The sequence below is a fragment of the Argopecten irradians genome, chromosome 11, assembly GCF_041381155.1.
Source record: "Argopecten irradians isolate NY chromosome 11, Ai_NY, whole genome shotgun sequence".
In the NCBI taxonomy this organism is placed as follows: domain Eukaryota; kingdom Metazoa; phylum Mollusca; class Bivalvia; order Pectinida; family Pectinidae; genus Argopecten; species Argopecten irradians.
The window spans coordinates 11,628,118-11,772,296 of NC_091144.1; the positions used below are offsets into that span (position 1 = coordinate 11,628,118).

At 36.4% G+C, this 144,179-nt stretch overlaps 4 protein-coding genes, 2 long non-coding RNA genes and 1 pseudogene across 19 annotated transcripts in view; 2 read left to right on the plus strand and 5 right to left on the minus strand.

The window, feature by feature from the left end:
- LOC138334749 (uncharacterized) overlaps positions 1-11,932 on the plus strand; it is a 16,846-nt gene extending 4,914 nt beyond the window's left edge. For 2 of the 7 annotated variants that reach the window (XM_069283453.1, XM_069283455.1), the window contains exons 2-6: positions 6,003-6,134; positions 7,865-8,052; positions 8,967-9,308; positions 9,914-10,152; positions 10,412-11,932. In XM_069283453.1, coding sequence (XP_069139554.1) covers positions 9,192-9,308; positions 9,914-10,152; positions 10,412-10,535 — 480 coding nt within the window. In that variant the 5' untranslated portion in view covers positions 6,003-6,134; positions 7,865-8,052; positions 8,967-9,191 and the 3' untranslated portion in view covers positions 10,536-11,932. Of the gene's footprint in view, positions 1-4,714; positions 6,135-7,864; positions 8,053-8,966; positions 9,598-9,913; positions 10,153-10,411 lie in introns of those variants that run through there. The other 5 variants (XR_011210154.1, XR_011210155.1, XR_011210156.1 and 2 more) reach the window with 5 other exon arrangements.
- Positions 11,933-17,399: 5,467 nt separating this feature from the next.
- LOC138334746 (uncharacterized) lies at positions 17,400-27,182 on the minus strand. The gene is made up of 4 exons (XR_011210152.1): positions 26,659-27,182; positions 24,477-24,613; positions 22,828-22,920; positions 17,400-19,864 (listed from the first exon to the last, which is right to left on the minus strand). It is a non-coding gene; the product is annotated as an uncharacterized lncRNA (long non-coding RNA).
- A 2,724-nt stretch (positions 27,183-29,906) lies between these two features.
- On the minus strand, positions 29,907-33,106 carry LOC138334747 (uncharacterized). The gene is made up of 4 exons (XR_011210153.1): positions 32,552-33,106; positions 31,664-31,805; positions 30,678-30,789; positions 29,907-30,309 (listed from the first exon to the last, which is right to left on the minus strand). It is a non-coding gene; the product is annotated as an uncharacterized lncRNA (long non-coding RNA).
- Positions 33,107-38,327: 5,221 nt separating this feature from the next.
- Positions 38,328-75,711, plus strand: LOC138334397 (uncharacterized; annotated as a pseudogene).
- Positions 75,712-77,209: 1,498 nt separating this feature from the next.
- Positions 77,210-98,510, minus strand: LOC138334752 (uncharacterized). Of its 8 annotated transcripts, none has more exons than XR_011210159.1 (6): positions 96,138-96,285; positions 91,169-91,264; positions 87,103-88,718; positions 84,175-87,040; positions 82,271-82,623; positions 77,210-81,984 (listed from the first exon to the last, which is right to left on the minus strand). XR_011210159.1 is itself a non-coding variant. In XM_069283461.1 (3 exons), exons 1-3 carry the CDS (start codon positions 98,432-98,434, stop codon positions 88,523-88,525), a joined length of 345 nt encoding a protein of 114 aa, XP_069139562.1. In that variant the 5' UTR covers positions 98,435-98,510; the 3' UTR covers positions 86,080-88,522. The 8 variants fall into 8 exon arrangements, 4 of the variants coding, with proteins under 4 accessions (XP_069139562.1, XP_069139560.1, XP_069139561.1 ...); XR_011210160.1 differs by having other exon boundaries at positions 84,175-86,921; positions 96,138-96,284; XR_011210161.1 differs by having other exon boundaries at positions 77,211-81,984; positions 84,175-86,802; positions 96,138-96,284.
- A 1,475-nt stretch (positions 98,511-99,985) lies between these two features.
- On the minus strand, positions 99,986-102,993 carry LOC138334751 (uncharacterized). The gene is made up of 4 exons (XM_069283458.1): positions 102,768-102,993; positions 101,808-102,010; positions 101,343-101,462; positions 99,986-101,191 (listed from the first exon to the last, which is right to left on the minus strand). Exons 1-4 carry the CDS (start codon positions 102,874-102,876, stop codon positions 100,832-100,834), a joined length of 792 nt encoding a protein of 263 aa, XP_069139559.1. The 5' UTR covers positions 102,877-102,993; the 3' UTR covers positions 99,986-100,831.
- A 15,179-nt stretch (positions 102,994-118,172) lies between these two features.
- LOC138334398 (A-kinase anchor protein 5-like) lies at positions 118,173-118,961 on the minus strand. Its single transcript, XM_069283068.1, has one exon. The coding sequence runs from the start codon at positions 118,959-118,961 to the stop codon at positions 118,173-118,175; it is 789 nt and encodes a 262-aa protein (XP_069139169.1).
- Between the last annotated feature and the right edge of the window lie 25,218 nt (positions 118,962-144,179).

A 144,179-nucleotide genomic window follows, 5' to 3' on the forward strand; every position in this document is an offset into this window, starting at 1 on the left:
TCATTCCATCACCAATAGAAACAATAGTCCTGCACAAACATTAACGGGTATCCGTGGTATGTGAATAAGTGCCATTATGTCCAATACAAGCTAATATAAATTTTCAATATACATTTAGGTTTTATGCGCACATTGACACTTGTGTGTCCTTGGTAGTTGTCACTCGTTCTGGACAGATAGTCACGTGCACATGGCCAGTTGAGTGCATCGAGTATGATGATGTACATGGCGATATGTGGACGGATTATTATTTGGAATTCTATTCAGCTTTAGTTGACATGTTTTTTAGGTCATCTGACCCGAAAGGTCAGGATGACCTATAGTCGTCATGTTTCGTCCGTCGTCAACAATAAGTGTTCTTATTTTTCTGGTCAATCCGAAATCCAAGATGGCCGCCACAGCTGCCATCTTGAAAACACATTTTGAACTTCTTCTCAAGTTCTACTGGTGCGATTTGGCTGAAACTTGTATGAAATGATCCTGACAAGGTCCGGACAAAGTGTTGTTACATCTCTGGTTGATCCCAAATCGAAGATGGCTACCATGACACTATATCTAATTAATTTCCTATATGATTATTGCCAAGGTAGTCAGATGACCGTTAAGGCCCTTGGGCCTCTTGTTTGCTAAAACAATTAAGCCCCATACAGCATTACAGGTAACGACTTTGTTTACATATTAGTAGGTGATGCACAGTGGACAAATGCTAGGAGTAAATGTACATGTGTAGACTGAGCGCAGGTGTGTCAATTAATTTCACACGCTTTATATAGGGGTCGGTAAGCGTGTCTGAATGTAAAACAAAAATGGCTGTCCTTGACAGGGGAATGTCTCATAACGATTTTTGAAATACAAGTACATGTATACTTTATTTTTAATCATTTGAATATTTTTTACCTTGCATTGTCAGCTTTAATAACGTAACTGATAGTGGCGTTCAGATTAGTCGAGTTCGTCGAGTATCATTGGTTCGAGGTGTTTGATCAATTACAGGCCTCAAAGTAGCACTTGGGAATGACTAGCCAATTGGCGAGTGACCTCTAAACTTTACTCGCCAAATGTTGTCAAGAGAAATTTATAAGATTCATATATTGATTTGATGTGTTAAGAGCTTTATTGAGACACCTTACACTATTGAGCAAGCAGATACACATGTACAAGTATTAAAAACATGAAAAACATAATTTTGTGTTGGTCAAAACTCTTTTTATTCAACAACTGCAATGTCCCACTAAACAGCCTCTGTACTTCAGCTTCCTTTTTGTTTTAAACCATTTTTCAATCTGTTTAAATTTTATATACGGTAATATAAGTAATTTATATATAAATGTATAGTAATTATCAATATATCTCAAATTTATTCAGTTACTAATTCATATCGCGCCGATTAGGGTTATTATATTTTATTTAAAATTGAATAAATTGGGCCTAATATCTCAGGCAGTAATGTACAAGCTTCCAAGAGTCCGTTTTTCGTTGCATATGTCTACCAGCGGCTTGGAATTTAGTTGTGGCTTGGCGATTCTATACATGTATGCATTGACGAACTTTATGTGCATATCTTGCAATGTTTTTGCAACACATTGTTTGCGTTGTTTGAAAGTTGTGTCCGACTGTACTTTCGTTTGAACTTGAAGCGATAACAATATCATGAATGTCTTACTGTCTTTCTGTGTCACACAAGCGTCTGTCTCTTTCGTAACAATCAGTAGTTGGACACAAAGTCTGTTTTGCCGGCCATTGATCAATTAATAACCTGTTTACACATCTTTCAGAACATCGTACCTTCGTCATGTCTTGGCCACAACATTCGTTCAGCCATGTCGAAGCGTTTGCTTCCTGTTGATGTATTGGCTTCAGTCCCTTTTTTCACATGAATCCAGAGTCAAAACTGCCATTGTTCTCTGTTTGTTTTGACTTTTTAAAGCCAAAACAAGTCAGGGGGATTTGCCCCGGCCTTTTTGCCGCCATATTGCTACTGATACATGAGGTAGGGTCATCAAGACGCTTTACAGCAGGCAGTGATTATGCTTTTAAGCGCTTTTCTTACACAGATTAGATATGTGTAACTATTAAAAGAACCGAACACATAAAATAAATCCGGAAATATTAAGGAATTTTTTACTCGCCGTTTGGCGATACATTGTTAATTTTAACTCGCCTTTGGGAATATTTACTCGCATATGCGAGTAAATTTCTCTCAACTTTGAGGCCTGAATTAATCGAAGAAGAAATCTGTAATCGAGTTTCATCAGAATTTTAGGACACCATGATAAAACAAAGTATAAAGTGAAGAAAATCAAGCGACATAAAAAATGACAGCACCGAGAGGCCTTGCAATCGTAAGCCTTTGAAGGATTTTTTTTATATGAAATTTGTTTATACATCAAGGAATAAAGTAATCGATTTTAATCGCTCATTGATTGGTTAAATAAAACTGATAATCGACCATGAAATTTCAACCTATTCCCAACATCACCAGGATTTTACAATAAATTTAATATCTGCCTCTGCCAGGGATCGAACTCAGGACCTCAGCTCTGGATTACCAGTCTGACGCTCAACCGATTGAGCTAAAGAGAAGTTCTCTCTAGCTGAGCGCTAGTATTGACCAGGGTTACATACTCCCCCTCCAGGTATCAACTCGTCCTCGAGTTTCCAGGGGTCACAACTATTCCTTCGCAGGTATTGTGAAGTATCATTCCCGAGTCCCTACGTGGGAGCCAATGTAACAGGGTGCAGGATTTATAATAAATCTAATACCTGCCTCTGCCAGGGTTTGAACTCAGAACCTGATGATTACTAGTCTGACGCTCAACCGATTGAGCTAAAGAGAAGTTCTCTCTAGCCGAGCGCTAGTATTGACCAGGGTTACATACTCCCCCTCCAGGTATCAACTCGTCTTCGAGTTTCTAGGGGTCACAACGATTCCTTCGCTGGTATTGTGAAGTATAATTCCCGAGTCCCAACGTGGGAGCCAATGTAACAGGGTGCAGGATTTACAATAAATTTAATACCTGCCTATGCCGGGGTTCGAACTCAGAACCTCATGATTACTAGTCTGACACTCAACCGATGGAGCTAAAGAAAAGTTCTCTCTAGCCAAGCAACATATTGCTGCTGGTATTGACCAGGGTTACACTAATTTATACTAGACTAAGTGGATTCATATATTATAGACAGAACACCAATTTCCTGTGGTCTCAGAAAAAAACAGGTATAACACCATGTTTACGTAGACACTATAAGTCTAAAACCAGGGGTATGTACACATTACAAGTCTAACACCAGGATATATAGACACTATAACTTTTTAAGTGTTGTGATGTCATTGCAGATAGGGCTGAACTTCCCAAATATTGGATTTCCAATGATCATTCACTGACTGTTGGTTTTTAATAATTGAGGAACTGGATTTCTCTCATGCAGACAATCCCAAACACCGTCGGACCGACGGACATGTCTGGTAAACTTACAACCGGTCCGGTAAAAAAATACAATTTTCCGGACATGCTGTCCGGTAAAATTTCAGCGCTACAACAGGTATAAATATCACACAAATATGATAAAATGTAGTTAAATAAATAACAATACATCTCTGTGGCACTAAATTCACGGATAATGGCATACGAAGTGCAAATAATGTCCGTACAGTCGTGTATTAATCGGAACTCTTCGAGCATTTTCCATTCCGATAAGAATGTGAAGGCCCGAGGTTGTCCGAGTGGTCGTTTATTAGATCGAGTAGATCTCTGTTACTACGCGCTTAAAACATATTGAATTTCATACGATCAAAGCGTTTTACTGATCATGATGATAAAGCGAAAGTGTCATGGCTGACGTTATTTAAAAGCACACCGATAGGGCCTAGTCAGTATGTCTCGTATCTGAGGATGGTCTGATGTCATGTTCTCTTTGTAAAGAATATTACGGGTTCAACTCACGTGATAATTTAAACCAGAGATTAAAAAACTTGCGAGGGCAGAACAAATTCATAACGGGATGTTCAAACAGGAAAGTATCAGCGGTGCCGGCGGAATCGGTGGCTGTAAAAACATTACAACAACTGAAAAAAGCGGATACTGAGAAGATGTTGATTCTTTTTAAATCAATACATGCCATTGTTAAAGCAATCGTCCACTGTCAGACTTTGAGTCGTTATGTGAACTGGATGTCGCAAATAGAGTATGTGAACATTATTAATGATATATATGACAACAAGGACATAGAGGATGATTTCTTCGATGACTTTCAGTCAAAAGCAGATAATTTCATGGGCATCATGATGTATTCCAGGGAATAGTAGATCAGAATTATCACTCTGTAGCAAGATGTTTGGATCTTTATCCTTGTTTTAACTGTTTCTCCAACTACTTTCCCTTTTAAATCTCGTAACTTTTCCAATCCTGTAAGAAGAATCTAATCATAGAGAATTATCCATGGTTAATCAACTACCAGCTGAGCAATAAAATGATTGTAATTTTGTTATCATAGCTTCGCTTGTTATATTTCCATTATTAAATTCCTTTCCTGTACCATATACACATCAACCAACAGCAAAACAAAAATCATGTCAATTTTCAGTAAATATTTTTGGTCTGGTAAAGTTTCATCTGGTCTGGTGAAAATGAAAATTTTACCAGACCAAATGTCCTGTAAGTTTTCAAAGTGTTTCGCATTGTCTGCTCATGAACATTTTCGTTCATACTAATATTATTATATACAGATACACTTGTACAATTGTCTTTTAATAAGTATATAGAATCATAAAGAATTATGAATTGCATTTATATATATGTTTAGAGATCTTAGGAACATATTGTTCGTATGCTTGCATATTCATTAGCAATAGGGTTGTCATTGATATTTTTTTTAATTTATTGTCAATATTGATTCCATTAGTTTAGTATTGAAACAAATTTAAAAAGATCTATATTTTTTGGAATCCATCTCAGAAACACATGCCTAAAATTATATATAAGTACCGGTATTGTCAACATCTGACTCATGGACACAATCATGTATGCCTTCACTAGTACTGTCAGGTCATTGATGTCATTCAACTCGATCAACATGTATTATAGAGGCAGGGAATATAACTGGATACACTGGTTGCATACATAAGATAATGTCAGGATCAATGCCTTCGGGTAAAACGAGGATTCACAGTCAGATCATTTTACATATTCTATATAAGTATTATTGGTTTCAATGTGTTAAAACATTAAAGGGACAATTCAGTCTAAGAGAACATTAAAATTTGCACATATATCGAAAAAAAACAGTTCTAATGGAAATTAGATCAGTCGGTTTTACTTTGATATGCCTGAAAAGCCCATGGTTGTGACATGTGTGTAGATGTTCAAACTCGCTCGCTGTCCGCCATTACACATTGTGGTCGAACTTCTTGTATGCCGAACCCTGTCCCTTGCTCGTAGAGTAATGCAATTTTTGTCGAGAACTGCTCAAATCGCTCTGACAGTAGTATGTTTACCTTATTAGGTGAATTGTCTTGTCTAAATATCATTTTATCACCTTCTCAGTGGTTATGTAGTTTATTTATCTAACGTGCGTGACTTTGGCTCGGGTATGGGTACAGCGTCCATATTGTACCTGCTTAATCCTATTGATCAACGATTTGATATTTCAACGATATTAATTAAAATACTAAACAATGACGTGGAATTTGTCAATATTTTGTGTTATATGTTTCATAAGAAATATAGAACAATACATTTATGCCATATTTTGCTTCTTGGTTATGTAAAAGAATTAGCCTGAGTGAATTGTCCCTTTAATAGATTTGATTGAGTGCAAAATGTCTGCTTGTTTTTAAATTATTAATAAGTTATTCATTTTAAATTGACATCAAAGTAACAGTCAAATCAAAGCAAAACTGATATCAGATATTATTTTTTTTAGATAAATTAATATTTAATAAATATGTCATTAATACTTAAATCGACTTAGCCTCCTTATAATGCAAATTTTTTTTATTGTAGATGTCACCACAGCATAGACCCTATTTTGTGACTTCTTGGCAGAGCACAATCTTCCCTACAATGCATATGTTGCTGATCATTTCACAAAGATCTACAAGAAAATGTTTCCCGATATCAAGCTTAAGATTTCCTGTAAGTTTGCTTGTAGTCAAACAAAGACCACCATGCTAGTGAAGAAAGCCCTGGCCCCAACGTTAGAGCAGGAAGTAGTTCAGCACCTGAGATCTAGCAGTAATGGTTCATTTCTTAAACAGCAGGACTGTCTCACGGTCCCTGGCCATGTCTATTTGTAACGTCAGCAATTCTCAGAACATTTGCAAATATACCTTCAACAAATGTTCTTGTAAGGATATCTTTCATAAGGTATTAAGTTCTAAATGAAGTAAGCTATAGCCTGTATGTAAAAAACCCATCTTGTTGGAATTTGAATGTAAAAAGAAAATTACTGTAATTACCTGCATATAACCCGCGTTCTCTATGATTTTGAAAAATAAATTACAGATAACCCACACAGTCAGATTGCCTTCGGGTTATACTTTGATGTAATCCTTGAAAATACAGTTGATTTTTGACAGGACATATGTAGTATATGATATACTAATAATGGTTCATGAGTCTATATATATATATACACATATATATATATGCTTATAGTCATTTCATTTCGAAAGGGCTATAGGTTTATTCAAAGATATGTAAAGCTATCAATAACATATTTTTTTCTTTGGAAATAGGTTTTAAATGCAAGGAATAATAGCTCATACAAAAATATTTTAGAATAGTGAGAGGGTTACCTGAACTATTTCCAACATACATGTATAGCCCGCATATTTTTAGCCCACCATCAGCAGATGGTGGGTATTCAAATCGCTTTTCGTCTGTAGTCCGTCCGTTAACAATTCTTGTTATCGCTATTTCTCAGAAAGTGATGAAGGGATCTTTCTCAAATTTCATATGTAGGTTCTCCAAGGGCCCTATAGCTAGTTATACATTTTGCATTTTGGGATCAATCGGTAAACAAGATGGCCACCAGGCAGCAGCCATCTTGGATTTTGATAGTTAAAGTTTGTCATCACTATTTCTCATAAAGTACTGAAGGGATCAGGCAGCCATCTTGGATTTTGGTAGTAAAAAATTGTTTCCACTGTTTCTCAGAAAGTACTAAGGGATAATTCTCAAATAACACATGAAGGTTCCTCTTGGGCCCTAGTTGTGCATACTGACATTTGGGACCGATCGGTCAACAAGATGGCTGACCATGCCAGTCGCCATCTTGAATTTTGATTGTTGAAGTTTGTTACCACTATTTTTCAGAACGTACTGCAAGGATCTGTCTCAAATTCCATATGTAGGTTCTCCTCGGGTCCTAGTTGTGCATTTTGGGACCGATCGGTCAACAAGATGGCCAACAGGCCGCCATCTTTGATATTGATAGTTGAAGTTTGGAAAGTAGAGAAAAGATCCATCTGACAATTGTCAGACATAGATCAATCTTTGCTGGGGCACCAAGCTCCCTCTGGGATCTCTTGTTATAATTTGGTAATAGTTTTCACAGATAGCCCGCATCGGCAGATAGCCTGCATTAGGCATCTTCTGATATAAAAAATTGTATAGCCCGCTGGCAATACGCAGAAAACTACCGTAAATGATTAAAAATAAGAAATTGATATCCAGATATGTTATTTTTGATTTCAAATAATAAATTTCCTAGATTCAATGAATTTTGCTGTGCTTAACTGGCTAATAGATATTTAGTTAAGACTATTGTAATTTTGATTTGTAACTGATTCTTTTTTTTTTTTTTTTCCTTTTTTCTTTGAATCATGATAATCCTTTGCAGAATGTTATTTCCTTTGTCCCAGACAACTACTCTGTTATGAAAGGTAGACACAACTCTCTGATGACCTACATCAAAGAGAAAACACCCTTATATTTTTGATATTGGATGTAGCTGCCATCTGAGCAACCTGTGCACTGTGGCAGCTGTCAAGACCCTGCCTATGCCCATCGAGGATCTATTGGTGGACACCTTCTTCCATTTCTATTACAGGTACATATAATTTGTATACATATGTATATTGCTTGAGGTAATTGGTTCCCAAATTCTTTATAAGATTTAAACTTTTAAGACAAAGATCTCATATGATGTAATGTGTGTTAATATCATATAGTCCCACTTGAAAACATGTATTTATAACATTTATCATTCAGTGAAGATATTTCAGTGGGTGTTTGTTGAGATGATAGATTGAAACTGTGGGAATGTTAAAGATGCTCCACCTCTGACAAATAGCATTTTTTCACAATAAAAAACATGAGCAGACGAATTAGTATTTTTCTTCAGTTACAAAAGTTACTTACTGTACACCATTACCACTATTGAAAAGTTTCAGCTTCTAATTTTACACCAAGATAAAAATATCAAACAATAATTACTTGCGTACGGAAAAAAATCGATGGCACTATGTCCTAAATGGAATGAGGTACTGATTGCGCATGCAACCGAAAGCAAAATTATATTGTTTTTTGTGTTCATCAGACATATATATATACATGATTAAATACCAATCGTTGTTCAAATGATAAGAATCATTTAAGCTCTGTCGGTGGTGGGGCTTAAAATAAAATATTGTTTGTTTCCCCTTTCCGACCTACCCACCAAAACACTCCCTACCCAAAATATTTTATTGGCATTTTCCATACCAAAAATATTTTTTCATTTCTAATTTTTCTTTGTTTTCTCTGTTTGTTTCTTTTCTTATAAGACATTTTATGCTTTTATAACTTCAGTTTTAGAAAGAAAACTAATAACTTAGGTATTTGTTGTCTAATCAAAAAAAAAAAACTACCTACCTACCCAACACTGGTATGGGTTGTTAAAGGGGAAACAAACAATTCATTAGGGCTGGCCTGGAACATCTTTAATTATTTAACTGAGAAATATGTTAAATTATATATTTTCAGCTCCAGCAGGAAAGAGAAGTACATAGAATTTACAAAGTTTTGTGATGTGGAGCCAACCAAGATACTGAAACATTGCTCTACCCATTCGTTGAGTCTTGAGAAGTGTGTAAAGTGAAGTGCCTCCTAGATCACTGGCCAGCCCTCCAGAGCTACTTCAATTCTCGTGATGACGTGGAGAAGCCTGTCCGCATCAAGAGGATTGCTGGTCAACTATCATCTTCATAGATGAGAATGTACTACTTATTTCTGGCTTTCATCCTAGAGTCATTCAAAGAGTTCAACATAACATTTCAGCTATTACTATTTCTTTTGAGGGCACTATTGTTTTATAGTGTTGTCAAGGTATGGCATAGTACCCGAGCCGTTTTTTCCTGTGTAAATTCCTCAGCATTCAAGTTTTCAAACCATGACATCATAGTGTTTTGCAAAACGTCGTCTGCATATAGCTTGTTTGCCAGTGAACAGCGCAAATAGCGACAGTGACATCATATTTTTCAATGTCGACGTACATTACAAAAAGCATGCCAAACCATAATCCCACGGGAAACCATTGTATCCCACGGGAAACCATTGTCCCGGGACTATGGCTAAATAGTGCCTGGGGACTGAACCAATGAAAACGTGAGAAAAGGTCACGTTATGTACTAAAACTCTAATATGACAAGAAGATATGGCAATTGTTTTGAAAAAAAAAATATGACAGAATATTTTTATCTGTATATGATTATGAGTATGATTAGTAGTTCTTATCAATGTAAAGTCTATATATATTTGTGTATGATTATCACACACCTATGTCTTAATCTAGCTTTGATAATTCTTGATTATTTACACAACAATTTTTTATCTTTGATAATTCTTCAATATTTAAAATGTTTATTAGATTAACCTATTTATACATTCATATTAAGCTAGAATTTCTCTAATAACATTCCATTATACTTCAGGCTGATGAATTTAGGATTGGTTATATGGCAAAGGAGATCAGACATCTACTGGGGAGGTTCCTGGGCAGATTCGTCAAGGCCAAAGTCATCCGGGAAGCTGATCATTTTACCAAGGTTGAGTTTGACAACATCAACAACCAGATTCCAGACAGCATTGTGGACATTGGACCATTCTGCTATGCATACATAGTCGACAAAGAGGACAGCATTTCCCCATCCTTGACCAATAGAATTTTGGGGTAAGTTAAACAATATAAGTGTATAAATCATGAATATGTATTAAAAATAACTTGTAAAACAGTTCAACATGATTAATCATGGATATTTAAAATTTTGCATTAATCTGAATTAAATGTATTTCCAGGATGATAATAACAATAATAGAAGTTTGTTATGATTTATTATCAATACTAATTACTTAAACTAATTTCAATTTCATTTGTGATAACTTGCCATAGAAAAACTTTACACTAAATATTTTCATTTTTATTCTAACAGGTCTTTCAGGAAATTTTATTGCACTGTTGTAGACAAGATGATCAAGAAGTTTCCATTTGAGGATGCAGTTGGGTTAGGTACCTTAACCCTGCTACACGGTCTGATGGCACACCAACAGATGTGATGGCCATTGCCAGGAAGTTCCCAGGGATTGTTCCACAGGAGGACCTTCCCAAACTAGAGTGTCCTAGGCTTGGTTATAACTGGAACAAGGACATTAAGGCGTTTAAGCCCCATTAATCAATCAATCAACCAAACTAGAGGATGAACTGACTGATTAATCTGTGACAGCTGATTTTGAACTTCATGGGCCAGTATGGGAAATATGTGTAATCACATCACAGGTGACAAGCAATTTCCAGTTCTGTTCATTCTGTCTGAAGCCATGTTGACCATTCCCAATGCAAATGCAAAATGCGAAAGGACATTTTATGGTGCACAAACTTCAGACAGAGAACCGAGTCCAGGAGGTCCTGAAGCTGGCAAACACAGCAACAAGGAACCATAATATGTGTCACCAATCTTCAGATTTCCAAATGGAATTGAGAGAATTAGTGCTTGAACTTAGCTTGTACTGTGATGTGTTCATATGGAACAATCTGTGATGTGTTCTTATGTGACTTGATCATGAACAGTATTTATTGAGTTGAGTTTGTCAATTTAATGGTTTAACAAACAGTTGATATTTTCTCTTTGAAAAAAAAAAGATATATGAATATCTGGTGTCATTTGCAGCTAGTCAGTTGTGTTTATTTAAAGAAAATAATATTTTTAATTGAGATGTTTGTCAATCATATGGAAATAGTTGCTACGGTATTGTTTTTATTATGTCAAAATCTTTTATGAATTTTATGTGACAGAAGCAGTTTGTAGGTTTTTCATAAAACATGAATTTATAGAGTTCAAGTTATATTTAACACAAAATGTCATTCATGAATATGACTACAATACTTCTTTCTTTATTGAAAGTAGTATATGAATATCTGTGATGTCATTTGTGACATAAAATATATATGTGATAGAACTGCAGTAGTAGCCAGTATTTATTTTCAATTAATCTAAGAAAAATATTTTAAATATTATGGAGACATTCAGTTGTTATTTCTATTGAAAGTTTATTGTTATATGTATTCTGTGGACATCTGGGATGTCATTTGTAACTTATATACATTGTATAATAGTTGCTGTATTTGTTTTACAAAGTAGAGTAATATGTGTGATCAGATGTCATTTGTGAAATTGATATGAAGGAGTTCCTATTTTTTATTGAGAATTTGTGCAATCATTGTAGGGCATAATTTTATTATTAATTTCTAGAGTGTAGGTATGGGCATTATGATGCTGTCATACGATGTTTACTGAATATGTTGACATCTAAAGCTTTAACCTGGTGTTTTTCTTGTTAAGCACCTATTGCTTCTTATCAATTAACTTAAATTCATCCTCATGTGAAATCTTTCAAGATGTTAAATATTATGGAATTTATTCACAAATACAAATAAATGATATAGTTGTTTAAAACTGTTTTCAAGTTATCTGTACTGTATAGTGTGTTAAAAAAAATTCTCTAGATTTACTTCAATTAAGACTTATAGTTAATACGCCACAATGTGGCATGTCAACTCAAATGTCAAAAATGTCATCAAAAAATCAAATCTAAATCTTCATCAATGCAATTCAAGTTTGAAATAAGATGAACTTCAGTCTTATTGGGATTAAAAGATGCAAGCGATGCTTTTGCCCACCTGTTTATCTTTTCTAAATCGCTATTAAGTACATATTCAATTTCTCTGCATGAAGATGAGGATTTTATTAGATTTATCGTCCGCAAAAAGACATGTAGAAAGCTCAGCAATATTGTTCAGAAAGATAACAAAAAGAAGAGGACCAAGTGTTGAGCCTTGAAGGACTCTAGCCTTAATCTTACCTATTTCAGAAAATGGATTAATGTTATTACTTTTTGTTATCGAAAAATAAGATAATTTTCCAACCATAACAAGAAATATCCTGAAATACCATTGTTATTTTACAAGTACACCTTTGTGCCAGACCCAGTCGGAAGCTTTTGAAATATCACAATAAACTTACAAGTGATTTGTTTTCTCTTCCATAGGTACTACACTAACACCATACATATCTGGGTACTAGAACACAAGCACCATATATGTCTGAGTACTAGCTATAGAAAACTAGCACCATACAAGGTACAAGTTGAGGCTATTAAGTGTTGATGCAATTGGTCACGCATCCTGTGCACGTTAAAAAACAGACATTACGTTATAAGTGTTGATGCAATGTGATCACGCATCTTGTGCACGTCAAAATAACAGACGTTGCAACATTATAATATCCTAGACAGTATACGTGATCATAACCCCTCGAGATTTAGGATGCTTGATGTCATTCCTGTCATCTATTCTCTTTTGGCATTTATAGCAATTTTAGGTAAAATTAGTGAATATATTTTATCTCCTGTCTGTTGTCCTGTGTCATCAATTCATTTATCCATTGATTCATGGAATAATCACGATTTCAACTTCCAGGGGCGTAGCCAGGGTTAAAAAGCATGTGGATACAATGACATAATTATGTTTTTTTTTCTTCGTGCCGAATAAGGGCAACCCCTCCTAGTATGAATCCGATCTGCTGTAGCGATATTCAGGTATTCGGATATCGAAATTACGTTTTATTTGAAAATATACTTAGTATGAAATCGGATTCCAGGTGAAAACGATTTAATTATTCTAAATGGAAACGCCACCATTCCCTGATGAATTCAACTGGAATCTGGATATGCATGATATGTATGTATTAATGAAAAAACGATAAATAATTTTAAAATGTTGTAATAGTGAAAAAAATGAATGCATATATCAATTACAAGTATGGACTTATTTATAACACCATATTAACCGAATCAAAGGTCCATAATTTACATTAGATATACAATTGTAGAATATGTTTTAATAGGTGCATATTTCTATATATTAACTCAACGTTTTTACCTGCAGATGACCACCCATTAGCCAATGACAATTTAGTGGAAAATCAGAGCATATATAATAATAATTGATTACTAGCATTTCAATATAGTTGCATTCCCGACCATATAATATCATAGTAACGCTAATGTTTAAATAATTTAATAAACTCAAGCAATGAATCTGATGGGAATTTTAAATACTCATGATTGACATGTTGGTGATCGGCGTACGACTGTTAGAGGATGTATTAAATATGTTTATTTACGATAACTAAATATTAATGTATTTACTTTCACAACGTAACCTGCCACATTCTAATAAAATGTATACTTGAAGACAGATGGGCAACGTCAGTATCGGCCAAAAGTCTCCTTTGCAAAGTTAGATTATTTTACATGTAAAGACTGGGGATACGGGGGCCACATCGTGGTTACTAATAATTATATTACTCGATGTAATGGTATACACGTCAAATACTTGTTTGTTTGATTAGTTTAACGTCCTATTAACAGCCAGGGTCATTTAAGGACGTGTCAGGTTTGTTACCATATGATAATGTCTGTATTTGATGTCTATAAGGTGTGTATACCACCACAACGACTTGTCACCACATGACAACGTCTGTATTTTGTGCGTATACCACCACATCGACTTGTCACCACATGATAACGTCTGTATTTGATGTCTATAAGGTGTGTATAACCACCACATCGACTTGTCACCACATGATAACGTCTGTATTTGATGTCTATAAGGCGTGTATACCACCACATCGACTTGTCACTACATGGTAACGTCTGTATTTGATGTCTATAAGGTGTGTATACTACCACATCGACTTGTCACCACATGATAACGTCTGTATTTTGTGCGTATACCACCACATCGACTTGTCACCCCATGATAACGTCTGTATTTGATGTCTATAAGGCGTGTATACCACCACATCCACTTTTCACCACATGATAACGTCAGTATTTTGTGCGTATACCACCACATGATAACGTCTGTATTTGATGTCTATAAGGCGTGTATACCACCACATCAACTTTTCACTACATGGTAACGTCTGTATTTGATGTCTATAAGGTGTGTATACTACCACATCGACTTGTCACCACATGATAACGTCTGTATTTTGTGCGTATACCACCACATCGACTTGTCACCACATGATAACGTCTGTATTTGATGTCTATAAGGCGTGTATACCACCACATCGACTTGTCACTACATGGTAACGTCTGTATTTGATGTCTATAAGGTGTGTATACTACCACATCGACTTGTCACCACATGATAACGTCTGTATTTTGTGCGTATACCACCACATCGACTTGTCACCCCATGATAACGTCTGTATTTGATGTCTATAAGGCGTGTATACCACCACATCCACTTTTCACCACATGATAACGTCAGTATTTTGTGCGTATACCACCACATGATAACGTCTGTATTTGATGTCTATAAGGCGTGTATACCACCACATCGACTTGTCACTACATGGTAACGTCTGTATTTGATGTCTATAAGGTGTGTATACTACCACATCGACTTGTCACCACATGATAACGTCTGTATTTTGTGTGTATACCACCACATCGACTTGTCACTACATGATAACGTCTGTATTTGATGTCTATAAGGCGTGTATACCACCACATCGACTTTTCACCACATGATAACGTCAGTATTTTGTGCGTATACCACCACATGATAACGTCTGTATTTGATGTCTATAAGGCGTGTATACCACCACATCGACTTGTCACTACATGGTAACGTCTGTATTTGATGTCTATAAGGTGTGTATACTACCACATCGACTTGTCACCACATGATAACGTCTGTATTTTGTGCGTATACCACCACATCGACTTGTCACCACATGATAACGTCTGTATTTGATGTCTATAAGGCGTGTATACCACCACATCCACTTTTCACCACATGATAACGTCAGTATTTTGTGCGTATACCACCACATGATAACGTCTGTATTTGATGTCTATAAGGCGTGTATACCACCACATCGACTTGTCACCACATGATAACGTCTGTATTTGATGTCTATAAGGTGTGTATACCACCACATCGACTTGTCACCACATGATAACGTCTGTATTTTGTGCGTATAAGGTGTGTATACCACCACATCGACTTTTCACCACATGATAACGTCTGTATTTGATGTCTATAAGGCGTGTATACCACCACATGATAACGTCTGTATTTGATGTCTATATTGTATACCACCACATCAACTTTTCACCACATGGTAACGTCTGTATTTGATGTCTATAAGGTGTGTATACTACCACATCGACTTGTCACCACATGATAACGTCTGTATTTTGTGCGTATACCACCATGTCGACTTGTCACCACATGATAACGTCTGTATTTGATGTGTCTATAAGGCGTGTATACCACCACATCGAATTTTTACCACATGATAACGTCTGTATTTGATGTGTATACCACCACATTTGATGTGTATACCACCACATCGACTTGTCACCACTATAGTCATCACATATAACGTCTGTATTTGATGTGTTAATAATACCACCAACGATGATTTATAACGTCTGTATTTGATGTGTATACACCACATGATGTACATTTACCCACATACGTCACATAATCTGTATTTGATGTTAGGCGTGTATACCACCACATCGACTTGTCACCACATGATAACGTCTGTATTTGATGTGTCTAAGGGTGTGTATACCATCACATCGACTTGTCACCACATGATAACGTCTGTATTTGATGTGTATAAGGTGTGTATACCACCACATCGACTTGTCACCACATGATAACGTCTGTATTTAATGTGTCTAAGGTGTGTTTACCATCACATCGACTTGTCACCACATGATAACGTCTGTATTTGATGTGTATAAGGCGTGTATACCACCACATCGACTTGTCACCACATGATAATGTCTGTATTTGATGTGTCTAAGGCGTGTATACCACCACATCGACTTGTCACCACATGATAACGTCTGTATTTGATGTCTATAAGGCGTGTATACCACCACATCGACTTGTCACCACATGATAATGTCTGTATTTAATGTGTCTAAGGCGTGTTTACCATCACATCGACTTGTCACCACATGATAATGTCTGTATTTGATGTGTATAAGGCGTGTATACCACCACATCGACTTGTCACCACATGATAACGTCTGTATTTGATGTGTCTAAGGTGTGTATACCACCACATCGACTTGTCACCACATTATAATGTCTGTATTTGATGTGTATAAGGCGTGTATACCACCACATCGACTTGTCACCACATGATAATGTCTGTATTTAATGTGTCTAAGGCGTGTTTACCATCACATCGACTTGTCACCACATGATAATGTCTGTATTTAATGTGTCTAAGGCGTGTTTACCATCACATCGACTTGTCACCACATGATAATGTCTGTATTTAATGTGTCTAAGGCGTGTATACCACCACATCGACTTGTCATGACATGATAATGTCTGTATTTAATGTGTCTAAGGCGTGTATACCACCACATCGACTTGTCACCACATGATAATGTCTGTATTTAATGTGTCTAAGGTGTGTTTACCATCACATCGACTTGTCACCACATGATAATGTCTGTATTTGAGGTGTATACCACCATATTATTTTGTCACCACATTGTAACAACTGTATTTGATTCTGTATGTCACCACACAAGGACTTGTATATTTGATCTTCTTTGTTCCAAGATAACCTCTGGAAGTTGGTTGTAATAGGTTAATGTACAGTAAAACACGTTTATAATGAACATTCTTACAGCGAATGCATGTTTCTAACATTTAGTAATTTTCGTTTCCTGTCAAGGTTCCTATAAGATGTCTGTAATATGTGTATAACAAACTGAATAAGGTGGTCCCCAAAGGTTCGTTATAACCATGGTTTACTGTATACCCAACCTATTGTACATGTAGCTTAATAATAACACAAACATAAGACTATGTAAGAAGTTGTAATTATAGTTTATTAAATAATACATAATGTAATAATAATGCACATATTAAGTTATGTATCACTGCAAAATGATTAAATACTATTAAAGCACCCTTCTCCTTCATCCTGACTCAGTAAATATCATCCTGACTCAGTAAATATAGTAAATAACTTTTAAAATAAAATGTGGCAGAAAAAACTATGATCTATGTCCTGGGCTGATGCAAAATATCTGTTGAAAAAGTTTCAATTTTCAGCAGCTAGATAATCTGAATTTAATACCAGCACATGCTGACTCCAGTTTTATCTAAATTTATCATTTTGAGTATCACTAAAAGTTGAAGTTTGTGTCAATGAAAAATTAGTAAGTATTATATATGTATTTAGAGCCTATGCTACAATTGGTGAAACTAGAACTGTCGCCAGATCTAGAGTGGACAACTAATAACCCCATTAATAGGGGACATATCAGAACCCTATATAGTTTATTCAATTCCCCTTTATGTCAGGGTTCTGTGCACCAAATTTTATCAAAATCTGTCAAGTAGTTTAGGAGGAGTTTGCAGGACAAAGTTGCATCTACAGATGGACAGACAGATGGATGGACGGACGGACGGACAGACGGACAACCCGATTCCAGTAATAACCTATAACACAAAATTTGCCTTAAAACCAAATATTCAACATATATTTTTTCTGCTTTTCTTTTAATACAGATCAATTAATACTGTATTAATGAAAGTTTAATACAACAGGAAGATATGCATGTTAATTTTTCTTAGCTATAGGTAATTTCTTCTATTATATACGTAAATAACTATGTATAGGTTAATTATTAAAAAATTCAAACTATTAAATGTTATTTTACAGATCCAGTCCAGTGCAAATACTGTAAACGTGGACATTTTTGTGAGGGGGAAATTTTGCTAATTACAATGTGAAGGCCGCTTGATTGCGAAAATTTTCCTCGCACGTAATATTTTTTACATGTTTGTTCAATGGCTAAAAGTGTATCTATCGGGAAAATAACACTGTGAAAGTTACATGCATACCAATAGCGAAATTAAGCGGAAATATCCATGTAGTATACAGTATGCTTTTATTAGTAAAGATATGCTCTTAAAAATATGCTTCTTTATACAGTACATGCATGTAATCATGTGGAGAGGGCATATATAGGCTTTGTCTGCTACCCGATCCAACATTGAATCTCTTTGATTTAATAAAATATTTTTAAAATAAAAAATAACCCTACATATCAAATTTGAGAGTTTCCTTCAGTATTTCCTGAGAAATACCAATAAAAACTTCATAAATTGTTGAATTCCAAGAAGGCTGCCTGGTGGCATCTTGTTTTTGATCAGACCCAATATGCAATGTGTACAACTAGACACCAAGAAGAATTTACACATGCAATATGAGAAAAATTCCTTCAGCATTATCTGAGAAATAGTGCTATGGCAAAATCCAAGATGGCTGCCAGTCTGCCATCTTGCATTGGTCAAAATTCAAAATACAAAAAGGCACCAAGGGGAACCAATAAACCCAATTAGAGAAAGATACCTTCAATACTTTCTGAGAAATAGCGATAATTGTCAAAATCCAGGATGGCTGCCAGTCGGCCATCTTGTTATCCAATCAGTCCTAAAATACAATATGCACAACTAGGCACCAAGGCAAACCTATATATGAAATTTGAGATAGATCTCTTATGTATTTTCTGAGATTTAGCTATAACAAGAATTGTTTAATATGGAGGGAAGGACAGAAGGAAGAAAGGATGAACAGATCATGGACATTAGACAATTTGAATAAGATAGGGACTAAAAAATGTTGAATCTTGGAAAATCTATGTCAGCTTTTGAATAAACAGGAATGACATTAAACACCCAGTCTATACAACAGAGACATGTTGCCAAAGAAAATACACCTTCTCTTCAAAATTGATAAGAAATTTTTTGTCACTGGACAACAACATTTTTCTTTAAGACTCTGCAAAAATTTCTTTATAGCCCTGTAACTTTTCTTCTTGTTATCTTGTTTAAAGTACAGATAACATTATCCACCCAGGCTTCATCCATTGTATAAATCAAATTTCTTCAGAAATAGTTTTACGTTTCTGTTGTACAATTTTTTAACCAACTGTGTTATTTTTAAGAAAGTTGTCCTTGACATTATTCTGAAATTAACCAAATGTAATTCTGGGTGAATTGTGATAATGTGAGCATTCATACTATTTGTATTTGCCATATAATGTAACATAATATACATTTACAGTTTTGAACAAAGACCAAATGTACTATTCCCTTCTTCAATGGAATCCTCTGAAACATCCTTGAGCCACATTTCTTAATTGACCTCCCATTGATCACCCTAGTAGACTGCTCCTGAACAAAATCTTCAACTTCAGCAAAGGGTGGTGTCAGTCTTGGGAAGCTTGCAATGTTCATCCAGAAGCACTTCAAATCTGGCACACTTGTAAATAAATAAATAAATAATTAAATTATGCATAGGTGTACTGATGTTGACAAAAGGGAGAGTTCAATTCAATATTTTTTATCCATAGTGGCTCATGAGCATTAAAAGGAAATACCGTACAACAAGAGGCCCAGAGGGCCTGTATCGCTCACCTGGTTTTTTTTTTTTAGTAATTATCACAAAGACTGACAATCATTAGAAAAATTAGCAAAATTGACTCCCAAAGTTTAATTTTGAATCACAACCATAAAATGATGCTATTGATACCATACAAATATGCTATCCAATACATAGGTTCAGAGACAAAGTAATTTATATGAAAATAGTAGCCTAATTGACCTTTTGACCCCGCATCTATTGCCGTCTAAGGCCCCGGGTATCCCCTATCATTTGTACAATTTCATATTCCAACCCTGTAAGGATGCTACCATTGCATTATGAGTTCTCTTCCATGCTTAGGTGCAGAGAAGAAGTCGTTTATATGGAAATAGCTAAATTGACCCCTCTTGACCCCACCCTTCAGGCCCCCGGGGGGTCAGCCCCTTCATTTGCAAAATTTTGAATCCAAACCCTTTAAGGATGTAACCATTGCATTATGAGCGTAATCCCAAGTTAAGTTGTAGAGAAGAAGTCATTTATATGGAAATTGACCACTTTTGACCACGCCCCTCAGGCCCCCCGGGGGGGTCAGTCCTATCATTTGCACAATTTGGAATACCCACCCTATAAGGATGCTACCATTGCATTATGGGTGCTATCCCATGCTTAGTTGCAGACAAGAAGTCATTTATATGGAAATAGCCAAATCGACCCCTTTTGACCCCACCCTTCAGGCCCCCGGGGGGTCAGCCCCATCATTTGTACAATTTTGAATCCCCACCCTATAACGATTCTACCATTGCATTATGAGTGCTGTCTCATGCTTGGTTTCAGAGAAGAAGTCGTTTATATGGAAATAGCCAAATTGACCCCTTTTGACCCCGCCCCTCAGGCCCCCGGGGGGTCAGCCCCTTTTTTTTTACAATTTTGAATCCCCACCCTATAAGGATGCTACCATTGCATTATGGGTGCTATCCCATGCTTGGTTTCAGAGAAGAAGTCGTTTATATGGAAATAGCCAAATCGACCCCTTTTGACCCCCACCCTTCAGGCCCCCGGGGGGTCAGCCCCATCATTTGTACAATTTTGAATCCCCACCCTATAAGGATTCTACCATTGCATTATGGGTGCTGTCTCATGCTTGGTTTCAGAGAATAAGTCGTTTATATGGAAATAGCCAAATTGACCCCTTTTGATCCCGCCCCTCAGGCCCCCCGGGGGTCAGCCCTATCATTTGTACAATTTTTAATCCCCACCCTATAACGATACTACCATTGCATTATGAGTGCTATCTCATGCTTGGTTTCAGAGAAGAAGTCGTTTATATGGAAATAGCCAAATCGACCCCTTTTGACCCCCACCCTTCAGGCCCCCGGGGGGTCAGCCCCATCATTTGTACAATTTTGAATCCCCACCCTATAAGGATGCTACCATTGCATTATGGGTGCTATCCCATGCTTGGTTTCAGAGAAGAAGTCGTTTATATGGAAATAGCCAAATTGACCCATTTTGGCCCCGCCCCTCAGGCCCCCGGGGGGTCAGCCCTCATTTGTACAATTTTGAATCCCCACCCTATAAGGATGCTATCATTGCATTATGGGTGCTATCCCATGCTTGGTTTCAGAGAAGAAGTCGTTTATATGGAAATAGCCAAATTGACCCCTTTTGACCCCGCCCCTCAGGCCCCCGGGGGGTCAGCCCCATCATTTGTACAATTTTGAATCCCCACCCTATAAGGATGCTACCATTGCATTAAGGGTGCTATCCCATGCTTGGTTTCAGAGAAGAAGTCGTTTATATGGAAATAGCCAAATTGACCCCTTTTGGCCCCGCCCCTCAGCCCCCTGGGGGGTCAGCCCCATCATTTGTACAATTTTTAGTTAGTAGCCCATAAGGATGCTACCAGTCAAATTTTGTTGAAATCCGACCAGCGGTTATGGAGAAGAAGTCGATTTGTTGACGGACGACGGACGCCGGACGCCAGACGCCGGACGCTGCGGTATCCCATAAGCTCACCTCGGTCCTTCGGACCAGGTGAGCTAATAAAGCAATTCTAAGCAACCTAATAACCAACAAGCACACAAAATATTTTTATAGTTATAACTAGCACTGCAAGCAAATGGTTAACTAATATCTCCGCTACCACTCATTTGGGAAAATAGCTACCAAATGTTGTTTTAATCCATGGATAAAGTTCAATTATGTTCATTTTGACATTTCATTTGGTCACAATGACAACCAAATGACAGCCATTGTATTTGTCATCCTTTCAAAAACTCTGTGGCTTAATCGGACAATATCTTCATTTATATATGATCAACCAGAAGCCTCTCTTTTGTTTCCATGGTTTGATTTGGTTTATTAGACTTAATGTCTTATTAACAGCTATCAGGTAATGTAAGGACAGCCTCGCCTGTGTACAATGTGTTGTGTGTGTGAATGTCTGTATGTTTTGGGAGGCTGTGTATGTGATATATTTATATTCGTGTTTCCAAGGTATCCATTGTTATTATTAAACCATGTGATGTGGTAATTAATAGACATCCATCTGTTACAAAATTGATTCAAAGTCTAAAGTTATTGCCTATATTACAAAATCTGTGTATATTGACTTGGTTACCTTGGCAATCAAAAGTTTGGGAAAATAAGTGTTCTTTTATATCTACACATTATTGTGAATTTTCATCAGAATTGGTCCAGTTCAGGAGGAGTTGTACGGACAACATTTGCAGATGACAGACATCCAGACATAAGGACAGACATCCAGGGAAGTTGATTCCAATGTATAGCCCTAACTTCATTGCAGGGGGTATAAGAACAAAATTATTTCAACTACATTCAATACAATTTAAGTTACTTACCAAATGGGCAGGACATAGATGTAGATCAGTAAACTGGTGATGTAATTTTCCCGAGCATCTCCTGTCACCATTCTTCCAGAGTCTGAAGATTTTCTGTGCATTCAAAGATAAAAGATAAAATAAAAAATCTCTTGATGAAAGCAAGCAATATTTCCGATATCCATGATACAGGTAAGCTTGTTTACCTAGTACATGACAATGTATTTTAATTTCAAGAAGATTTCGTCGTTTTTATTTACAAATGTACATCAGATGGATTGGACATCTGAGGCCTAGGCTATGCCCATTTACATGCAAGTCCTTTCCAAATTATTCAATTAACATATAAATATACATTCTGCATAACAAGTTTTACCTGATATGTGTTGTAATACATGACTTTCCAATGTTTTTGTCATAAAATGCGTTATGATTAAATGATACATCCATACCAGCTTGAGCTACACCAATTAGGCTTTCTCAGAAACATGGTCTATAACATGCTGTGTGCGAGTGATATGTTACTGCTGTGTTCTAGTGACTTTCCTGATGGCATCCACAGGTAATGGAATTTGTATAAATACTTATAAATAAATTCAGTCAATTTAACTACAAGTATAGATAACTATCAACAAGAGGCCCAGAGGGCCTGTATCGCTCACCTGTTTTTTGGTTTTTTTTTGAGTAATTCTGTAATTTAGTAATTAGTGATTCAAAAATCACAAAGACTCTTACAATTAGGAAAATAGCAAAATTGACTCCATGATTTGTTTAATTTTGAATCCCAACCATATAATGATGCTACAGATACCATACGAATATGCTATCCAATACATAGTTTCAGAGAGGAAGTCATTTTTATGAAAAAAGTAGCCTTATTAACCTTTTTGGCCCCGCGCCTAAGGCCCCGGGGGTCAGCCCCATCATATGTACAATTTTGAATCCTCACCTTAAGGATGCTACCATTGCACTATGAGTGCTATCCCATGCTTAGTTTCAGAGAAGAAGTTGTTTATATGGAAATAGCCAAATTGACCCCTTTTGGCCCCGCCCCTCAGGCCCCTGGGGGGTCAGCCCCCATCGTTTGTACAATTTTGAATCCCCACCCTATAAGGATGCTACCATTGCATTATGAGTGCTATCACATGCTTAGTTTCAGAGAAGAAGTTGTTTATATGGAAATAGCCAAATTGACCCCCTTTGACCCCGCCCCTCAGGCCCCTGGGGATCAGCCCCATCGTTTGTACAATTTTGAATCCCCACCCTATAAGGATGCTACCATTGCAGTATGGATGCTATCCCATACTTAGTTTCAGAGAAGGAGTCGTTTGTATGGAAATAGCCAAATTAGCCCCTTTTGGCCCCACCCCTCAGGCCCCGCCCCTCAGGCCCCTGGGGGGTCAGCCCAATTTTTTGTACAATTTTCAGTCAGTAACCCATAAGGATGCTACCAGTCAAATTTTGTTGAATTCCGACCAGCGGTTATGGAGAAGAAGTCGATTGTTGGCGGACGGACGGACGGACGACGGACGCCACGGTATGGCATAAGCTCACCTTCGTCCTTCGGACCAGGTGAGCTAATAAAATAATGCATCTGGTCTAGTGAGATATTGACCTGGTAGTGATCAACAGACATATCTCAAATTTACCATATTGTAAAGTAACTTCACCTCTACTGATGTCTTTGGCTGTAGTGCCTTTTTCATTGAAGAGATCTGGTTAGCATGACGTCATCTTCGTCCTCCTCGTCATCCCCAGAATGTGTGATAAGTCCTCTAGTTGGAGCCGGTGGCTTCTTTCATTTTACCTGTAAAGTAACAAAGGAGTAGACTAACTGTCACCAGAGTAAACAACTAATACTCCCTGTTGCACAAAATTAATATTAACTCCATTAATAGAGGAAATTGCAGAACCCAATATAGTTTTCTTATATCCCCTTTATATCAGGGTTTTATGTACCAAATTTAATCAAAATCTGTCAAGTAGTTTAGGAGGAGTTTGCCGAACAAATTCTAGTATACCCCATTAACTTCATTGCGGGTGGTATAATAAAAGGAGTCACAATGCTACAATAGTTATTCTGACTTAATTTTGTTAATAGCCTACACTTTTGACTGTTACCTTACTGTCCCCTACACTTTTGACTGTTACCTTACTGTCCCCTACACTTTGACTTTTACCTTAACCTTACCATGCCCTACACTTTAACCTTTACCTTGCAGTTCCCTACACTTTGACCTTTACTTTGCAGTTCCCTACACTTTGACCTTTACCTTGCAGTTCCCTACACTTTGATCGTTACGTTACTGACCCCTATACTTTGACCTTAACCTTACCGTGCCCTACACTTTGACCTTAACCTTACAGTGCCCTACACTTTGACCTTAACCTTACAGTGCCCTACACTTTGACCTTTACTTTACTGTCCCCTACACTTTGACCTTTACCTTGCAGTTCCCTACACTTTGACCGTTACCTTATTGTCCCCTACACTTTGAACTTTACCTTACTGTCCCCTTCACTTTGACCTTTACCTTACTGTCCCTTACACTTTGACCTTTACCTCGCAGTGCCCTAAACTTTGACTTATACCTTAAAGTGCCCTACACTTTGACCTTTACCTTGCAGTTCCCTACACTTTGACCATTACCTTACTGTCCCCTACACTTTGACCTTTACCTCACAGTGCCCTAAACTTTGACTTATACCTTAAAGTGCCCTACACTTTGACCTTTACCTTGCAGTTCCCTTCTCTTTGACCATTACCTTACTGTCCCCTACACTTTGACTATAACGTTACTGTCCCCTACACTATACTTTGACCTAAACCTTACCGTGCCCTACACTTTGACCTTAACCTTACAGTGCCCTACACTTTGATGGTTACCTTACTGTCCCCTACATTTTGACCTTTACCTTGCAGTTCCCTACACTTTGACCGTTACGTTACTGACCCCTATACTTTGACCTGAACCTTACCGTGCCCTACACTTTGACCTTAACCTTACAGTGCCCTACACTTTGACCTTAACCTTACAGTGCCCTACACTTTGACCTTTACCTTGCAGTTCCCTACACTTTGACCGTTACCTTATTGTCCCCTACACTTTGAACTTTACCTTACTGTCCCCTTCACTTTGACCTTTACCTTACTGTCCCTTACACTTTGACCTTTACCTCACAGTGCCCTAAACTTTGACTTATACCTTAAAGTGCCCTACACTTTGACCTTTACCTTGCAGTTCCCTACTCTTTGACCATTACCTTACTTTTACCCTACACTTTGACTATAATGTTACTGTCCCCTACTCTACACTTTGACCTAAACCTTACCGTGCCCTACACTTTGACCTTAACCATACAGTGCCCTACACTTTGACGGTTACCTTACTGTCCCCTACATTTTGACCTTTACCTTGCAGTTCCCTACACTTTGACTTTTACCTTGCAGTTTCCCTACACTTTGACCTTAACCTTACAGTTCCCTACACTTTGACTGTTACCTTACTGTCCCCTACATTTTGACCTTTATCTTACAGTCTCCTTCACTTTGACCTTTACCTTACTGTCCCCTACACTTTGACCTTTACCTTACAGTCCCCTACTCTTTGACCTTTATCTTACAGTCTCCTTCACTTTGACCTTTACCTTACTGTCCCCTACACTTTGACCTTTACCTTACAGTCCCCTACTCTTTTACCTTTACCTTACAATCTCCTTCACTTTGACCTTTACCTTACTGTCCCCTACACTTTGACCTTTACCTTACAGTCCCCTACTCTTTTACCTTTACCTTACAATCTCCCTACACTTTGACCTTTACCTTATGGTCTCCTACACTTTGTCCTTTACCTTACTGTCTCCTAGACAACTGATGAAAGCTGGACCTATGACATTGATGTGATGTTTACAGTGTGATTCCATATTTTTGGCCGAAGTTAAACAAATGGCTATTGTCATGTTCACCTGCAAACAAAGAAATATACACTTCAATGTGATTTTTGCTGGGAATAAAATTGTATTTTCTTTCCACAAAACACATTTTCTAGCCATTTAAATGTTCAAATTTCACAAAATTTAATTTTATAAAGTGTATCTAACAGAAACACATTATCAGGCTTAATTTACTTACAACAACTAGAACTGTCGCCAGAGTGGACGACTAATACCCCCTGCTACACAAATTTAGTAATAACTCCATTTAACAGGGGACATTGCAGAACCCTATATAGTTTGCTCAACTCCCCTTTATGTCAGGATTCTGGGTATCAAAGGACTATGTATGGTTTGGGCCCTTTTTGGCCCCCAAATCCATCAAATTTTCAAACCTGTTCATTTGTTGTATTCTAAATATTTAGTATATCCCTAATTCATCTATGATGACTGTTTTCTAATTTTGCAGATGAAGTTACCATGGTAACCATTAATTATGCAAATGTGGAAATTTTGACAATTTTTGCTATATTTTCTATAGGTATCTAATTTTGCAGCTTCAGTTGCCATGGTAACCACTCAAAATATGCATAAATTATGAAAATGTGGAAATTTTTGACAATTTTTGCGGAAGTGTGATAAATTGTTGTTTTATAGAAACCATAGAGCGGCCATCCTTGAAAACACTATATACTTTGTTACAGAAAGTCAAGGAAGTGCAGTCCATATTCTCTCCTACAATATTACCTTTGTACTGAGTGGTGGCCTCGATACTATTAATTGACGAATCATGTCCTGATACAAATTAATTTACGGGATATACTAAATATGAAATATATCAACAATTTACGATCCCAAATAACAGGAAGATACTGGAGTCCTTCATCATCCCACATCCCTCATGAAGATTCGATCAGCTGCCTTTGCATAGCCACTTCACTGACGTGTCCTTCTGGTCCCTGCCAACCAAACCCTTAAAACTATATAGCACGAAGATTACAACAATGATTTGGATCAATCATTATATCTCACTTTATCAGTACATAGTCAACAATACGTAAGCTCTAAAGAACGATCTCTATTATCTGTCTAAACAGTCTTCTTTTTGCGCTTACCAATATTGCAGCTACATCCGGCTAGGTCCTGGACGGTACATTTTCACCTTTCCTCAATCCTGTTAAGTAATATTTCATGATTATAATCAGATTAACAATGTAGCCTACAGTAGGTCTACTCTGATGTGAAAAAAATCATAGTTAAGATTAGTAACGTTATTAAAGGGAAAACAAGTATACTTGTATTTCAAGAATCGTTTGAGACATTCCCCATTCAAGGGCATCCATATTTGTTTTACATTCCGACGCGCTCACTGACCCCTAATATAAAGCGTGTGAATTGACACACGTGCGCTCATGATCAGTCTATACATGATTACATGTACATATACACCTAGCAGTTGTCCACTGTGTATCGCCTACTAATACGTAAACAAAGTCATTAGCTATAATTCTGTATAGGGCTTGTTTTAGCAAAAAACAATGTCAACTCCTCTAAGCTTTTATTTAGATGTTTGTCAAAATCAAAATTTCACACGTTGTCAAGTGAATAGAAATCCAAATAATAATCCGTCCACATATGCACTCAACTGGCCATGTGCACGTGACTACTTGTCCCGAACGAGCGACAAATTAGCTACCAATTACACACACGTGTCAATGTACGCGTAAATGCCGTAAAACCTATAAATAGTGTATATTGAAGTGTTATATTTAAGCATTGAAGTCACTATTTTTTAATTTCATCGGGGTATGAAAGAAATTGTGTTTGCAAACTGTGTGAATCCGCGTAGCGGATTCTCACAAATGTTTGCAAACAAAATTTATTGAGAAAGTTTTATGGTGCCGGGCCCCGATAACGTTTGTGCAGTACTATTGTTTCTATTGGTAATGGAATGACGTCAAAAGATGATATCCTGTGCTAACGTCATTTCAGCAGGAAGATTACAACGAGTGACATTCCATCACCACTGGAAATGCTAGTCCCGCACAAACGTTATCGGGTATCACGTGGGTTATCGGGTATCACGTGCGTTATCAGGTATCACATGGTATGTGAATATGGCCCATTTGAGATCTAGCTGACAACACATTCATGTATTACTTCACTATATGATTAAACCTTGCCAGGTGAGTGCAGTGTTTATTTTCAGTTTGACATTGTTTATTTGCAATATAGGGGCATGTGTACCTGAGACAAGATATGTTTAGAATGACGCACGTAATAGCCCGAGATACTCTGGCCCTGACATCAGACTTAGACATAATGACAGATAGATGTCTGGCGTAGGGCCAGAGCGCAGTAGTACTCTCGAAAACCTGGAATAAGCCCATCTCCGATTCAGACTGCTTACAAAACATTACCGCCGAGACGCGTCCATTTCCTTCGTCTTTTCAACAAATGAATATTTTTTCTATCCATACCAATCCATTTTACCATGCATGCATCTCATATCATCTCAATACAGTAGCTTTGCATAATATGAGAAAATGGCAATGGCGAGGAGGATATTTCAAACTGCGGAAAAGAAGCTACTGTATTGAGATAATATGAGGTGCATGCGTGGTAAAATGGATTGGTATGGGTAGAAAAAATATTCATTTGTTGAAAAGACCAAAGTACGATTAGGGTTCATGGCCATTTAAGGATGTGTCAATACTTGGAGGAACCCAGAGCTTACATAGACAGTTAATCAAAATAAAAACCACCGTCCTACAGCCTGAATCTATTACCTATTCCTGACCAGTCTTAAACATTTAATTTTGAAAAAGAAGACTATACTGTTTATTTTACAGAACCAAACAACACTATATCCATTTGATGAATTTATATATAAAATATTTGACTTACATATACAGATAAATAGAATAGTGATCATGATAAATAGATAAATACAGGGAAAGAGATTATTAGGCTTGAATAACTCCTAATCACAGAGTATCACGCGAATTCAGAGAAGTTTACTAAATATCATTGAAATACACATCATATTCTAAATATTCTAAGTCACCAGACTTCTTACATGTACCCCCCCCCCCCCCCCCCGGGCCAGGACCCTAGCCCCTGTGTCATACTGCCCCAAGCCCCTGTGTCATAATCGTGACAAAAACATCTTCTGTGTAATCACTCTCTAAGATATTGGTTCATGTGCTAAGCTATATTAACAACATATGTGTAATGTGATTTTTTTCAACAAAATCCACCAATTTACAGTGTCGTTATCAAGACAGAAAGGCCTCCGTACTAAAAATAGCTACCAAATATTTATAAAATACAAGCAAAATACCTTCAACACTCGATTTCCAGTCAAATACATGCAATTTGGGTTCAGTCAAATGGTGTCCAGGGACGCTGAATGACGGAAACGTCATATCCGGTTGTCATCCTATAGAGACCGCAGAACCAAATGATTTCGCTATATACGATATATTAACGTTTGCCGCTGTCAAGGTTAAATGGAGTTTTCAAGTCTGGTCACCTGTCACTAATTTTGAAGAATGGCATCTCGCATACCTGTGAATAAAAAGAAATAAAGATCTACCATCTTGCTAAACTTTTATGTGGGGGGGGGGTGCCATCTTATGTTGAATTCCGCACCAAAAATTGACCAAAATATTCATGAAATTCTAATATTGATTACCTCCCCCTGTCAGACACACACTTGACAGAATTTTAAAATTTCTTTATATATTTTACATCTACATGTATTGCCCAACCCACACATTAAACATTTGAAACTGATGCACCCTGGATACCCAATCAGCAGGCTCCGAAACATTCACCTCTCTATGAAATCTTGTGCCCAAAAGGGGATTTCCAGGAATCTATTTTTGGTTTGATTCTGCGGTCCCTATAGCATTTTACATATTTTTCAAATTTACCATTTTTGGAAAGCTACATGTCCATAAGGTCTGATTCCAAAATGGGAGTTTGCTCGCTGCATGGGTTGGTCTGGTACTGCAAGCTGTGTACTCGTATCGACAATGAAGATTCCTGTAAGAAAAATTATGAGAATTGAAACAGTTTTGAAATAAAAATTTAAATATTTCAATGAAATTTGAACCTAGACTTTTGACTTTTACTTATAACTATAGTATAGTTAGTGTACTACAAGGAAATATGACCAATTGAATTAAACTTGGAGGTCAGGGGGAGATAACTCATATTCTTTACCCCCACCCCCCATTTTTGGAATTTCTAGCAAAAAATATCCAGAACTGAACAATTAAGCAAATCAAAGTTCCAGAACTGGCTCAATACTATAGATATATAACTTAGTAAACAATAGAATATCATAAAGAAATGATTATAACATATTATGTCATAATATATCTGATATAACACAGAGAAATTACGGTGCAGCTAATAAAATATGGATACAAAATAGCCCCAAAAATTTAAAATTTGTCCTGATTTTCTGAATCAGATGATTCTAAAATTACAAATGTATACCGATTGATGTAAAAAAGGGAATTATTAACCTCTGAAGGATTCCAAGGACAGATAAAATCAAATCTAGAGCAACATTTGAACCCGAAAAACTGGACAGAACTAAAGAATCGTGGCTATTAGAAAGAAAATGATTTTGAAAAATAGAATTAAACTTATCCTTCATTCACATATTGATGTATACTAGTCAGTTACAAGATCTGGAAGTGAAAGAATTACACAATTCACCTCTAAATTTGCACCATCTCACTGCTAAAAAAACCCGTTTACCAGAGACCTACAAATGTACAGACAATGGAAGGGAGATAACTCGAATTTCACTCGACTATCGATCTCGAATAAATTAATAACACTGATAATTGAACCAAAGAGGTATATGAGAGAAATATATAGAGAAAAAAAAACAAATTATACTCACAATTAAATACTCAGGTCAATTATGGAAAGGTAACTCTGTCTAGTATTTTCATGAAATGAGTTAACTCCCCTTGGCGCTGTCTTCATGTCAGGAAAAAGCTGTTAAACTGGTCGGCCCAAAAGGTACCATGGTCAAAGCTCGGCTGAAACAGAAGAAATGTATAAATTAATAAATAAATGACTAAAATGAAAGAGTTAAATAGCTGATTAATGAACACAAAAACAGAAAGTGTTTTATATAGATCGATTAGGGTTCATGGCCATTTAAGGATGTGTCAATACTTGGAGGAACCCAGAGTATCAAAATAAAAACCACCGTCCTACAGCCTGAATCTATTACCTATTCCTGACCAGTCTTAAACATTTAATTTTGAAAAAGAAGACTATACTGTTTATTTTACAGAACCAAACAACACTATATCCATTTGATGAATTTATATATAAAATATTTGACTTACATATACAGATAAATAGAATAGTGATCATGATAAATAGATAAATACAGGGAAAGAGATTATTAGGCTTGAATAACTCCTAATCACAGAGTATCACGCGAATTCAGAGAAGTTTACTAAATATCATTGAAATACACATCATATTCTAAATATTCTAAGTCACCAGACTTCTTACATGTACCCCCCCCCCCCCGGGCCAGGACCCTAGCCCCTGTGTCATACTGCCCCAAGCCCCTGTGTCATAATCGTGACAAAAACATCTTCTGTGTAATCACTCTCTAAGATATTGGTTCATGTGCTAAGCTATATTAACAACATATGTGTAATGTGATTTTTTTCAACAAAATCCACCAATTTACAGTGTCGTTATCAAGACAGAAAGGCCTCCGTACTAAAAATAGCTACCAAATATTTATAAAATACAAGCAAAATACCTTCAACACTCGATTTCCAGTCAAATACATGCAATTTGGGTTCAGTCAAATGGTGTCCAGGGACGCTGAATGACGGAAACGTCATATCCGGTTGTCATCCTATAGAGACCGCAGAACCAAATGATTTCGCTATATACGATATATTAACGTTTGCCGCTGTCAAGGTTAAATGGAGTTTTCAAGTCTGGTCACCTGTCACTAATTTTGAAGAATGGCATCTCGCATACCTGTGAATAAAAAGAAATAAAGATCTACCATCTTGCTAAACTTTTATGTGGGGGGTGCCATCTTATGTTGAATTCCGCACCAAAAATTGACCAAAATATTCATGAAATTCTAATATTGATTACCTCCCCCTGTCAGACACACACTTGACAGAATTTTAAAATTTCTTTATATATTTTACATCTACATGTATTGCCCAACCCACACATTAAACATTTGAAACTGATGCACCCTGGATACCCAATCAGCAGGCTCCGAAACATTCACCTCTCTATGAAATCTTGTGCCCAAAAGGGGATTTCCAGGAATCTATTTTTGGTTTGATTCTGCGGTCCCATTAAAATCAAATCTAACCACATAATCTGATATCCTTTAAACGTCCAGCAAGTTTTGGATTGGGGTTTAATTTTGTCAATATTTATATACCCGGGTATACAAATGAATGGAAAATTGTGGAAAATATGCATACTTAAGTTATGACAATGTATTACTGCACAAAGTACAATGTTACAGATCTTGGATCTATCTTGTCAACTTCCGAGGGAAATACTTCTACCTAGATGTCAATGGTAAGTCTTAATGTCTGGTCTACAACTAATGCAGATAGGGTATTAGGTACCAGCCAAATTCCAACCAGGAAACCAATATGTACTAGCCCTAAAACAAGAGGCCCAGAGGGCCTGTATCACTCACCTGGTTTGTAATGCCAAGTTATGTTCTGAATACAGGTTCATTGTTTCTTTTCTATAGGAATTTAAATATTTACCTCTATTTCCCCTATTAGGCCCGGCCCCTCCTGCCCTCGGGGGGTTCAGAGCCAAAATATATAATGTCATTGTTTGAAGAAACTTTAATACATCTCCACAAGCTAGTCTTAGCTTACCAATGATGTCAACTGAGCGAATACTGAGCGAATATACAAACTCTGGTCCCCTTCCCCCAAGGATGTTTCTGACCAAATTTGGTTACAATCCATGTGGATCCCTATGAAAAGAAATGATTTAAATGATTTGCCTCTATTTCCCCTATTGGACCTGCCCCTCCTGTCCCCAGGGGGTCAGAGCCAAAATTATAACAATTAAACTCTGTTCCCCTTTCCCCAAGGATGTTTCTGGCCAAATTTGATTAGAATTCATTCAAATATCTATGACAAGTAGCAATTTAAAGGATTTACCTCTATTTCCCCTATGGGACCCCACCCCTTCTACCCCCTGTCAGAGCCAAAATTTATACAAAATCTGTTCCCTTTCACCCAATGATGCTACTGGCCAAATTAGGGTATAATCCATGCCGAACTCTATGACTAGTTGCGATTTAAAGAATTTACCTCTATTTCCCATATTGGGCCCCACCCCTCCTGCCCCTGGTGGGTCAGAGCCAAAGTTTGCACAAACTCTATTCCCCTTTCCCCTAGGATGTTTCTAGTCAAATTTGGTTAGAATCCATGCAGAACTCTATGACAAGTAGTAATTTCAAGGATTTACCTCAATTCCCCCTATTGGGCCCTGCCCCTCCTGCCCCCTGGGGGTCAGAGCCAAAATCTATGTAAACTCTGTTCCCCTTCCCCCAAGGATGTTTCTGACCAGATTTTGTTAGAATCCATGCAGAACTCTGTGACTAGTAGTGTTTTAAAGGAAATGTTGACGGACGGACGACAGACAGACTGACAACAGACACCGCGCCATGACATAAGCTCTTTAGTTAACAAGAAGGCGTTCATAATTGAGCCTATTTCAATAAGGTCAAGGTCATGAATTCATTTAAACGAGGTGTAATATTGACACATTAAAACATTTCAGCCTATTTGATCCCTGCGACAATATATGAAGGTCAAGGTCATTCAGATGAATAAACTTTTAAAGTCTTCAATCCCTGCATACAGGTATAATATTAGGTCTCTTTGACTTCTACATATTTAGTCTGTAAAATTCAAAGACGCTCCACCGCTGACAAATGGTATTTTTTCACTATTAAAAACAGGAGCAGACGATTTAGTATTTTTAGCTCAACTGGCCCGAAGGGCCAGTGAGCTTATGTCATGGCGCGGCGTCCGTCGTTCGTCCGTCCGTCCGTCGTCCGTCAGTCTGTCGTCCATCCGTCCGTCAACATTTCCTGTAAATCGCTACTTGTCATAGAGTTCTGCATGAATTGTAACCAAATTTGGCCACAAACATCCTTGGGGGAAGGGGAACAGAACTTGTATAAATTTTGGCTCTGACCCCCCGGGGGCAGGAGGGGCGGGGCCCAATAGGGAAAATAGAGGTAAATCCTATAAAACGCTACTTGTCCTAGAGTTCTGCATGGATTGTAACCAAATTTGGCCACAAACATCCTTGGGAGAAGGGGAACAGAACTTGTATAAAGTTTGGCTCTGACCCCCCGTGGGCAGGAGGGGCGGGGCCCAATAGGGAAAATAGAGGTAAATCCTATAAAACGCTACTTGTCCTAGAGTTCTGCATGGATTGTAACCAAATTTGGCCACAAACATCCTTTGGGGATGGGGAACAGAACTTGTATAAGTTTTGGCTCTGACCCCCTGGGGGCAGGAGGGGCGGGGCCCAATAAGGGAAATAGAGGTAAATCCTATAAATTGCTACTTGTCCTAGAGTTCTGCATGGATTGTAACCAAATTTGGCCACAAACATCCTTGGGGGAAGGGGAACAGAACTTGTATAAATTTTGGCTCTGACCTCCCGGGGGCAGGAGGGGCGGGGCCCAATAGGGGAAATAGAGGTAATCTTATAAATCGCTACTTGTCCTAGAGTTCTGCATGGATTGTAACCAAATTTGGCCACAAACATCCTTGGGGGAAGGGGAACAGAACCTGTATAAATTTTGGCTCTGACCCCACGGGGGCAGGAAGGGCGGGGCCCAATAGGGGAAATAGAGGTAAATCCTATAATCGCCACTTGTCCTAGAGTTCTGCATGGATTGTCACCAAATTTGGCCACAAACATCCTTGGCGGAAGGGGAACAGATTTTGTATAAATTTTGGCTCTGGTCCCCCGGGGGCAGGAGGGGCGGGGCCCAATAGGGGAAATAGAGGTAATCTTATAAATCGCTACTTGTCCTAGAGTTCTGCATGGATTGTAACCAAATTTGGCCACTAACATCCTTGGGGGAAGGGGAACAGAACCTGTATAAATTTTGGCTCTGACCCCCCGGGGGCAGGAGGGGCGGGGCCCAATAGGGAAAATAAAGGTAAATCCTATAAAACGCTACTTGTCCTAGAGTTCTGCATGGATTGTAACCAAATTTGGCCACAAACATCCTTGGGGGAAGGGGAACAGAACCTGTATAAATTTTGGCTCTGACCCCCCGGGGGCAGGAGGGGCGGGGCCCAATAGGGAAAATAAAGGTAAATCCTATAAAACGCTACTTGTCCTAGAGTTCTGCATGGATTGTAACCAAATTTGGCCACAAATATCCTTTGGGGAAGGGAAACAGAACCAGTATAAATTTTGGCTCTGACCCCCTGGGGGCAGGAGGGGCGGGGCCCAATAGGGGAAATAGAGGTAATCTTATAAATTGCTACTTGTCCTAGAGTTCTGCATGGATTGTCACCAAATTTGGCCACAAACATCCTTGGCGGAAGGGGAACAGAACTTGTATAAATTTTGGCTCTGACCTCCCGGGGGCAGGAGGGGCGGGGTCTAATAGGGGAAATAGAGGTGTTTTTTTCCAGAAAATACGAGATTTGAAAAAATTATTAAAAAATTTGGATAAACAGAGAAAGGGACGATAGTTACCATATCAGAATTTTTACCCCCGCCTCGAATAAAGTTATTTTTAGCTCACCTGGTTCAAAGGATCATGGTGAGCTAATGCGATACAACAGCCTCCAGCTGGCCAGATTTTAACAAAATTTAACCGATAGCATCCTTATGGGCTACTGAATGAAAATTGTACAAATGGTCGGGCTGACCCCACCAGGGGCCTGAGGGGCAGGGCCAAATGGGGTCAAATTGGCAATTTTCATATAAACAACTTTGACTTCTTTGAAACTAAGCAGGTGATAGCACTCATAATGCAATGGAAGCATCATTATAGGGTGGGGATTCAAAATTTTACAAATGATGAGGCTGACCCCCCAGGGGCCTGTGGGGTGGGGCCAAAAGGGGTCAAATTGGCGATTTCATATAAACAACTTCTTCTCCGAAACTAAGCAGGTGATAGCACTCATAATGCAATGGAAGCATCATTATAGGATGGGGATTCAAAATTTTACAAATGATGAGGCTGACCCCCCAGGGGCCTGTGGGTTGGGGCCAAAAGTGGTCAAATTGGCTATTTCATATAAACAACTTCTTCTCCGAAACTAAGCAGGTGATAGCACTCATAATGCAATGGTAGCATCATTATAGGGTGGGGATTCAAAGTTGTACAAATGATGGTGCTGAAACCATGGGGTCCTAAGGGCCCGTGCCAAAAGGGGTCAAATTGACTATTTCATATAAACGACTTCTTCTCTGAAACTTAGTATTGGATAGCACTCATAATGCAATGGTAGCATCCTGATAGGGTAGGGATTCAAAATTATACAAATGATGAGGCTGACCCCCAGGGGCCTGTTGGAGTGGGCCAAAAGGGGTCAAATTGGCAATTTTGATATATAAACAACTTCAAATCTTCTCCAAAACTAAGCAGGTGATAACTAGCACTCATAAAGCAATGGTAGCATCATTATAGGATGGGGATTCAAAGTTGTACAAATGATGGTGCTAACCCCCCAGGGGCCTGTGAGTGTGGGCCAAAAGGGGTCAAATTAGCAATTTTCATTTAAACGACTTCTCTGAAACTAGGCATTTGATAGCACTCACAATGCAATGGTAGCATCCTTATAGGGTAGGGATTCAAAACTGTACAAATGAGGGGGCCAACCCCTGGTGGCCAAAGGGGCAGGACCAAAAGGGGTTAAATTGTCTATTTTCATATAAACGACTTCTTCTCTAAAACTATGCATTGCATAGCACCCACAATGCAATGGTAGCATCATTATAGGATGGGAATTCAAAATTGTACAAATGATGGTGCTGAACCCCCCGGGGGCCTGAGGGTTGGGTCAAAGGGGGTCAAATTGGCAATTTTCTAATAAACGACTTCTCTGAAACTAAGCATTGGACAGCACTCATAATGCAAATTCAATGGTAGCATTCTTATAGGGCAGTAGGAATTCAAAATTGTACAAATGATATGGGGCTGACCCTCGTGCCCTGTTTGGCGGGCCCAAAAGGGGTCAAATTGGCTATTTCATAAAAACGACTTCTTCTCTGAAACTAAGCATTGCCGGACAGCACTCATAATGCAAATTCAGTGGTAGCATCCTTATAGGGTAGGGATTCAAAACTGTACAAATGATGTGGCTGACCCCCAGGGGCCTGTGGGGAGGGCCATTAGGGGTCAAATTGGCTATTTCCTTTAAACGGCTTCTTCTCTGAAACTAAGCATTGGATAGCCCTCACAACGTTGTAAGGAAACTTAATTACCATCTATGATATGGGACGGCGTGCGCGACCAATCAAACGGCGCGTTTGACCTTGCCCTAAAAGAGGCTATTTTCAGCAACAAGATGGCTGCAGAGTCTGAAGCGATGACCGGCGAATGGTATTTATTTAACACTCTTATTATATTTCCGTTGTCCATACTTTGTTTTAGTCTAAATATATACATATTAAGAACATGCAAACCAGTGTAGAAAACTAGATGCTCTTTAAAGAGTGTGTTTTCCGCGGAAATTTAAATGAAACACTTGCCCTATGACCAAACCTATTGCGATTTAGGTAGGCTAGGCCTAGATACCACCCGTACTGTTCGATTTTCACCTCGATGTCTTGTAGGAACATGTGTTTAGGATATCAAAAACAAATTGGTATTTTGGAGGCTTCCTATAAGCAGGAAGCAAGATATCGTTTTAATAATGAATATGTTGGTAACCCCCCGCCTCCCCCGCACACACAGATCTAACACACTCATAGTTAGGCCTATTACAATGCCGGCACATGATCTTGCGCACCTAAGAGTTTCATAGCCGATAGATAATTCATTAAATATTTATTTATTGTTAAATTATGGTGTCAGCAAGGAACAAACATTTGTTTTTCAGTACCTTCCAACAATAAATGATATCTTTTCAGTTTACCAAAAATAAACGAAAAACATTGACCTTAACAGCTGTTATCCCATGTTTGAACTGTAAACACGGCACATGATCTTGCGCAGTACACTATAATCCAATTTTAATCATACTATGATATTCAATTTATTTAGCTGACCATTCTAATTTCAATGAAAAACAAAATAATTGAATTATTTGTTTGTTTGTTTGTTTGTTTGATTTATTAACGTCCTATTAACAGCTATGGTCATGTAAGGACGGCCTCCCATGTATGCGGTGTGTTGCGTGTATGTTGTGCGAGGTGAGTGTACTGGGAGAATTGAATTATAAATCTGACTGCAATTTTTAAAAATGTCAAATAAAAAAAAACGATGGAGACTTTTTTAATCAGGAGTCACTTTCCGCCATTCTTCCACTATCGCCCCATTGTAACACGGTACGTCTGCACCTTAGACTAAAAACTGAGATTGTATCAGAATTTACATGTCTAAATAAGTTTGTTACTTTATTAAAATTAGCTGAATTAAATTACCAGTGCACAAGATCATGTGCCGCGCAAGTAGTCGCAAAACCTGTCAATATTATTTGGCTTTTTAAATTTATTTTATTTTTTTTTTTTTAAATTTAAAAAGCCTAATAATATAGGCAGGTTTAGCAGACTACTGCGCACGATCATGTTCCTTTCCTGTATGGCTACTGTAGTCGCGTTGCAACAGTAACTGATATAATAATATACAGCGCCATGACAAAAGTATTTGTGATTTTCCAAGATGGCGGACGTCATTTCATTAAGCATCGCTGATGGAAAACGTTATATAAACAACATTAAAATAATTGCACTTACCTAGTATTTTGTGAGGTGACCTTTGGACTTGATAACTGCCAACAAACGGCGAGGTATTGAATTATATAAAGATCTGACGTATTGCAGATCGAGTGAATGAAACCCATATATCGGAAATCGCTAGAAACAGCTGGTCTGCAGATCTGATTTTCCGGGCGTTGTTTTGCAAAGTGCTTTTGATTCTAAGCCACAAATTTTCAATAATATTAATGTCTGGTGATTGTGCAGGCCATATAATGGTTGGTATATTATTTTGCAGCTTAAATTCGTTTGTAACATGTGCCCGATGTACGGAGGCATTGTCGTCTTGGAATCTATATATTTTGTCGGCGAAATGCTGAGCGATAACAGGCCAAAGATTGTCATCTAGTATATTTATGTATTTCTGGGCATTTATATTTCCATCAACTTTACAAAGAGTTCCTACACCATAATATGTGATGCATCCCCACACCATAACAGATATCCGGCGCTGACGGGGAGGGCACATGCACTCTGGTAGAAAAGATTCACAGGCTGTTCTCCACACATATACACGGTGATTATCACCTATTACAACCTGACTTTCATCAGAAAATATTATAGTTTTCCAATATTGTTCCACACTAAGTCGTCTTTTTTCTAAACACCAGCTTAAACGTTTTTTACGATTTACTTCCGAAACAGCCATCTTTTTTCTGACAACTCTGCGCTTCAAATCCTTTTTATGAAGAAATCTTTGAACAGTTCGACTATTTATTGTATTTTGTACATCCAATCTTTCATTTAATTCATTAGTTATTTCCGTCAATACCTTGCCTCTGTTTGTTTTTTGTGTAACGAAAAAGCCATGTTGTCTCTCGTTGACAACTTAGACGGCCTACCTGTTCTTGCTTTGTTTTCCAGAGTTCCCCTTTCCAAATACCTTTTCCATATGGATCTAATCGTAAATTCTTGTATTCCAGTTGCCTTCATCAACTCTGAAGTTTTATGTCCGTATGACTTCATTTCTATTATAACTTTTTTTTCATATCAGACGAAACTTCCGCCGATTTCCTCCCCATCTTTACGTGGCTTTGTTTACGTTGGTATTTTAGTAAGCTGACGTCTGTCTTTGACAAATGACGTCAGTTACGTCATCTGCGACGTCATATAAAAAAATTAGCCAAAAATATACATTTCTGTACGAGTTATACCCCTTTAATCGCCCGAAGCGCACAGCGGCAGAGCCGCCATTTTAAAAAATCGCGAATACTTTTGTCATGGTGCTGTAGTTGTCAAATTTTCGAGGCAATCTATCCCCTTATCAAAATCAAACAAAAAGTGTATGGACAATGTATTCACAAAAATAAACAATAACACACATAGGCAATAACATTGATATACCAATATAGTATCTGGGCTTACACTAACTTTCCAGTTTGCTTAGCAAAAGTTGCGAAAGTTTTTCTCTTTAGCAAATATGAATTTCATTTAGCAAATTGTGAAAAACATTAAATAACTAAGGAGCATCAAATAATGTTTTTATGCATCAAGTGAAAAGTACACACATACAAAAGATCTTGACCGTTCATTAAATCATACTCCGTCGTGCGTATTGTTACTTTACATCCTTCAACATTAAAATATACAGTAAAACCCCTTTAACTTGAACAGCAGGGGACCAGGTCAATAGTTTGAGGAATACGGGGTATTCGACTCATTTGAGGTTGGTCACAATCAACAGTCAAAATGTCCGGTCTCAAACTATGACAAACAATGCACGACAATGACATTTTAATTACCCTACCTCTATCTTTCAACATTTTGGATTTCTTTATTTAAGTGTTTTATTGATAGCAATATCAAGTTGCAAAAAAATGTATAACATAAATTTAGCGTTTGAAAAAGCTAATGAGAAAGCCCTAAATCATTCACAGCAGAGTAAGCGATCGTCATCTAGGTCAATGCAGAATCCATATTGGTCAACAAGGAGTACATTTTATATTATTTAATTATCATAAATCATTTATAACATTTAAAAAATATATACTCACAATAAAGTTATTAACCAGCATATTTACGGACATAAGAAATGATATTTATAGATGTCTATTTAGTAAAAGCGTAACGTTGGGTTATATGAGTTTACAAGTAAAGTTACAAAATACAATTTACGAGATACGGAACGCACTGATAAAATGTACTTTGCATATATCGTTTGATATCATTTACATCTTACGATAAATAACATTGTGTTAGCTTGTCGAATGAAACCAACAAAGAAATTAAAAAAAAATAAACTTTTATAATTAGGCGGACGTCAGCAATATCTTCCGCCTCTTTTGTCATTTCACATTATGTGTACTTTCTATTTACCAAGATCAAAAACTTCCGTATTTTCATATTTACAGCTAAGATTATTACGAGAGAAACATCAATAACTTAATGCCTTTTCTGAAATATTCAAATAAAGTTAGCATCAAACAATGACTTGCGATTGTGTAGGTAGGTAATAATGACACCGTTAATGTCTTAATTACCTAAAGGCTCGACACACCAACTGTATAAACACAAGATCGTGAGCAATTATTCATGTCGGTCTGTGCAGTCAGGTGTGACACAGGTAAAAAAATCTCAAGGGCTGAACACCTGTTCGACGAATACATGGGTAAATACTATGTATTTGATGAAACAGGTACAATAATTCTGTTCCAGGAATAAGGGGTACCCGACGAATAGCTGTTCGAGCTATCCAGGGTTTTGTTGAATAGATTATATACGGAGACGGTCGGGACTGTACGACCAGATTGACGAATAGGGGGTATTCGAGGAATAAGGGTTTGAGTTAGAGGGGTTTTACTCTATGTATATGGTACTGTACAGTAACTGTACAGTAACTGATTAATTTATCAACTGTTTTAGACTTGCTATGAAAGTAATGTGACTGAAAAAACTATGTTTGAAGCTTGTGTCTGCGAAACTTAAGCATTTTTTGCGAATTAGGATGAATTTATTTTAGCAATTAGCCAGATTGATTCGTTATTAACGAAAATGCGAATAGGTAGTGTTAGCCCAGAGTATATATGTATATATACTACATTGTATAGCAATGCATATCATATGGATCATCCCTTCCATGGGTCGCTATTCCAGTTCTAGTGTAGCAATTGGTGTCAGTAGATTTGTTTATACAAACACTGGACATATCAGTTGAACATACTTGGCGGAGGTACGCTGGGGATCTCGGTTTTGGTCATATACTGTTTGAACATCAAACCAAAAGAAAACTCAGCTTCAGGTAATTTGTATCTTGCAGACATGTATACAACAGTTGATAATAAGGTACTTCTTCGACCCGTAACTTATACACTTAGTAGCGACTCTATATGTAGTGGTGATAACACATATAGAATATATCATAGAAAGACATGTGCTGAACCTGAACAGTACTGTGAAAAACATGAATACATAAAAAAACTATGTATACTGTACTATTTTTAGGTCATCTGACCTATTGTTATCATGCACCGTCCGTCGTCGTGCGCTGTGCGTAAACTTTTCATTCAAACAACTTCTTCTCAATAACCGAAAGCCCAGGGTACTGATATTTGGCCTGTAGCATGCTGGGATGAAGGGCTACCAAGTTTGTTCAAGCGAATGACCTTGACCTTCATTCAAGGTCACAGGGGTCAAATAGGCTAAAATCTTTAAACGACTTCTTCTCAAGAACCAGAAGGCCCAGGCTACTGATATTGGGCCTGTAGCATGCTGAGATGAAAGGCTACCAAGTTTGTTCAAATGAATGACCTTGACCTTCATTTAAGGTCACAGGGGTCAAATAGGCTAAAATCTTTACACAACTTCTTGTGAATAACTAAGAGGCCTAGAGACCTGATATTAGGCCCCTGACATGCTGGAATGAAGGGCTATCAAGTTTGTTCAAATGAATGACCTTGATCTTCATTCAAAGTCACAGAGCCTTGTCAGAGGTCAAATAGGCTAAAATCTTTAAATGACTTCTTCTCAAGAACCAAAAGGTACAGGATACTCATATTGGGCCTGCAGCATGCTGGGATAAAAGGCTACCAAGTTTGTTCGAATCAATGACCTTGACCTTCATCCAAGGTCACAGGGGTCAAATAGGCTAAAATCTTGAAATTACTTTTTTGTGAATAACTAAGAGGCCTAGAGACCTGATATTGGGCCTGTGACATGCTTGGATGAAGGGCTACCATATTTGTTTTTAAAAAAATGACCTTGATCTTCAATCATGATCACAGGGCGCCAATGTAAATTATATCAAAACATGTAAGTCTCAGTGTGTACTCGTGTGTATGCAGATGCAGTTATCACACTATTTACATTTCCATGTCACTTCTACAATATAAACTAACCAAGGCAAAGTGAAGTATATGACAGTATAACTGACACCCAAAACATGACCATTATGACGTCACTAATGTTGACGAGGTATTGTCAACTGATCAACGTCAAAATGGCTGTTCCATCTTGTGGATTAAATCGTCGTTGATAAACGGTTGTCCTGGTCTAGCTTAAACAATGCAAAAGCAGAAACCCTAATATGAGTTGATAATGTAAATACATGTGTAAGTATTAAACTATGTAGCGCACATTATGAAGATTTTCTGCAAAGCTCTGGCATCTATATAGACCATTGATGCCATAGGAAGATAGTTTAATGCTTCAATGTATTTTTTAGAAATTAAGCAATTATGGTTAGAATAGTATATATATATGTATAGTACTCAATAATATGTTTTCCTATTGGCCATTAGTACGTCACATGACAGAATACTGGATTCTGATTGGCTACACACATGGTTACTATTTGCAGTAGTGCCTGGGCAAGCGGGTACTATTGAAGTGGCGCAATATTGAACGTGAATGTATTGTGTTGTCACTATTACATGATGTCATGATAACATTTCGCTTCAACCAAGACGCCAAGATGGCGGACAGGCTGTTGTGGGCGTGGATGGAAGCAAATGTTGCTTTTCTAAAGAAGACAGTTCACTCTTGTTCTGTATTGATCTACTTTTAATCTTCATTAAGCTGAATCCCATTTTATAGAAACACAGATTTCTGCGACAATGCATATGTTAAATTTGTACTTTTAACATAACAACGTGGTGTGGAAATGGAGATAGTGTTGCGAGGTGTAGCTTGACGTGTTTCTGTTACAATGACATGAAAACGGGTCTCATGTAATGGTGATGTACTGACCCATTATGGCCTGGTTGAGAGGGCACTTTTGCCTCATAGTATTGTCTCGTGATAGGATCTATAGTCTCCTCGCCTTCGGCTCGGGCACTATTCCATCCCTCAACAATACTTTGAGGCAATAGTGCCCTCTCAACCAGGCCATAATAAATAAATAGTTCAATGAAAGTCTTGAGCAATTTACTAAAACTTGGAAGGTTAATGTAACCTGAATGCAGATAATTCAAAACTCAATTTATTTCCATGAACTCTACAAATTCTATCATAGAAGCATATAATTATATTTCAATACTGAGGCTTATGATCGTTTAAAACCAAGATATATTTTGTCTGATTCAGCTTAAAAATGTTAGATACAATGTAGAAGACTAATTAAGGAAAGACATTTGGCGATCAAATTAAATAAAGACTTGTAATTCACTCCAATATAGGATGCATCTAGGATATGATACCTTTCAATAGATGTGTGAAAGGAGCCGGTCAATGTGGTTTGTATTAATGTACATGTACATATGGTCCCTGTCACTCAATTGACATAGCATGATTCTTTGACTCATTCAATAAGAGCCATGAATTTTCAGGGTACCCATCAGGAATGGTGTGTAATTTCCCTTATTCTAAATATGTTTCGTTCTGGAGCATAGTATGTATCCTTGTTGATTAGAGATCATTTTTTGGCGAGGGTCACCTCGCCATTGTGATCGTGGTTGCAAAATTCTCTTACAGTCAATTTCCTCAATATGATTGGCTTAGAAATTGCTCGCAGATACTAGCGCTCCTAGCCGCAGTGTATTCAACAACTTTGATTTTACCGGGAATTTTAAATAGCAAATTTTGAATATGAAAGTTACTGAAATAAGCGTATCTGTAACGTTGAAATAGGAATAGTATATTACGGCTTTCATATCCTTACTATATACACTATCCAAAAGATCTTCTGTTCGAAAATGTTCACATGAATTGTTTACAAAGTATCTAGACTTTTCGTCCCCAAAATTGTGTTTACAATGAATGACGACGTTTCGTCCCAAAAATGCTTCGCTCCGAAGCTGGTTCCCCCCAGACGTTTACTCCCTATTAGTGACAGTTATCCCGCAACGGAAACAAATGATATCGATACTTCACCTCGAACATCAAAATTGATACCATAACGAATTTTGTAATTTGAATCAAATTTGTCTCGGAGCAAATACATTTCATGGCGTAATGGAGATGCATTTATCACGGCTGTGTTCAGGATGACATGGACGTAAAACTACAATTGAAGAAAGACAACTCTAACAAAATTTTGGACAAACTTGGTCTACTGATGAAATAGCACGTGACAGACGGTGAACATTTTGTAAGTATCCAAGGTGGCGTTATCTTAAAACTAACAGCAGTTAATAAGGTATGAATATTTATCATATCCATAATTATCGATAATTTCATAAGCACATGTATAAATATTGGATTATATCTATATATATACTAAAGCACGTTCAGAGATTACCACTAAACCATACTTTTAAAACATTTTAGTTATTTTCACCACAGGAGCTTGCCGTTCTGATCATATATACATACAGCTTATTCATTAAACTAGGTAATACGAAGTAAATTTTTGGCCGAATGACATAAATCATATATGGAATGTTCATATAACTCGAAGTGATATTTTTGGACTACTAGATCGACGAAAATGCCGATTCCTTTTTCATAATTCTTCCGTAAAACGGCACTTAAAAAGCTGTTTCAATCTGTAACAAATGTAGAGAAAACTGTTAATTGTTTAGCAATTATCCTGAGTTATATTTTACCAAAAAGCATCAGAGATTAGCAATTAAAACTTACATAAACATATTTCCGACTCTCACTTGCATTGTGTGATCACTCGAGCGGAACTAATCTCTACCACCTGGCACAGTCTTACAAATGCATTCGCACAAAAGCCCACATGATCACTGTTTTTACTGCGATTACATCTTATGTAAGTTTTTTTTTAACTTTTTACTCAACAAAATAGACTTTACGCTTTTCATGATCAGCACCATCATTTTCTGTATAACTTATTAATTGACCGCTGTACCCATGCATACGTGTGTAAATTTATACTTTTTTGTGCACATTATATAACAAATGCTATATTACAATCAATTTATGAAGGACGAAACTCTTACATGTAAGAACAGGAGGACTGAAGAACAGCGGTAATTAAACTTCAATAATATTTCCTCTATGCTGGTATTGCTATTTATGATTAAAATGTTTAATTATATGATATTAGCCTTTTCAGTAATTACTCTGTTAATACATTTATTGTTTCCTTATGTTTTATAGAATGTCAGCATGCATGTATCATTTCAACTGGAAACAGTCTAGGAGAAGAATTGTGTGAACAAAAAGAAATAATTTTCAAATGTGGAAGCTTAATATTGTAATCATTTTCAATCCGAAAATAATTACTATAATCATCTTCAAATTCCTTATTGTGAATTTAACTGTAATATGATTTAAGCATATACCTGATATTTGTTTATATTCTATGACATGTACATGCTTGAAATGAAATGAATAAATAAATAAAAGATTATTTTAATTTAAAACACAATATGACTTTAGCTGTTTATATTTTTTGTCAAAAACATATTAAGCTTATCGTTAATAACACACTAATCATCACCTTCGAGACAATTTAATGAAAATCAATTAAACATTAATTTGTATCTCACAGGTCCTCTTATGTTTTCCCTGCCTTGACTATCAATGTTCCCTGATCACTCTGAAAGTAATGATTTTACCTTTTTTTCGGTCACCACATGAACTGCCTTTAAATCAATCACACCAATGAGACATACATTTACTGCATTCATTATAACACTGCAAGGCAATTCGGCAAGATCAGCGAACATTGTTGTTTGATTTACCTTGAATATCTACATGCACAGTATGGTACCGTAACAGGAGAGGAGAAAATGTAGCGGCCAGACCGGGATTCGATCCCGGGACTCTCCGAACACTAGCCGAGTGCTCTACCGACTGAACTACCTGGTCATCGATAATTGACCCAGTCCAGTCCCGCTACACTCCTCCCTCCTTTTTTGAAGACATACAAGACCCTTTCAAACGCCACAACCGTTGGTTATTTAGTTGGGTGCCAATTCTGTAACAGGAGAGAAGAAAATGTAGTTCTTCCGACTGAGCTACCTAATCACCGATAATCAACCCAGTCTTGATCCCGCTACAAATATTTATCTGGTTATTTTATCTCCCTTCCTATTTTCTATAAAAGTGGTAGTTTCTGCTCCTGCTTAGCGCTCAGCATAACGGGTGTGGGACGACTGGTTTGCTCGTTGTCAGTATAATGTGACCGGGTGGGATGTGTTGCCTGGTGCCTTCGGCGGCATGCTTCAGTGATATAGCAGTCTTTCAAAACACGCACCTCGCACGACATACACGCAACACACCGCATACATGGGAGGCCGTCCTTACATGACCATAGCTGTTAATAGGACATCAATTAATCAAACAAACAATCCTATTTTCAATCTACCTTTATGACTTAGAATCTTACGTGGTGGAAAAGAATATTTTGTCTTACAAATCTTGACAAATTATGCACACTGTGATTGTTGCAAGCTAAACTACGTATCCGCTAGCTGATTGCTGTTGATTGTTAATGATCTCAAACACACTAATTACTTATTGTGCCAATTTAAGTAAATATATTCTACTCTTTTCAAATATTCTTGATTACTATTCATGTGTAATATCTCAAAACATTGACATGTGCACGGAGTACGGCGAACCAGACCGCCCATGTTTTGGACATCTGCTAGATATTTCAGTTTCAGGTTACGGTCGCCAATAAAAGAAAACAAACACAATGCGGTTTTCATATGTTATTTCTTCTAGATACAACACTTTTTGTGCAAGTTGTCAAGCATTTATGGGGAATATTTTGCATTGAAATTGTCGCCTTCATACATCGGTTTTTGGGACTCCCTGGACATTGTTTTTCCCCATTTTTTTGATGCGCAAAATATATTGATAGTAGATTTTTTAAGCATTTTCAGCCCTAAAAAGTACCTGCGCAAATTATACCAGTTTTTACGGTATATGATATTGGAATGTATCCCAAACTTTTTATCATATTATTTGCCAAAAACACTGTTATGATATCAGAAATATCTGATGGTCTACAACAAATGTTAGATGAATTTTAACAATATTGCATAACATGGAAATTAGAACTTAATATCAGAAAGATAAAAATTGTGATATTCTCAAGACGTAAATCGGTACAACAACACCAGTTGATGTTATGGAATACAGAATTAGATTTATAAAAATTGTTTACATATCTAGGTACAGAAAATAATGTTAATGGTAGCATTTTTAAAGAAAGGGAAAAAACCTGCTGAACAAACAATTAAATCGGTGTTTGCTATTTATAAGAAATAAAGGATTGTATCTCTTCCTGTTCATCTTAAACTGAAAATATTTGATTCACTTGTAATGACAGTTTTATTATACTCATCAGAGGTATGGGGATTTGAAAATAAAAAATGTAGAAAAATTCATTTGTAATTTTGTAAAACGTTCCTGAAGTTAAGAAAGTGTACAAACAATTTCATGGTCTATGGTGAGCTAACAAGTTATCCGGTTTGAATTGAAGTTCGGATACAATGTATATCAATCAACTTGCTGTTTTACAAAAGAATAATTACAAAACTTGTTAAAAGTAGACCAATTGACCAATTTATTCAAAAATCACATGATGATATTGATAAGTCTTCTAGAGGACAGACATATTCTATATTTAAGACATTTTGGCATAGAAAAGTATGCCTCTTGTCTTTCTCTGCTGCAAAACAATACTTGTTAACTGATACTGTGGTCCCAGGAACTTGATGGCAATAGCTATATATAGTCATTAAGAATGGATATTTTCATTAACATCAAATTAACAAGGAAAATGCTAAAGGTGTTATAAAATCATTTGACATATAACATCATAGGAAATATTAGAATGGGCTTCCAAGATTTTAGTATGTGTCTCTTATTTTACACCTTGGTGTCCAAGGAATCCTCAAAAGTCCAAACTGGAAGGAACACCAGCCAAATTTATTTCTTATTGTACAAAACTACAGTAGTATTGACCTTAGAAATATATTCCTCCTATCATCAAGACCGAGCCATTTAGTACTTTCAGTACTTTGATTATTATTTTTGTACTCAAGGTGTGTTATTTTACACAATTTTAAACAGGAGAGGGGGCGGAATGGTATACTGGAATTGGGTTGTCCGTCTATCAGTCTGTCTGTCTGTAGACACTTTATCTGGCGAATTACAAAACTACTGGACTGATTTTGATAAAATTTGGTACACAGAACCCTGGCATAAAGGACAGTTGAGTAAACCATATATTCTGCTATGTCCCCCTATTGTCAGATCGCCAGCTGTCCATCAAACCGCACATGACTTTACAGTTTATGTTGTGTATGCTATGATGCTAGCACCAAACCCTTAGTGGCGTACCTACCGAAGGACAGGCAAGAGGCAGCAGAGATCGATGGTATGTTACATTTTTAGCCCACCATCATCAGATGGTGGGCTATTCAAATCGCCCTGCGTCCGTGGTCCGTCGTCCGCCGTCCGTCGTCCGTCGTCCGTCCGTAAACAATGCTTGTTATCACTATTTCTTAAAAACTGCTGCAGGGATTTTGTTCAAACTTCACATGGAGGGTCCCCTTGGTCCATATTTGTGCCATACAGATTTTGAGTCTGATCGGAAAAACAAGATGGCCGCCAGGCAGCCATCTTTGATTTTGGCAGTTGAAGTTTGTTATCGATATTTCTTGAGAACTATTAAAGGGATTTTGTTCAAACTTCACATGGAGGTTACCCTTGGTCCCTAGTTGTGCCATACAGATTTTGAGGTTGATCGGAAAAACAAGATGGCCACCAGGCAGCCATCTTTGATTTTGGCAGTTGAAGTTTGTTATCGATATTTCTTGAGAACTACTGAAGGAATTTTGTTCAAACTTCACATGGAGGTTACCCTTGGTCCCTAGTTGTGCCATACAGATTTTGAGGTTGATCGGAAAAACAAGATGGCCGCCAGGCAGCCATCTTTGATTTTGGCAGTTGAAGTTTGTTATCGATATTTCTTGAGAACTACTGAAGGAATTTTGTTCAAACTTCACATGGAGGTTACCCTTGGTCCCTATTTGTACCATACAGATTTTGAGGCTGATAGGAAAAACAAGATGGCCGCCAGGCGCCCATCTTGGATTTTGATAGTTAAGGTTTGATATCCCCATTTCTCAAAAAGTGCTGAAGGGATCTTTCTCAAATCTAATATGTAGGTTCCCCTAGGGCCCTTGTTGTGCATATTGCATTTTTGGACCAATCGGTGAACAAGATGGCCACCAGGCAGCCATCTTGGATTTTGTTATTCAAAGTTTGTTATCGCTATTTCTCAGAAAGTACTGAAGGGATCTGTCTCAAAATTCATATGTAGGTTCCCCTAGGGCCCTAATTGTGCATATTGTGATTTTGGACCGATCGGTCAACAAAATTGCTGCCAGGCAGCCATCTTGGATTTTATATTCAAAGTTTGTTATCGCTACTTCTCAGAAAGTATTGAATGGATCTTTCTCAAATTTCACATGTAGGTTCCCCTAGGGCCCTAGTTGTGCATATTGTGATTTGGGACCGATTGATCAACAAGATGGCCGCCAAGGAGTCATCTTGGATTTTGATAGTTGAAGTTTGTTACCGCTATTTCTCAAAAGGTACTGAAGCGATCTGTCTCAAATTTTATATGTAGTATGTTTGAAAAAGTTTAAAAAGTAGAGAAAAGATCCATCTTTCCTTTGTCAGATATAGATCATTCTTTGGTTGGCGCCAAGATCCCTATGGGATCTCTTGTAGTTATTATGATTGGTATATTTACTAGTATTTAAATTAAATCATGTTGTTCATTCTGTTAAATTTAGCCCAGTCAATATATATGTATACACTTTCTACAGCTGTAAATAACTAAAATAGATAACAGAGCCAAATCATTATATTGCAAGTCCAATATGTTGGTACCAGAAAATTATTTAAAGTTTTAAAAACTAGCTCTTAGATAAACTACCAGACTTGTCAAACAAAGGTATAAATATTAACACTTCTATGATATATTTTCTATACAGCCTACATATTGCAAAGAGCATATTTTTAAAGGGTTTGATAATTTTATACATCAATTACCATGTTGATACTAATGTTTATTTACAATGTTGATACTAACAGTAATCTACCATTTTGATAATCAATTCAATAACCATTTGACTGTCATTTATATGTTGATAGCATGTTAACTTGGCCTGCTCCATCTCCATGCATTCAGCCTGACCCTACCATTCCATCCATGATACTGTGCTGTGGTGATGTGGAACAGAACCCAGGCCCTGACTTTAAGGTAGTATCAGCATGAAATGTTCAAGTTCATCAAATAAATTGATGAATTCTAGTTACCATAAATCATATACAAATATATATATAAATTTTGGAGTTTATAATAAACAGAGATTAAACAACAGTTCTTTGGTTTTGGATTTAGTTAACAAGATAGTTAGGATGGGACTGGGGCTGGCCAAGTAGTTTAGGTTTTCTGACATATTCTCTATAGCCCCTCCGCCTCTAGGCTTTGAATTTAAATCACTTGTGGGTCAGTTGTCAGGTAGATTTATAGATTGTTGAATTTGTTATTTAAATAAGGATGACTGATTTTAGCTCACCTGGCCCAAAGGGCCGGTGAGCTTTTGCCATGGCGCGGCGTCCGTCGTCCGTCCTTCGTCCGGCCGTCAACATTTCATTTAAATCGCTACTTGTCATAAAGTACTGCATGGATTGCAACAAAATTTGGCCAGAAACTTCCTAGGGGAAGGGGGATCAGATTTTGCATAAATGGTGACCCTGACCCCCCTGGGGCAGGAGAGGCAGGGCCCAATAGGGGTAATAGAGGTAAATCATATAAATCGCTACTTGTCCTAGAGTTCTGCATGGATTGCAACCAAATTTGGCCAGAAACATCTTTTGGGGAAGGGGAACAGAACTTTTATAAATTTTGACTCTGACCTCCCGGGGGCAGGAGGGGCGGGGCCCAATAGGGGAAATAGAGGTAAATCCTATAAAGAGGTAAATCATATAAATCGCTACCTGTCCCAGAGTTCTGCATTGATTGTAACCAAATTTGGCCAGAAACATCCTTGGGGTTAACAGAATTCGTATAAATTTTGGCTTTGATCCCCTGGAGCAGAAAGAGTGGGGCCCAATAGGGGAATTAGAGGTAAATATTCAAATTCCTTCAGAAAAGAAACAATGAACTTGTATTCAGAACATTACTTGGCATTACAAACCAGGTGAGCGATACAGGCCCTCTGGGCCTCTTGTTTTTTCTTTCAGTTTTTCCATGAGATGTGTGCAGCGTCAGCAACGCTATACATACACATCCTTGTGTGAGCTGGCGTGCCGCATCACTTCAATTCATGTGGTTGATATTGTGTGTTCCTGGGATGGTTGTTTGTTTTGGGTTCATCAAGCTGGTGCTAGAGAGATGGAGACCCACATGCTTCGACATATATATGGTAAGTTCCCCAAAGTGATAAATACATGTGCATTGTATTGAGGGAAATGATAGTTGTTGTAATTTGAATCTAGTTGGCATTATATTTTACATCTTTTCAGGTTGTTTTTAATGTAACGTTATAATTATTTCTTTTACACTAAAAATATATATCACAAACATTAATTAAGGAATAGATGTTTATTTTGTTGAGGTTATGAGGGTATAATGATAATGGAACACGTGTAAATTATGTAACCCCGGCAAAGCCGGGTTACATAAAATTCACACGGGCTCCATTATCATTATACCCCCATAACCTCAACAAAATAAACATCTATTCCTTATATTTACAGTTTTTCAAGTAAATGAATATTATTTTTTCCCGCGGCAGTTGGATATTTTTCATTAAAATACCAATATTTTTTCTCTCCTGTCATCGTCAACGAATTCGATTGAACAGCTGATTGGAATCGAGTCATTCATATGTTCCCGCCATAAGTTGGGTCATGACTCCAGGTTGCTACACCATCGACTATTCACGTAACAATAGAATCGCTGCGCGTGTTGTGCTAACATTATACACTGATAATGATAATACTAGAAAGCATGGTTATTGAGTCCATGTCAGTGCAAACTGTAAATATATATCAATACAAGTGCCAATTATGCTTTATTTTATTTGATATTTGTGTAAGAGCTACATGTTGATTCATACTTACGAAGTCATACTATCTATATAACCTGTTTGAGATATTTAAGTCTTTTCATTAATTTGCTTACTGGTATTAAGCAGGTTAAGATGCATGTGAAGTGAGGTTTCACCACATTTTATCTATCTTAATGTCACTGAAAGATAACTTGTCTCTATTTGTTTATAGCATAGTAAATAATGGTATATTTTTTCTCTCCCAGACACACATCTTCATTACGTTTGATGAGTGATGTGAGGCATTGCCTTGGGGCTATGCTGATGATTCTACAGATTTGAGGCTCTGTCCGCCTGCCTTGGTTAGTGTGTATTGAATGTAAATCTGAGTTTAATGTTTTGATATTGTTTGCTAAAATTTACTCAAAATTATACACCAATTAAGGGAGTTATGATGCAAAAAATTGAAATACCAATAAAACCTTATGGAGATCCATTTAAAAGTTGTGTAAAAATATTATTAAATTATTTTTGCCTATATACATATATTTTCATTGAATTAATACACTGAAGTTGAATTTTCTCATGTAACCGCATGTTTATATATATTTTGTAGGGTATTGAAAACTCTATTTTGCATTGTGATTTCGTACTTGATATACAGTTTATTTGGTCATGACATTTTTTTTTCTTTTTATCTACAGAGATGCAACTTTGATCTTTTGCTCCTGGATGAGACTTTTGACATTCGGAAGAGATACACTGTAATAGACCACCACATGTACCTCTTTCATCTTCGAAGGGATCATCCAGAACAGTATTTTGAAAAAGTTGAAAGCTTCATCGCAAGGCAGCCACGCGGGAAATGGATATTTAATGGTAAAAGTTTTATTATAGCTGTCAATCAATATCAAGCAAAACCTGATTCTTCTACCCAGCCAGATCATTCAGTTGTAAAAGATGTTTACTGTGTTCGTCAGCCTGACAATACTGATGATATACAAATAATTACAAGAGCAGAAATAATGAGTACCAGTAATACTGTTCATTATTGTATTCATGGGTAAAAAAACAATAAAAACTAGGCATCCTCTGAAACGTAAGGTGATAGAAAGTAGCAGCTTAGATTGCCCATGGAAGCACACTTTAATTAATAACCTTGTAAAATGTAAACCTGCTTTACTGACAGAAATGGAAATATTTCATTTTTTTCAGACCCAATCATTTATATCAAAAGAAAATAAATGTTTTTTGGATGTAGAATTGTACTAGATTGAACTATTCATCTTGCTACATCGCCAGGTTCATCCGAAGGTGTTTTTAGCCCACCATCAGCCCACCATCATCAGATGGTGGGCTATTCAAATTGCCTTTCGTCTGTGGTCCGTCGTCCGTCCGTCCTTCCGTCGTCCGTCCGTCCGTCCGTCCGTCCGTCCGTCCGTCCGTTAACAATTCTTGTTACCACTACTTCTCAGAAAGTACTAAAGGGATCTTTTTCAAATTTGATATGTAGGTTCCCCTAGGGCCCTAGTTGTGCATATTGCATTTTGGGACCAATCGGTCAACAAGATGGCCGCCAGGCAGCCATCTTGGATTTTGATAGTTAAAGTTTGTTACCGCTATTTCTCAAAAAGTACTGAAGGGATCTGTCTCAAATTTCATGTGCAGGTTCCCCTAGGGCCCTAGTTGTGCATATTGCATTTTGGGACCGATCGGCCAACAAGATGGCCGCCAGGCAGCCATCTTGGATTTTGATAGTTAAAGTTTGTTACCGCTATTTCTCAGAAAGTAATGAAGGGATATGTCTCAAATTTCATGTGCAGGTTCCTCTAGAGGTCTTGTTGTGCATAAAGCATTTTCGGACTGATCGGTGAACAAGATGGCCGACAGGCCGCCATCTTGGATTTTGATAGTTGAAATTTGTTACCGCTATTTCTTAGAAAGTACTGAACGGATCTTTCTCAAATTTCATATGTAGGTTGCCCTAGGGCCCTTGTTGTGCATATTGCGTTTTGGACCGATCAGACAACAAGATGGCCACCAGGCCGCCATCTTGGATTTTGACAATTGAAGTTTGTTACCGCTATTTCTCAGAAAGTTATGAAGGATTCTGTCTCAAATTTCGTGTGCAGGTTCCCCTAGGGCCCTAGTTGTGCATATTGCATTTTGGGACCAATCGGTCAACAAGATGGCCGCCAGGCAGCCATCTTGGATTTTGATAGTTAAAGTTTGTTACCGCTATTTCTCAAAAAGTACTGAAGGGATCTGTCTCAAATTTCATGTGCAGGTTCCCCTAGGGCCCTAGTTGTGCATATTGCATTTTGGGACCGATCGGTCAACAAAATGGCTGCCAGGCAGCCATCTTGGATTTTGATAGTTAAAGTTTGTTACCGCTATTTCTCAGAAAGTACTGAAGGGATCTTTCTCAAATTTCATATGTAGGTTGCCCCCTAGGGCCCTAGTTGTGCATATTGCATTTTGGGACCGATCAGACAACAAGATGGCCACCAGGCCGCCATCTTGGATTTTGACAATTGAAGTTTGTTACCGCTATTTCTCAGAAAGTTATGAAGGGATCTGTCTCAAATTTCATGTGCAGGTTCCCCTAGGGCCCTAGTTGTGCATATTGCATTTTGGGACCGATCGGTCAACAAGATGGCCGCCAGGCAGCCATCTTGGATTTTGATAGTTAAAGTTTGTTACCGCTATTTCTCAAAAAGTACTGAAGGGATCTTTCTCAAATTTCATATGTAGGTTGCCCTAGGGCCCTAGTTGTGCATATTGCATTTTTGGACCGATCAGACAACAAGATGGCCACCAGGCCGCCATCTTGGATTTTGACAATTGAAGTTTGTTACCGCTATTTCTCAGAAAGTTATGAAGGGATCTGTCTCAAATTTCGTGTGCAGGTTCCCCTAGGGCCCTAGTTGTGCATATTGCATTTTGGGACCGATCGGTCAACAAGATGGCCGCCAGGCCGCCATCTTGGATTTTGACAATTGAAGTTTGTTACCGCTATTTCTCAGAAAGTTATGAAGGGATCTGTCTCAAATTTCGTGTGCAGGTTCCCCTAGGGCCCTAGTTGTGCATATTGCATTTTGGGACCAATCGGTCAACAAGATGGCCGCCAGGCAGCCATCTTGGATTTTGATAGTTAAAGTTTGTTACCGCTATTTCTCAAAAAGTACTGAAGGGATCTGTCTCAAATTTCATGTGCAGGTTCCCCTAGGGCCCTAGTTGTGCATATTGCATTTTGGGACTGATCGGTCAACAAAATGGCTGCCAGGCAGCCATCTTGGATTTTGATAGTTAAAGTTTGTTACCGCTATTTCTCAGAAAGTACTGAAGGGATCTTTCTCAAATTTCATATGTAGGTTGCCCTAGGGCCCTAGTTGTGCATATTGCATTTTTGGACCGATCAGACAACAAGATGGCCACCAGGCCGCCATCTTGGATTTTGACAATTGAAGTTTGTTACCGCTATTTCTCAGAAAGTTATGAAGGGATCTGTCTCAAATTTCGTGTGCAGGTTCCCCTAGGGCCCTAGTTGTGCATATTGCATTTTGGGACCAATCGGTCAACAAGATGGCCGCCAGGCAGCCATCTTGGATTTTGATAGTTAAAGTTTGTTACCGCTATTTCTCAGAAAGTAATGAAGGGATATGTCTCAAATTTCATGTGCAGGTTCCTCTAGAGGTCTTGTTGTGCATAAAGCATTTTCGGACTGATCGGTGAACAAGATGGCCGACAGGCAGCCATCTTGGATTTTGATAGTTAAAGTTTGTTACCGCTATTTCTCAGAAAGTACTGAAGGGATCTTTCTCAAATTTCATATGTAGGTTGCCCTAGGGCCCTAGTTGTGCATATTGCATTTTTGGACCGATCAGACAACAAGATGGCCACCAGGCCGCCATCTTGGATTTTGACAATTGAAGTTTGTTACCGCTATTTCTCAGAAAGTTATGAAGGGATCTGTCTCAAATTTCATGTGCAGGTTCCCCTAGGGCCCTAGTTGTGCATATTGCATTTTGGGACCAATCGGTCAACAAGATGGCCGCCAGGCAGCCATCTTGGATTTTGATAGTTAAAGTTTGTTACCGCTATTTCTCAGAAAGTTATGAAGGGATCTGTCTCAAATTTCATGTGCAGGTTCCCCTAGGGCCCTAGTTGTGCATATTGCATTTTGGGACCGATCAGACAACAAGATGGCCACCAGGCCGCCATCTTGGATTTTGATAGTTAAAGTTTGTTACCGCTATTTCTCAGAAAGTTATGAAGGGATCTGTCTCAAATTTCATGTGCAGGTTCCCCTAGGGCCCTAGTTGTGCATATTGCATTTTGGGACCAATCGGTCAACAAGATGGCCGCCAGGCAGCCATCTTGGATTTTGATAGTTAAAGTTTGTTACCGCTATTTCTCAAAAAGTACTGAAGGGATCTTTCTCAAATTTCATATGTAGGTTACCCTAGGGCCCTAGTTGTGCATATTGCATTTTTGGACCGATCAGACAACAAGATGGCCACCAGGCCGCCATCTTGGATTTTGACAATTGAAGTTTGTTACCGCTATTTCTCAGAAAGTTATGAAGGGATCTGTCTCAAATTTCATGTGCAGGTTCCCCTAGGGCCCTAGTTGTGCATATTGCATTTTGGGACCGATCGGCCAACAAGATGGCCGCCAGGCAGCCATCTTGGATTTTGATAGTTAAAGTTTGTTACCGCTATTTCTCAGAAAGTAATGAAGGGATATGTCTCAAATTTCATGTGCAGGTTCCTCTAGAGGTCTTGTTGTGCATAAAGCATTTTCGGACTGATCGGTGAACAAGATGGCCGACAGGCCGCCATCTTGGATTTTGATAGTTGAAGTTTGTTACCGCTATTTCTCAGAAAGTACTGAAGGGATCTTTCTCAAATTTCATATGTAGGTTGCCCTAGGGCCCTAGTTGTGCATATTGCATTTTGGACCGATCAGACAACAAGATGGCCACCAGGCCGCCATCTTGGATTTTGACAATTGAAGTTTGTTACCGCTATTTCTCAGAAAGTTATGAAGGGATCTGTCTCAAATTTCATGTGCAGGTTCCCCTAGGGCCCTAGTTGTGCATATTGCATTTTGGGACCGATCGGCCAACAAGATGGCCGCCAGGCAGCCATCTTGGATTTTGATAGTTAAAGTTTGTTACCGCTATTTCTCAGAAAGTAATGAAGGGATATGTCTCAAATTTCATGTGCAGGTTCCTCTAGAGGTCTTGTTGTGCATAAAGCATTTTCGGACTGATCGGTGAACAAGATGGCCGACAGGCCGCCATCTTGGATTTTGATAGTTGAAATTTGTTACCGCTATTTCTTAGAAAGTACTGAAAGGATCTTTCTCAAATTTCATATGTAGGTTGCCCTAGGGCCCTAGTTGTGCATATTGCATTTTTGGACCGATCAGACAACAAGATGGCCACCAGGCCGCCATCTTGGATTTTGACAATTGAAGTTTGTTACCGCTATTTCTCAGAAAGTTATGAAGGGATCTGTCTCAAATTTCATGTGCAGGTTCCCCTAGGGCCCTAGTTGTGCATATTGCATTTTGGGACTGATCGGTCAACAAAATGGCCGCCAGGCAGCCATCTTGGATTTTGATAGTTAAAGTTTGTTACCGCTATTTCTCAAAAAGTACTGAAGGGATCTTTCTCAAATTTCATATGTAGGTTGCCCTAGGGCACTAGTTGTGCATATTGCATTTTTGGACCGATCAGACAACAAGATGGCCACCAGGCCGCCATCTTGGATTTTGACAATTGAAGTTTGTTACCGCTATTTCTCAGAAAGTTATGAAGGGATCTGTCTCAAATTTCATGTGCAGGTTCCCCTAGGGCCCTAGTTGTGCATATTGCATTTTGGGACCAATCGGTCAACAAGATGGCCGCCAGGCAGCCATCTTGGATTTTGATAGTTAAAGTTTGTTACCGCTATTTCTCAAAAAGTACTGAAGGGATCTGTCTCAAATTTCATGTGCAGGTTCCCCTAGGGCCCTAGTTGTGCATATTGCATTTTGGGACTGATCGGTCAACAAAATGGCTGCCAGGCAGCCATCTTGGATTTTGATAGTTAAAGTTTGTTACCGCTATTTCTCAGAAAGTACTGAAGGGATCTTTCTCAAATTTCATATGTAGGTTGCCCTAGGGCCCTAGTTGTGCATATTGCATTTTTGGACCGATCAGACAACAAGATGGCCACCAGGCCGCCATCTTGGATTTTGACAATTGAAGTTTGTTACCGCTATTTCTCAGAAAGTTATGAAGGGATCTGTCCCAAATTTCATGTGCAGGTTCCCCTAGGTCATTAGTTGTGCATATTGCATTTTGGGACCGATCGGCCAACAAGATGGCCGCCAGGCAGCCATCTTGGATTTTGATAGTTAAAGTTTGTTACCGCTATTTCTCAGAAAGTAATGAAGGGATATGTCTCAAATTTCATGTGCAGGTTCCTCTAGAGGTCTTGTTGTGCATAAAGCATTTTCGGACTGATCGGTGAACAAGATGGCCGACAGGCCGCCATCTTGGATTTTGATAGTTGAAATTTGTTACCGCTATTTCTTAGAAAGTACTGAAAGGATCTTTCTCAAATTTCATATGTAGGTTGCCCTAGGGCCCTAGTTGTGCATATTGCATTTTTGGACCGATCAGACAACAAGATGGCCACCAGGCCGCCATCTTGGATTTTGACAATTGAAGTTTGTTACCGCTATTTCTCAGAAAGTTATGAAGGGATCTGTCTCAAATTTCATGTGCAGGTTCCCCTAGGGCCCTAGGGCCCTAGTTGTGCATATTGCATTTTGGGACCGATCGGTCAACAAGATGGCCGCCAGGCAGCCATCTTGGATTTTGATAGTTAAAGTTTGTTACCGCTATTTCTCAAAAAGTACTGAAGGGATCTGTCTCAAATTTCATGTGCAGGTTCCCCTAGGGCCCTAGTTGTGCATATTGCATTTTTGGACCGATCAGACAACAAGATGGCCACCAGGCCGCCATCTTGGATTTTGACAATTGAAGTTTGTTACCGCTATTTCTCAGAAAGTTATGAAGGGATCTGTCTCAAATTTCGTGTGCAGGTTCCCCTAGGGCCCTAGTTGTGCATATTGCATTTTGGGACCAATCGGTCAACAAGATGGCCGCCAGGCAGCCATCTTGGATTTTGATAGTTAAAGTTTGTTACCGCTATTTCTCAAAAAGTACTGAAGGGATCTGTCTCAAATTTCATGTGCAGGTTCCCCTAGGGCCCTAGTTGTGCATATTGCATTTTGGGACTGATCGGTCAACAAGATGGCCGCCAGGCAGCCATCTTGGATTTTGATAGTTAAAGTTTGTTACCGCTATTTCTCAGAAAGTACTGAAGGGATCTTTCTCAAATTTCATATGTAGGTTGCCCTAGGGCCCTAGTTGTGCATATTGCATTTTTGGACCGATCAGACAACAAGATGGCCACCAGGCCGCCATCTTGGATTTTGACAATTGAAGTTTGTTACCGCTATTTCTCAGAAAGTTATGAAGGGATCTGTCTCAAATTTCATGTGCAGGTTCCCCTAGGGCCCTAGTTGTGCATATTGCATTTTGGGACCAATCGGTCAACAAGATGGCCGCCAGGCAGCCATCTTGGATTTTGATAGTTAAAGTTTGTTACCGCTATTTCTCAGAAAGTAATGAAGGGATATGTCTCAAATTTCATGTGCAGGTTCCTCTAGAGGTCTTGTTGTGCATAAAGCATTTTCGGACTGATCGGTGAACAAGATGGCCGACAGGCCGCCATCTTGGATTTTGATAGTTAAAGTTTGTTACCGCTATTTCTCAGAAAGTACTGAAGGGATCTTTCTCAAATTTCATATGTAGGTTGCCCTAGGGCCCTAGTTGTGCATATTGCATTTTTGGACCGATCAGACAACAAGATGGCCACCAGGCCGCCATCTTGGATTTTGACAATTGAAGTTTGTTACTGCTATTTCTCAGAAAGTTATGAAGGGATCTGTCTCAAATTTCATGTGCAGGTTCCCCTAGGGCCCTAGTTGTGCATATTGCATTTTGGGACCGATCGGCCAACAAGATGGCCGCCAGGCAGCCATCTTGGATTTTGATAGTTAAAGTTTGTTACTGCTATTTCTCAGAAAGTAATGAAGGGATATGTCTCAAATTTCATGTGCAGGTTCCTCTAGAGGTCTTGTTGTGCATAAAGCATTTTCGGACTGATCGGTGAACAAGGTGGCCACCAGGCCGCCATCTTGGATTTTGACAATTGAAGTTTGTTACCGCTATTTCTCAGAAAGTTATGAAGGGATCTGTCTCAAATTTCATGTGCAGGTTCCCCTAGGGCCCTAGTTGTGCATATTGCATTTTGGGACCAATCGGTCAACAAGATGGCCGCCAGGCAGCCATCTTGGATTTTGATAGTTAAAGTTTGTTACTGCTATTTCTCAGAAAGTAATGAAGGGATATGTCTCAAATTTCATGTGCAGGTTCCTCTAGAGGTCTTGTTGTGCATAAAGCATTTTCGGACTGATCGGTGAACAAGGTGGCCACCAGGCCGCCATCTTGGATTTTGACAATTGAAGTTTGTTACCGCTATTTCTCAGAAAGTTATGAAGGGATCTGTCTCAAATTTCATGTGCAGGTTCCCCTAGGGCCCTAGTTGTGCATATTGCATTTTGGGACCAATCGGTCAACAAGATGGCCGCCAGGCAGCCATCTTGGATTTTGATAGTTAAAGTTTGTTACCGCTATTTCTCAAAAAGTACTGAAGGGATCTATCTCAAATTTCATGTGCAGGTTCCCCTAGGGCCCTAGTTGTGCATATTGCATTTTTGGACCGATCAGACAACAAGATGGCCACCAGGCCGCCATCTTGGATTTTGACAATTGAAGTTTGTTACCGCTATTTCTCAGAAAGTTATGAAGGGATCTGTCTCAAATTTCGTGTGCAGGTTCCCCTAGGTCATTAGTTGTGCATATTGCATTTTGGGACCGATCGGCCAACAAGATGGCCGATAGGCCGCCATCTTGGATTTTGATAGTTGAAATTTGTTACCGCTATTTCTTAGAAAGTACTGAAAGTATCTTTCTCAAATTTCATATGTAGGTTGCCCTAGGGCCCTAGTTGTGTATATTGCATTTTTGGACCGATCAGACAACAAGATGGCCACCAGGCCGCCATCTTGGATTTTGACAATTGAAGTTTGTTACCGCTATTTCTCAGAAAGTTATGAAGGGATCTGTCTCAAATTTCGTGTGCAGGTTCCCCTAGGTCATTAGTTGTGCATATTGCATTTTGGGACCGATCGGCCAACAAGATGGCCGCCAGGCAGCCATCTTGGATTTTGATAGTTAAAGTTTGTTACCACTATTTCTTAGAAAGTTATGAAGGGATACGTCTCAAATTTCATGTGCAGGTTCCTCTAGAGGTCTTGTTGTGCATAAAGCATTTTCTGACTGATCGGTGAACAAGATGGCCGACAGGCCGCCATCTTGGATTTTGATAGTTGAAATTTGTTACCGCTATTTCTTAGAAAGTTATGAAGGGATACGTCTCAAATTTCATATGTAGGTTGCCCTAGGGCCCTAGTTGTGCATATTGCATTTTGGGACTGATCGGTCAACAAAATGGCTGCCAGGCAGCCATCTTGGATTTTGATAGTTAAAGTTTGTTACTGCTATTTCTCAAAAAGTACTGAAGGGATCTTTCTCAAATTTCATATGTAGGTTGCCCTAGGGCCCTAGTTGTGCATATTGCATTTTTGGACCGATCAGACAGCAAGATGGCCACCAGGCCGCCATCTTGGATTTTGACAATTGAAGTTTGTTACCGCTATTTCTCAGAAAGTTTTGAAATAATCTGTCTCAAATTTCATGTGCAGGTTCCCCTAGGTCCCTAGTTATGCATATTGCATTTTCAGACCATTCGGTGGAAAAAATGGCAGATAGGCCGCCATCTTGGAATTTGATTATTGAAGTTTGTTACTGCTATTTCTCTGAAAGTACTGAAACAATCTGTCTCAAATTTCATATTTAGGTTCCCCTAGGACCTTAGTTGTGCATATATATTGCATTTTGGGACCAATTGCTGAACAAGATGGCCAACAGGTAGCCATCTTGGATTTTGATAGTTGAAGTTTGTTACCGCTATTTCTCAAAAGGTACTGAAGCGATCTGTCTCAAATTTTATATGTAGTATGTTTGAAAAAGTTTAAAAAGTAGAGAAAAGATCCATCTTTTCTTTGTCAGATATAGATCATTCTTTGGTGGGCGCCAAGATCCCTCTGGGATCTCTTGTAGTTATTATGATTGGTATATTTACTAGTATTTAAATTAAATCATGTTGTTCATTCTGTTAAATTTAGCCCAGTCAATATATATGTATACACTTTCTACAGCTGTAAATAACTAAAATAGATAACAGAGCCAAATCATGCTATTGCAAGTCCAATATGTTGGTACCAGAAAATTATTTAAAGTTTTAAAAACTAGCTCTTAGATAAACTACCAGACTTGTCAAACAAAGGTATAAATATTAACACTTCTATGATATATTTTCTATACAGCCTACATATTGCAAAGAGCATATTTTTAAAGGGTTTGATAATTTTATACATCAATTACCATGTTGATACTAATGTTTATTTACAATGTTGATACTAACAGTAATCTACCATTTTGATAATCAATTCAATAACCATTTGACTGTCATTTATATGTTGATAGCATGTTAACTTGGCCTGCTCCATCTCCATGCATTCAGCCTGACCCTACCATTCCATCCATGATACTGTGCTGTGGTGATGTGGAACAGAACCCAGGCCCTGACTTTAAGGTAGTATCAGCATGAAATGTTCAAGTTCATCAAATAAATTGATGAATTCTAGTTACCATAAATCATATACAAATATATATATAAATTTTGGAGTTTATAATAAACAGAGATTAAACAACAGTTCTTTGGTTTTGGATTTAGTTAACAAGATAGTTAGGATGGGACTGGGGGCTGGCCAAGTAGTTTAGGTTTTCTGACATATTCCCTATAGCCCCTCCGCCTCTAGGCTTTGAATTTAAATCACTTGTGGGTCAGTTGTCAGGTAGATTTATAGATTGTTGAATTTGTTATTTAAATAAGGATGACTGATTTTAGCTCACCTGGCCCAAAGGGCCGGTGAGCTTTTGCCATGGCGCGGCGTCCGTCGTCCGTCCGTCGTCCGTCTGTCGTCCGTCCGTCAACATTCCATTTAAATCGCTACTTGTCATAAAGTACTGCATGGATTGCAACAAAATTTGGCCAGAAACTTCCTTAGGGAAAGGGGGATCAGATTTTGCATAAATGGTGACCCTGACCCCCCTGGGGCAGGAGGGGCGGGGCCCAATAGGGGTAATAGAGGTAAATCCTATAAATCGCTACTTGTCCTAGAGTTCTGCATGGATTGCAACCAAATTTGGCCAGAAACATCCTTTGGGGAAGGGGAACAGAACTTTTATAAATTTTGACTCTGACCCCCCGGGGGCAGGAGGGGCGGGGCCCAATAGGGGAAATAGAGGAAAATCCTATAAATCGCTACTTGTCCTAGAGTTCTGGATGGATTGTAACCAAATTTGGCCAGAAACATCCTTGGGGGAAGGGGAACAGAACTTGTATAAATTTTGTCTCTGACCCTCCGGGGGTAGGAGGGGCGGGCCCAATAGGGGAAATAGAGGTAAATCCTATAAATCGCTACCTGTCCTAGAGTTCTGCATGGATTGTAACCAAATTTGGCCAGAAACATCCTTGGGGTTAACAGAATTCGTATAAATTTTGGCTTTGATCCCCTGGAGCAGAAAGAGTGGGGCCCAATAGGGGAATTAGAGGTAAATATTCAAATTCCTTCAGAAAAGAAACAATGAACTTGTATTCAGAACATTACTTGGCATTACAAACCAGTTGAGCGATACAGGCCCTCTGGGCCTCTTGTTTTTTCTTTCAGTTTTTCCATGAGATGTGTGCAGCGTCAGCAACGCTATACATACACATCCTTGTGTGAGCTGGCGTGCCGCATCACTTCAATTCATGTGGTTGATATTGTGTGTTCCAGGGATGGTTGTTTGTTTTGGGTTCATCAAGCTGGTGCTAGAGAGATGGAGACCCACATGCTTCGACATATATATGGTAAGTTCCCCAAAGTGATAAATACATGTGCATTGTATTGAGGGAAATGATAGTTGTTGTAATTTGAATCTAGTTGGCATTATATTTTACATCTTTTCAGGTTGTTTTTGCCTTCACGTTGCTTTGCCAGGGTTACATAAAATTTACACGGGCTCCATTATCATTATACCCTCATAACCTCAACAAAATAAACATCTATTCCTTATATTTACAGTTTTTCAAGTAAATGAATATTATTTTTTCCCGCGGCAGTTAATATATTTTTCATTAAAATACCAATATTTTTTCTCTCCTGTCATCGTCAACGAATTCGATTGAACAGCTGATTGGAATCGAGTCATTCATATGTTCCCGCCATAAGTTGGGTCATGACTCCACGTTGCTACACCATCGACTATTCACGTAACAATAGAATCGCTGCGCGTGTTGTTGCTAACATTATACACTGATAAGGCCATTCCAATTTAATGTCTCGTTGGTCGGATTTCCCGCTTTCCGAAAATGAAATAAAAATAAAATAATTTTTTTACCGCTCCTCATTTTTTTGTCCGGGAATCTGACGAACCCGGGCAAATTTTCATAGGGTTCATTTTTACTAGTCACCATTTCCTGGTCACTCAGATGTTTGAATTATTCGTACATTGTGTCTTCAAACCCGCAAGCGTCTTGCAAACCTTTACAACAACAGAAATGTCAAGTTTTTCCGCCACCACGTGCAGAGTGGTACTGCGAGGTAGAGACTGAGGGACGCATACTTTTTAATAGGACGTGTCCCGATTTCAGTCTGTTTTTGCCGATGTCTGCAACTCTTTTAAAAGACTTTGCGTTCGATCTCACTCTAAAAATGGCGACCATGACAGGTGATTTGACTGGCCGACTTACGAACGAATAACGGTAATCAAGCATGTCCATTATTTGAAGGCAATCTCTAGCCTAATTAATTAACACATCAGTTGCCTTATATCTTAAGACCTGGCCAGTGTGAATTTTGACACGTGGCCCACATAGTTTGCATTTGCAAACATGTTTTGACTGCATGACTTAGTAACAGCTAGATAGGTGACGATTCGTCTGCTATTCGGTCAAATTAACATCGGTAGTAAATTACACATTTTACTGAGATCCAAACTTAGTGTTACTTTCTACGACAATATATCATACATATGCCTTCATTTTTGTGTTGATAGGTTATATGTATGTTTGCGTTTCGTGAGAAAATCATAAATAATAAATAGTCAGTTCCATACAATATTATGTGACAACTAAGAAAGAATGTACATGTCAGATGAGGTTATATTGGTTTAAAATATTTTCCATTAATGCTAATCCCTGATTGTTTCTATTAGTTTGTTGGTTTTTGCTGATAGCTCTGTCAACAGCAAATTAATTATTGAAATTATTGACAAAAAGTTAAACTTTCTTGACTATTTCCTTTTAGATATATTAAACATTGTGCGACGATTTTCGTTGTGTTATAGTCCGTACGTATGTACGTGTTTGATAGTTGCCGATCGTAATACTTTAACAATGGTATATGCCAATACAAACTGTGGTACCCGGAACTAGCGACCTGACAGGAAACAAGATGATAATTACCGCATTGATAAATTAGACTACAAGAAGTTGATCAGACTCCGTGTAACTTGTGTTTCCTCTCAAATCACTGAGTTCCTACAGTATGATGGCTGTCGTCCGCCACGTCACATAAAAGATAAATAGATTGGGTCGTCTTGTGCTGGGTTACCACTTGAGTGAAGAAACAACACAGTTGTAAAGTTCCAATAGTGTATTAAAATCCAAACAGAATATATACATGTACAGAATACAGAGGTATCACATCCAGCCTCTCATCCAGACTCGGGCTCTCGTCAGACTCGCTCTTCCTCTCATACGCACTCTCTTTTATACCACTCATCATTTTAAGGTTCTCACGAGAACAGAAAACATCCCTAACAAACTCCTAATTGACAGGAGTTTGGGCACCCTGTTGACACATTTTGGGCACCCTATTGACACATTTTGGGCACCCTATTGACACATTTTGGGCGACATATAATTCGAAATTGGGCACACTAGTCATCAAGATAATCACTAAACCAACACAACACTTATTAAGTAATTATTTATCATAAAGCCCCTAACTCCGATATATAAACACTCTCACGGTGTCAGTTATACGACTCTGGGTGCACATGGGCACCCATGCCCAAGTAAGTACTACTATTCGAGTTATGCCCCTTTGGTCCTATATCAAATATACATTACACTACCCCCTTCTAGGGAAGATTGAACTTCCACTGTTCAAAATAAAAACTGTTTTGTAATAATAAAAACTTTTACCTTTCTCTCCCTCTCATTCATCTTTCTGACATTACAAAAAAAAAATAGATTTCATATTGTAGATAGAAAGTAATGGTATGCCTTACAATAGGCATTGTATTACACAAATTAGATTTGAAAAATGATACACATTTTACAAAAAAAATCATGTTTTTGGAAATTAAATCGAAACTAAGAGGTATACATATTTGCTCCTAAAATATGACTGTGTGTATGCACATCCACTATGTGACTGTGTACCCAAAGGACAACAAACACAGTACGTTACCACAATAACACACATATATATATACACATCTACATTGTTGGAAGGTACAGGACTTCCAATGTATGTACCCATTACCACGATCGTGTCCACTAACGTGTAACACAAGATACATGTAAATACTTGTACTAAATTTAGATACAGATAAGAAAAATAGCATTTATGTACGCACCCATTACCGTGATCGCGTCCACGGCAGTGAACGCTGGATACACGTGGATACTTGTACTTACAAAATAGTGAAAATACATATACATTGTACATTTAAGTACTTTACTGTAACGGTAAAAATTCATTGAAGAAAAATGCAACAACCGCACAAAATATTTTACCATATAACAAAATCGAAATATACAGGGTTTAGCACAAACTGTGTCCATATAAGAAATCGAAAAATACTACTTTAACACATTTTTTTTTCTTTCAAGTCCAAATTAGTTTATAAAGGTTCCTCCTCTGCCGTCCGCGTCGTTAGGTCGATGTTGTGGCCCCGAATCTCGTCACGGATCTGGGCCATGAAGCTGAACCAATCCACATCACTGGGCGATTCCCTATTTGTTGACAAGAAAACTTGTCGCCGTTCTATGTCGAAACTCCCCGTCGGCACGTGTTCTTGTTGTTGTGATCAAAGATATTGTCAATGCGTCTCGACGACAGTTCACATAGGGTGGTGTCGGACCATCACTTGACTGCTGTTGCTCGTGTTCCTGGAATTCCGAGTCGCTATCGATGTAGTCGATGGATTCCGAGTCGCTACTATCAGTGTCCATTTCGGTCGGTTCCTGTGGTTGTTGAGTTTTCCCCTCGGCTTCTGTCCTCTTGGTAGTATAAAACCCTATGTCGTCGATCGCCACACTAGTTCCAGAGGAGAACAGCTGAGGCGAATGCACAGGTGTGTCAAGTATCTCCTGGTTAGGTGTAGGCCCTTCCGACGACTCAGGTAGTGATACCTCTCCATCTTCCGTCTGGCTGAATGGTGGTAGAGTTTGAACAGGTACAGCCGGTATATCTTGATCTACATGGTGCACAGGGTTCGTTCTTCCCCTCCGTTGTGATTGGAAAACTTCTCGTTTTATATACCTTGCTTCTGTCGAATTTGTTAACGACGCTACATCAGCTTCTTTCAAATGGTGGAAATTTCCTAAATGTCCTGTAAATTGATCAGTGCGGGAGAACATTTGGCCACATCCTGAAATTGGGCATCTCCGTGCCCGTACCTCGCTGCGGTGTACGGCGTTGACATGCCGCATCAAATTCCGTCTGTTTGCATACATCTTCCCGCAGTCCCTGCATGTCATGTTATTTTTTCCCATGTTCTTGTTGTTAAAAGGTATATTTCGACAAATATGCCGGTCTTCTTCTCTGTCTCGATGAAATTCGTACTTGAGTGGGGCGAACTACCCCAGCGTCCCGACCTTGTTGACTTGGCCCCGCCCTCTTAGTATCGATGTCGACCAATCGTGTGCTTGAGTCGGCCGTATCGCAAATGATTGACAAGGGCGTGTGCCCATGATTACGGTCGGGGGACCGTCTACTGGGTGTGTTATTTGGGCACCCGCTCATGTTATTTGGGCACCCGCTCATGTTATTTGGGCACCTGCTCATGTTATTTGGGTGCTCCGGTGAGACACCTGTGTCCTCTGTCGGTGGCAATCCACGCGACGGGCCGTCGGGAGCAGTGTCCTTGATGTCGAGCCCATATCGGTCACTGTTCTTTGATAAGCTCAATTCCTCTGCCCGGGGAATCGTGACTGTGAGATTGTCATGTTGAGAAGCACTCTGACTGTACCACTTTAACAACTTGTCTCCCATATATCTCTTCACGTTATCACCATGAATGACAATTTCATCTCCATTCTTGCGACATTTGATTTTGAAAAGGACATCACACAACACATTGGTTATCACCCAAGGACCTGTCCATTGTCTCGCTATTTTCGTTTTTCTGCCAATAATGTTCTGTTTTTGATTCCGCCAAACCAGGTCTCCAACTTTTAATTTGTTTGTTTGTTTCACACCGAAATCATAATGCCGTTTTTGAACTTCTGTAGCACGCAATAATTTTTTTCGTGCAAAATCATGTGCGTTTCTCAACTTTTCTTCTAACTGGATAGCATAATCCGTTGCAAAACATATATCAGAGTTTTCTTCAATAATGTCCGTTTGGATATGTAATGGGGTGTTCATTTCAACTCCGTATACCATGCGATGTGGAGTGATTCCCGTACTTTCATGTGGAGTTGTGTTGTAAGCCATAACTACAAAATCCAGGTGATCGTCCCAGTCTCTTTGATTGATGTTGATATATTTTGACAAAATGTCATTCACAGTTCTGTTCATTCTTTCCACCATTCCATCAGATCTTGGGTGTAATGGTGATGTTCTGCATTTTTTTATTTCTAAAAGTTTACACACCTCCTTAAAAACTGCACTTTCGTATTGTCTCCCCTGGTCGGAATGGATTTCACGAGGACAACCGTATCTCTTAATCCACGAGCGCACGATGATATCAGCGACTGTTTCAGCCAGCATATTTTCCATTGGAAATATCTCTGTTAATTTGGTAAAATAGTCACTAACAACCAACACGTACTTATTGTTCTTCTCAGTCGTAGGGAATGGTCCAGCGATGTCTGTAGCGATCCGCTCGATTTGGCCTCCCATGATATAGGATTTCATATTGTGTCTTTTCTTAACTGGTGGATTTTTCCGTTCACCGCAAATATCACAACTAGTAACATAGTCCTTCACTTTTCGTTGCATACCTATCCAGTAATATGGACAGTTTGGCTTTTTCCCAGGTTTTTCTAATACCCAGGTGACCTGCAGTATGAGCGTCATGAAGATGCCACAGAATACCATTTTGCATGGACTCAGGAGCACAAATTCTATATCTCGCATGACTGTTTGAATCCTGCCATTATATACAAAGTAAACCATTTTTTATTTCCAAAAGTTCCCATCTAGCTAACCAAAATTTAAATTCTGGTGACTCGTTTGAAAAATCTTTTGAATCTGGCCTCCCTTCCATCATTGTTTTTAAATTGATAATTTTGTTCAAAACTTGATCATTTTTCTGAAAATTTTGAATAGATTCAGAACTAAAATCTAATTCTGGAATTGGCCTAGGACGCGCCGGAGGTGGTCTATTTGGTTTTCTCCCCCTCTTTGTCACAGGTATTGCTCCCGCAATATTTTCCCCGACGTCAGAATTCTGCCCATTAGTGTTTTTCTGGGCACGTTCTGGCGTTTCGTCATCGCTGTCTGATAATTCCTCCACAATATCCCCCTATAAGATCTGTCATGTTTTGTACAACAGTTTTCTCTGGGCCGTCTAGGTTTAGATTATCCACATTGAGATCTGTCATGTTTTGTACAACAGTTTCTTTTGGGCCATCGTATGTGTAATTCATCGGCATTTTACACTGGCTACACTTTTCGTCTGACAATGACACTAACCGCGACATCGCGTCCGCGTTTCCGTGACGTTTTCCCTCTCTGTGAATTATTAGATCATCTGACCCGAAGGGTCAGGATGACCTATAGTCGTCATGTTTCGTCCGTCGTCGTCCGCTGTCCGCCGTGCGTTAACTTTTCACATTTTGAACTTCTTCTCAAGTTCTTCCAGTGCGATTTTGCTGAAACTTACATAAAATGACCCTGACATGGTCCCGACAAAGTGTTGTTATTTTTCGGGTCGATCCGAAATCCAAGATGGCCGCCACAGCCGCCATATTGAAAACACATTTTGAACTTCTTCTCAAGTTCTACCGGTGCGATTTGGCTGAAACTTGCATGAAACAATCCTGACATTGTCTCGACAAAGTGTTGTTATTTTTCGGGTCGATCCGAAATCCAAGATGGCCGCCACAGCCGCCATATTGAAAACACATTTTGAACTTCTTCTCAAGTTCTACCGGTGCGATTTGGCTGAAACTTGCATGAAATGATCCTGACATGGTCTCGACAAAGTGTTGTTATTTTTCGGATCAATCCGAAATCCAAGATGGCCACCACAGCCGCCATCTTGAAAAGACATTTTGAACTTCTTCTCAAGTTCTACAGCTGCGATTTGGCTGAAACTTGCATGAAACAATCTTGACATTGTCTCGACAAAGTGTTGTTATTTTTCGGTTCGATCCGAAATCCAAGATGGCTGCCACAGCCGCCATCTTGAAAACACATTTTGAACTTCTTCTCAAGTTCTACCTGTGCGCAAGTTTCAGCCAAATCGCACCGGTAGAACTTGAGAAGAAGTTCAAAATGTGTTTTCAAGATGGCGGCTGTGACGGCCATCTTGGATTTCGGATCGACCCGAAATGATAATTGTTTAGTATATTTTAATATTTTTAGGTTTAAATATGCTAAACAATTATCAGATACAATTATGCAATTGATGTTTTGCCTACAGATTTTATTTACATTAAAACTGTTGTTTGTTGGACCAGTTCGTGTAAGTATAATGCAAATAAATGTTTGTTTAACCCAAAAGAGGAGTTTGTTTTCATGCTCATATTTAAGTTGTAGATTGCATGGGGATTCAATTTTTTTAAATGATTGGGTTATATCCCACTAATCTGAGGTGGCCCTTTCCCATATTATTCTCCAAATGGTGAGTCTTAATACTTGAAAGTTGAATTTGTGTATATTTTCTTTTAAACAACAACAACAAAATTTTCCTTTCTGCAATATTTTTTTATGTTCTTAAAAATGTTCTGCAATATCAGTGGTTCTCATTGGTCAGAATTTCTGTATGATCTTCCTATATTGCCAGTATCAATTAGCAAATTTATGGCCATTTGATTTCATAAAAAAAAAAATTTCTGCCACTTCCGTATAATAACTGTAATAAATTTTAACCAATTTTCTTCAAACTTGGTAACAAAGTTAAATGTCTTACTTCCGAATAAGACTTCAGTTTAATTTTTAGCTCACCTGGCCCGAAGGGCCGGTGAGCTTATGTCATGGCGCGGCGTCCGTCGTCCGTCATCCGTCGTCCGTCTGTCAACATTTCCTTTAAATCGCTACTAGTCATAGAGTTCTGCATGGATTGTAACCAAATTTGGCCACAAACATCCTTGGGGAAGGGGAACAGAACTTGTATAAATTTTGGCTCTGACCCCCCCGGGGGCAGGAGGGGCGGGGCCCAATAGGGAAAATAAATGTAAATCCTATAAAACGCTACTTGTCCTAGAGGTCTTCATGGATTGTAACCAAATTTGGCCACAAACATCCTTGAGGGCAGGGAAACAGAAATTGTATTAATTTTGGCTCTGACCCCCTGGGGGCAGGAGGGGCGGGGCCCAATAGGGGTAATAGAGGTAAATCCTATAAATCGCTACTTGTCCTAGAGTTCTGCATGGATTGTAACCAAATTTGGCCACAAACATCCTTGGGGGAAGGGGAACAGAACTTGTATAAATTTTGCCTCTGACCCCTCCGGGGGCAGGAGGGGCGGGACCCAATAGGGAAAAGAAAGGTAAATCCTATAAAACGCTACTTGTCCTAGAGGTCTGCATGGATTGTAACCAAATTTGGCCACAAATATCCTTGGCGGAAGGGGAACAGAACTTGTGTATAAATTTTGGCTCTGACCCCCTGGGGGCAGGAGGGGCGGGGCCCAATAGGGGAAATAGAGGTAAATCCTATAAATCGCTACTTGTCCTAGAGTTTTGCATGGATTGTAACCAAATTTGGCCAAAAACATCCTTGGGAGAAGGGGAACAGAACTTGATTTTGGTTCTGACCCCTTGTATGGCCACAAAATCCTTGGGTGAAGGGGGACAGAACTTGTATAAATTTTGGCTCTGACCCCCGGGGGGCCAGGAGGGGGGCGGGGCCCAATAGGGGAAATAGAGGTAAATCCTATAAATCGCTAATAGTCATATAGTTCTGCTTGGATTTTAACCAAATTTGGCCCAGAAACATCCTAGGGGTTAACAGAATTTGTATAAATTTTGGCTTTGACCCCCTGGAGCAGAAAGAGTGGGGCCCAATAGGGGAATTAGAGGTAAATATTCAAATTCCTTCAGAAAAGAAACAATGAACTTGTATTCAGAACATTCCTAGGCATTACAAACCAGGTGAGCGATACAGGCCCTCTGGGTCTCTTGTTCATGTTTCAACCAAGGTTAAACCTAACCTCAAGCTTTCATGGGACAGGGTGTAGGATATCATGTATATATATTACTCATAGACTACTCCCAATTGCCACCAAAATCTGACTTTTGAGGTTTTTGGCATATCACGTAGGACCGGCGCGTCTCTAAATTGATCAAATCGGATCGATCTCAAAACAAAGCAATACTATACAGGAACAACGACTTTATTTCATTTGATAATGATGAAATTTTATTTTAAGAGAGAGATCCAACAAAACACCAGAGATCCACCAGAATACCAGGAGCATCATCAAATTCCATCAAATTCAGGGACATCGACAGTATGTATATATCTTTAGGTTGTCTGACGTTAACTTCGTCTGTTGGGACCGTTAATTTCAAAACAATTATTTTGAAATTAATTACTCCCTCTAAACCACCTGAACAAATTTTAACAAAATCTGGTTTTTTCCAGGTCTTTATAGGGTCCAGTAATTATATAAATGGGACCCATTTCCAATTGAAAAACAGCACTGTATTTTCCCAAATTCAGTCACTATTTTCTCAATCGTGGCGTTAAGTTAAAACCCCAAATGATGTCTTATACCTACGACATCAGTAATTGATATCTTATGTCCTTTACCAGTCCATTCCACCTGGAGCATATAATTTTTTAATAATTTACGTTCACAGAAGCGTCTTGATTTCAGTGGCGAAGTTCCACAACATTTGGGACTTTGCAATCAAACGCACCCGGAAAATGGTGGCAATGACATGTTTAATCATGTATATTATGTGTAATTAACACAAAAAATAATTTATTTTGCTTTTGGTGGTGTGCTTAATCGTTATTTCATTCGATATAGGACATATTGCCACAGATTTTTTTCAGGATGCAATAAATCATTTTAATATTATGTATCTTGAAGTAAATTAGAAGCTCAAACTTACTAACTTTTGTTGTAACTAAACAAAAAAAATACTTATTCGTCTGCTCCTGTTTTTGATAAGAGAAAAAATACTGTTTGTCAACTGTCCGTTTGTTTCAGGCTTTACATGTTATAGCCCTTGAAAACACCATTTTGGGCATTGAATTTCAAATAATCTGCCGCTGATAATATAATATTGTATCTAGTATTCATGTCCAAGGTTAAAAACCAGAGATAAAAAACTGTTACACAGGAAAATAAACCACCTCTAGAAAAACTTGACAATAGTGTAACCTATAAACTTGTCATACATAAAGACAAAAAATGCACATATATATGGGTGGGTTATTAAACAACAAGTGTTGGAATTAATATATATTTCCTAATTTAGCCGTACAATGGAAATATCTTGAAAAATTATCTGCAGGCTGAGACAAGCGGGGCCTTTTGATTGATGTATACATAATTTTGCTATCATTTCATTAAGTTCTAATAAATTACTTTACTATGTCAAACTGTGTCAATATCGTCATACAGTTTCTGAATAAATTGATGAATTGGTCTTAAATTCATCTTTTGTAAACTAGCTATTTGATTATATATATTCAAACATTACTTTAAGTCAGCTCTGGATATAAAATATCTTTAACATGTGACATTAATTTAAAAGAATTTACAAAAGTTAATTGATCTAATATCTTTAACATGTGACATTAATTTAAAAGAGTTTACAAAAGTTAATTGATCTAATATCTTTAACATGTGACATTAATTTAAAAGAATTTACAAAAGTTACTTGATCATTTACTTAATGTTATAAGGTTGTGCAAAACATAATTCTGTATTTTATTTCAATAGCAAGCTCGCCAAAGAGCATGAAATTGTTTGTACACTTTCTTAATTTAAGGATGCCTTTACAAAATTGCAAATGTCTTTTTCTATAACATTTGTATTTTCAAATCTTCACACTTTGTATGGATACATTTTCAAAAGAACTGGCATTACAAGTGAATTGAATATCAACAGGAATAGATAAGTTTCTTTTAGATAGCAAATAGATTTACTTGCTTTTTCGGCAGTTTCTTTGCTTTAAAAAAGCTAACATCAAAATAAAAAATGTATATACCTAGATATGTATACCCTTCTAATAAATCTAATTCTGTATTAAATAATATACCTAGATATGTATACCCTTCTAATAATAAATCTAATTCTGTATTAAATAATATACCTTATGTATACCCTTCTAATAAATCTAATTCTGTATTAAATAATATACCTAGATATGTATACCCTTCTAATAAATCTAATTCTGTATTAAATAATATACCTAGATATGTATACCCTTCTAATAAATCTAATTCTGTATTAGATAATATACCTAGATATGTATATACCCTTCTAATAAATCTAATTCTGTATTAGATAATATACCTAGATATGTATACCCTTCTAATAAATCTAATTCTGTATTAAATAATTGAAGTTGTTGGACTGATTTACAATTTGAGAATATTATGATTGTTCCCCTTGATTAAAGATGCTTCACCGCCGACAGAGCATAAATGATGTTCATCATTTGAACAATAATTTGTAATTAATCCTGTCTATTCATGCCTAATTAACACAAAAAATAATATAAAATAATTTATTTCGCCTTAAGTGCTTGCGCAATCAGTACTTCATTCCATATAGGATAAAGTGCCACAGAATTTTTTCGGGATACAATTAATTATTTTTCATATTTTTAACTTGAAGTAAAATTAAAAGCTCAAACTTTTCAAAGGTGGTAATGGTGTGAAGTAAGTAACTTTTGTAACTGAAGAAAAATACTAAATCGTCTGCTTCTGTTTTTTTGATAGTGAAAAAATACCATTTGTCAGCGGTGGAGCATCTTTAAATAGGATTTGACATTTGAATCTATTTGATGTTGATAAAATGATAATTCATTAATGATCTTATTAAAATGATAATTTATTAATTAGTTTAAATAATAATTTATTAATGACATAATTATAAAAAATTGGTTGTCATACAAGTATTGTAATTGCCTTACATTTCTATTCAGCATTATAAATGAGGAGCAGCAAAGATGGGTTCAAATCTTGCTGATACAAATGTACAATGATAAAATACTCATGTATTCATATCTAAGGTTAAAAACCAGAGATAAGACCAACATAGTAAAAACTCTGGAAAACCTTCTGACAATATTGTAACATAAAACATTGTCACACCAGAAACATATGTTTTTGTTGACGTAAGATGGACCTCTGGTTTATACATTACAGGCATTTTCCCTCGGCTAACTTTAATTCATAGTTTTGCATCAATACAAAGATTAAACATATCATGGTCATGATTTTTGAAAGCATGAAAATAAGAAAATTATACTTTAATTTTAGACAGTCAGACATTCAAAACCGGAAGTGCATTTTGTATTACATTATTGTATGTAAGTTAAAATGTTATTTTTTTTATTTCCAAAGTCTACTAAAACTATCTGAAAATTATTGAACTTTTGTATCATATCAAAGTTATTCTCCTATATTTAACTATTTAAGAGCATATTTAATGAGCATATATATCGTTAGCCTATACAGAAGTACATCTGCCAATCTAAAAATGGCCCATATATATGTTTCTGGTCACACAAAGACAAAAACTGCAATACATACATAGAAAACTCGTGATTTTTGTAGACGCTTGATGATTCATAACAGATGCATAAGTGCTTTAATTCTTTTGAAACCATACATAAAAATAATATTGGTCAAGGAAGTAATATCAACAGTTATTTTCCATATAACACTGGATCCTTATAGACAAAGGGACAGATCGCCTTGAAAACTCAACAATCTTTTGTCCACACTGTTAGAATTACTTATTTGCCCCATATAAAAATGATATACAATGTACACGTATTTGTTTCAAAATAAAATTCATAAATCTCATAATTTTGATTTTTTGTTCACTTACGTACTGATGACATCTACAGTACCTGTAGGTGATATTTAGAAATAAAGTGAGATAACTCCTTAATTGAATTTGTTATCAACGACAAATTAAGACAGTATAGTTTTAAATTGATCTATCTTACTAAATCTTATTCCATACCCTATTGATTTTTCAATGATTATTTTATTACCACACTTTTTTCAATGCTATTTTCTGGTCTACAAGGCAGATGGTCATAACAGCTCAAGCCAGTATGTGTAGAAGGACAATATTTTCAAAAATAAAAAAAATATAATTTTTGAAGTTTATCTTAAAATTATTGACTAAAGAATATAGAAATTAAGTCCTTTGGAGTGAGAATGTGAATTAGTAGTTTTAGTGATAGGGTCAGTTCGTACGCGCCTCCCACGTCAGTCCCGTCTAGTCGTTTGTGTCCTGTCATTTGGGAGGTTTTTCGTCAATGTCTTGCAGAGTGAGTAAAAGGATTAAAGAACTTTACTTTTCTATATTCATTAATTGAATAATATAAAATGAAATTTGGAAAAAAAAGAAATTACCCAAAAACAGGCCACACAATGACAATTTTTCCAAAGATTATGATCAAGAATTATTTTTCAAAACATACTTGTTATTGCAAGAGCAAAAAATGACCCTTCTGGCCTTCATAGACTAAAACATAACATTACTAAATGTGTCATTTTTAGAATATGAAATTCTGAATTATTTGGAAAATATAAGTCAATGTAATTTGAAATCAGAGACAAGAATTTGAATTTTTTTATCTTCAGTTGTGCAATGTTAGATTTTTTAGAATAAATAGATGTAATTATAATGTATATTCTTAACCTTAAGACTTTATTTTCAAATGATGGGAGGTTTCTGTTTTGATGAAAAAAAGGCATTCGTCTTTTATAAGAATAAACGTGCTAAAAATCTTTTGTCTCCCTTGACACTAGTTCACTAGGTAAGTCTCTTTATCAAAAATAGTTTTCTCCTTCTACCATCATACTGATATGATCTAGTTGCTAAAAACATAAAGATGATCCACCGCTGACATACAGTATTTTTTCTCTATCAAAAACAGGAGCAGATGAATTAGTATTTTTCTTCAGTTACAAAAGTTACTTACACAATTACCACCATTGAAAAGTTTGAGCTTCTTTTTTTATTTCAATAGAAAAATATTAAAAATAATCAATTTTGTCCCGAAAGAAATCCATGGCACTATGCCTTATATCGAATGAAGTATTGATTTTGCATGTACCAAAAGCAAAATAAATGATTTAATATGTATTTTTGTATTAGAGACATACATACATCATTAACTATCATTTACCGTTCAAATAATAATGGGTATTGTTTATGCTCTGTCGGCGGTGGAACATCCCAGAGTAACAAAATTCAATGAAATATTTCGTAAATGATTTTGGCACTAGTGTGAAAACTTTTTTTATTAAATCGATCCTGGTATTAAGGATCTGCTCTGGTTAAAAGTAAAATTTGTCTGACTATACAAACGATAATCTAAAGCAATATTTTGCAAATTAGTTGTCTGATAAGTTTAATATTCATGAAATTGACAAAACCAAAGTTTGTTTTAAAGCAAAAATAATAACACACTGTCAACCCATATTTTTGCTCAGAACAGCTGTGTATGTCCCCCCTACCCCCTAAATTTTGAAGATGAAAATACCTCGTTTTTGCCAGATTGAACGCTTCCCAGAAAAAGTTCTGATGACTGACTTTTTCTAAGATTTTGCAGCTCAAAGTTGTTTCTAAAACCATCATAAAAACAGGGGGTCAGTGTGTTTGATGTTTTGTCCAATTACAAAATGTGTTATTTTTCAGCTTTTCTTGTAAAAAATTAAAAGAAGTTGATCTTTCACTAAAATGTAAAAAATAAAGACCAATATGTTATAATCTCCCCCTTAAATGCTTATCATTGACATCTCAGTGATCATAACAAAACGATTTACAGCAAAAATTAACTCAATATATCTAAAACTGTTGTTGCACTGACAAGTTAAGTAAAACTATTAAAGCTAAAAAGGTGAAATTTCACCTCTCTACAAATTTAAAATGTAAAAAATGCACGTTTTCAAAATGGCCGCCAAATCAAACTCATATATGAAAAATTTACAACAAAAAGAAGTCCACTTCGTAACATATTTTTATATAGCAACTTGCTACAAATTAAATGGTGAAAATTAGTTTTTAAAAATCTTTAATTAAAGATGAATCGAGGCTTCAACGAGACGGAAACCTCACCAGAGCAGATCCATTAGTGGTATTCAGTTCGTATTGATAGTGTGTATAACTCAAGTATTGACCTTAAAGTTTAATAATTCATTAACATCTTTATCTCTCTTTAATGAGTGAAAAAAAGAAATTGACTTTGATTTAATTTACTAAATTTCATAACAGTACCTGAATGGAAAGGTACCGGTATCTGCCAATCACTATTTATCAGGGATCGTCTGCCATCGGGTCTCACTATCCTGATAATTGACACTATCTTGATGGTATCACTATCGAACATTTTGGATTGTCAACAGGAGTCACCAGACTTCCTTCTTTTGAGATGAGATAAGAGCCAGGCACCAAATGAGGTGCAGATACTGGAGTTGCCATTCAGGTTGTCACTATCCTGGTGCTGGTTACGATCCAATGGTGTCACTATCTTCATGGTTGTCAAATTCCTGATGGTTATGGCTATGGGTTCGAATCCCATGTGGGGCAGTTGCCAGGTACTGACCACTGGCCGGTGATTTTTCCCCGGGTACTCCGGCTTTCCTCTACCAACAAACCTGGCACGTCCTTACATGACCCTGGCTGTTACTATTCTGATGGTTAATTGCCACTAACCTCATGGTGGTCACTATCCTGACGGATGTCACTAACTTGATGGTATCACTTTTCTCCGATGCCTACTGTTTTGGGTTTGCCAACAAGAGTTGCCAAACTAAAACTTCCTTGTCTTGGATTGAACAGCCAATGAGTCCAGTGCCTTGCAGAACCCCAAAAGTGGTCAAGATACTGCAGCTGTCATTGGAGAGAAATAGTGAAATCATTCAGTAAAGTGGAAATCATGATATGACATGTTTATAGTTTCTTTTAAAGATTGCGGTTACAAAATTCCACTAATAAAAGATAGCTGCATGTTAGCTACTTGGCAGACATATTTTTCCCAAATTACTACTCAACAAGGGTACTAGGGAAACATATATACAGATAGTATGTTGATTCGAAATAACATGAGCAATAAAACTGCAATTTAACTTTACAATTAGATGTAAGCTTTACACATGAGGTTTTATAGTAAATGTACCTGTTTGGAGCTCTGCTAATCACTAATGGTCACCATCACGGAACGTCTGCCATCGGGCATCACTATCCTGATGGTTGTCATTTTTTTGATGGTGTCACTATAATCCTGATGGTTGTCATTTTTTTGATGGTGTCACTATAATCCTGATGGTTGTCATTTTTTTGATGGTGTCACTATAATCCTGATGGTTGTCGATATACTGGTTGTCACTATCATGGTGATCATCACAATCCTAAGATGCCAATTATTTTGAATTGCCAACAACAGTTACAATAATAAAACTTCCTTTTCTTGGGGGTGAACAGCCACTTAGAAGAGTTATGAACCTTGTAGATCACCAAAAGATACTGCAGCTGCCATTTGGGGAGAAAAAGTGAAATCAGTTAGTTTGGTGAAAAACATATGATCTGATTGAACCCAGTGGTTACAAACTTAACTATTCAAATTCAAATTAGCTGTCTGTTAGCTATTTTAGACATATGAGCCCCAATATGCAATGTACTCAACAAGGGTACTAGGGAAACCTTTATTCTTGCATGAAAATTGAGAGAGATCCCTTTGTAGTTTTGATAAATTATCAATGGACACAAGAATTCCACGGAAGTGGATGTGTCGCCTGCACAGCATCACAAAAATAGTTATTTACAGTTGAAAATATTGTTAATTATTAGGTGAAGTTATCAAGTCCCGTAACTCTTGCAAATATGGATGGATTTGGACCAGTATCAAACCACTCCCAGATCTTATTAACCAATATACCAAAGGAGAAGGTACGTTAAGACTCGAATATGGCCTCAAAATTAATTCTCCTGTAAAGAACAACATATTTTGCCATATAACAGCTGAATACATTTGCTAACACATTACATCTCGAAAATATCCCGCATGTGCCAATTATGTTCACTATGACGTCATCAACATGCAGTTTCCCGCCATTTTTCACAAAAATCCTTGAAAAATCATACTTTTTGAGTGGTTTTCTCTAAAAATGAATGTGGCCGCCTTCGTGGAGCAGAAAGAGATTTTCACACGTTGTGTATCGTGTATTTACGCATATCCATGCAAAATGTAAAGTTGCTCCAAGGTGGCGGCCAAATTCATTTCAAGCCTTTTCTAACCTAAAGATGATGAATTTCTAGCAAAATTTGGCGAGAAGAGGAAAATCATCAATTTGATGACGTCATAGGTGGGACACATCGTGTACATGGTTATAAAAAAATATGTTTTAATGAATGGCAAGTATGAGAGTATTTATTGATATGAAATAGATGGGGATCAGAGTTATTTTTTTCGGCCTGAAAAATTAAGGCCAAATACTGGTCCTATCATATCTACTCCTTTGGTTGAAATTGGACAATACCAAAGTTATCAAGTGAAAACCATGGATTTATCTGTTTTGACAATTTTAAAGTCCCATTACTCTTGGAAATATTGATGGATTTTGACAATTATTGAAGTCATCCGAGATCACATTGATAAAAAGCAATAAACCAAATGGTTGAAATTAGACAATAAATACTAAAGCTATTGAGTGGAAACCATGGATTTATCTATTTTGACAATTTTAAGGTCCCCTAACTCTTGTAAATATTGACAGATTTTGATAATTATCGAACTCGTCTGAGATCTTATCGATATAAAGTAATGAACCTTTGATTGAAATCGGACATTAAATATTTAAGTTATCGCACAGAAACCATTTCCCAGACGACGACAGTGCAGACATAGTGATACCTAAGTATTTCCGAACGGACACTGGTCCAAGGATAAAAGATAATTTGAATGACCCACCACTTGATGGTGATGGGCACAAAATACACACATGCAGTTGCAATAACACTGTAGTTTAATTTTACAATTCAATTATAGCTTTTTTTAATATAAGTTTTTAATAGTAAATGTACCTGAATGGAGCTCTGCTAATCACTACTAGTCACCATTACGTCTGCCATCGGGTGTCATTATTCTGATGGTTCTCAATATTGATGGTTGTCACTATCCTGGTGGTTATCTCTATCCTGATGGTTGTCACTGTCCTGATTGAATCACTATCCTGGTCCAGATGCTCTGCTAAGCATTATGGGTCGCTATCAAAGAACGTTTTCTATCTAGTGTCACTGTCCTGATGGTTGTCGCATATCTTCATGGTATCACTATCCTGGTGGTTGTCTCTATCCTGATGGTTGTCACTGTCCTGATTGAATCACTATCCTGGTCCAGATGCTCTGCTAAGCATTATGGGTCGCTATCAAAGAATGTTTGCTATCTGGTGTCACTGTCCTGATGGTTGTCGCATATCTTCATGGTATCACTATCCTGGTGGTTGTCTCTATCCTGATGGTTGTCACTGTCCTGGTTGAATCACTATCCTGGTCCAGATGCTCTGCTAAGCATTATGGGTCGCTATCAAAGGAGGTTTGTCCTGATGGTTGTCGCATATCTTCATGGTATCACTATCCTGAAAAATATGAAAATATTTGAAATTATTATGACATCAGGATCATGTCATGTATTGCCATTGTGAATTTTTTTATTTACAATATTTACATTTTTATTTACAATATTAACATTTTTTTTTTTTTTTTTTTTTTTTTTTTTTTTTTTTTTTTTTTTTTTTTTTTTTTTTTTTTTTTTTTTTTTTTTTTTTTTTTTTTTTTTTTTTTTTTTTTTTTTTTTTTTTTTTTTTTTTTTTTTTTTTTTTTCATTTTTCATAAAAACACAATTTTAATACCCCAGAACATTTATACATTTGAAAGCTGCCAAGGTTGGGGCCTTGGGGTCAGCCTTTTAAATATAAACAGATGTCCCCTCACAGGGGGGCTTTCATTCGTCACACGTTAACACTAACGATCTTTCTAACTAACTTTCTTTCTAACTTTCTTACAAACTTTCTTAGAAACATTTTTTCAAACTTTCATAAGCTTTCTTACAAACTTTCATCAACTTTCTTACAAACTTCCTTACAAACTTTCTTTCTAACTTTCTTACAAACTTTCTTACAAACTTTCTTTCTAACTTTCTTTCTAACTTTCTTACAAACTTTCTTACAAACTTTCTTACAAACTTTCTTACAAACTTTCTTACAAACTTTCTTACAAACTTTCTTTCTTACAAACTTTCTTACAAACTTTCTTACAAACTTTCTTTCTAACTTTCTTACAAACTTTCTTACAAACTTTCTTTCTAACTTTCTTACAAACTTTCTTACAAACTTTCTTTCTAACTTTCTTACAAACTTTCTTTCTAACTTTCTTACAAACTTTCTTACAAACTTTCTTTCTAACTTTCTTACAAACTTTCTTTCTAACTTTCTTACAAACTTTCTTACAAACTTTCTTTCTAACTTTCTTTCTAACTTTCTTACAAACTTTCTTACAAACTTTCTTTCTAACTTTCTTACAAACTTTCTTTCTAACTTTCTTACAAACTTTCTTTCTAGCTTTCATTCCTTTTATTACATACAATTTAATTCTACAACTTCTCTACCTGTTGTCCTGGATTTAGATGGCATTGTGCAGGAACGGGGAGGGAGGGGGATGCAAGGGCAAATGGTTACTTTAGATACCTTAGATACTTAAACGTGATACTTTATAAGGTCGACCTGAAAGGTCAGGATAACCTAACAATTTCGCAGAAACTTGCCTAAATTTCCAATATGGTCCCAACCAAGTGTTTTTTTTTCGGGCCTATGCAAAATCCAAGATGGCCACTACAGTGTCCATTATTTAAAACTACTTCTACTAGTATGATTTAGTAATACTTGTCTGAAATTATCCGGACATGATTTCAAACATATGCTATTTTTTGGATTGATCCGAAATCAAAGATGCCTACCCTGACCACCATCTTCTATCTATCAACGCAACATGTCTAAAACGATCCTGACATTGTCCTTACCAAGTGTACTTTAAAATACATTTTCAACGATGGGCACAAAAATCGCCATCTTGAAAAAAAATTCATTTCCTTTTTCAATGGAGCCAAGGTTGTTAAATGACTTTATGGTCTCCTGTATTTTAATTAGGGACCTTTCACCTTTTGATGACCAGTTCAAATCCCACGTGGGGCAGTTACCTGGCACTCATTGCTGGTCAACGGCATTTCTTCACCGATGACCCTGGCTGTTAATTTGGTCAACTGCAAGTGTACATATAGAAAGTAGCGGTTAGAATGTTATTTACTAAATGCGTGCTTAATTGTGCTAGGGTATATGGGTAGGGTAATGTGAGTATTGTTAGGGACAGGGACGAAATATTCCTATTAACTACTTTCTGTACACTTCAGTTGAGTCAAAATTAAAGCATTGCAGTCGTATCACTGCAAGTGTTCAGTGTCCTCAAAATCTTAAGTTATACCTCAAATAACAATAATTGGGTCACTGCAAATGGTCAGTATCCTCAAAATCCTGTGATTTACCAAGTCTTGCAGTCGTATCACTGCAAGTGGTCAGTATCCTCAAAATCCTGTGATTTACCAAGTATTGCAGTCGTATCACTGCAAGTGGTCAGTGTCCTCAAGATCTTAAGTTATACCTCAAATAACAATAATTGGGTCACTGCAAGTGGTCAGTATCCTCAAAATCCTGTGATTTACCAAGTATTGCAGTCGTATCACTGCAAGTGGTCAGTGTCCTCAAAATCTTAAGTTATACCTCAAATAACAATAATTGGGTCACTGCAAGTGGTCAGTATCCTCAAAATCCTGTGATTTACCAAGTATTGCAGTCGTATCACTGCAAGTGGTCAGTGTCCTCAAGATCTTAAGTTATACCTCAAATAACAATAATTGGGTCACTGCTAAGTGGTCAGTGTCCTCAAGATCTTAAGTTATACCTCAAATAACAATAATTGGGTCACTGCTAAGTGGTCAGTGTTCTCAGGATCGCAAGTTCTATCTCATAACAATAATTGGGTCACTGCAAGTGGTCAGTATAATCCTCAAAATCCTGTGATTTACCAAGTATTGCAGTCGTATCACTGCAAGTGGTCAGTGTCCTCAAGATCTTAAGTTATACCTCAAATAACAATAATTGGGTCACTGCAAGTGGTCAGTATCCTCAAAATCCTGTGATTTACCAAGTATTGCAGTCGTATCACTGCAAGTGGTCAGTGTCCTCAAGATCTTAAGTTATACCTCAAATAACAATAATTGGGTCACTGCTAAGTGGTCAGTGTTCTCAGGATCGCAAGTTCTATCTCATAACAATAATTGGGTCACTGCAAGTGGTCAGTATAATCCTCAAAATCCTGTGATTTACCAAGTATTGCAGTCGTATCACTGCAAGTGGTCAGTGTCCTCAAAATCTAAAGTTATACCTCAAATAACAATAATTGGGTCACTGCAAGTGGTCAGTATCCTCAAAATCCTGTGATTTACCAAGTATTGCAGTCGTATCACTGCTAAGTGGTCAGTGTCCTCAAGATCTTAAGTTATACCTCAAATAACAATAATTGGGTCACTGCTAAGTGGTCAGTGTCCTCAAGATCTTAAGTTATACCTCAAATAACAATAATTGGGTCACTGCTAAGTGGTCAGTGTCCTCAAAATCTTAAGTTATACCTCAAATAACAATAATTGGGTCACTGCTAAGTGGTCAGCGTCCTCAATATTTTGTGATGTATTTCAATTAACACCTTATTGGGATCACTGCATGAGTTCAGTGTCCCACAAAAACTTTAAACCTTAAAACTATATATATTGTATACCAATTTACAATACCAATAGACCAAAATTTCAGAAATTTTTCAAGAATTTAAAAAGTGGACACTGGCAGCCATCTTTGAATGCAATCCTGGAAAAAACCCTTTATGCACACTCCAAAGAGTATGTCTGTCAAAACCTTATAGCATTACATGATATACCTCAAATAACCGGAAGTTGTATCACTACACATGTTCATGTGTTCCTCACAACCTACCACATAACCATATCACTGAATGCATTCCGTATCCCAAAAAATCTTACAAAAATGTACCTCAAACAACCTTAAGTTGTAATAATAGTAATTCGAAACGGAGCAAAAACAATGTCCCTTCTTCGTTTAGGGTACAAAAGTATGGAACGGAATTTGGGAGGAAATTACCAAATCACCTAAATGGGGACTGATCTTAGATGTTGGAATGAACAACCAATTAATGGTGTATACTACTGTATACATTTTTGGGTGAGGGACAGGAATTGGGACGATTTTTGAGGGGTTACCACATCCTCAAGCAACATCATTCCATGGACAAACAGATAAAGGATATTACATTACAATACATTATATATGACATCACATGACATAATCCTTATGCCAAGCTGGTCTGCGGGTGGCACGACCAGATCTGCGGATAGGAACAGGTGATGCTGGGACTGGTACTGCGGGGACAACAGAGCTGGAGCTAGGCTGGTCAGCAGCAGGGACAGGGAAAACCTCTCCTCGGCAGCAGCAGGTAGCGTACACAACCTGCAAGATCACAAGTACACAGTTCAGTAAACAAGTATAGGCGCATATTACAAAATATTCAGCAGATATACAAGAGAGAATATTGCTGAAATATTGGCCAGATATGTTCAAGGTTTATGAAAAAAATGATATCATTTATGAATATGAAAGACTCGTGAGTATGTGAATATGAAGGATATGGATATACTAGTAATCAACTTGAGGGCAAAGAACAATATTTATTTGTACGTCACAATTTATTTTTAAAAACTGTATGTACATTTTTTCATCCCGAGTGCAGATTATCCTTATTCTTCCTACACATACATTAATATGTATATGAAAGGAACCATGGCACAAATAACTTCTCCAAATATTGTATTAGATTTGTGTTCTCAGCCATGTTCCTTTTTGCTCAATTTTGACCTATTGTATTCCATGACGGCCATCGTGGTTTAGGTTACTGGTCTATAAAAGATGCACAAAAAAAGACCTCAAAATAATTTTAGCCGCTAGTAACAATACGATCTATAACTTAAAAACAATAAAAATGAACTTGCTAACGGATCCCTGCTGAGCAGTGAATAAAGAGAGATAACTCTTACTGGTTTTAGAAAATTTGAAACCGTGACAAAATTTGTTATTTTACTCACAATTATGGTATTTTTCACTTTAAAAATTTAGAATTTGATTTAAACATCTTTGATGCTGGTCAAAAAAAATTAAAACGGTCGACACATCTGCAGGTCACCAGAAATGACCTTACGAAATTTCATGGCAATCAGACTTAAAGTTTGAGAAAATGGTCAAAGTCCCGGCAGAAAAAGAAGACGCAGAAGAAGAATAACTTATTAAGTTAGAAATGTATCAAGAAAATATGTAAGAATCTGAATATAACCTTAACTTGTTAAATAAACTAGATAGACCATTCATACCTAGTCATATTCATATTTTATTTAAAAGTATTAAGGGATGTAAACTTAACGTATTTTTGTCTAATTGAAAAAAATAAATGCTTGGTAATTAACAGAGAGGAAATGGAAGCAACAAGCACGTCTTTAGAAACATGCATACACAGGAAAAGAACAAATATAAAAAATACCTTTTCAAAGTTACCAAAGATACATCAATACAATGGTTCCAGTATAGACTACAACACCGTATACTCCCTTTGAATAATTACTTAAAAATTAAAAATATTTCTGAAATAAATTATGTAATATCTGTAATACAGAAGTTGAAACCAAAGAACACATATTTTGGTATTGTCAAAAATCTTTCCAAATATAGCAAGATATGAAAAGAAAAATATATGTAAAAACTAATAATGTTAAAAAACTAATAATGTTATGGAATTTAAATTAGAAACAGTACATGTTTTGGTATTGTCAAAAATCTTTCCAAATATGGCAAGATATGAAAAGAAAAATATATGTAAAAACTAATAATGTTGTGGAATTTAAATTAGATACAGTACTCAGTGAGACTGAAAATTTGTCAATACCACTCAATTTTGATATTCTATAATAAATTATGAAGTTTTGTATTTTTTCCTGTATCATGAAAAAAACAAAACATAAATATGGAAGGTTTGATGGAGTTTTTGTTTACAAAATATGATGTTGGAAAAAAAAGCTGTCAATACCAAATAGGTGTATTGAGAAATTTGATCAAATATGGATCAATTGGAAATACATTTTTGAATAGTTCTTGAAATATGCCAATCAATGTTTGTATGATGTTTTATGTTGTAGTACTTAAATATGTATGATTTGAATTCTTTTTGGTTTGTTTGTGTATTGTCTATAATTCTTTCTATGTGTGTGTGTCTTTTTTCTATTTTTTGTTTGTTGATACAAACATTACATTCTCTCTAGTTCTACTACAAACATTAATCAAAAACAATAAATTCCAAATCATTGTTATCAGAATACTCAATACACATGTAATTTTCTTGATTTGTTTTCTGCAAAAAGTTACATATGCATGTCCCTTCAACTAAAATGGCTTTCAAAATTTATCTGTAAAAATTATATTTGTATTGGTGCATGCTTTGGAGGACAATATTGTTCGAGGAGTTGACCTCAGGGCACCCAGCTCTGGCAGCTTATACACATCACATACAGCTGGGGGAATAAAATATTTGTACTGTAAAAAAAAAAAAAAAACACACACACACACAATAAGTTCCCTAGGGACTCCATTGAGGGTGCGGGGGGTGGGGGGTGGGGAGGACTTACAAATTGTGAACTATATGACCCTGAGATCAGTAATCCATAATTTTGGTTGACCTTTGGCCATGAGAGGCTTCTGCAAATTTCTAATGAATTTGGTTAAGTGGTTTAGGAGAAGTCGTCGAAGATATAAATTGTTTATCGCTATACAAACAGAAGGCGATTAGGTTAAGTCTCACGTGACCTGAACACTTTTTCACGGTAGGGAATAATGAATTTTTACATCTAAAATCTTACCACAGCCTCCGCAAGAGAAAGCCCACGGCTAACCACCACTGCGAGCGACGTCGCAACCCGGTCAACCAAACTGCGGAAGGAAGTGTAAAACACAACCTGCAAAGAACAAGAACGACAGAAGTTCAGATAAGATAAAAAAAAAACCACGACAAACATCAACAATTGCTTTAGATTTATACCGGTCGTGTGTAAATATGAAAAAACACATGGATAATATCAAGATTTTCTTTGGATTTCTTTGAAATGGGGAGAATCCATTGCTGTTAATTTATCGAAACCCTATACATATATGCTTGCATTCATACCAAGCTGGATACACATTCCCTAGGTGAAGGACACATGGCAAATGATGAGTGAGTGACCTTATAAACCTATTTCATTTGTCTAGGAAGCTGTTCCTGTTATTTACATCACAGGGATCTGAGAATTAGTTACAGATTATATATAATCATGGACCCACCAGAGTACCCCAAGACCATTTTTAAACGTTTTAGAGGTCTAGATCAAAAAACGATCATGTGATTTGCATATACATGTAGGGGGAATTGACTTGTAGTCGCGTTTTTTTTAAGTTGATTTCTCAATGGCGGGATATCACAGTTGTACAATACTTATATGAACTGACTCTATAGTACTTCTATATTTCGCTGGTGAACATATATATACAATTGTATCTATGTAGTGTTGAGAGTTGGTGAACATACAATTGTATCTATGTAGTGTTGAGAGTTGGTGAACATACAATTGTATCTGTGTAGTGTTTAGAGTTGATGAACATACAATTGTATCTATGTAGTGTTGAGAGTTGGTGAACATACAATTGTATCTACATGTATGTAGTGTTGAGAGTTGGTGAACATACAATTGTATCTATGTAGTGTTGAGAGTTGACACTGCAATACAAGGAAAAAACACCAGCGCGTAACGTTACACAAGTACATTACAGGATGTATGTACATTATCGTATTTTTTTTGTATTTAATCGAAGCAGTTTGTGCGTTTCTGAAACCGTGTACAATTTACCTGTCCTACATCTTGTATGTATCACAATTTAAAGACCAAATCTATGTACGTTATTATTCATTCATCTTTGTAATCGCAAACATTTACAATGATCGAACATTGTACAAACGATCTAGAATAAAGATGAAAAACAAGTACTATGACATTATTCCGTGCAGATAAACCTACCATATCGAACGGTCAAAGATTGTCTTGTAGTTCAAGTTTGTTAACATGCCTGCCATCTTGAAACAGTCACAATTGCTAAACCGACAATTGCCGAAGAGTTTCGTAGATAGGGCCACAGGGACCTGGCACAAATATCTAACCAACAATAATATATTTGGTTGGAATTACTTCCTTGTCTAATATTTACCATTTGAAGTAATACGTATCCAACAGACTTACGTTTGATTGGATCTCGTGTCATCTGGAAAATCCTGTTGATATTACTTCTTTGACCCCTATATATGTATTATAGTATCAAGGGTATGAACTCTACGGTAGAGAAAAACAGACATATTTTTATATCCGAGTTGTTTTTATAAACGGGCTCTACATATCAGTGACGCATATCTAACATTAAAGTTATATGTGTCGTAACTGGACAAAAAATTTGATATGTTATTTTTTCTTTATTAATCTATTGAAAACCACAAGGTTTGACGAATTAAGCTGTGAAAGTCATTCAAATGACTTCAGATGCCTTATAAATATTAGCCTCAACACATATACTGTAAAGTTGTTGTATTTTATGCGTTATGTATGTTTAGATGGAAACATATCTGCAATTATAATTTTACAATTACTAATTGTGAAATGAAATTGTAGACCACAATTTGGCTTCATGGTCTGACTGTATGTACTCATTTCAATTCACTATAAATACAAATATAATGATTTTTGGCAGTACTGCCAAAAATCATTTTCAGCTCTTATATGTGCTTGTAAAATAAAAACCTATGGATAGAAAGTAGTGTAATTCTCAAAATGATGGTTACATGTACTTTGGTGATGAATAACAAATTAAAAGCTCATCTTGATTCGTGAGTATGAAAAATACGGCACCTATAACTTTAAAAAGAAATAATTGATACCATAAAACACGTATATACTATTGACTATAAATTTGTGTTAGGTCCCTGTGTTTAGACTTGCACATCTAAAATGTTTGTTTTTCCCGTGCGAAGTTGATCGGGTCACGACAATTACGGAAGCGTTTCGTATGTTCACTGGAGTTTGACGTTCTGTCAATAATAGATAGTTGAAATATATATAAAAAAAATACCTCTATATATACTATTTTATATAATGACTTATGTATAGTATAAATATATATAAAAAAACACCTTTATCCTATTTTATATAGTATATAGGGGTATTTTTTTTATATTTTTTTATACTATATAATATTGAAAGAACGTCAAACTCCTGTGGTATGTGCCTTTAGCCTATACATTGTAGCTACTATTATATCGATCGGGCCAAGAAAATGTTTTCCGGAGTTTCCGTGAATTTATTGTTGGCCACATTAATTATTTCATATTTTTTTCATGACTTCACATTTGGTGTCAGTAACGTATTATCCAGTTTTAGTCAACATTTTATGCAGGGATCTAGAGAACGTGGTAATTTTCTTGTAAAGGTTTGCGATTACAAAAAAAAAAAAAAAAAAAAAAAGGCCAAAGAGGCCTACACCTGAGTGCTGCTACAGAAAGAGCATTGCAAAGTTGGTTCAAATCTGTTAAAAGTATTTATGAATCAGAATAAACTTTAAAGTTGAACCTTCGTATTAGAATTTTTATTTTTTTTTTTTTTTTTTTTTATTTTGATAATTAGTGTATTATGTTACCAAACCTTATGCTTAAAATTCCTATTTGCTTTGCCAACGTTAAACAACAAAACCAAACTAGAAGTCAGTCAGTGTCAGTGATTTTATAAATTTCACTATTTAATCTATGAAGAGTATTTGGTTCCATCAAACCTGTGAATTCAGAAGCAGTTTTTTGAAATTTAAGTCATTTTGGCCCCGCCCCTCTGGTCCCTGGGGTCAGCCAAGACCAATATGGATATGGTGTTAAAATGCTATTTCATGGCTAATAATTCTAACCCAGTTGGACTCATTTCCTATTAAAACTAAGCAAATAATGTTCATAAATGTATTTTTCCCATATAAACTATAGTGAATTTGACCCTTCCCCAGGGGAATGTCTGAGATCCGAGGGCCATGCAATTCAAAATTTTTGTAAAGGGCCTTATGACCTTCCAATCTATGAAGAGTATCTGGTTCCATCAAATCTGTGAATTCAGAAGAAGATATTTGAAGTTTTAGCCTATTTGACCCGTTTTGGCCCCGCCCCTAAGGCCTCTTGGGGTCGGTCAGCACCGATATGGATATGACGATAAAATGCTGTCACAGGCAAAAAATCTAACCCAGTTTGGCTAATTTCCTATGAAAAATAAGCAAATAACATTCATAAATGTGTTTTTCCTGTATAAACTCTAGTAAATTTGACCCCCCTCCCCAGGGGGAAACATGAAACCCCAGGGTCATATAATTCACAATTTTCGTAAAGGACCTTAAGACCTCTCCATCTATGAAGAGTATTTGATTCTACTAGTTCCAGAAGAAGATTTTTGAAGTTTAAGCCTATTTGACCCCTTTTGGCCCCACCGCTAAAGGCCCCTAGGAGTCGGTCATGGAAAATTTGTTAATAGGATTCAATGGCCATTTCATAGGGATAATTCTGACAACATTTAACTAATTTTCTATTATAAATGACCAAATAATGCTCCAAAATGTGTTTTCACTACATAAACTATAGTAAACTTAACCCCCTCCCCACGGGGAAACCTGAGACCCCAGGGTCATGTAATTCACAATTTTTGTAGAGGGCCTTGAGACCTTTGAGTATTTGATTCTGCCATTTCTGGAATTTCAGAAGAAGATTTTTGAAGTTTTAGCCTATTTGACCCCTTTTGGCCCACCCCTCAGGCCCCTAGAGGGCTGGGACCATATAATTCACAATTTTGGTGGACCTTTGGCTATGAAAAGTTTCTGCAAAATTTCAACAAATTTGGTTCAGTACTTTTGGAGAAGAATTCGAAAAAGTAAATTGTTTATCGCCATACGACGCACGACGGACGACGACGGACAAAAGGCGATTAGAATGGGTCACTTGAGCCTTCGTCTCAGGTGACCTAAAAACTGAAAAGTTACCTATATTGTACCTTTAACAGAGCTCCATCTAAAGTTTACATGTATACTATGATATATTGCCAATCTCCTTATTTATTACATATAACTAACAATATTCAGCATCAAAATTACATCAGCCACCTATTTCAATCATTCGCTAAGTGGAATTAAAGTTATAGTAATAGCACAGGCGTTTGGCTCTATAGACATTTTCTCCATATATATATGTATGATACTGTACAGTATTACATAAAGAGAGCAAAATGTCTATAGAGCCAAATGCCTGTGGTAATAGTAAGTATACCTAACAGGCTTTACAACCTTTAGAAGCTGGAAAGTATTGATACATGTACAGTATCTTTACTATACGAGTTTGAATGTATAATTAAGAAAAAAACACAGACCATTTCCACGCAGCCTCGCTTTCAATGCTTTCAACTTTTCTTTACTTTAATGGTCAGAACTGGGAAACTAAGCAGAACTTGACCGTCGTATTAATATGCGAGAATTTTTGGAAGGCCAATGAACGCATTTAGACTGGTTTTCTTTGCCTGACTATTCACTTTAAGTGTAATTATTACTTTATTAATATTAAAATATTTTTAAAATCAGAATCATCTATTATATTGCCGTGAATATGAGAAGGCTTCATAAGTTGAAATAACTTGTTCCCGATCCCATTGTTCTTACACAGATAAAAAATGTTTTAAATAAGAAAATAACTTAAAACTTAAGTCTGGACTAGGAATAAAAACGAACGTTACATACCTTACCACAGTACACAAACTTGCCTAGACACTGAAGGATCACCTCCAATGCCAGGAAGAGCGCAACGAAGAGTTCCATGATGAATCTTGGATAGGTAGCAAAGAGCGTGCAGTATCGTCAGAGAAAATCTGAGAAGTGGACAGAGATCTGGCGCCAAATTCAGAACCAACAATAGTCCTCGTGCCACGTGACCAGCATATTAATCCAGCCAATAGGATACTACGACCGGTTAGTGAAAAGTGGTCAACTCACCACATCACGGGGATCACACAGGGATACGCGAATTACCGATTTCTGATTTAGACCTTTAAAACGTCTAAATATGTCTTAGGGCACACTGGTCTAAACTGTGACTAATTCTCAGATCCCTGTGGAAATCTGTGGATCTGGAAATTAGTTTAGAACGTTTCTAAATTTATTTATTTTTAAATTTAGACCCTTAAAATGCCCCATATTCCCAATGAACGTCTTAGAATAGTCTAAGACCTGGCATGAATTTCAAACTAACAGCATAAATATATCCAGACGTCTTGTGTCTCTCACCTGTTTTTTTTTAGAGTATTTATCTTACAATTAGAAAATTAGATAATTAGCAAATTGACCCACGATTTGTTTGTTTTTAAATCCAAACCATATAATGATGATATATATACCATAGGAATGAATGAAGAGTTTTACGTACCGTGACGCTAAATATAACGTTTCGGGGCACGAGATACATATTGTCAGAGAGGAAGTAATTTATATGAAAAAGTAGCCTAATTCACCCTTTTGGCCCCGCCCCTCAAGCCCCCGGGGGTCAGCCCTATCATTTGCGCAATTTTGAATCCCACCGTATATGGATGCTACTATTGAATTAAGAGTGCTATCCCGTGCATAGTTTCTGAGAAGTCGTTTATAGGAAATAGCCAAGTGACCCCTTTTGACCCTGCCACTCACGATCAGTCCCCATGGGGTCAGCCTCGTCATTTGTACAATTTTGAATCCCCACTCTACAAGGATGCTACCATTGCATGATGAGTGCTCTTCCATGCTTAGTTTCAGAGCAGAAGTCGTTTATATGACGGGGAGTCAACCCCATCTTTTTACTATTTTAATCCCCATCCTATAAGGATGCTACAATTGCATTATGAGTGCTATCCCATAATAAGTTACAGAGAAGAAGTAGTTTATACGGTAAAAGCCAAATTGATCCCTTTTGACCCCGCCCCTCTGGCTCCCGGGGGTCAGCCCATCATTTGTATAATTTTGAATCCTCACACTATAAGTTTTTAGTGCTCTCCCATGCTTACCTACAGAAGAAGTCGTTTACATGGAAATAGACAAATTGACCCCTTTTGACCCCGCCCCTCAGGCCCCCTGGGGTTCAGCCCCATCATTTGAATAATTTTGAATCCCCACCCTATAAGGATGCTACCATTGCATTAAGAGTGATATCCCATGCTAAATGGTAACAGCCAAATTGATCCCTTTTGACACCGCCCCTCAAGTCTCCGGGGGGTGGGGGGGGGTGGGTCAGCCCCATCACTTGAACAATTTACAGTCAGTAATCGATAAGGATTCAATTCTTTAATTCCTTGAACCTTACGGTTCATCAGAAAAAAATGCATGAATATATACAGTGCAACAAAACTTACAATATACAATAACATAAATATTTAACACCCAGACACACATAAATAGTACAGATACACCCAACACGTGCACGACCGCTACGCTAGTGTAGAGGGTGTTTCTACATTTGTTTCAAACAGTATTTATTCTTTTGTTCATGGCAAAAACTATGAATTTTCCTAAACTAGATAATTCTTTATTATTTCTTGTTTCCAGAAGTTGAATAAATTTGGCCATGCTAGGATTATTATGATGATATTTTTTGATAAAACGGTTTCTAATATCTAAGTAATTATTGCATTTAATTATGAAATGGTACTCGTCTTCAATGTCATCATTATCACAACATATACATTTTTGAATGTGTCTGTCTATATTTCTATATCTACCAGTTTCTACATTTAGTTTATGAGAAGGATGCTATCATTCAAATTTTGTGAATTCCGACGAGTGATTATGGGAAGAAGTCGATTGTTGAAGGACGGACGCCGGACGCCACAGTATCGCTTAAGAACAAAAATATATATATATATATAAAAAAAGAATAGCTTCTCCCAAGCGCTTTCGCGGCTCTTGTCGTTCTTCAGAAGATTTCATGGTATTAATAATAAATCACACAGAATAACTTACGTTTGAAGAGAACGTGTCCGCCACTTTAATCTGTCTAAGTGTGGTAAATACATGTGTATATCAATGAATAACGATGTCCAGCCGTCCCTGTCCAGTGCGTGAATGCGAACATAAAGAACGTACAGGTGCACGAACAGGTACACAAATCACGTGACACATTTGCATGACACAACTAAAGCATGAGGACTGCTGGCACAACATATCAAACAAACCGATCGGTTATACCACAGGGATCTGAGAATCTGAGAAAATTTGCGTGTTATTTTTTTAAAGATGCTCCACCGCTGACAAATAGTAATTTTTCACTATTAAAAACAAGAGCAGACGATTTAGTATTTTTCTTCAGTTACAAAAGTTACTTACTTTACACCATTACCACCATTCAACAGTTTGAGCTTCTAATTTTACTTCAAGTTTAAAATATGAAAAATAATTAATTGCATCCCGAAAAAATTCCGTGCCTCTATATCCTATATGGAATGAAGTACTGATTGCGCTTGCACCAAAGGCAAAATAAGATATTTTATATCATTTTTGTGTTAATTAGACATATATGCAGCAGGGCTTGTAAATAGTTTGTGTTTTATGGGAATATATATGGTGTCGTGGTCCTGTGCTAGTTGTAAGAGTGCGTGTGTATCTTGTACACGTGTAGCTGTCGTGCACAATATGTCATTGTATCGAGCGCCTGTGTTGTGTTCCGTCTTCGTATTGGTCGATCGTGCATGTATTGTTATAGTCGGGTATATATAGGGGTGTTCTATCCATTTCATTGCGGTGTACTGAAGGATTGAGTTCCTGAACCTAATAAGTTTTAGATAGAGGTGGGTATACTGGTATAGGGTGGTAGGGTTGTAGGTGGGGTATGGAGGGGTTGACGGGGGATATATTGTTAGGGTTGTAGGTGGGGTATGGAGGGGTTGACGGGGGATATATTGTAAATATATGTGTTAGTCTCATCGTTGTTGGGCCCTACGTCTTGTTTAAAACATCGTTTAATATGTAAAATGTCCTAAATAAATATTGTTACGTGTTAAAAGTATTTGTCTGTTAAGTTTTCCGTTTTCACACCGGCAAAGATCAAGCAAAACCCTACGAACCTGGGTTGAAACACACAGGTAGGGAGCCGGGTGTAGTTTGTAGTTATTAACAAACTGGGCCCGTCTCGCTCCTGTTACATATATATACACGATTAAACACCAATTACTGTTCAAATAATGAAAATCATTTATGCTCTGTCGGCGGTGGAGCATCTTTAAGGTGAGAGCACTTTGTATAGGTGTGTGAGGATGATTTTGAGAGGGAAACTATCGCTTTTTCCAACGGTAGTAGCCGTTTTTGTGAAGACGTGCTAGAAATGTGATTTTTAGCCGCTAAACCTAGGTTGGGTAGAAGTTAAGTATGATTTTTACCGATTTTTTTTTATCTAGACCCCTAAAACGGTCAATGGGCACTCTGGTGGGTCCATGAATGATATAAACTGTAACTAATTCTCATACGAATACAACTTAATGACTATTAAATCTATATACCCCTCTATCTCTGTGTTTATATCCGGCAAGGAAATACAGTAAGTTTTTGATAAACAACGCCAACATACTCGATTTTATTACAAAATATGAAATATTTATTTTATAAAAATATTTGTAAAAATAAATGTATAAAAAGGCATCGCTATTTCATAGCATGAGGTCCAACAATATACATTAAAACATTTTTTTCAAATGCACGGGAGACAACTCTTCCAATCTTGTGACCACATTGGCTTTGAGGTACGTTGTGTGGTATAAATAAAACGTCACAAAACAATTCTCAAACATCATATCCAAAGATATACAGGACAATCACACATCTTCACGTATTTTATACGAGATATGAAATAAATAAATAAAATACTGCTATAAATGGCAAGGTTGTCATTTTGATATGTTTTAAACAGTATATAAAACAAAAATAAATAAATAAGATATGAGACATAACTAGATCAATTACCGTACACATATTAAACAAACACTGTTCCTTACTCAGCCGAGATTCTATTGAGAAACGAGAATAGATAATAAATATATAATGTGATACTCACAGAACATAGATATTGTAATATATAACAAATGTATAACCCTTTTTTAACAATTACAAAACGCATACATACAATATTTTTCATTATTAATACGTAAATGTGTAGAACTTTCTCACTAGATAATTTGAAAAAGAAACAGGTTTTTGTTCCTAATTTCAAAAAGATTACGGTTTGCACCAACATCATCGTCATAGTTACCCTGTTGCCACGGTAACATTATGTTAAAATCACAGTTTGTAACCCTATCACTAACATCATATGATTTACATTGCTGAGTTAACCATATCCAATCATGCAATATATTGATTAATGTAATCTACGAAAATTACATTTCCCTAACTGGGAGAATCCTTCTGATGAAGCCTTTACTTTAACTACTCTGCTGTTTTTGTAGATGGATATTGATAATTTCCACATGTTTATGCATGTTGTCGAGTGTACGATACATGCGGTTGATAATGATATAATCCCGCTCGTGGCGCTGAAAGAGGCTTGCCATATTTTTCAACTCTTCGGACATTATCGTAGACTCGACGAAATTAATGGTTGCTCCTTTGTTCATGATCGCCTTCTGTTTGTTACAGAGCAGACTTAATAGCTGTGTCTGGATACTTGTTACGTCTTCCAGGAATGATGTGCTTTCAAACAGATTCTCGTCTTGGGCGACTTCTTCGAGGAACACCAATAAACGGGAGACCTTCTCGTAGTTTGATTGGTGAGCAGTTAGAAGCTGTGGACGAGAAAGACAAAATAAGTATACTTAACACTCGTGATGACAACTAAATAATAGACGAGCAGACAATCGACAAGGGATGATACTTATTTGGAAAATATTCATCGAACACGTCGTCTAATCCTGAACAATAAGAATAGAAACTTACGTCTGATAATGTGTTTGCCATCTGTCCGTAGTTCATGCAGCATGGGGGCAAACCATCATGTGTTGCTTTTTCCAGTATCTCGATTACGTCTTCGGAGATATCGGTTAACCTTTCTGTTCTCTGCAACAAGGAACAAAACATGTCAGTACAATAACACCATCGCGATCTGACCATACAAAAATAGAAATAAAATGGGTTTCTAAAGAGACGATTCAGCGAGTTTAACCAGTAAAATTCCATCTTAAATCATTATATATCGGACTAGATTCTAATTCTAGCTGTTAAGAAGACTTTTTGAACCTAATCCACAAACCAGCTAATTATTTTAGATATCATTTAAAAGCTTTATATAGATTTTCACGCACTTACAGTTGCTCTAATATTGCATAAGGTACCTGGACCAAAGGGTAGCCTTGCCATTTAATGGATATATCAGTAACATATTCATTAAAGCGATGTACTTACATATTTTTCTCTTAAAGCCAGGGCTTTATCCCTAGATTCCTGAAGTATCGGGACCATTGCTCCCACTAATTCCGTTTCCGAACTCACTGGCATACCCGGGGGTGGGGGAGCGTATGGTCCTCCACACGGGATCCGCCAGGATCCGTCTGGCACTGCTTGTGTCGTAGATCCCAAGGCAAGAAACATTACCAAAATTCCAACACCTGTTAGATATAGTGATAAAACGGTTATACAGATGAGTTAATGTGATATAACGCTTCATACCAAATAAGGAAAGTATGTATGCTCTACATTGCAACTTATATCATACCGTTAATGTCTACACGTATGTCTGACTATTAATATACTAAATACTAACTCAAGGAACACATTTACATAGAGGAAAAGGTTTGGTATCTGACATGACTATTTCAAGTCAGTAAGAGGGGTGTCCGGATTAAAGTGATAGAAATATAGTACCGGATTACAGTTATAGCCTAAAATCTGATACAAAGGACAGGTATACTCGTTATGACTGATGTTTTAGCATATAAAAGGTCCCTTTCATTTTCTAGTTTTAAAAAATAGTTTCCCATATAAAATGAATATATACAAAATATATAGAAAGTTTTAACGTAATTTCTTTTTTGTTCAAAATATGGATCAAGTATTCCGCTCCAATATTTGCGTATTTTGCCTAATTTAAACATCATGATGATAATCACTAAAACTAAAGACTACAATATGTCGCTGAAATTCATCGAGAACACGAGAAAAATCTAACAGAAAATAGAATAAAAATGAAAAAAAAAATTTCATGAATTCAAAAAGCTGTTTTTGCGTATTTAAAAAAATATCCACATCGTTGAGATTTCTTACTTCTAATTGAATGAGATTTCATCATAATATAAATTAAAATAAAAGAAAATATTGTGAATATTTCAATCCTTGGTGTGCGTTAGAAGTCTGCGTTTATATTACCTTTCATAATATTATTCGCAAGAGTATAGACCATTCCTTCCATCGTGTAATTAAGTTGCTCTGTTACGATATTGTATAGATCTGATTCTCGGTTTGAATAATTCTTCATTCATCATGGGAGCTATATATACAAACTTTGAAAGGCTTTTCCAAATTTTATCGGAAATTCAGTTAGCTTGTCGTTTACAGCTTTGATTGAAAATTTTCCAAGCGCTCAGTGTCGTCATTATTTTCCTGGCCGTCATGAGGAAAGTTTGGAGTATTTTTATCTCGGATTATGTGTACAATCTAAAATCGAAACAAGCAATTCGTCATCTCCGGATATTATGATTGTGGGAGTTTTTTATTTAAAGGGCGCATGCTCAGTGAAGCACAGAAACCCATATGTATACTATATACACACCCCCAAAACACGCGTATCGAATTTGTGTGTAAAATTGCTCAACAATAGGACACGATATTTGAGGTCAGACTGAAGCCAAATTTGATTACAACTAGGAAGTATTCGCCTCTATCCTGGCGGAAGGTGTTTCTACCGTCCGATAGTTGTGAAATCGACCCGCTTCACAACAGGATTCGGTTCGGCAATCCCTGTTATGAGTTATTTTTATGTCCGTTAAATATTTAAACCTCTTAAACAATCGAGGATCTTAACAACGTGCGTAAGTATGCAGTTTTTCAGCTAAATAAAACCGGTTGTCCATCTGTATTTTGTATCCATTTTTATCATTTGTAATGTTTATCAGTCATTTGTGTTTAATTTCTTTTTTTACGAATGCTATTTTGCATTCCTATGTGTTACTTAGATACACAAACATCTTTGATATTTGAGCATTGAAATAAGTTCTAAAAAACAGTCGATCTCGATAGCAGATGCTATTTACATAATAATAGCTACCATATATGGCTAGATCGCTTGTATGTTTATTCAATTCAACTTTATTGCTTCCTTACATCCATACAAAAGGGACCGATAGCAAAACATATGTATTTAAGTATTTACAAGTCCATGAGAGGGTATATACCCGATATATGGTATTTAAATACGATCTTTAGTCATACTTGTATGATTACTTACAATCTACATATATGCCAAGTAAATTCACGGGAAGCATATTGTAAAACATGTTTTGTTTGCAGAAGAAAGTGAACAATGGGAACAGCGTCTGAGTCTGAATAGTGACCTGTGCAGATTTAAGTTAATTCACAGACAATTATCAGTTTCTATTCTTTGGCGCCTGTCACAAGCATCTAAAATTTTTGCTGAAAATTGTAAGTTTGTTGTTGTGAGTCTCCAAACTTTGGATTATTCCACCTGACTGCGAACTACATTGTGCTAGTTGCAGCTTATTTGCCTCAGATGCTGTCGCCCACTGTCTTTTAGACTGCAACAGTCCTGAAGTAATCTCACTCAGAGATAGTTTTTATACAAACATATCGTAAATGCTTACCCAGTTCATGTATATGTAACTTTAGACGAAGCTGAAAGAGAAGATAAAATTACCACCATACTAGGTCGTCCTTCAGACGACATTGCTCTCGCTCTTGGTGATGACAATATAATTATGTCTTTCATACGTGACTGTCTGTTTTTTGCTGACAAGGCCTCAGCTTTAACATTTCAATAAGAAGATTTTGTTTTAATCTGATATAATATGTAGCTGACTATTTCTGATATTATGTTATAGTATTCTAGCGTAGCAGTCTCTTTTCAAATCTTGGGTCAATTTTCTGTAAGGTTTACGTAATATTTTATCACTTAAGAGTTGAGTTTTTGTCCATCGTTAATTCGACCTATTGTTACGTTTACAGAGTTATATCCATTCCACTTTTTGTGAATGGGAACTAATGCTTATACATGTATATATTTTTTGTGTCTTTTGTTGTTGTTGTTGATTTTTCTTGTATATTTACCTTTCGCATTTCCATTTTTTATTCTTCTTTATCATGTTCATTATTATTCCTGTAACTCTTCAATTTGGAGGAATAAAGAAATGAATGTAAGGCTAGCAAAACATACATGATCACACTGTAGATCAAAACAACAACTTAAACATTTATCAGGCCAGCTTTCCTCATAACACACAGTAGATCAAAACAACAACTTAAACATTTATCAGGCCAGCTTTCCTCATAACACACAGTAGATCAAAACAACAACTTAAACATTTATCAGGCCAGCTTTCCTCATAACACACAGTAGATCAAAACAACGACTTAAACATTTATCAGGCCAGCTTTCCTCATTACACATTGTAGATCAAAACAACAACTTAAACATTTATCAGGCCAGCTTTCCTCATAACACACAGTAGATCAAAACAACGACTTAAACATTTATCAGACCAGCTTTCCTCATTACACATTGTAGATCAAAACAACAACTTAAACATTTATCAGGCCAGCTTTCCTCATAACACACAGTAGATCAAAACAACAACTTAAACATTTATCAGGCCAGCTTTCCTCATTACACATTGTAGATCAAAACAACAACTTAAACATTTATCAGGCCAGCTTTCCTCATAACACACAGTGGATCAAAACAACGACTTAAACATTTATCAGACCAGCTTTCCTCATAACACACAGTAGATCAAAACAACGACTTAAACATTTATCAGGCCAGCTTTCCTCATAACACACAATAGATCAAAACAACAACTTAAACATTTATCAAGCCAGTTTTCTTCATAACACACAGTAGATCAAAAAATTAACTTAAACATTTATCAAGCCAGCTTTCCTCATAACACACAGTAGATCAAAACAACAACTTAAACATTTATCAAGCCAGTTTTCTTCATAACACAAAGTAGATCAAAAAATTAACTTAAACATTTATCAAGCCAACTTTCCTCAGCTCAAACGACTTTTTTTAACAAAGAGGCCTAAATCCTTTATTAATATTTTCTCTTAAGTCTCGGTTAAGGACGTGTGTGTGACAAGAAGGTTATTGACGGAGGACAATCAGGGTACTCAATGACGAATGACTTTAATGTCCCACCAATAGTTTAATGGCTGCTTCTCCAATGTAGGAAAGACTAGTGACACACATCAGACAACATACAGTGAAGGCATGATGATTTCTGGACCAGGCAGCTTGTTGTTGTGGAGTCCCTTTGTTAAACTATAAGGCTTTAAAACGTAGTGATGTTTTGGTTTGATTTGGTTATTGTCCTATTAACAGTCAAAGTCATTTCAAGCATGTGTTAGGTTTATAAATACAGCGGAAAGGCGGACGTAGCCGATGAAAACACACCAACCATCGGTCAGCATATGCCCTGTATGGGATATGAACTTACAATCAAGAGAATGTAAGGATTGCGGTAATATTTCGACACATCTTTACCACAATTCTAACCGACAACCAAAAAATTATCCACTTCCTTTTTATTTTACAACTAAGAAATTAACCCCTCCTTAAAATTGCCTAGTCTTTGATAGAAGTTTAATTTTCCTGTGTGCTTTAGTCAAAACATATCTTCTTACATAGACAGCATCTCCAGTTTTGTTAATACTTTTGTTTTATCTTAATTAAGGATGTTCTGTCAAGTCTCTCAATTCTACTTCTTTCTAAAAGTTTTCTGACATTTCCGTCACCTATCGAGATACTACACCGCTGACGAAAGGAAGTCTCTATCAAAGATATCCAGACAATTAAGAATTTTTCTTCAGTTACAAAAATTACGAACTTTACACGATTTCCACAGGTGGAAGATTGAGCTTCTAATTTTTCTCCAAGATAAAAAAATATTCAAAACAGTTAATTGCGTCCCGAAAAAGTCCATTGCATTTTGCACTATATACATTTACAAGAGTAAACACCAATTAATGTTAAAATGATGAGTATCATTATATATATATGATCTGTCGCCGATGGAACATCTTTAAGTATTTAGATCTCGGCTGTTTATTTGGCGATTGTCCTCTCTGTCATGAAAACACCAAACACAGAACTGGCAATTCAGAAGAAAAAACGAAGAGAAAGAACATCAAGTAAGGAGGTCAATCCACCCTGTTATAAACGAAGATAATTCATGCATACATGAAAATGGTCCATCTTAATTATATTGTAAAGTTAGTATTAATTTCCTATCACAAGTGTGATCAGTGATCTCGTTCTTTTTTGTGAATTTCCGAATTATATTCAGTTCACCACCGCTGTACAGTAGTGTACGTAACTAAACATAAGATTGTTATCATTTTACAATTCATGTGGTAATATTCAGCATTGTGAAAGTAAGTATCTCTTAATCGTCCAAAAAATGTTGCAGGCATATGCCAGAAGAATAGGTAAGTTTAAGGATACACGTTTACATAAGTTAATACAGTTTAAGGTTAATAGGGTTTTTACTCTACCAATAATTTACCTGTACTTGTTCGCTACCTGCACTATGAGTTCTATATTGCATGTAATAGACAGGCAAGTGTCTTAATATCTTAATAAATCAATAAAACACTAGTACCTTTCACATTTTGTTCATATATTACTGCAATGTTCAGTTATGGTCTTCTCGTGTGTTTGTTTAGTATAGACTGTTATGATGCTTCTCTCAGCGCGATTATATACACACAGACGTTTATTATAAATAAACTAAACGCTTTGTAGTAATGTCATTGCGGATAAATACAAAAACCTGGGTAATCCATACCCCGACTCAATCTACCTGTCAGTTTCTAGGTAAAATGTCATAACTTTGTAGTACATTAAGTAGTACATGTATAAGGTCTTTCGAGAAAGTGATGACGAGAAGGCAGAATGTACACTGATATACTGATTGGAAAAAATGCGTTCTGATATTATGTTATAAAAATTAATCCTGAACGAACTCTATCACAAATTGCGCTTCATTAAATTTTGCTGTTGTCCAGTTGGCATTCATTCTCCCATAATTGCCAACTGATTGAGCTTATATTTACATTTGATACACTTTTATTCTAAAATCTCGAGATATTTTGAACCCATAATGGATAAACGATTCACAATGATAATGCGTCAAAATACTTATATTAGCAGTGGGCAGTTCATGTGGCGAACAACGCCAAATTGCGTTTGGTATGGTTACATAGTGGGGTTGCATGCAGTGACAATGTAGATATTCCTGAGCTTCATCACAAATACCATCTACAAGGAAAACAATGGTGATTTATTTTATACATAAACTCAATCATCTAAAATTGACGTTAGTTGTCTTTCACTGCGTCAGATGACAAAACAGAGACAGGAGCCTTTATGGTGGACATTAATTTACACCGAAAAGATTGAAATTCATTTAGACTTCAGACGTTATAATTATTGTTTATTAACTTTTATTTTTCAGTTTTTAGTTCTGAAACGCAGCGGGTCTTTAACAGGCAGATTATATACGTATTGAAAGAGTGGGGTCGATTAATAGAACATAAGAGACTACAAACTGACGATACGATTGAAATGACACCTTTAAATAGTACAAAGAGGTTATTTGGCTAGTGGATAGTTATGTGACGTAGCCATTGGGTAGTGGACATGGTCAGCGGTTTAAAATCCCCAGTGTTTACCTGGAAAAGTCATCGCTTGACCTAGTTGTCCAAAATCATCTAAATACCGACCATTATTAGTGTCATCATTTGGGAATTTCTGGGAATCCAGTTTGAGTGATTATCAGACTAGAAATCGAAAGTAGGCGTGCGTTTTAGACCGTAGTCTTTTATCTGTTATAAGAAAAATATCGTTTATATTCCAAGTGTCGAATACAATTTAAAGCCAATGTTCTGTGGGTTTATCTAATATGCGATTACTTAGACATGTATTTTATGAGATATTATTCGTTTAGACAACGATAACACCGTCATGACGAAAAAAACGATCTAACATAGTAAATGTTGGGTCATTCTAGAGGTCGACAAAGGGTGCGTCCAGAAAGGAATCTCTAGGGTGGAATAACGTCTCTTTCTATTAATACCAGGCTTGATCTATATCTAAATATATCAAACTGTTATATATATATGGTCTTTATCTATATGGTTGAATCATTTAGGTGACAATATCAGCAGATTCTTCCCATGACATGTAATGCACCGGGAAATGTAAGAGCATAATTCTTAAAAATGCTCCACCGCCGACAGAGCATAAACGATTCTCATCATTTGAACAATAATTGGCGTTAAATCATGAATATGTCTACTAAACACAAAACAGTAATATAAATAATTTATTTTGCTTTTGGTGCATGCGCAATCAGAATTCAATATAGGACATAGTGCCATAAAATTATTTCGAGATACAATAAATCATTTTATCTTGGAGTGAAATAAGAAGCTAACATTTTCCAATAGTAGTAATGGGATGATATAAAGTAAGTAACTTTTGTAGCTGAAGACAAATATTAAATCGTCTGACCCTGTTTGTCAGCGGTGGAGCGTCTTTAAGCAATACTGGTTTGTTTGTTTGATCAAATTAACGTCCTACCAACAGGGTAATGTAAGGACGGTCTCCCATGTATGCAGTGTGTAGCTTGTATGTAGTGCGTGGTACTTGTTTTTGGAGACTGCTGTATATCCGTGTTGTGTCTCCTTATATAGTAGAACTCTTGCCCTTTTCTTGCTATATCACTGAAGCATGCCGCCGAAGACACTAAGTAACAATGGAGACCGCTGATTGGCTGGTTGGTAGATTGAGTAGATTGTGTTGCGTGTGCGAGATACGTGCGTATTTTTGGGAGAGTGCATAATGTTCGTTCTGTGACTCCTTGTGATAGTGGAATTCTTTTAATAGTGCTATCTCACTGAATTACATCCCGCCCAACAAGTAATACAGCAGGAAATACATAAGATCATCATCTTTGATACTTGTAGGCGCTTACGAGTTTGCTTAAGTTGCTACGATTTTTGGTCCTCTGGTCTCGTTTTTCTGTTGTATAAAATCGTATTATGTATTTAAGTGTAGTTACCCTTATTATTGTATCCATCTGTATTTAATATTCAAGTTTAAGGCAGCATGCAGACAAGATTAAAATTGCTTTGGTGAACTCATCAAAAACTCAACCTCAGTATTTTACACGGACATTTGCCACTCTTAAGGATGTATTCTTCTGAGGTTTCAGTCCCGTTGAAGTCTCGTTTCGACATAGATCAAAGAAGTTATAAGATTTTCAAATAAAATCTATCAATATCTGTAGCAAGTTGCCAGTTGCAAATTTTTTCAAAAAATTACTTTTCTATTTTTAGTAGATTTTTTATACAGGGATTTTAAGAAATGGCCCATTTGGCGGCCATTTTGAAATTGTGTCTTTTTTCGCTTTGAGTAGAGCCACAATTTTACCATTTTTTCCGAAATTGTTTTTACTTAAATCATCACTGCGCCAGTATTTTTAGCTGTATCGAGCTAATTTTTGCTGTAAATCTTTACTGGGTTCGTGGTAATCAAAATATTGAGCATTAATGTGTGAAATGATACACTTTTGTCACTTTATTTCAACATTGATGCTGATTTGAGCACTTTTATTTTTTACTCTAAATATTGAAAAATAACAAATATTCAAATGGGGCAAAAAAAGTAAACACACGGACCCCCTATTTTCTGTCTGATTTAGAAAGAACAACCCTTTCCCTGTTGATATGCAAAATATTAACAAAAGTTTAATACCAGAACTTTTTCTATAAAGGGTTAAATTTGGCAAAAATCGCTGAAAATGATACATTTTGTAGCTCAAAATTAAGGGATAGGGGTAACATATATTGTTATTCTGAGGAAAAATATTAGTCTTATTAATGAAAACTGGTATATTTGTAAAGAAGACTACCGGGAAATAAATTCTACAAACATCCATATATATCAAACATCTCATTAGGAAAGTATGGCTTTAATCTCTTGAGTATTTGGTCAAAACGACAAAATTCCCATAAAATCCAATATTTTGTCAGCTAGGTATCTTTGAGTGTCAATAGTTCAAAAATGAGCACACGGACATATGTTTTTTCTTCCATTTTCTTTTATGATATGAATTCCTATTTCCAAAAATCTATATGAGCAAAAAAGTTTAATACAAGAAAATTTTGACTTCTCAGAGGAGTACATCCTTAATGTTGGTTTTTAATACTGGAACTGTGAGGTTCAAACGTTATTCAACTACACCTATTCTTTTGAAACGTCTTTGTACTGTTTTACGTTTCATCCAATCATACGTCTAGGAATGCTTTGTTTGCCTTCCTGAAATAATTTCAGCCAATTATATCACAGTGTCTGTTTCCTTATGCATACAAATGTAAGTAAATTATTCTGAATAAAACCTTAAACAGCAGTATAATCCATTCACTGAGCAGAGCGTTAACATTTTGTTTTTATTGCTACACTATAGTATTATAAATCCTGCATTACACATGACTAAACACGTTGCCGGTTTGTAACATAGGAACACAATGAAAATCCAATTGAGAGTAGAAGGAAAACTATCTACTGTTCTGATCGAACACAAAAAAAATCCTGATTTCAAAATTATATTGGATGAAATGAAATAGATAGTTCAATACATGCAATGGTGAAATTAAAATATCAACAGTAACACTAAATTGCTCATCAGGAGTTTTATTTTTATGTGTTGGACTTGTTTTGAAAATGATAATATCAAAGCAATGTTTAATACGAAATAAGTAGTTTCCAAGTCACTCTCGCTTCATTTTCTAATGACAGAAGATTTTAAAAAAATCAATATAAACTTATTTGATATCATAAGAAAAGTTAAGAGTAACACAATGGGTTATACACTGATAATTCAGGATTGTATTGTTATCTTGATAGTTGTAACTATGTCATAATTATTCTTCTATAGATATCCCATATAATATTTTTGAAATAACCTAAATGTAATCAGCCATGTCATACGGCTACGTCATGAATATATTTATAATTATGTGATAAATAGAATCATACACTTGTGGTAATGCAAACTAAATTAAAATAATCCAACATGGCAGTCGCCTCAACGCTTGTGGCATTTGAAATTATTGAACTCGATTAACAAATATCATATTTTATAACCACTCATTTAAGATATCTATTTTACATTACAATATATGGTAAATAGTCCTAAATGGTGCACCACTTCACTCATACATTGGCCCTACATGTACGTAAGCCCAGGATAGGCTGTAAACGATTCGGCATACAAAATAATCGTGTTTGATAAATGAGAAGGACTTCCTTAACTGCTACGAACACCACGCCAAATGGTGAAAAGTTAAACGATAAGTGACGGCGATCGTAGTGAGTTTATAAACCACTTCCTCAGATGTTATTTCATCCGTGCCAAAACCAGTTTAAGTGAAAGGAGATTAAATATGATTGGATTAATCGTATATTTACTCAATTCTGATTGGCTGATAATAAATTAGCTATACAATCCACGAAAAGTTGGCGACCTTCGGCGAGTTTTATTGAACATACCCGTTTTTCTTATTTTTTTTAAAGACGGATATATTGACGGAAACCATCGTCGTAATTCATTACACACAATTTACATAAGGATTGGTCTTCAATTTAACAGCGTATACGGTAGTCTGAACGTAGTTGGTAATGATAATATTTTATTGAGAGCGTTACCGTCCCATAAATGAATATTTTTTTGCTAACTGCGTTATCTTTACACCACTTTTTGTTTATACTTAAAAACTACGATCGCCGTGGTAGATAGGTTAAATAAACTGCGTGTATACTAATGTATCCGCTAAATAGACTGCGTGTATACTAATATACAAGCAACAGTCTTAACAAACAAGAAGAAAAGAAAGATGTAAATATAACGACATGCAATAAATTATCGAATATTTGTTTTACAATATTTGTCAAGTTATTATAAAAGGAGTAAGACGACTGGTTTGCCTTACTCATATGAGATATAGAAAATGGGTCAAATGTGACATCACTGATATAAATAAATTTAAAATGTGTGATGAGTGACATGGAATACGATAAGAAGATCTCGGGAACTCTTTTATCATTTCACATAATTTTGTACGAATACGTACTGGAATAATGACATGTAAATTTTGTTTTGTTTTGAACTATTAGGGTTTTATCATTTTTGTTCTCATTACCACGGTAAACTAGTAAATGACTTTTCGATGGTTTTCATATCATTTGTAACCTAAACAATGAAGGTTTCTTTACATCAATTATGTAAAGACCGATTGTTTTTTCAATACAAAACAGGAGCAGACGAGTTAGTATTTTTCTTTCAATTACTTAGTTTACACAGTTACCACTATTGAAAAGTTTGAGCTTCTAATTTTACTTCAAATTAAAAATATCAAAAATAATCAATTGCGTCTCGAAAAAACATCTGTGGCACTATGTCCTACATCTACATGTATATGGAATGAAGTACTGGCTGATTGAGCATGCACCAAAGGCAGTGGAGCATCTTTAATGATATACAAAATAGAGTGGGCGTTAAGAATTGTACCTACTCATGCTCGCGAAAGGCGACTTAATTGGGATATTATAGTTTCTCTTTTTCGTTTTCATCATAAATGAAGAGGGACGACTGTTTTGCCCGTTGTCAATATAATGTGATCGAGTGGTTGTGTTGTTTGGTGTCTTCGGCGGCATGCTTTAGTGGGATAGTGCTATAAAATGGGGGCTTCCTCTATTACAATTGTTTGTTTGTTTGTTTGATTATTGTAACGTCGTATTAAAAGCCAGAGTCATGTAAGGATGGCCTCCCATGCATGCAGAGTGTAGCGAGTGTGAAGTGCAAGGTGTGTGTTTTTGGAGACTGCGGTATGTTCGTGTTGTGTCTTCTTGTACGGTGGAACCCTTTTTATAGTGCTATATCACTGAAGCATGCCGCTGAAGACACCAAGCAACACGCCCAACCGGTCACATTATACTGACAACGTGCAAATCTGTCGTCCCACTCTCTGTATGCTGAGCGCCAAGCAGGAGCAGAAACTACCACTTTTATAGACTTTGGTGTGTCTCGGCCAGGGGACAGAACCCAGAGCCTTCCTCAAAGGGACGAACGCTCAACTCATGGCAACAAGTGAGGCGGTGCCAAGAGAGCCATTAGGAAAGATAAAGTCAGTAAGGAAGAAGAGAAAAGATCCTGTATTTAATCGCCTTTTACGATCATGCAATAGGGACAGCAGGTACAATTCTAACCTCTATTACAAGAAAATACAGCACGAATATATCGCAGTCTCCTCAAACACGAACCACACAGTTCACACACGCAACACACTGCCTAATTGTCCTTAGATAACTCTGGCTGTTAATCTAGCGTTAATTTAACCAAACAAACAAACAACAAGGGCGCATATTGCGCTATCACAAGGACATACACCACGAATGTACTACATTCTTTGAAAAAAAACCCCAGAAATTTACACGAACATATCATATAAGTATATATTATGAATTGTGCTAATAAGTGATGAAATTTCAAATAACAATAAAGCTGGAAATAGTTATGTTTAGCTTAAACATCTTGAAAAATATTAGTTAGAAGAAAACTATGTGAAACAGATGTAATTATGTTATTCAGAAGGAAAAAAGACTCCCCACATAGTAATAGCTTATAAAAGATTTTATAGGATAATTCCTGAGTAATAAAACAATTAAGGATGTTGAATTGTAAGTGGTAGAACTTTGATATGATAGGCTATGCTCATATTGACAATATAAATGGTTTTCATTTAGGAAGAATCTGTAGTGAAGGAATGGCCGACTTGCTTTGTAACGGAGAGGGGACCATTTGGCGACTTTGTCTTCCTGGTCAGATGCCCAATAAGATGTAGGTCAAATTTCAATATCAGTAGGTATTGGCCTTTCATACTACCTGACCCGTAGACTTCCTACTACACCTCTCTTATCTATACCCATTTAATACAGCATAATTTTCAATTCTATGGAGCGTAAATTCCAGCAGAGTTACCCCCTACCTTCTCTCTATTTCGTCGGGTATGAAGGCGTATACCTATAAGGAAGTTTGTACCAAAAAATCAGATGTGTGGTTAAATATGGGATTTCGTTACAGTGATGAATTATTTTACTCCAATATAGAATTGCAATGCTAAAATTTCCAGATGATGTTCGAAAGGTGTGTTCTCACTTGTTATAATAATATATGGAATTCAGCGTTATATAACCAACACACAAGCAATACATGATGTGAAATACAGTATCCATAATAACATACAAAATAGTTGGGTTTCCGATAACCCTACTCACCCTATAGTATCGATGTCTACAAAAAAACAACAAAAATCAATTGCGTCCCGAACTCATCATAAACTTATCATTTAATTATCATCAAGCAACAATACTAACCGGAAAAGCAATGTTTACATTGCAGTAATTTATATGTACATATTACGTCTACATTGGTAAAAATTTAAAATAGGAATCATATCCACGGTATATATAATATTAGATGTTTGGTCCTCAAAACAAGAAAAACACCTATTTGATATCTACCGATCCTTAAGTTTAAAATGGTGTTACTGAAAACATATTTTATTAGGCCTATGTTTGTGCAACGATTAAGCGTACTTAATTATTGCAGTAAATATGCAAAAGGGCGTAAATTGACTGATTTATACTTTTATAGCGCTTTTGACCCAATTATGTTACGTAATACACGTATTAATATTTTTCACGCTTCTCGAAGTGGACTATCGTCGTTGAAGATATTAAATTCAGGTTGAATTTCTATATCATTTGACTGACAGTATAACGAATGGACACCTGAGAAAAATATCAAATTTATGTTATTCTACATGGTAGTTATATCTTACATATCATATGTGTATTCCCTTTTCTAACTCCCACCTACTTCATTTCTATTAAAGAAAACACAATGTTTCCTTTTTGTTATATGTACAGCTATAGCAGTCTCAAGCTTTATTTAAATGTTCTATAAATATCTGCCATGATAAGATTTACAACCCTATACACATATTTCTGTTACTAGACCGTGGCGGTAGACCCATATATATACATTTTGTTTACACACCTACACACACGTATGTGTACTACATTGTTAAAATGTAGGTCAAATCGATATCCCGGTGACGTAAATTTCGCGGAACTGACGATCTTTCTTATACAGGTAGACGACTCCAATTAATGTAGGCTACAAATTCATGCACATGATGCTTATCATTTTAAAACAGAATATATTGCTGGAAGCTTTAGAAACATTACACCATTTAAAATATTAATTAACATAAATTATGTTGAATTTATTACTTTAATTTATAAAGTCACCTTTCTCTTTCAAACGTAGAAATATGTACGCTTCTTTCATTTGTTTTTTGAATGCCAACACATATTTTGATATTCGACGATGAATTTCCCGTGACGTGTATTTCGTGGAATTTGTCAACGAAGGTGAGGATAAATATCTGTGTTACATGAATTTATATAATAGGACAGTCTATAAGTTTCTAGTGTCCCCCACCCAACAAACTTTTATCTCATTTAGACTGAAAGTTACCCATTTAACTTTACGTTTTCACGATTTGATTTAGAAATTTGTGACTTGGATTTATTTTCTAACCTTACGTATACCTTTTCACGATTTTATAACAAATTTTGACTTGGATATAAGTAATTAGTCTTCTATTCATATGTTAAGAGGAATCAGATAGTCACGTGCATTTCCTGACACAGTAGAGGTAGAAACATTTTTTAATTAACTTCAATATGATCAAATTCAAACTGCCGTGGTTAAAAATAGTACTCCAAAACTAAATAAAACAAGCAAATTCATAGAATTTCTATCCCCCGCTTTCAGGACATATTATAGGTAAACATTATTGAGGTTATAGGTTTAACCTTGGTTGAAACATGAAAAAATAAACTGAAGTCTTATTCGGAAGTAAGACATTTAACTTTGTTACCAAGTTTGAAGAAAATCGCTTAATATTTATGACAATTATTGAACGGAAGTGGCAGAAAATGACTTTTTTTTTATTAAATCAAAGGTTTGTTTGTTTGTTTGAGTTTAACGGCCCATCGACAACTAAGGTCATTTACGGCCAAACTACAAGGCAGGCATTAGTATTAGGATATAAACAAGGACCGTATCTAAAAGATCAGGATAAGAAAAAGGCAAGTAAAAACAAAATTGTAAATGTTGATTTAATAAAAAGAGTTACATAGGATAAAATAGTTTTGGCTAAAACACGTGAGAAAACTCATGCACAATGTTGACGAAACGATGAGTGTTGCGTTGATATGAATATAAGTTGAGATGAGAAAACGTTAAATCGAAGGGCCATAACCCTGTTAATTAAGATCTGCCAAAAGTGGCGATCGAACTTGGCTAAGCCGTTAAGGCATTTAACTTTGTTATCAAGTTTTAACTATTAGTTTTAACGTTTGTTTGTTTTTACACAGAAACTGCAGAAAAATGACATTTGTAGTAAATTAAAGGGCCATAACTCTGATAAATAACATCCGCTGAAAGAGTTGATCGAACCTGGCCAGGCACTTAAGGCATTCAACCTTGTTACCGAATTTGAAGAAAATCGGTTAATATTTATTAGTTATTGTACCGAAGTGGCAGAAACTGACTTTTTCATTTAAGCAAAGGGCCATAACTCCGCTAAATAAGGTCCTTTGAAAGTCGCAATCGAACTTGGCCGAGTCCTTGAGGCATTAAACCTTTTTACTAAGTTTGAAGAAAATTGGTTTACATTTGTTACACTTATTGTATGGAAATGGCAGAAAATTACGTTTTTTGTAATTCAAAGGGCCATAACTCCGCTAAATATTTGCGATCGAACTTGGACAAGCCCTTAAGGCATTTCACCTTGTCACCAAGTTTGAAGAAAATCGGTTCACATTTGTTACAGCTATTGCAGGGAAACGAAGTGTTACAGACAGGCGGACAGACCGACGGACAAACTCAAATTAATATCCCCCGTTCCGGAGAAAGCGGGGGATAATTCAGCAAAATATTAATGATAAAATCGATCATAAATTAATAAAACAAAGAAATATGAACGACTATCCATATGTTAAAGTACACAAGCAACATATCTTTAATTAATGTCACTTTCAGGTCGAACTGTCTTGAAAACAGCATGAAAAGTCAATTAATAAAATTGACCTCAATTTCAGATCATTTTCATGTTTTTGAGGTGGAGCACTTTCCAGGACCTGAATATATTTGTCTGTGTACTTTTACATCCTTTAGCTTTATACCTTTTATATATTGATGCTTTGTTTCACTTGTCTGCTTGACTATTAACTTAACACGTTTTAGCACAATTTTCCTATTTATCTTATCTATCATTCATTCATATATTCGTTTTTACTCTTTGTTTTAGAGTGACTGTTGGGTATGGTATTTATGTCACACAAGTGGGGTATTGTGTGAGGAGTTATAAAAGACACCTTTGTAACTGTAATGAAAACAATCACTTAAATCTCCTGATAAAGCAAACATTGCGCGACACCGTGACCTTCTCTTTGCGCGACACAATGACATTCTCTTTGCGCGATACCGCAACCTTCTCTATGCGCGACACTGTGACCTTCTCTGTGCGCGACACCGCAACCTTCTCTGTGCGCTTCACCGTGACCTTCTCTGTGCGCGACACCGTGATCTTCTCTGTGCGCGACACCGTGACCGTCTCTGTGTGTGACACCGTGACCTTCTCTGTGCGCGACGCCGTGACCTTCTCTGTACGCGACACCGTGACCTTCTCTGTGCGCGACACCGTGACCTTCTCTGTGCGCGACACCTTGACCTTCTCTGTGCGCGACACCGTGACCTTCTCTGTGCGCGACACCGTGACCTTCTCTGTGCGCGACGCCGTGACCTTCTCTGTGCGCGACGCCGTGACCTTCTCTGTGCGCGACACCGTGACCTTCTCTGTGCGCGACACCGTGACCTTCTCTGTGTGTGACACCGTGACCTTCTCTGTGCGCGACACCGTGACCTTCTCTGTGCGTGACACCGTGACCTTCTCTGTGCGCGACACCGTGACCTTCTCTGTGTGTGACACCGTGACCTTCTCTGTGCGTGACACCGTGACCTTCTCTGTGCGCGACAACGTGACCTTCTCTGTGCGCGACACCGTGACCTTCTCTGCGCGCGACACCGTGTCCTTCTCTGTGCATGACACCGTGACCTTCTCTGTGCGTGACACCGTGACCTTCTCTGTGCGCGACACCGTGACCTTCTCTGTTGCCACTAATCCCATTTTCCAATGAACACTTAGATTTAGTACGTACAATGACATTGCAATTTTTGAGCGAGTAGAGAGAATATTTCTAGTGGTGATTTTTCTGATGACATCAACAGTATCCCACACCATATATTGACCCCAAACACTTGAGTATTGAGCAAGTTAAGAGCCTAAACATTTCCTAGTTAAATATATCATGACAGTCTACTAGGATCATACTTTTCATTGTTGTGACTCATTGTTATCTAAATCTCATTGTTTGCTATTTTATCAAAATTATTTTTATTAATATTATGATGACACCCTTTTAACCAATAAAATAAGAATGATGGATATAAGAAAAGGATATCTTATAAGATAAATTGGTACAATGTTTTCTTCAAGTATATATTTTTTAAGAAAATTGAGGAAATCATCAAACTTCCCTTCGTGTTTTGACTTGTTCGCGAGCGAATGTGTGAGTGCTGCGTGGGCTACTCCACTGAGGGGTTTGTCATTATCCACATATCCGCCGAATCTACACGCTTATATTTGTTACAATCTTACTGATAAAATATTCTAAGAATTTTTATTGTATACCCGGTTGAATATAAATTGGTTTTATATTTAGTAACACTTTAATTACACAATGCATCATATATGATTCACACTATGATGAACTACTACTCTGTGTCATAGAAATTTACCGCGAACATATCTTAGTCAACTGTCTACCTCCATGTCATATCATCTTGGGAACACCACTGAAGTCAATCGTTAACATATGATGTTACTGTATGTCTAAATATTATGCAACACGTAAAACACGTGATAATAAGACACGTGAGAAAGACATTTTAGAGCTGCCAGCTGGTGACGATGAATATGCAGAGTTATTGTGACATTGAGAGGTTAAGTTAAGAGTCAAAATCCAGTTAAACTAAAATCAAAACCGTTTGATTAAGCGCATATTGAATACTGAAAAATTAATACAGTCATTATTTAGTGTTTATTACCACAGGAAAATATGCAATGTCATTCATCGCTACATGTAATATCTTCTATAGTATATGTACGTAATTATGTATTGGTGTGGTTTTCAGTAACATGAACGATTTATTTAAATTCTTAACAACTCAATTGTTAAATGTTATTTCAAAGATCCAGTCCAATGCAAATATGTTTAAACATGCATCTACATACATGCATATAATAAAATATTTCTACAAAACATTCCCTGTGAATAATAAATTTGCTTCATATTTTCAATGGTAATTAAAATAATAGAAAACATTTTGCGTGTTTTACCAAACTTGTTATCACGAATTAAAGATGTTCCATCGCTGACAAATGGTATTTTTTCACTATCAAAATCAGGAGCAGACGTTTTAGTATTTTTCTTCAGTTACAAAAGTTACTTACTTTACACCATTACTAACATTGAAGTTTGAGCTTCTAATTTTATTCAAGTTAAAAATATCAAAAATAATTAATTGCATCCCGAAAAAGTTTCTGGCACTATGTCCTATATATAATAAAATACTGATTGCGCATGCACCAAATTAAAAAAAAATATATTACATTTTTAGTTAAGTAGACAGACATATACACTATTAAACACCAATTATTGTTCAAATGATGAGTATCGTTTATGCTTTGTCGGCGGCAGATCATCTTTACACATTACACATTTAATTAAAACATAGCAATAAGTCAAATGATTTGTGGTATGAAAAGGAGAAGGGACAAATTTAATAACAATGTTGATGGAAACATTTGCACCGTGTTTCAATTCAGAAACCAATGATAACAAAAAAAAAAAAAAAAAAAAAAAACAACAACCAAAAACGGCGGGCTTTTACATGGATATGAAGTTTAACCTATATTACAGACGTGTTAATCTTATTGCTCTTTGAATGGGGAAACAATGAGCTTGTCACCAACCGTACAAACATACCGAACGGATGTTCATGTACATGTATTAACAATGCTTAAGCTAAACTAACAGGAACCCCCGAATATTTCCGGTTATCTAAATTAAAGAATACACATTTGTATGTTTGTCACTTGCGACTTTACTACACAGACACATAAGATGTTTACAGCATCGATATTAAAACATTCGATGGAAAAGCAAGCAAATGTTAAACTAGGTGACAGCGATCTATAAACTGTTTAATCTGTTTATAGATTAAATTCTTAAATAACCGTTTAATAGTAATCATCATAATTAATAACAAACAAAAAATATGACAAAGAAGCAATACTGTATTTGTATGATCGTAATAACTCCTTTATATCTGACCTCAATATTGTTACTACTCAAGGGGAAAGTTATGAACAGGATGCATATTGCAGCTGGCCGTTATGTGTCTTCATACAAAATATGTATACCGTTAAGGGTGATTAGAGCGGCTTCTTATTGATCTCCTTCCCCCATACATTTTAAAAGAATAAAATACCCACTAGCCTCTTAAAATTGTGCCTCTAACGTTCCTCGATCAAAACAGGAGTGGTCAGTGACATCATCTGAGAGTTACCCCGTAATCCGATACTGTAACTGACTTGGTAAATCTTGCTCAATCCGCCCCCATCTTACAAATACCTAATTCACTAAAGAATTATTGTAAATGTATTATCCATAGTCATGAATAACCATTGTTTATCGTTCAATTACATTAAAATAGTATTGTTATCAAGCTTAATATAATTTTAGCATCTTTCTGAAAATAACACGAACTCACAATTCTCCTTGTATTCACTCTTTGTTTTATGTTCACCCTTTAAATGAATAATTAGTTAAATATTTACTTCAGACATGACATTTAACATTCAAATAAAAACAAATAATTCAAATGCTAATACAGTTTATTTGGTTTCCAAAAAAATATGTTCATATACCTGTCATCAACGGCATGTTACAGTGAGTTTAATAGAATCATTCCCTACCTAGAGTGTGACAACAAAACCACAATCTGAGGGGTAATTCAGGAATGTCCAACCCAAGGCTTTCAGGGGGTTGGACATTCATAAATTCCCCCGAGGGTTGTAACACGTTGTCATTGTCACGCCCTCATAGGTAGGGATTTTTCCTTCTATATACACAAAAATAAGTTAAGATAATAGCCGTAAAAGATTATACCGCATGACGTCATCACGTCACGTAATTGTTTTAGAGAAATCTCTCACGGCTAAACCGGTGACAAATAAGGAAATGGTGTGAGAAAACTACCAATATCACAAGAAGACTCAACACTAATATACTACAGCCTCACAAAACACACATCAACACACTACATATGCCGTCCTTCACGGTCAGTGACTGTTAATAGGACGTTAGTTATAATGAACCAAACCATTATAGAACAACTATAAACTAAACCAGTTGTATATGGGTTATAATCTTATTTGTGTTTCTATTTCTGTATGGAATTTTACCAAACGATTTGTATCCTGTTAATATCATCTCAAATACAGAAAGTAGAGAGAAAAAACGAGTTATAAACTATAAACGTTGGATGAAATTAACTGCACAATAAAGCTTATTTAAAAAATTAACCATACTTCTAGAAAATGAATCTACATAATACACAATACAGTATTGATTTACTAAAGCGGGAAGTAAATACACACTCGGAAACTCGTCGAAAAAAGGTATGGAATTACACGTATATGGAATTACACGTACATGGAATTACACGTACATGGAATGTGTTTTGTATACATTGTATAACCAATGACAATAGAGTTATGAGATTAGTCTATGATAATGACTCTGTGACATCTTGAACAATAAGATTAAGATCCGAACGATTCTGGTATTGTATTTTGTCACATGAATTCCCAGTCTATTCGGAAGTTACATGAAGTAACAATTAGACTGGTGCTTCCTATCTTAATACACATTCATTAAATATTTGTCTGATGTTTTTATCTATATACATACAATATCAAGTCAATTGACATTAAACAAACAAAAGCTGGTCTTCGAAGGTAAAAACAATCACGTTGAATATAAGAACATTTTCACATGCATGATTCAGGCTTTACAAAAGATCATCAAATCCAACCTTAGGATAAATCTGTTTTATCATCAGTAAATATATACATGTACAAACAAACAAAAAATCATTTTAGAATATTTCGTTGTCAGATATTAGAGACGATCCGACAATTCTATATGATATTAATAAAGAGAATGTTATTAGTCAGTCTAAACATCCCGTCCTATAACGATAAAGACTATAAACTTGAATCAATTATGTTAAATCCTTCAATAGCTTTCTCTCAACACGTCTAATCGTATATCCTACATATAACTATCGACTTCACCGTATAAAGACATCGCCTTAAGTAGCGATAAGCTGGAGCTGATAGGAAGCCTTTGAGTAAATAACTTGCGATAAAATTGATTTAGCTCTATAACAACTGTCAATAGCGTCACCGTATATATACTATAATCAATGAAAGTGAATACTTTTTACAATATGTAAGGCAGAGTTTGAAGCATGATAGGTAGTATATGAGATGTTTGGTCTCAGTCATCGGCAACACAGGATCAATGAAGATGGGGCAATAGAATATATAAAAATAATAGTAAATTTAAAATATTTGAGTCTAAAATGTAATAATATTTAAAGAAAAAGAAAATATCTTAATTTGGCAGTAAATAGCGACACATATCATATAACGACCGATTTACATCTGAGGAAAAAGTCGTGATGCAACGTTAAACTGGATGTTTTGGAACTAAAGGACATGATGTAAGCGGAAATGAAACATTTGATAAATTTGTACATTGTTACCTTTGAATGATTAAACCATACAAGTAGTACACAATTAGTTAGTAAATCGTGCCAGGTGACTGCGATTAATAAAGATTGAATATCGAAATAAATATTTACGATACAACCACAGAACAGTGTGAATGGGATATCAACATGTAACACTAAAACAATATGTACAATGTTACCACATAGAATATGTTTGACAAGAAATATAATTAATTATACGCCTAATCAACGTGTCAGCGGAAGGAAGTAAAACAATGGAATGACCCTAAACCGAGCCAAACATTTTTTAAGCTCTAATTTTAATAATGGAACATTGTTTCATATAACTTGACAGGAGCATTGTCATATTGCATCATATTTAGCATTACGTCAATTTTTTTTAAGATGAAGTCTTCAGATTATATTTCAATGTACTATTAGTAACCGCTGGTTAAATTAATTACTCGATACTATCTATGCATACTATATACTAAAAGGTAAAAATGTATCAACAACTGCTATGGCTCACACATGTTCTATAAATAAATATTTAAAGGGACAAAGGAGTTTGCGGGTCGCCTTATGTTTATTTACGTCGTCCTAATTACCGTTATGTTATAATTATAGTAGATGAGGAATATAACGAAGAGGCCTCCGTCTTACACATGTAATAGTGGCGTTTATTCTATATATGGAATACAGATTTTGTTAGTACATTCAGTTGGTAAAGTGTGGGGTGTATTGCTTGGTGTCTTCGGCGGCATGCTTCAGTGATATAGCACTATAAAAAGGGCAACAGTTCCACTATACAAGAAGACACAACATGAATATACCGCAGTCTCCCGAAACACTTACCTCGCACAACATACACGCAACGCACCTCATACATGGGAGGCCGTCCTTACATGACCATAGCTGTTAATAGGACGTTAATTAATCAAACAAACAAACAAAAATTGGTATAGTGTAGGTTTTGCTATATAAAGCTCGTGTAAAGTGACCAAAGGTGTCTTCAAAAAACCCGATTAAAGTTTGAAGAATGTTAATTCAACATTTTATCGTTTATGCAGACAATGCGACTTTTATATCTCCACTGCAGGGGTCATGATATCTTCATGCATATGTACATGTACATAAAGAGATCGTATTCGAAGAAATTTCAAATAAAATTACTTTGTTTATTTCATGAAAATTTGAGCTAACTAAGCTCGAGGTTTGGACCAAGAGTCTTGCTGGATTGGATCTGTAAAGTGTTTTAGTCTTTAGCAGGACAAAAACGGAGAACGCCTTAATCATGTGAGCGATTTTACCTGGTAAAATAGTCCCCGACAAGAAGTTTTAAATGAATATTTTATACTTTGCATATTTTTGAATAATTGAAGTTAATACTTCATTCACAAATTAAAGCGTAAATTATTTGTTTTTGTACTATAATTTTCAGTGTAGTTCCGGGCCCCACTATGGCGTCTTATACAGTATGTATTGATGACATCTTTGAAAGGCTACTATAATTGGCTGATAAAACCAAACACTCATTATATAAAGACTAAAATAGTGACAAAAGTGTGAAGCTTACACCACGATACCATGCATGAATCTATAGTTAATTATTATCTATGATCATGAATCATCAATACTTATGTGCAGTCTATGTAAACAGGTCCTGACGGTTAACCGTGCGTACGATGACCTGTAACTGGCCTAGCGAACTAGACGCTGATTGGACAACACATGATGGACACTCCCCTAATTCCCACTCCCACGCATTGTCACGACTATATTTATGTTTACGTAGCTTTGATGTGGTAGGCAAAACAGTATTTTAGGTTTAAGAGGATGTTTGTGTGTATTTACCTATCAAATCACAAGTTTTCCATTACTTAATCATTTAAAGTACACATTTTGTAATAACACTATTACACAACCAGTAACAAGTTTGTGACATTTGGATGACTAGGGTTTGTACCATGTCGCCTTCATCATACAAAGGTGTGAAAGAACCCACTCTGATTGGAATACAGATCCTTATACCACTCCGCTCAATAGAGGATATGACAATATCCCATTAAGAGTCATGTTCGGATGACCTTTATACCACGTGTAATTACACGTGTAATTACAGATCAAATGCATTTTTCTACACGTTGCTTTATCAATTGACAACGCCTTTTCGCCCCAACATACATATACGATTAGTTTTGTTGTGCTCTTTGGGCGAGATTACTACTTATAAGGAAATAATTCTGACAGATTTTTAAACTACATGGGACAATTTTCGTCCCCCGAAATTCACTGTCAAAATTGTGCCAGCAGCAATTTGATTGGCCATTTCCAAATGTCGCCTGGATATAACCCCTAACGGGATGTTGTCAGATTCTCTTATCCAACGTAGTGATAATAAGGATGTGTATTTCAATCATATTGTGAAAGACCCAATGCTATAGCATTATAATAGGCCGAAATGACTCCAACCTGCTGGGAGTGTCTGTGTATTTACAGATGTAATGCAATCAAATACTCTTCATAGGTCAAACTAATAAATTCTCTTATTAAGCCTAATAGCCAATATATAACCTTTATATATCTTTGCATTATTCTCCATCCGAACCCAGCTGACCCCTAAGGCCAACGGGCCTCTTGTAGTGTTTTTTCTTTGAAACCTTCCACCAAAGACACCAAAAAGCAAATCCCATCCGGGCAGATAATACTCACAATGGACATCGTGCATATCCCGTTATTCCGAGCTTTAGACTACTACTATCGACAACAATGTACTACATCCGTAATTTAGAACCCAGAGCCTCCCCGAGTCTAAAAGTGAAATCTTCAAAAGACAAAATCCTAAACTTAGGTTTCAAGGTAGAAGATGCATGCACTTCAACACATATATCCTTCATAAAATAAATAATAGTTTTAGAATGGATTGCTCATTTTTAATGCAGTTAATAAATGCAAACTTTCAGCTGAAATCACAATACATCTGCTTACTGCCCAGTATGACCTAGATTTATTACTAATATGACTTAAATGTGTGTTTCAGGAAGATGAAGTAGATGATGCGCATCCTTTCTGATCAACTGATTCTAATATCTGGTTTATCTTTCATTCCTACTGTTATACCATATGATAAACATCATGTTGGAAGGCAAGTGTAGCGCAGCTTCCCAAAACATACAGACATTCACACATGGGTGGCGATATTTGTATGACCCTGGTTGTTAATAGGACGTTAGACCACAACAATCTTTTGAATACGTTTTAGAAATATTTTAACACAAGTATGTAAGATAAAGCTATGAGGCGTTCAAAACATCGACAAAATAAATAATTACAATGAAATGGGTCAAAATTCGATAAATTCTTATATATTTCTGATAATCATCTTAGAAAAAGTGTAAACGCAAATAAAAAGGAGAGACCTAATTTCTTTCGAAGAAAAATTCTCATTTATCTCATGGAAATCTTCCACCTGGGGATAGCTTTTGATGGAACAACAATTAATTTACAAAACACAAGGAAATAAACAGTTTTCTTTCACATGATAAGACATGTTTCGGTTTCAATAGCGAACTCCCCTACTAATATCACCTCTCCATACAGAAAAAATCGCATTCCGAACTTACGCTCTATTTTTGTTTTTTTGGGCTACTCATTGCCATTTTTGCAAAATTTAATGATATGTATTAGTTTCATATTTAAATTACGATTTGACAAAAAACTTTCAATGACATATACATATCTATAGTATTATCAAGTGTCCGATAATGTTATAACTTAGCTAGTTTTATAATGAAGACGACTAAAAATGAAATAGGAATACAATCAGAATGGAACGGTAAAGAACCAACAATGTACTGTGAAATAGAACAATTCAGTCTAAAAGTACATTAAAATTGCACATATTTCGGAAACAAACCAATTCTAACAGAAATCAGATTTATAGTTGGTTTTACTGTGATATGCCACAAAAGCTCACTGTAGTGAAATACTGTCCGCCATTACACAGAGTGGTCGGATGTTTTGTCCGCCCAACCCTGGCCCTTACTAGTGTAGTAAGAAACTTTTGTCTAAAACTACACTACTCAAATCATTCTTACATTTGTGTGTTTACCTTATTAGATGCATGTTCTTGTCTAAATATAGTTTCATCAACTGCTCTGTGGTAATGTATTGCATTTGTTTAACGTCTGTGACTTTGGCTCGGGTATGGGTACAGCGCACACGCTTTACCTGCTTAATAATATTGCTCCTCAACGGCATCAATCAAAATACTTAACAATATAGTGACATTTGTTAATATTTCTTGTTATATGTTTCATTATATATATATATAGGAACAATACATTTACGTCATTTTTTCTTCGTGGTTATGCAACAGAATTAGCCTCACTAAATTGTCCCTTTAACAATCAATTTGCCAATGTCAGAATCTTTTAATAATAATTCCATACATTATTATTTATTCAATATTTTGTTTCAGTTAGAATTTCTTGTTTGTTTGAACAATATAAAACTGTACATTGTAATAACATAAAAAATTGAGATTATTTCAAAACAATTATTAAATATTGTGAATTTGTGATGTCATTACTATTTTATATGTTATTTAAGTACATAAATAACAATACATTATAATTTGTTTATTATTATCATTTGATTATTATTTGATTAATCAACGTCCTATTAACAGCTATGGTCATGCAAGGACGGCCTCCCATGTATGTGGTGTGTTGTGTGCATGTTGTGCGAGGTGTGTGTTTTGGGAGACTTTGGTATATTGATGTTGTGTCTTGTATAGTGGAACTTTTGCCCTTTTTATAGTGCTATATCACTGAAGCATGCCACCAAAGACACCAAGCAACACACCCCAACCGGTCACATTATACTGACAACGGGCGAACCAGTCGTCCCACTCCCTGTATGATGAGCGCTAAGCAGGAGCAGAAACTACCACTTTTATAGACTTTGGTGTGTCTCGGCCAGGTAACAGAACCCAGAGCCTTCTCACAGGGGCGAACGCTCAACTCAAGGCCAAAAGTGAGGCGGTGCCAAGGGAGGCATTAGGAAACATAAAGTCAGTTAGGAAGAAGAGAAAAAATACTTCTCCTTATATGTATATATATAACACTAAACAAATAACTTTGTATTTGTTTTTATAAAAATTATCAACATAATTGTTAATACTTGTATCAAACTGTCATAAACATCGAACCAGCTCAACCAGGAAACCGAATCTTTAACCTGTATCCGTGAGACAGTTCAGGGGGAAATTCACAAATCGACACAAATTTACGGGTAGGGTCAAGAGGTAATAAAAATCTATCAATAGAAGTGTTAATAATAGTCTTTCACATGTCAAAGGTCATTAAAGACTTAAACTTACTTTCAACTATTTCACGAGCCTACTTGAATGGGTGTCCTTTATCAAAGAGACCCTTGTAAATCATTACTTTAACGTTTCTTTGAACAGGAATTTATTTGACATTGTAAAACAGCGAGACATGCTGACTTATTGTGTCGGATTGACTTAGAATTGTATGTTTGTTCATGGTTTCACAGCTTAATTCATCAAAATGCGCGGTTTTCAATAGATAACTGAAGACAAAATATGATGTCAATGTTATTGCCTCGTCATTACCCATATAAATTCTATAATAAAGATCCATAAAATGAAAGAAAAGAGTTTTTTTTTTATAAAATCGATTTTTAAGATGTGATTAGGTAAGTATAGCATAAAGGAATAGGTACTTCCTGTTTTATGTTCAACATCTGTTTGTTTGGTTGGTTAGTTATGTACGTCCTACTACCAGCTAGGCTCATTTAAGTACGGCTTCTCCTGTATGTATTTAGTTTGTGTGAATGTCTGTATATTTTGGGATACTGCGGTATATTCGTGTTGTATCTATGCGATTATGATGTTAATATATAAAGCCAATACAACCACATAGTTGAGTAACATTCTTAGGAACGTCCATTGATTACCACAACTTTATAAAATAATAATTAATATTTCTTTGTTTCTGGCTTTCTGATTGGCCTATTAATTTTTTTCATTCCACGATGAAAAAAAAATTGACGCGGAATCCCGACGTTATCGTGACGTCACAATATGAATATATGGGTTGCGTATTGATTTGGAAAAAAATAATCCATTTGGAAAAAATCAATGGAATCGTAAGTGGAAACGTATTTCATTTTAAAAAGTAGATAGGAAAATTAATTATAAGCATTGAAGTTACTTTTTTAAATTTCATCAGGGTATGAAATAAATTTTGTTTGCAAACTTTTGTGAGAATCCACTACGCGGATTCACACACTTTGCAAACAAAATTTCTTTCATACCCCGATGAAATTAAAAAATAGTGACTTCAATGCTTAATTAAAATCAATACTAAACTATGACTTTTATAAAACTGGTGGCCAGTATAGAAACCTGATGTGTATAACAGTAAATCGTTATTGAATAGTGGGCCTTACCATGGATTTCCTGTACCACAGATACTTGTCATAGTTTCAATAAAAATGTATAGAAAATAAACAAGGACGTTTTATTGAATGAAAATTTCCTGAAATTGATATCTAATAAAGGACAATGTAATATATGAAATGCCAACTTTTATAGTATTAAGGCAAGTTAATAATTTCCAGGCTGTGATTTGCAGTTGGTATTTATTCGAAATCAAATTAATATCAAACAACCAGGTTCCCATGCTACATTTTTGATAATTATTTGGGTTTTTCAGGCAAGAAGGTTTTGCACGGAATTTGTATACTTTCGCCGTTTGCTGTTATTTGGTTTAAACAATATTATATTCGATTCAATAACGAAACAGTACAATATACATGTCAAAAAGGTGTCAAATACAGCAACAAGTACAATGTACTTATGTTAATCCGTCTATGCGTCTCCATATATATATATATATAACTTATAAGCAATATGACAGTACTGATTTCTAAGAATTCGCTGTTATTTGTGAATCTTAGATAACATAAGTTTTCTTAATGTTCTCATAAAAATTAACAGTAAGAATATATTATTTCTTATTATTAGGTTTAACACAACAATATAAGCTGTTCTGTGTCTTCGGCTGCATGCGTCAGTGAATTATCGCTGTAAAGTGCAAATGTTCCACTATTACAAGGAGATGGTACAGTATACCGCAGTCCTCCAGAACATACAGACATTCATACATTGCAACTCATTTCATATATGGAAGGCCGTCCTTAAATGACCTTGGCAGTGATTGGGCGTTAAACATAATCAACTAAACAAGACTTTTTTTCTCTGGTTGAGGATACAGGACCAGTTAGTAAAAATTGTTTTTGATCGGTTATGGTGACCCATTGCGACAGTCTTTTGTCCGTCGACGTACGTCGTCCATTAACCTTTCCTTGTGAACACGATGTAAATAAGAAATTATCTTAATAAAACTTTCTTTGTAGACTAACATTGGAACTATCTCGAACGAGATTCGATTGTAATTTTTGGAGTTATTACCCCTTTGCACTAATAATTATTACTGGACCTTGTGAACATGATAATTTGAGAAAATATGCAAAGATATTAATGGAGAAAATCAGCTTGATTTGACTGTAACTTACGGAGTTATTGCCCTTTGCACCAATAGTTAGTATTGGATCTTCATTGTGAACATGATAACTTGTGTAAATATTCACCAAAACTAACGTAACATTGTATGCAGACTAGCATAAGAAAAAAACAGGTATAAAACTGTTCTTATTCCATCGTTACTTGTGAAGTTATTGCCCTTTGCAATAATATTATTGGAACTAACAAATTACATCCATGAATCTATGTAGGGCAGTTGTATTGACCGCTGAACGGTTGTTTTTCTCCGGGTACTCCGACTTTCCTTCACCTTTCAAACCTGGCATGTCCTTACATGACCTTGGCTGTTAATAAGACATTAAACTAATACAATCCAAACCTATCCGTAAAAATTAATGATTTCATTGTATTGTAATGTTCTTGATTACTATTTGTCATGTAAATATTTTTATCAAAAAGGAACAAAAGACATCAGTTGTAGATTCCATAAATGATTTGTATCAAATATCAGGTGAGCGTTAAGGCCCATGGGCCTCTTGTTTTTCGTTTATTGTAATGCAAGTACATTCGTTATCTAAACAAGTTTCATCTCATTTCGTTATCCCAAAACTTTACCCGGCACCGATCCGCTGTTTAGCTAAGGAATATCATACTAATAGTAAGGTCAGGTTGGTCGTCTACAGCCTACTGTTTGGCCAAACATTCCTGACCTAATTGATAAATTCTTTGTAGTTCAGCGGGTAAATAATCCGGGGATTTCCATGTAACTTAAAATATTCGTGACCGAAATTTCGAAATAACGTAACGCGTTAGAGAATAAAAGCTCCATTTTCACTGGTAGTTTTGACATATTACAGATTTTTCAATGACATAACAGCACATTTCAAATGTGGGTAATGCCGTCTCAGTTGAAATTAAAATATTTATTCTAAATTAGGAGGCCAATTTATAAAAATAACAGGAATTTCCTGAATAGTGTCACATATGTACGAATAGTACATTTGTAACAGAGTTTGGGAATGTCAGAATGTACTTTCGATTTACATATAATTTACCTTACTATCTGTAGCTATTGTAGTTTACCGAGTACATCGGGGCCTTTACGTCTTTCAATTGAGGATTAGTTAACAAGGTCTCCATAAGTGTAATGGTCTGTAATCGACAAAACAGAGGGAAATGTAGTATAGCCCTAAACAGCAAACTTCACATTTATACTCATTTGAAGGCTGGCTTTTCTGTGTGGTCTTGCTCGTGTAAATGGAATGATATTGAAATTTTTGAGAAAAAAATGTAAATAGAAAAAGCTTTTATACAAGGATTGTTATATCTGTGATTGACTGTTAATAATTTCAATACGAATATATTTCCCTATGAAATGATAAAAAACACTTCAATTTAGACACAGACAGTTCATCATTCCTAAATCGTTCTGGCTGTAAATACCAAATAGATGTATGTTTAAAAATCGATTCATCAGGTTATTAAAATAATTTGTATACTCAAATTTTCTATAAACTTTTACAGCAAAAGTCCTATTTTCGAAAAATATGTATCTTTGCATTATATTTAGGCTTTGCGTTAAAAAGTATTTCGACTTAAAGGGAGAGGCAGATCACATTGGGTGGCTTTTGGCATTATGTTAGAGTATGCTTCATCTATTTTTCGAATATAGCCTGAATCAAATTAAAAAAAGACTTAAAATAATTGATGTAATATACATTGTACATATAGATAAAATACTAATAACCGCAACAGCTACTGCTTGTGTTTGGCTGATGGTCGATAGCCCCTCTAACCGACGTGTTCAGTCGATAAAGACAGTCGGAGACGACCGTAGATAGATCTGATTTGATGTGAACTTCTCTACAGTAGAATTATGCTCGGTTAATTTACAATTACGGCGGACATAAACAAACAGAGCACACTTACCGATAATCAACGAGATAACTACAGGCCAACGGCATTTTAAAACGTTGAAATTTGTTTCATACTTCGGTGGTTAGATCAAATTTGGCTTAGATGTAATACTACGATAAATGTTTATTCTGAAAATAAGAAAATTGAAAAAAAAATTCTACCATGTTTTAAAATTTTGTCCCTTTTGCATAGAATGAATTAGAAAAGCGGCAGAATAGAGAAACGTGTGTTATCCACCTATAGAGAATAAACCTTCCGTCAAAGTAATCTACATACTCTGGATATGTTGTTGTTATGGAAACAATTGTGCTAAGCTACCTTAGTGATAATTATGCGTTTGTTCCCTAGTTTCGTTAAGGTTTATTTCCGCGCATTTGATAATTACCGTAAACATTGAATATTTCCTTCTACCTTGGCAAATTCTTAATAAATTGGAGTGTTATGTGCGTACATTTTGTAAGATTTTTGCTTTTATTTATAACCCCGATCATGGAACTGAAACCGAGTATTTTCTAGATGCAAGAACATTTATTTTTAGCAAAAATCTTAAAAATATAGAATGACTTTACACCGGCCAGCTTTCTATGTGTATTTAAATGTGTTACCAAGTTACAAAACTCGGTTGTTGACATTAGTATCAAATTGTATCAGGAAGAAACGAGACTTTTACAATCAGCAATCGCACATAGGGAAAACTATATTTGTCTGTATCTAATTAAGTAAGAGCTAATTTGAGTTGCTATTGTGCCATTAAGGGATTGCCTGTAATATGTTGTTAAGGGTCTTGATGCCTTTTAGACAACTACGATGGCGAGAGTAATAATGTATAATTATAAATATTGAATGTGTCGATACATGCATCCATGTCCAATATACATTTAAATATTAATATCTGTTGTAAGTATTAAGGAAATCAAATTCTACAGCTGGGTTGTTTTTGATCACTAGACAATCAACGTTTATGTTAAATGATGTTAGGAAGTAGGGAAGACACAAAACGATTACATGTAAACCACAGCCTCCCAAATTATAAGGACATTCACACACAGCAACAAACCACAGCCTCCCAAATTATAAGGACATTCACACACAGCAACATAACAGGGGATGCTGTCCTTAATGGTCTTGGGTCTTAATAGAACGTTAAAGCACTGAAACCAAAAAGGGAGGTAACTTTCTTGCACTGCTAGCAAAATTTAATGAAAGAGAAATGAATCCTCGCTGACATGTGGCAATGTGTATTACGACAGTAAGCTTGATCAGCATGAATAATCGCAAAAATGTCATTCATAACGAACCGACTCAACCAGGAAATATGTACTTATTTAAAGTTTACATTTCCGCCGTCCTGAATTTTAAACTTTAATATTTATAAATAAAAGATGAATCACGCAATGGATATTTTATGTGAAAAAAATGATTTATTGAACACCCTTTTTGCGGGGATTTTTAAATTTTCAAAATATCTTTATTATGACGTATTCAGATGGAAGCTGACTTCATCACGTTTAGTGATGAAACCTCAATTCAAAAGGTTGACAATTTGATGTCACAAATGTTGCACTTAAAAATTGAAAATGTAGTGTTAAGTGTTACAGTGTCAGTACATCATCCATGATACTCGAGGGGTTACTGTCACTGTTGTTATGATAGTATCCACATCCTTTAGTCTAGAGTAAATATTCCTATCGTTTTCTCCAGCCATGGACTAGGTTATAGCAATTTGAAGGCTCATCGCAGGCAATATGTGCATGAGTCCAAATAGTTCCTTCAGTAGTTAGACTATGCTATGTTTTTTTGATACATTAACGTCCTATTAACAGCAAGGGTCGTGTAAGGACGACCGCCTCCTATGTATGCGATGTGTTGCGTGTATGAAGTACTGCGCATGTTTTGGGAGACTGCTGAATACTGTGAAAATGTTAATAAAAAGTGTTTCAAGTTAAAAAAATATCTGCTTAACATCAATATCCAGCTATCAAATGGTTGAAAAATGAAAGTATTTGATCTGGATTACCACGAGATCAAGACGCGAAATTTAGTCGCTCTTTACGATAAAGCATTTGGACAGAAGGAATAATTCTAACATCCTACCTTCATTGCTTATATAAATGTGGCTATAGAAAACAAATCATCTTAAGTAGATCATGTTATGATTCACATGTCCGATTAAAATGATATTCATATTGTGTCTTATTGTATAGTAAACTCCTTTGTATAGTGCTATATCACTGAAATATGCCACCGAAGGCGTATCCACCCCTGGACTAGGTCATAGCAAAACTGAAGGAGTCCGATCAGTTTGAATTATATGATCATAAATGGAAAGGTCTTAAGGTCCTTTAGAAAAATTGTGAATTACATGACCCTTGGGTCTCGCGTTTCCTCCTAGGAAGGGGATCAAGTTCACTATAGTTTATATAGGGAAAAATATTTTGAGCATTATTTAGTCATTTGTTATAGTAATTGAGTCAAATGTTGTCAGAATTATCAGTATGAGATGGTGGTTGAACTTTGTTGACAGCATTTCCCTGACTGACACCTATAAGGAGTCTCAGGGGCTGGACCAAAAGGGGCCACATTGGTTGGACACTATGTAACCGTTTATATTTCAAAACCTCTTCTTCCCAAATTCAACAAATAGCACAATCTTTATTCCCTTGACATATAGAAAACTAACATGGTCCTTTCAAACAAAATTGATTTAAATAAATTTTGGAAAAAAAAATTATTTAGTCCACAAGTCATTTTATATGATATCAACTAGATATTGAATGTCCATTATGGTCCTGACTGACTTAAACAGTTATATTAACAAGTTAAATCATTACTCAGGTGACCGTCAAGGCCTCTTGTGATATGCATTAACCTGACATTGTTACCATTTTTTTATAGTTTTGATTAAGTGTTCGTGTGAGGCTGTGGACCTATCTTATATGTATTCACAGGGTTTCGCTTTTCATCGATATTTGAAGCAAAACGATAAACACTAACTAAACTGTTAACAGTTGTATATAATACAATTATTTCATGGTTTACTGTGCTCTAGTTCATATAATTTATTATTTACGTGAAGCAGACGAATTATTTGAATTTCTCCCTTTTTCAGTTATCCTGTGTACAATATATAATGAAAAACATGGTATCAGCTTTAAGGGTTGACTGAACAACTCGCATATTTATGTTATTTTTTCCTCTTTAATTCTCACGTAGTGTCTTACCCACTCTGCCATCTCAGGTTTGGAGGTCCCGACGACAGATCTTCATGGATTTACGTACATCTGATTTAAATCATCCGTTCTTGTTTATTATCTTTGTCATACACAGAATGTCTTCGCTGGGATTTTCACATACAGTTATTTACTACATATCATTTAGCTCGATAGCCATACTTAAGACTGATGACAAGCAGGCGCTGAAATTTGGAAACATATACATATAATACATATACACATATATACTATTTCATAAGTGAGAATGAAAAGCACATATTTGATATTCTGCCTGAAACGAAATTTCTACATAAGAATAATCAAAATTGACTGTTTTGTGTGGATTATTAAAAATCGTTTTTGATATAACTTATTTACTTTATATGTTAATAAAAAAAACATAATATTTTCTTTTAAATATTTTTTTAATAGTTTCAGTCCCGTTGAAGTCTCGTTTCGATAAAGGTCAAAGAAGTTACACGTATGAGATTTTCAAGTACAATTTACCAATTTATGTAGCAAGTTGCCAGTTGTAAATTTAGTCAAAAAATTACAGTTTCTTTTTTAGTAGATTTTTTTATACAAGGATTTTAAAAAATGGCCCATTTGGCGACCATTTTGAAATTGTGTATTTTTTCGTTTTGAGTAGCGCCATAGTTTTACCATTTTTACTGATATTGTTTTACTTCAATCATCACTACGCCAGCATTTTAAGCTGTATCCAGCTAATTTTTGCTGTAAATATTTACTAGGTTCGTGGTAATTAAAATATTGAGCATCAAGGTTTGAAATGATACATTTATGTCACTTTATTTTTTACGTTTAATGGTAATTTGAGCACTTTTATTTTTTACTCTAAAATACTGAAACATACCAAATATTCAAATTGGGCAAAAAGGTAAGCACAAGGACCCCCCATTTTTTCTGCCTGATTTATAAAGAACAACCATTTCCCAATTGATATGCAAAATATTACCAAAAGTTTAATACCAGAACTTTTTCGATAAAGGTTAAATTTGACAAAAATTGCTAAAAATGGTGCATTTTGAGGCACAAAATCAAAGGGGTATATGGGTAGCATATGTTGTTAATCTGAGAGAAATATTAGTCTTATTTATCAAAACTGGTATTTTTAAAGAAGGATACTGGAAAATAAATTCTACAAACATCCGTACATATCAAACAACTCATTAAGAAATTATGGCTTTAACCTCTTGTGTATATGGTAAAAACGGCAAAATTCCCATCAAATCAAATATTTGTCAACTAGGTATCTTTCAGCGATAATAGCTCAAAAACGAGCACACGGACATATGTTCTTTCCTCTATTTTCTTTTATGGTATGAACTCCTATTTCCCAAAATCTATACGAGAAAAAAAGTTTAATACAAGAAAACTTTGACTTCTCAGAGGAGTATATCCTTAAATGCATATAGCTATAGCTTAAAATGACGATTTTTGATTTGCAAGGTATTGCTCCAAAAAGTTATATAATGTTTGGTTGGTTCGTTTAATTACATCCTATTAGCAGCTAGGGTCATTAACGGATGGCATCCCCTAGTATGCAATATGCTTTTGTCTATATATTTTGGGAGGTTGTCTTATTTTTGTGTTGTGTCTCCTAGCAATAGAGGAAAATCTTGCCCATTTTTGTAGTGTTATTTCACTTATTCATACCGCTAGACGGATACCGGACAGCCAACTGCACATTCCGACATCGGCAAATCTAGGCGTCCGAATGGAACAGAAACTACCAGTTTTATAGATTATGGTGTGTCTTGGCTAGGGGACAGGACCCAGAACCCTTCTTAACGGGGCGAACGCTCAACAGAATGCATTGGATAACATCTTACTACCTTTTAATTCATTGAATCACTAGTCTGAAAAAAGTAATTTATTTCCAGTACATGCTCTGGGTTTAACCATAGTACATTTAGGTGTTTACTTCCGCCGAGCGAACTCTCAATGTGAATAATTCAGGTAGAGTGAGCATAACTTTGCTATGACAGCGATTTCTGAAATCACTGAATTGGAGTCGCACAAGTGTTAGAGAAGAACGAAAGCGAGTGATTTTCGAAAAGTAACGTGCTAATAGTGTCATTAATTCTAGAATAATATTGCCAAATCGAGTTAGATAATTAACTTAGAATATTTACAAACGGAAATCAGGGAAGCTAATGGACTTACGTTATCAGAGAAATATGCATGTGTAAAATGATGAAATCAGAAGACGGATTTCGGTAATCATTGCCTAAAAGTTCAGGCGTATTACCCCGGAGTGAAGCCAGTTTATTTGTCAACATGTTGTGTACAACGTTTCCTACACAATTGGATACGGGCCTCTATTTATTAAGTAATTTGTCTTGAATCTGTCAATGTTTTCCTGGTTAACTATTTATATTTCTTCATGCTCTCGCAATTCTCCCTGTTGTTTTCCTCCTCTTGAGTAATATGTGTAGTAAACCGGATTCCTGACGCTTAGTTTTACCGAGAATACATCTGTTATGTAATTGATGAAAAGATATATCATTTTATTGCACGTGTTTAGTTCACATGTATGAATTGTGTTAGTATTGTGAAATAACAGAAAGGTGTATCTTAGTTTTATTCTGTTCGCATATTTTGTGTTTGATTCATACTCATTTTGAATGTATGTGCACTCACATGTATTGTTATGATGCATATGTGTGTACTCACCCGTGCTGTCATTGTGTACGTGTGTTCACACATGATGTCATGGTGTACGTGTGTTCACACATATACTGTTATTGTTATGTGTGTATGTGTGCGCACTCAAATGTGTAGTCATTGTGTACGTTTTCACAGTGTTGTCATTGTGTACGTGTGTGCACCCACATGTGTTGTCATTATGCACATGTATTTACTCACACGTGCTGTCATTGTATACGTGTGTGCACTCACATTTGTCGCCATTATGTACGTGTGTGCTCGCATATATATTTGTATTATATGTAAATGGGCGACTCATTTGAGACGATTTTCTTAGGATACATCACAGGTTTACAAGATAAAATCAGTGTATCGTAATAATCGGATGTAATAGACGAGATAGCATGTATCCACAGGTTTACGTCGGGGGGAGGGGGGGGGGCGTCGTAAACCTGTGGATACATGCTATCACGTCTATCACATTTTATCTTGTTGACGTCGGGGGTCTACGTGTTTTTGTAATTCAATATTTGCTTCTGGGTTGGGTATAGTTTAGTCATGTACAATCCATGTCCGGTAGATGGAGTAGAAGAAATCGAGGCGCGGAGCTAGTTTTGTTTGTGTTTTTATTTAAGGAATAGATGTTTATTTTGTTGAGGTTATAAGGGTATAATGATAATGGAGCACGTGTAAATTATGTAACCCCAGCGAAGCAACAACTTCCGTCCAATAACTCGTGTTCACACAGGTAAAAACTCTAAACCCGGGTTTAATAACCGCCTTGTAAATCCTTTCATCATAACCAGGCACATTTCATTAATTAATAACGAAATTAATCATAACCTCTTCCCAAATTACCCAACCTTCATAAACACATATTTCAAAATCAATATTTTTATATTATTGCATACAAAAAAAATTGCTGGAATTGTTTTTCTTTTTTTTTCTAGCTGAAATAAAAACTATAATTATCGCGCATGCCCACATCATTGCAAACGTGCATGTATAAATCCTAGTTCATGATGTATAAATCCTAGTTCCTTGTTCACTAACTCCATTGTATTAATAAATACACTGTCGTGACTACATATTGTAGGAAATGATTCTACATTTACGGAATGATGGAGGAAATCTGTTCTACGGAATCATTTATGTATGGCTATTGTTCTCCGTTACTGTCTTATATCCGACATCCATTCATTCCTTTGTTCGTTGTATTTTCATGATTTCTTCCTGATCAATAATAAGTTTACTTTCAGTTGTTTCATTTATAAAAATCGATTAGAACAGGACGCATACCTTTATACAAGTATAACCACATTTCATTTTTGTTCAGCACCTTATCAAAGCAAAGAAACTTAACTCTATCTAACATGCAGTCCCTCATTAATTGACTCCCCTGCTCCACTCCTCAATTCCATCCCATCCATAATATTCTTTGCCTAAGTTAACAATATGTAAGTATATTGCTCAATTTTGAAATGCAATGGTATATGATCTTATTTTCTGGCATATATATTATGATACCAGATGAACTTTACTTTTGTATAATTGGCATTTTACAAAATTAGGTTAATATGACCTATTTTGTGACAGTAAGTTATATTTTTAACATGTCAATGCAAAATAACTCATAATAAATCATTCAAAAATATCCATTTGTTCTAGCAAACTAGGACCAAACAGAAACCAGACCCTTCCGTTTTAGCCCACATAACTCAAAAGGAACTCAGATACATGTCATATCGTGATATCCTTACACTCGGATATCTAAAAACAAGAAATAATGCTAAGCGAAGATGGCCACAAGAAGGCCAAAATTGACACTCCTCTTTTGATCTTCTTTTTCCCTTGTGTCGGGATGATGTCATTGTGATACAGTCCTACAAAGATATAGAAATCTGTTAAGTAGCTGGTAATGCATCCAAATAATGACGTGATAATGGATTAATATATAACATGGCATTCAAATCATTTACAAATTATTGTTCAGCGGCCTATCAGGTCAAAGGGAAATAACTCTTATATGTAGTTTCAGTAGACTGGCCACCAGAGTTGTTTTAAAAAAGATTTTCTTATCAGAGTTCTAATGCTAGATTATATTCCCCTAGTTTAAAACCTAGGAATATATTGTCAAACGTTTGGTGATTAATTAGAGAGTGGTGGCTAGTCTGACTCCTTTAAAAAGTATTATAGAGTAAATCTCAAATACCGAAGTAAATAAATTATATGTATCATTGAACAGAGTTAAGACCTGACGTTTATTTCGAAATAACCCAATAACTGGTATGGGAACACTTACTACTACCAATGTCTGGCCCATAGCGTTCTATCTGATCAGTTTGTTTTTGTTTCTTCAGTTAGTGTCACTGCTGTCTATTCCAACACTTGCTTTGTAAGGATTGTCTACCCTTGTTTATTAAAAAAGAAACCCCCAAAAAACAACACATAAACGTTTTCTTGATACATTGCGCGACATCTAAACTTATGACCTTCAACCTGATTCCTTGTCTTTTATTCATATTTATGAAATTAATTTAAATACTATTTGTCCTATTTACGGTTTAAGTTGTATGGTCTACATTTGTATAACTTTCGCTCTTTTGGTTATAGTGAAAACTGTTTGGTTTAAACAATATTTTATTCAATTCAATAACGATACAGTACAATATACATGTCAAAAAGGTGTCAAATACAGAAACAAGTACAATGTACTTATGTTAATCCGTCTCCATATATATACTTATAAGCAATAGGACAGTACTGATTTCAGAATGTTCAGTGCTATATATACAGTGCTTTGGTAGGGAAAGGGAAGGGTGCAGGGATGGATCAGAGAAAAATGGTGTTTATTGAAAACTGTTTAAGTGTTATACATATTTTTCTCTGTCTGTATGAGTTTTAAACTTTCTCAGTTGACCACTTTTAACAAAGTTGCTGCACTGGAAGTCTTTTTGATAAATAAGTAAAATATTTTTAACGTGTACACGCGTAATATAGGCTCGAAAGATGCCGAATCATTCTGAACTCTTTCGAAAACCGTCGCGAGAATCTCGAAATAACACCAGAGTTTTGAAACAAAGAGAAAATGTTAACAATTAAGAAAATAATGCTCGCACATTACAATATTTGAAACACAATATTTTACGGATCTGTGAATTAGATGTTTCAAATACTCACTCTGTGGACAGATGCCAACATGTTTTGCTCATATTAGCCAGAAGGAAAATGTAAACAAACACACGTGCGCTTACCCTAGTTACCTCGCTCACCACGTGTAGGTACTATCGACGTCAGTCACGTGATACGATTCGGAATTCCAACAAAGACAAAACTCGAAGTTACTGAACATGGCGGCGATTGAAGGCGCTTTATTCAAAACCAGCAATATATGATCCTAAGATTTCGGCTCTCTTATAAGCCGGCATATACTTTTGAGGAGCTAAATCATCGTGCTATTACATGTCCATGTTCAAACATCAAAAGTTTAAGCGATAAAACGTTACAGTGAAATTCGTATGAAATATAACGGTGTGCGTGGCGACTACGCGTATTTTTTGAAGTTGTTCTATTATCGTTTTAAACTCCATTTCAATGGCGCACGCCGCCAAAGGCACCAAGCAACATATCCCAACCGGTCCCACTCCCTTATTGCTAAGCTCAAAGCAGGAGCAAAACTACCACTTTCATAGACTTTGGCGTGTCTTGGATCACAACACACCTTGTTCAGACACATTATACTGACAAACCGTGGATCAAGAGGTTATGTTAAAAACGTGGCCCACATTATTTTTCTAGTCATCACTTGACAAAAAATGAGAAGACTAGGTAAATATGTGTCCATCCAATGGAATTACACAGGAAAATTGGGGCACATATCTAGCTTATAAATTGATTGCTCTAAAGTGCGAGTGTCTTAGTTACGTCTGATAAGGTTTCTGGTTATTTCCAATGTAAAGTGTTGCGTTATAAAGGGTGTCAAAGGGAATGCGGTGAGAGAAAATGGCGTTTATAAGTTGAAATACGTATATTATTTTAATATCCACACTGCAATGTGCCATGAATAAATATGGATTGAAATAAGATTAAGATAGACCCGAAGACAGGTTTAGATGTCATTGATATTACCATGCATATACCCATTGGAGCCTCAAGGCCTCTAATAGTCTACAATTCCGAAAAGAGCCTAAATCCTCATCGACGAGTTTATCTCATCAAAACTAAGATCACTACAGCTCTTCGATCAGACGATGACACGTATAAACAAGATAAGTGGCGAAATGATCAGTTGACCAATTACTTATCGAAATCTACTTTACGGTCGAGTGATGAACACCTATAGTTAGATCGATTATTTGTCACGTGGTTGTTATTATCGTTAATAAGACACACAACTTGACCATGTTAAGCTACAAGTGTACATGTAAGCTGTAAACATCCAAGAAGAGAGAAAAAAAAAAAAAAAAAAAAAAGATTGCTAAAACTCATGTTTACTATACCATTTTGTAGATTAGGCTAATAACTCCCTATTAGAACATTTGTATAAAAATGGCACTAGAACACTCTATATTATATTAATGCCAAAATAATGATAAAAAATACTGGAATTAAAGGAATAGGCTGTTGGTTATAACGTTTTACATAGATTGTACACAAAGGTCAAGCAATTTGGGGAAGGAAAACTGTATGATTATAACCAACTGTGGAAAGAACCATCAATAGGGGAACAAACGAGAACTGTTTGTATAAATCTTAGCGCTGACCCACTGTGGCACGGCCAAAGAGAAGCAGGTTCAGGAGGATTTTTTGTACATCACCGTGACTATGGACAATTATGAGCAAAATGGGCTTCCTATCGCCCCTGAGAATGTGTATAGAAAGAACTAGAAGAGTTCCTAGAAGTTTTGAGCATGGGATGGAGATCAGCAGACAGGAAGGCACGATGACGGTATAGTTCGCAAGGAATGGAACTTCTGTGCCTTGATAGACGGTGTCTTTGAATAACAAGTAAGCTGTGGAATTGTGCCCGTTTGAAAATCAGGTCACAGCGCGGGCTGCATTGTGTAAAATATGCTAGGTTTATTTGACACCCCTTTTATAATGTTTCTAC

What these genes read in the sequence shown, in the direction of transcription:
- LOC138334752 (XM_069283459.1), bottom strand. Translation starts at nt 96,215, where the DNA reads ATGGAACTCTTCGTTGCGCTCTTCCTGGCATTGGAGGTGATCCTTCAG. An exon ending in AGTTTGTGTACTGTGGTAAG is followed by an intron (nt 91,265 to 96,137) that starts GTATGTAACGTT and finishes TGTTCTTTGCAG; the next exon opens with GTTGTGTTTTACACTTCCTT. An exon ending in TTTCTCTTGCGGAGGCTGTG is followed by an intron (nt 88,719 to 91,168) that starts GTAAGATTTTAG and finishes GTGATCTTGCAG; the next exon opens with GTTGTGTACGCTACCTGCTG.
- LOC138334751 (XM_069283458.1), bottom strand. Translation starts at nt 102,876, where the DNA reads ATGAAGAATTATTCAAACCGAGAATCAGATCTATACAATATCGTAACA. An exon ending in TGCGAATAATATTATGAAAG is followed by an intron (nt 102,011 to 102,767) that starts GTAATATAAACG and finishes TATATCTAACAG; the next exon opens with GTGTTGGAATTTTGGTAATG. An exon ending in TGGCAAACACATTATCAGAC is followed by an intron (nt 101,192 to 101,342) that starts GTAAGTTTCTAT and finishes TCTCGTCCACAG; the next exon opens with CTTCTAACTGCTCACCAATC.
- LOC138334398 (XM_069283068.1), bottom strand. Translation starts at nt 118,961, where the DNA reads ATGGGATTAGTGGCAACAGAGAAGGTCACGGTGTCGCGCACAGAGAAG.